This window comes from Phasianus colchicus, chromosome 4 (genome assembly GCF_987193195.1).
Source record: "Phasianus colchicus chromosome 4, bPhaCol1.hap1.1, whole genome shotgun sequence".
NCBI classification, from domain to species: Eukaryota; Metazoa; Chordata; class Aves; order Galliformes; family Phasianidae; genus Phasianus; species Phasianus colchicus.
In genome coordinates, this window is record NC_143439.1 from 42236054 (window position 1) to 42354808 (window position 118755).

The 118755-nt window shown below is 39.2% G+C and overlaps 3 protein-coding genes across 9 annotated transcripts; 1 reads left to right on the forward strand and 2 right to left on the reverse strand.

Annotated features, from left to right (window-relative positions):
• Positions 1 to 1357: 1357 nt before the first annotated feature.
• On the reverse strand, positions 1358 to 3255 carry LOC149918217 (uncharacterized; the record flags this gene model as incomplete). Its single annotated transcript, XM_090140107.1, has 2 exons — positions 1358 to 1414; positions 1987 to 3255. Coding segments are annotated over 2 exons (1326 nt in total), but the record flags the coding sequence as incomplete, so codon positions are not given.
• NFKB1 (nuclear factor kappa B subunit 1) lies at positions 2339 to 61367 on the forward strand. Of its 2 annotated transcripts, XM_031608833.2 has the most exons (24): positions 2339 to 2475; positions 15080 to 15132; positions 16207 to 16291; positions 24830 to 24867; positions 27778 to 27876; positions 35197 to 35345; positions 36504 to 36667; positions 37424 to 37582; positions 39488 to 39592; positions 41325 to 41416; positions 41975 to 42113; positions 44730 to 44852; positions 46084 to 46173; positions 47078 to 47272; positions 49599 to 49740; positions 52636 to 52750; positions 54743 to 54944; positions 55958 to 56127; positions 56973 to 57075; positions 57920 to 58041; positions 58899 to 58968; positions 59296 to 59468; positions 59607 to 59784; positions 60914 to 61367. In XM_031608833.2, the coding sequence occupies exons 2-24, from the start codon at positions 15088 to 15090 to the stop codon at positions 61099 to 61101; spliced, it is 2946 nt and encodes a 981-aa protein (XP_031464693.2). In that variant the 5' UTR covers positions 2339 to 2475; positions 15080 to 15087; the 3' UTR covers positions 61102 to 61367. The 2 variants fall into 2 exon arrangements, with proteins under 2 accessions (XP_031464693.2, XP_031464691.2); XM_031608831.2 differs by lacking the exons at positions 58899 to 58968; positions 59296 to 59468; positions 59607 to 59784; positions 60914 to 61367 and having other exon boundaries at positions 24827 to 24867; positions 57920 to 58841.
• A 72-nt stretch (positions 61368 to 61439) lies between these two features.
• Positions 61440 to 118167, reverse strand: MANBA (mannosidase beta). 6 transcript variants are annotated; one of them, XR_016466142.1, is made up of 21 exons: positions 116350 to 118167; positions 107709 to 107803; positions 107109 to 107214; positions 105038 to 105208; positions 101768 to 101891; positions 99187 to 99362; positions 96306 to 96416; positions 90937 to 91088; positions 89333 to 89450; positions 86414 to 86500; positions 85184 to 85351; positions 81910 to 82128; positions 80114 to 80278; positions 78599 to 78743; positions 72869 to 73011; positions 71585 to 71842; positions 69178 to 69598; positions 66090 to 66259; positions 63260 to 64779; positions 62252 to 62342; positions 61440 to 61528 (listed from the first exon to the last, which is right to left on the reverse strand). XR_016466142.1 is itself a non-coding variant. In XM_090139331.1 (18 exons), the coding sequence occupies exons 2-18, from the start codon at positions 108595 to 108597 to the stop codon at positions 69374 to 69376; spliced, it is 2466 nt and encodes an 821-aa protein (XP_089995457.1). In that variant the 5' UTR covers positions 108598 to 110374; positions 116350 to 116486; the 3' UTR covers positions 68167 to 69373. The 6 variants fall into 6 exon arrangements, 5 of the variants coding, with proteins under 5 accessions (XP_089995457.1, XP_089995453.1, XP_089995454.1 ...); XM_090139331.1 differs by lacking the exons at positions 61440 to 61528; positions 62252 to 62342; positions 63260 to 64779; positions 66090 to 66259 and adding an exon at positions 108595 to 110374 and having other exon boundaries at positions 68167 to 69598; positions 116350 to 116486; XM_090139327.1 differs by lacking the exons at positions 61440 to 61528; positions 62252 to 62342; positions 63260 to 64779; positions 66090 to 66259 and adding an exon at positions 108595 to 110374 and having other exon boundaries at positions 68167 to 69598; positions 107109 to 107254; positions 116350 to 116486.
• Between the last annotated feature and the right edge of the window lie 588 nt (positions 118168 to 118755).

Genomic DNA, 118755 nt, shown 5'->3' on the forward strand with positions numbered 1-118755 from the left:
AATCTTCACACTAAGATAGCCCACTAAGGCAACAGTAAAACTAGAAAGCCTTACCTCTTGATTTGTCTCCATCACTACTAGAGAATCTACTACAACTCTAACCATTTCCCCATCTCCCCTTTCAGGCTCAGCTTTAAGCACATTTCATCTGTGAACTGATTGTGTCCAGGTGCAGAAATGTCCTGATGGCAACAGTACAGCCCATATTCTCCAGGAAAGAGGTGGCATTGTTAATGATTACAAACTGCTCACACCTGAGCCTTGCATAGCTTTCTTGGTGGAAATGGGATTGGAGAAGTAATTGTTTATTTGGATTTTCAGGTGGGAATCACGTGCTTTAGAGCAATTCATGTACACAGAGTGGGCTATGGAGACAGTTTTACAAAACTGTGGACTTACAGGCTGATACTACAGTAGGATTCTAATGAGTTAACATTTCCGTTACAGTATTGAGTTATAAGAATGACATAATTATACTCTAAATATCATTTAGAAAACATTTTTCTTTAAGAGCCTAGACACTTGGGAAACTGCTTAGGATTCCACCAGAAAAGCTGAGCGTGAGTATTCAATAATGTATCCTTTTAAAACAGATCTACCAGGTATGTCTCCTTAAGTTCTGGAACTTCTCTGTCTTGTCTGGTTTCCTGGTACTTGTTCATGCAGGTCTTGCTCTGTGAGCATGCCTGTGACTAGCTGTGACACGGCATCTTTTCTTTCAAATTAATCTTATTTTAAAACACTTCTCTTATTTTAAATCTACCTAGACTTCCTTTTTCCAGAGCTTTAGTACCCAGTTCTCTTCTTACTTGCTTTGCTTACTGCAATGCACTTGCTTCTATGGAATACATTAAAACCAGGTCTTGGGAGTACAGGAATTACCCCTAAGGAAAAACATTTTATTCAGAACTACTGAGTTGTGAAAGCTTGGATTGGGAAGACAGTGGGTGAGTGTACCTTTAGATCTGCATCACAGAGTGGCAATACAAATAAAGGAAACGGCTGTTGTCTTGTATGCTCTTATGAGTAACCTGTATGAGATTTCAGTTCCCATATTAAGAGATAGAGACAAACTTGTGCATTTCTAAGCACCTTTTGCAGCATAATTACCAACTTCAAATAAGCAAATCTCTGTTTCAAGCCAGAGTTTGTAGACAAACTGTTTGCACAGCTGAACCTAACTATCTTGCTATAGATGGAATCAGCTACACATGGACAGACTGGGAGTGTTCAGCAGCAGAATCTCCCTTTACAACATGACTGAGTTGTGTATATATAGTGTTAAATACAGGTACATAACTACTCGCCAGTAAAAATCCCCCCCCTTTTTTTTTCCCTTACCTAATCAACAGGTTGCTTATGATTTGACGTCATTTCTTCTGGCTCCATTTTTGCTCTGGACAGGGGTCTCTTCCTTCAACACAAGAAGCAAAAATCACATCATTTCATTCACAATGCTGTTGGTTCGAGTTTTTAACCTTTCTCATCATTTATGATTTTCAGCTCTGAGTTAAATGAGTGAGGTGCTGTCTTAGGTAACTCTGGCACCACAAAATTGAGCCCCTCGCAGGTGTGCCAGTGAGTTTCTGGCTGATGTGCCTCAGATGAGCCACACTGGCTGTGCTCAGAGGTGCTTCTCGGCAAACGGGTTTAAGGCTCAGCAGTATTTCATGAAATGTACGTGAAATACATGATATACACGTTATACGTGGCTCAGGCTGGCTTCCTTCAGCTGCGGTGAGAGACTTGGTTACTGCTCTGCAGCGCTGGCCTTCAGCACTGAGAAATCAGGTTGGTGCCGAGACTTGTATTTAGTTCACAGCAGTTAACTCGCCCGGACATCTGCTCTGCTAGAGGCAGGGTGGACCCACAGGATGCCGCGTAGCCCGCGCTCCCTGCTCGGTGCTGTTTTCAGGTGAAGGACAATCAGTACACCTCCTTTTACAAAGAAGCTAGCGGCAAGGTGTACTACATCAGCAGGCTTACGTTCCTCCGCGCCAATTTCCCCTTTCGGGGCTTTCTTGGGGCCCGTAGGAGCTCCGACACCCGCCGCCTCGCACCTCCCGCGCAGCGCTGACGGCGCTCCCGCCGCGGGCTGTGAGGGCGCGAGGCCGCGCGAGCCCCCGGCACGAGCCGCCCCCCAGCGGCCGCGCGCTGCCTCCCGCCCCGCCCCGGCTCTCCCGCGCGGCCGTTGCGCCGCCGGAGCGTCAGCGGGAATTTCCAGTCAGGAAGTGCGGCGGGCCGGGGGCAGGGGCGGAGGGAAGGCAGGCGGCGGCCGCGCGGGCCGGGGTGCCGCTCGGCTGCCCTCGCCAGCGGGCCGGCGGCGGGGCCGGAGGAGGGAAGAACGGGGGAAAGTCCGCGCGGAGCCGGGGCGCGGGCGGCGTCACGCCGCTGACATGGCGCGGCGCTGAGCGGTGCGCGGCCGGGACCCAGAGGCGACGACGGCGCGGCTCCGCCAGCCCTGCGCTGAGCCAGGTGAGACCGCCGCTCTCTTCCCGCCCAGCCGTCCCGCGGCGCCCGTTTGCCTCCGCCGGCCGCGCTTCCTGCACCGGGCCGGGCGGCCGCGCCGCGGGCGGGGAGCTTTAACCCCCGGGCCGGGCCCTGAGGCGCCGGGAGCGGCCGGGGTGGGGGAGGAAGGCGGACACCGGCGGCGGGCCGGGGCGCGGGCACTCCCCGCTTCCTGGTGCCGAGTTTGTGCGAAGGGCGGCCGCCGCCCCGCCGTCCTTTCTTTTTTGTTGTTGTTGTTGTTTGTATTTCTGGTGCGGGTTTGAAGGGTCGCGCTGTAGACGCGTCGCGGCTCTTCAGCGAGTTTCCCGGAGCGGCTGCAGGAGGCTCGTCGCGCTGGTTGTCACGGTGCGTGGCTGAGAACAAGACCGTCGAGCCGAGAAGGAGCCCCGCGGCTGCGTGTGTGGGGGGTGGGGGGGTTGCCGGCCGCGGGGCCCCGGGGCTGCGGTGCGACGGGACGCTCCCGCCACGGCTGCGGCAGCTGGGCGCGCTGCCTGCCTGCAGGCGGCGGGGCGGCCGGAGCGTCGCGTCGCACGCGGTGTCGGAAGGGCGGCGGAAGGACGCTCTGGAAGGCAGCCGTTGCGTTCGGCTGCTCCTCGGCGCGGGCGCTTGGAGCCGTTGATGCTCTGCGCTCCCATGGTAACTCGGGGCAGAGCGGCGCTGGTGGCTGACTTCGCTCTCACCCGAACGAGCGCCGTTTCTGACCGGAGCTGGTGTTACGTGGCCGTTATCGTAATGCGGTGCGCGGCAGTAATTTCATTCAAATCAGTGAATTAGGAGTGCCTGTGAGCGTTTTCCGGATGAGGCTCAGAGGCAGAGATCCCGGTGACTTTGGTACTGCGCTTCGCCTTCCTGCTTAAAAATGCTCTGAGCCTTTGCTAAAGGGTAGTGCTTTATAAAGTAGCACAGACTCGAAACAACCGCCTTATGGCACCTATAATCTTTGCCATGTTTAGTTCCCTTCTTCTGATGTCCTCTTCTAATTTACTCTTCTAACAGAGACCGAGCTCAGTACTGAGTGGAACTTTCCCTCACCCGGTGCTTGCCTTACGAGGCTGAAGGTGCTGTGCATTGCCACCACCGTTGGGCTGACAGGACAGGTTGAAAATAGGGCTCTTTATTCCTATTTACATCTAGAGTGTGTGCTGTGTGCTGCAAAGCATTGGCTGTTGCAATAATGTTTTGGTTAAAGCAGCTTTGTTATTTCCCGGCTGTCTGTTCTAGGAAAGCATTAACCAAGATGTCATTTGGAGACGTCATCCTGTCTGCAGTGTTTTGTAATACGCAGTTTAATTGAGAAAATGAAAGAGGGAAAAAGCAGCCTGTAACTATCTGGAGGTTCTCTGTTCTGTAAACTTTTGTGGCTCAGTAATTTGACCAATGTGATCCCCTGAAGTGTTATTGTCAGGGTTGACCGTAGTGTTTTCAGGAGATTGCAGCAGAGATTTCAAGGAAGCTTAGTACTGCAAAACATGAAAGACCTGTTAAAATGTTTTAATCAGAAGTATTGAGGAGAAGAGGAAAACGCTGCCTTCCTTCTGTCCTCTGTCCCCCCCACCCCACCTTTTTTTTCCAAGAAAAAATGTTGATTGACAGCAGTCACCACAAAATGAAATTGTCTTGTGAGTAATGAAAATACTTTGAACAGAGTTAAAGGTTTAAAATTGAGAATGGCTTTGTTTCATTTCATGTCATGGTGTGTATTGTGTGCTTTTTAAAAATTGTAGTGAATTTCATAATCATACACATTTAGTTCAGTCAGTGCCTTCATGATGTTTTTGAAATCAGAAAAATTTGCTGATAAAGTAAACGTGCTGGGAGAGGAAAAAGTCATCTTTGGACAGGGTGAGAGGCTGAAAGGCAGAGCAGTGCTTCCTTGAGATGCATGCTGTAACATTTTCTGCTTCAATCATTGAAAAGTAGCAATTGTTTGTCAATGTTACTTTGCATTTAACTTTCTAAATCAATTTAAATAACTGCAAATGTACTTCTTTTTTTTTTTTTTTTTTTTGAGGTAGCGTTATGTGATTCCAGTATTTGGGCACTTACACATAAATACAACTGACTCAAATTTGGTAATTAATATATTATATATATATATATATATATATATATATATATATATATATATATATATAAAATAAATTATATATATATATATATATATATAAATATAATAAATTATATATATATATATATATAAAAATATAATAAATTATATATATATATATATATATATATATATATATATATATATATATATATATATAAAATTTCATGAAAATAGATTTCCTCTTCTTCATCATTCCCTTTCCCCAAAACATTCCTATGCCTTCCTTGATGAATGCATGCAAGGTCCAAAGCCAAGTTCAGTTTGGAATTCATTTTATCATGCTTCACAACACATGTGGCTCTGGAGGGACCAGAACCAAGTTAGAAGGCCCAGAAGTCTTTACCATCAAGGATCCCCTGTGCTGCCCAGAAAGCTTAAAATTCCCTTAGTAGTTACTTGTGTGCATAGTGAATGTCTTGAAGCTGCAAACATATGGTGGAAAGCAATATTATCATTTTAATAACTTAGAATAGGACTTACAGTGTAGCTGTTGGTCAGAAAATTCTGCAGCCTTAAGATATTCTGGGTAATTATTCTATGTTTACATAGATCATGTGAAAACTCACTCACTAAAATCTTCCTACTTTGAGTGCTGTAAATGTGTGCCAACTCTTTCATAAAAGCAAACACATCTGAATTTAGAAAATTGTTACTCTTTCCTTAAGTAAAGAGAAGTCTAAAGTTGGTTTAATTTTTTTTCTAATATATTGGTCGCTTCTCGTTGGTTCTCAGGCATAAAATAACAGATAAGGAAAAGAGAAAGTTTCAGGTTAAATAATGAAAAAGAAACTCTGGTCTTGGTCACTTTCAGCTGACACAGGGATTTTAGAAATGGAAGTTGTAATTTGATGTCCAGTAAGTGAACTGCGAACCTTTCATGAAGCTCTGCATCAGTAACGTCATAATTACAGTTGTCATTAATTGTGCCCTTAGGTCAGCCAGACTCAATGTTTGCATCCAATTTTGAGTATAGGAAGAATTCAGTGAAAGGTTTATTTTATTGAAGTGCTGCTGGCAGATTGAGAAGTAAGGTTTGAAGAGATGTTCCAGATGGTTCTGATCTCGAGGTGAAAAGAGAGGTGCTGAGGATTTCGATGAAGCTGGCAGACCTTGTGTGGGGAGGAAGTTGCTGTTGCTACTGCGTGCATTTCTTTTTTTCCCCTTTCAGCTTTGGTGTTCTGAAAAGCAGCGTCACATTTCATTTTCTCTTCACTTAAAACACAGAACTAGCTAAGCTAGAATTCAATCCATAGAGCAGACTGCACTGGTATCACAGATCAAAAGCAAAGTAGGTCTGCATTGTGTGTTTGTGTTGTTTTGTTTTGAAAATTTTACTTGTGTGCTTGCATACTTATGGACAAACTGTAACACACATGCAGTCATCAAAGCGAGTGGTTTTTGTTTTAAGTTGCATTAGTTTAGTCTAAATGTTCTTTATTACGTTAGAGTCTACTGGAGAAAATTAATGCTGAGGGAGTTGTATTATTTCTCTGTAAAACATGGAGGGGAAAATAGAAGCCATAGTAACCACTTTGCAGCTGTAGCTTTAAGCCGTGGGCCGGGGAAGATTGGGACGCCTCAGCTTTAGGGCTCTTGGCATAACCGCACTGATGCTGTTCTCAGTTCGACCTCTGTGGTTCAGCTGCCTGTGTCACTTCTTTAACCAACCGTTTCTGCCAAGGTGTATTTTCAGAGGCTGTTGATGAGCCAAGGGATACCGAGGATTCATTGGCTCGCTGCTGTACTTGCAGTGGTAACTGCCCTTGCTGCCCTCTGAGCCCTTCTTTGCAGCTGTGTTCTTTAAATGGAGGCTGTCCTTCAGTAGGACTTCAGAACCTGTGTAAAAGCAGCTGCTGATATGGTAAACCTTATGTGAACTGGACCTCTGGGTTTCCTTGCTGTTTAGCTTCTCAGCAGCGCTGTTCTTTCTCTCCTCAAAAAGGAAAAGGTTTGCTCTTTAGTGCTGATGATTCATTTCACTTAAGGCTTCTGAAGTGGGTATGTGTGTTCTCTTTGAGTTAGTATTTGACTTTGAACAATTTCATACGAACTAGGGCTATTCCTGAAGAACATTCAGTGATTCTTCTTCATCTACAGCAAAAAGTAGCAGCATTTTAACACAATTTTTACGTTACTTCAAGCAAAGTTACTGCCTTGTGGCTAAAATACAGTGCACTTAATGGAGTTGTTTTGCTGTGTTAAACCTCAGTATTTTTACATATACTTAGCGTTAAATATATGCGATAAGCACATTCTGATACATTTGAATACCGTTTATTACTTTGGATTAAATTGTTTTGAATGTATTCTAATAAAAACATTTTAATTTTCTTCTAATGTTGTCCTGGAAAAACAGTTTGTGTTTAGGGCATTTCATTCCCTCTTGTTGTGTTGGTTTGCTGCTTTGGCATCTGGTAAAGGATCAAAACAGGCAAAGAACTTGGTCGTAAAGATACTTACATGACTACATGGACTACATGAACAACTGTTATATTATCCGCCAAATAAGTTTCCCTATGCTATAATTTTTCCTTTAAATGTGATGATTATGTGAGTTAATAATTCTGACTCTCCATTTCCTGTAGGTAATTCTGCACTAAAAATTTCAGATTCAAAGCATTGCCCTCTTTTGAAATCTTTAATCTTTGTGATCACTTTCATTTCCCAAGTGGTTTGTAGTTTTAATACTGTTGTCCAATGGTGCACCTTAGAAAATATTTTAAAATTTTATGTCAGCATTTTTTTAATTAAAAAAAAACACACAGCAACAACTCCCCACCCCATCCAACAGGAAATAATAAGCAAACCCAGTTAATAACAAGAGGAGGCAATTTGTGCTGGTGTACTAGAAAAACAAACAGACAAGTTGTGTCATCTTGGGTTATGTAGTGTTACTGCAGCTTCAGAATTCTATGGATGAGAATCTGCAGAGGAAAGTAGCGTTTAAAAAAAAAAGAAAAGTCTCTGCACGACTCCCTTCTTACTGCTGAGTGCTTATACTGGAATCTTTCTTTGTAGATACTAACTCTGTGTGTTAGCTTAAGGAAGTAGCGAGCACAGTTTACCTACACTTGTACTGCAGAAGTTGAACATTGAGATTTATATTGAGAGTAGTTTACTCAAAACAACTCCACTCCACAGCACTGAAGTTATAGATGACTAATATTTCTTATCCTGTTTTAGTACATTTAAAAGCAAATTTCATGTTGAATTAAAATGCATTTTAAAAAAATCCATAAAAAAACCAACAATCATAATTGATGGGGGCTTCTTGTCAACTTACACAAGCTAGCAATTGCTTTCATGCTTTTAAACATACTGTTCTGTTTGTGTTTGATGTCTGTATCATAATGTGAGTAAAAGTGTACATACGTTCTTGTATTTTTTTTGTTTCTGTTTACTTTGTATGTTTCAGAATACTGCAGCTGTTAATCACCTTTTATTTAGAATAACCCCAGGGGTTGCGTTCTGTAGCACTTTTTTCATCCGCTTGGGAAAACCTTTATGTATGTCTATAGCTCACATTTATTCTGTTTTCCCGATTGGGCCTCAGGACAATATTAATCTAAATGACAGATATTTTGTCCACTCTAAACCTTTATCCAGGGACTTCAGAAACAGTGTAATTTATTAAAGTGAGTGCAGACAATGTGAGTACTTGAGAGCAATGTAAATAACTGTTGGTAAAATCTTTTCTGTGTTGAGATTATGGTTTCCTAGTATTTGGGAGGGAGGTATCTCCCTTCTTTTCCCTCACTTTCCCCGCTCCCTCGTATTCTTCCCCTGAAACAGTTTCTGCAGCAGTTCCGTATTCGCACGGTGTTGGAAGTGCAGGATGCTGGTAGTTAGCAGCTGTTGGAGCCTAGTTGTGTTGACCTGCTTTAAGCAGGTTTGGACAGTGTGTTCCAAATGCCAGCAAATGCTTGGAACCCTGCCTGTACAGTAGTCCCTATTACATTGCTTTTAACAAAAAATGGGTTCATTTTTCTTAAGAAAAATATCTTTTATTAAGCTCTAAAAATTTTAAGTGGTTAGAAGGACTTAAAAGAAATGAAACTGGTCAATTTAATGTGTATTTAACTGCTGTAGGTTCATGACACAGCTTGCATCTTGAAGCTTTAGAAGATCTAAACCTGCTGTTCTATGCAGAAGTAGATAACAGCAATTCTCTAACTTCCTTCCCCTTCCCCCCCAGTGCTTTTCTAAGAATATATTTTGCCTCAAAGGCTTTTGCCCTTGAGCTGTGCAAATTGTATTATGGGAAAAAAAGCTGGGTTTCAGGGGAATTGAAGCACTGGATGAAGATGGGAGGGTGTCCAGAACAAGGTGAAAAGGCTGAGCATTAGAGGAGGTGTGCAGCAGCCCAGCTCTAGGATGCTGCTGAAGGCTTCAGTCTAAATACCTTGGAACAGTATCTTTGTTCTGTCCAAGCAGCCTGTTGTCTTCATCTAGCCAAAATCATCTCATTGCAGCTCTTGTTATGATTCCAGCCCTACCTGGCAGTTTGCAGCATCTGTATTGCACAGTATATTCCTCGCAGTTCTGGAAATGCTGGTCTAAAACAGTTTTCTGTGTACAGATTGTTAGGAAAGTGTGCAAGGATGGATAGTTACTCCTAAAAGAGGTAAATAGAGAAGTAAACAATACCAGGTGAAGCACTGTGGAGACTGAACAGCATAGCAGTTACTGTTTCTAACTCAGTGTATCAAGACTGCTAGAGAATTTCAGAGAACTTGATGCTTCTTGTGAAGAGTTCTCTGCAATCAGAGAGTCTGCTGTGTTGTGCAGCCCAAATGGGGGGCACATAGGATTAGATGTATATACAAAACACATACAAAACAAAAAAGAGTCTTTGTCTCTCTTTCATCCTTAATCCTATTTTTAATAAGCAAAATAAGTAGGCTTAAGAGAATAACCACAGCAAATTTTCATTGTGTCTGATTGAAGAAACTTATTTTTAACAGTTAAATTACAACTGCCAAATTAAAGAGGAAAAGACCCTGCTAGAAAAAAAATGCAGGAAGAAGTGTGCGTTCAGTATGTCAGTCAGGTCATTTGAAGTGTAATAGTTGTGTTTTCATGTCTGGAGGCTACCTCTGCCTTTTGAATCCCAACCCTAAAAAGTGGGAAGGGGTGTTCTTTAAAATGAAAGCTTTCTTTAAACTGTCAGGCTAATTCCAGTTCAAGACTGTATTGATCTTTGAGTAATAAAGATCATCACCCACTAACATATGTACCTCCAGTCTGCCATTTACAGAATGTCTTAATTTCTATCCCGTTACGCTGATCTGTGCTATAAACAAACCTTTTTCCATAAAATATTAATCTATTCTGAGCTCAGTCTTTACAGTGAACTAGTTAAAAATAATGGGCATGTTTCAGGAAGATGAGTTGATGTTTTATATTTTAAAACACAGCAGCAGGCAGACACCGTAATGCAAGTCCTTTGTGTTCATTTTCTGAGGTTATAATGGACATTATGTACAACAGTTTAAGAGATGAGTGGCTACAGAGTCTCCATTGTGCATCACTCTCATTTATGATGAAAATCTTTGTGGGATAGAGAAGTTGGTGAACCTCTCTATCCTTTGTCACTGCAAACTGATAAAATAAAAAAAGAACAACAAATCCCCAACATATTCACAGATGAAAAGTAGAGACGTGCTTACCGTGTCTCTTTGAAGGTCTGGGAAAGGAAGCACATACGGTGTTTTTTAGCTGGTTCTGTGTGAAGAGTTATCTTCATCTGTAAGTTTACCAGTGACTTCAAAACTTGACTATTCAGAATTAGGGGATTAAAGCTCACATTTCTTTTGGGGCTGAGACATAGGTTGCTCTGAAAGTAATGCCTCCTGTTTATTTCCATGGAAACTACAGCAGATACAAAGAACACAATAACAGTATACACAAAGAACACAATAATTAGTTGATACAGCAAATTCTCAGCTACAAACCACTATTTTTCATCATAGTTATTACCATTAGCTATTCATTTTTGCAGCAATGAACAAAAGCCTGCATGCTGTGCTCATAAAATCTGTGCCAGCCCAGGTGGCCCACTGTCACCACTGCTGAAGCACTCTACCTAGCACCCCACTGTACTCACATCCACTGTTTGATCTCCATATACGTTCATCAGGCATTATTTAGTATCACTGGGTGCAGTTTTTTTCTGCTTAGTGGAATTCATTTCATTTCCTTTCCTTTGCTTCGTACTCACTGCCATATTGTCAAACTGCCTCTCTGTTGCCATCCATTTCACAGTAATGAAATGTAATGGAATATTGGTGGGAGGGTTCAACCTCTACTGCCATACCACCAACACCCACCTCTGACATCACAGGGCAACATAGTGATATAGGTGGCATTACTTTTGGAGCAGACCTCTTATTTAGGGAGTATTCAAATGATTTTGTTTTCTGTTTGCAGGCATAAGAAGCCATCCTAATCTGATTGTGCATGCACTATTTGGGTTTTTACCCAAGCCAGTGTTAGGAGAACAAAGCTAGGATGGAGTCTGAAGTCTTGATTTTTTTTTTTAATTATTTTTTTTTAATGGAATGCATCTGCTGAGTGAGAAATATTCTTAAATAACTGGGTGTTAGTGTCTGGATCAGACATTAAACTTTGATTTCTAGTAGTTGCATTAGGTTATGCTTGTCTGTGCAATTGTGTTCCTGAATAATAGTGTTCCTATTATGATGAATTATGATTTTTCCAATTTAAATGTCTGATCCATATGGAGCTTTTTAATAAACATTCAGAATACAATAAATGAATTCTGTGTTCTTCTGTCAGTGGCTGCTTGTACCAGGTATTATTCAGGTATTAATGAGGAGGAGAGAGGCAAGCTATCTGCCATTATGATCAGTTGGTTGGTTAGGTTGGTGCAGTCCAGTCAGGTTCCATATATGTGTATGAAACCATATGTCTGCCTGTTTGTTTTTTTGGTTTTTTTTTAAATCATTTTTAAAAACTTTTTTCATGAGAGTAACTGACTCATTGTGGAGGAGAGAGGAGTACACGTGTGCACACAGTTAAATTCCCTCAGTAGGTGCAGCGGTGTGGTTTTGAAAAATGGAGCTGGATTTTAGGGTTTCTTTTTGTGCTATGAGCAAAATGGTGTTCCTTCACCCTTCACTGAATATTCACACTGAAAACTACTGTGAGTTGAAACATTTAGTTCCTGGGTGCACTCATCTGAAAGATTTCAGAGGATCTACAGGGTACATAGTGTCGTGGTTCATTGTGGTCTTCAGGTATCTGGAAATATATATATGGGAACCAGACATATATGGTAAAACAAACTTCCATGAAACAGCTTTAATCCCAGTCATCTTCAAATGAGAATTGTATTTCTGACCTGACATTTCTAAGATGCATATAGCAGCAGATACAGCTTGAATAAGAACTATCTCTGAGCCACAGTATGGCTCAGGTACCTCTCTTCACAAGGTGAGAGTGAACAAAGCTACTCATGGTAGGTGCTCATCTTCTATGCATGCTGGGAAGGTGCATAGAAATTCAAGCAATAGGAGGAGAGGGCGATTAAAAGATAAACAATTAAGTATTAGGCTCTGTCTTTAATGATAGTCTGACTTTGTGCATATGTTTGTGGGTTTTTTCTGTCATGTTATTGACATTTCCTGGATTTGCCACAGTCTTCTTAGAAGAAGAGGAAGCTTAGAGATTTGATAGCTAAAAAAAATGCCAAGCAAAAATGCTATTCTGGAGGTATGGGAACAGTTTTGTCCTTTGTTTGCCTTTGAAAGAGACAAAGCAGGTAGTAAAACAGAAAGTGTTCTCAGGCATTTAGAGGGCTCATTTTAAATTGCTGGGTTAATTTTTGTCTATGCCCTGAAAAGGCACTCAAGTGTCAATTTATATACACAAAACTGAATATTTGCACATCTAAGTCATCCAGTGTTTATAATAAGCCAGCTTAGCATTTATGCCAGAGAGAATGTCTTTAACCTTTCCCCCTAGCACAGCAGCTTAAGTAAGAGGTACCTGTGCTTTTGGTGCTTGAGTGGTTGTTCTTAGTGTCTGGTTACAAATGCTTTAATACAGACATGCAGTGCAGTATGCAGGTAGCAACCTTGCTTCTGAATGGAACATTCATCTTTGCTCTGGGGATGTTGTTATTTCTTGGATCTGCCAAAAAAAAAAAAAAACACAACCAAACCAGAAATAGCAGTTCTGATAAGGTGAATTTGAAGGACTGATGCTAGCAGACGTTTGTTTCTGAGATAACTTTGGTCTCACTGGTTGTTAAATTAAAAGTTTTCAGTAGTACTGCCTCTACAGTATTTTTCAACTACAAATCACAGGTTTTCGCACAGAATTTTGCTGGAGTGAGAGTGGTGCGGTCAGAGAAAACAGAGTGGGGCAAAGGTGGTGGAAAATTGTGTTAAGTTTATCCTGTTGAGCTTGCAGATAAAGTTGTGAGATGTCCTGTTTGAAAAGTTTGTGAAGAAGTATGCAATTAGCAAACTGGATAGTTGCTATTGATTTTAGTTCCTCAGAATCTTTGTTACTCTTATCTGGGAATTTTAGGTATTTCTAAACATAACTTTGTTTATATGACTCAGGAAATAGTAAGAAATTAAACATGAGAGATGACAAAACAAGACTTAGGGAAGAGTTTTTATTCTGCTTGTTCAGAAGAAATCTGGCAATTGTAGTTACGGTTACCTGGTCAGTGTGCAGCTGTGGGTGTAGTCTGACACTTCCTAAAAAATGTTGGCTATTGAGGTTCTCAGATTGTTTACCATAACATCCATACCTTCAGTTGGGAAGTGTTTGCCAAAAACTGGATTACAGTCCTTTCAGTGATTTCAGTAACTTGTCAATGAGTTATGAGAGTTGTGATCTTTTTATGCAAATAAAACATCAAAGAAAAACATCTTTCAGAATCTAAAGTTCATAGTATACAGAAGGTTTTGTTAAAAATGCCTTGTATTAACAAATTATTAGTGAAAACAGTCCTTATAGAAAGTGCTTGTTATGAAACGTGACTGGCTGGTGTCTAGGTTGCTCAAGTGATGGGAAATAAGGTAGAGTATGAGTATCTGGCTGTCTCATTTTTTGGCTGAAATCTTATGACCAATTCTTTGGTATTTGCTCAAATACAGCAAATGGTTATTACTTGGTAAATATTTCTTTCTAAAATTTGATTATAAACAAGCAAGTGCTTTTATTTTCTAGGTTAAAAAATCATCTTATCCACATGGACCTCTTTTTTGCTGGAACACATGACTGTGTCGAGTGTCTCCTCTTTCACCGTTTAAAATTTTCATCAATTTTCTCCTGGTGTATTATGGATGGCTGTGTGTTGTCACTGCAGCTCATTAATGGTCTGAGTCTCTGTCAAAGTGAAACATCCAAATATTCCAGTTATCTGTTGGATATTTGCCTAATTTAGGCAGAGTGCATGCAGTGACTCAGTTTTTCTTTATCTGTTTACTGGTTCACTTTGAAACATGATTCATGTTCACTCTGGTGGAGTATGAGTGCCAGCAACATGTTTGTAATTGTTATTAGTTATTATCCTTATTCAGAATGTCTGTGTGTATGCAGACATGAGTCTCTTGAAATTGTCACTATTGTTATTTTCAGGTGGCCCCTTGGAGAGCCTCTTTTTTTTTTTTTTTTTTTTTTTACAATGGAATTGCAATTCTTTCAATAATGTTTACATGAGAAGAAATAACAGCTATATTTTAAAGCAGACTTAGAAAGTTCCTAAGAAAATTTCCAAGTTTTGCTACTGGCTTATCATTACGTGTCCTGGAAAGATAAGGCAGGCTAAAATTTACCAGTGACCAACACTGACATCAAGACCTCTACAGAGGACTATGTTTTCTGTATAGCCATAATTGTCACTGTCAGCACTATGCGTGTCTGGATGCCAAACATTTGTGGACCTCAGGAAAGAAAGGAGTCAGGCTTCAAAGGAGTCAATATTTGACTCATTTTTGTATTTAAAGAAAAAATATAAGATCTTCAAGAAAGAACATTCTAATCTTTCATTTAGTAGTACTTCACAAGAAGTTAGGATTCATTCATACATTAATGATTTTAAGACTTTTCATTGTATAAAAATGCAGTGCTTCCTTTGCTATGCTATGATAATGATTTTGCTTACTCAAGCAGAATAGTCAGGCTGAAGAGAAATACAAATTAATTCCTAATTTTAATGAATTTGCAATAAATTTAGATTTCAGGACTTTGACTAGAGTCTTGAGTTGCTTGGGAGCAAGCAATGGAAGATCCTAGCTGTAGCTTGTCCAGTCCTTAGCCTGTTCTATGCAGATACTGGGGAATTTTAGGAGCATTTTATAAATCACTGATACTGTAAGTAAATTAAGATGGGTCAGAGATGGGCTTTTTAGCTCATCTGACTTTGAGTATTCATCTATATTGAAAAGAAAAATGAGAGTTCTTATTCTTTCTGTGTTTCAGGACTTAAAATGGCAGGAGAGGATCCATATATTATGGGAGTGTCAGATCCCCAAGTAAGTGGGTTTGTTTATTTTAATATCCCTCTTTTCTATTCTGGGTCTTTCTGTCTGCCTCTTATACTGTCCTGTCATTTCTTAGGCTTAAGAGCATGGAAATATAAAAAGCATCCCAGCTATTTTTATTTCTTAAGCCAGCCTTTCCATGACCAGTAAAGTTACCTCACCATTGGTGGAATGGCTGAAGTCTAAAGGAGGAACAAGCTTGTTTAAAGAAACATCTCATTTTTATGGCCTGTCTTCCTGTGACATTTGCCCTGAACTTCCTCCTGTGATAGGCATTAGACTTGATCTGAAAATAAGGCCCCTTACGCACTGATAAGTTAATTTTTGTCATTTCTGGTGAAATTTGCATTGATAGTGATGACTAGAATGTTCTTAAACTCACACAGATCTTGGCTTTTCCACAGCAATTCCACATCTTATTAGATCATTTCATGATTCATTTTAATTTTCATTAATAATGCTTGAGTGAAAGGTTGGAGTGAAGAACAGACCATTTCTACTTACCTTCATTTCCAAGAAGAGAGGATTTTCTTTTTAATGCTTGTTCCACTTTAGAAGATTTTACTTGACAACAATTACAGTGGGTTAAGACATGTCGATATTCAAAACAAAAACTGTAATTTAACCTAGGCATTCTGTTTTCCTGCTTTAGAATTTGTAGATTTATTTGAATAAGGAATGTAGTCTGGTAGGGTTTAATTGCAGAATTCGAAATTAAAACTTAAGTGGCTCTCAACAAGTCTTCGAGCAAGTCATGTAGGGTCAGATTTTCAGAATTTGGCATCTAATCTCTTTTGAACAAACAACTGACGACCGCTAATCTGTAAGCAAAATGCAAGCTTAGAAACTGTGCTGAGCTCAGTGCAGTCATGTCACACTGGTGAAACTTTCACTACTATCGATTTTGCTGGCATTGCTGTTGACAGGAAAAATAAACCAAAATATAAAGTGTTAACCTATTGGAATCTGAGTCATTGTAGAGAACTTTGAAATTTGTTCCTAAAAGTTGCTTTAGGAAACGGTTTGTATGTGTAGTAATGAAGAATGTATTCTCTTCCAATATAGATGTTTGCAATGGACCAGCTCATGGGAATGAATACAATATTTAATAATACAGGCTACATCACTTCAGATTTACCACTACGAACAGGTAGGAACTGTTGCTGTTTGATTGTGTTGTTTTCTGCTGTTTCTCCTGGCTTCTTTTCTTTGTTGTTGTTTTTTTTCGGGTGTGAAGTTCTTTTCAGAGGCTAGTTTGTTTACATTGTAAGATATATGTTGGTTTGACTTCATATTACACCATCAAGCATCACTTACCTTTATGAAAGTTTCAAGGGAGACAAATTAATTTTCATTTTACTTGTACAGAAACTGAAAGTTTGTCAGTTAATTGCTTTAGCCAAAGAGCTTTGAGTGACCTGTTTTTTTATAATTATTATTCTAAATTTGCATAATCAGTGACCTCTGATGTTTGTATTGCCAGTTTGCAACATGTACGTTTTTTTCTCCTTCATCTTAAATAGTATTTCATTTGTTGTAATAATTCTTAAGGTGCTTGTTTTTTCACTAATAAAATGTAGAGTATATGCAACTTCCTGTATCATTCAGATGTGTTTTTCCTTCTTGGTGACTTCTCTGTTTCCTGTAATGTAGCAGTTTGGTATTAAGTGTACCTGACGACTTCCTGAATTTTTGCACTAGTTTGAAATCTCAGTGTCAGATTTTGCAACCAAATACTGCAAATGAGCAAATAGTGTTCTGCAAAAGTGTAATACGTGTTTCTTGCAGTATAGATCCAGAACAGGAACTCTTCAGCCAGCATTAGCTGCTTGATCAATCCTGATCTAGTTTTGGTATTCGATTTCTTTGTACTTAATTTTAATTTTTAATTTAGAAAATTGCATTTCTCCTGCTTAATTTGTTAAAATAGCTGGTTTAAAAGGAGAAGGAGAATAAAAATCTGTTTAACCATATGAGGTTTCTCTTGGTTAACTATCTTTATTATAGTCGCTAGTATCTTTTAACATAGCACTTTGTCTTGCTGATTTGTTCAGGTCTGTTGTATAAAGACATAGGTAGTGTCTTCTGCATTGAGATTGCTTTATTTTGTTGAAAAAGCAAACCCATATTGTATGTTGTGTTTTATATATTTTTGAGAAACTTGATAGCAGTGAAGGTGTAAAGGATAGAATTAAATAAGCAACTGGCCTTTTATTTTGTAGTTAAAATTCTACCTTAATGTAATAATAAATGCAGATTTAAAAATAGACACTCTTTCAGTGCTTTTTATGATTTACATCATACCTCAGTTTTCTTGACTGAGTAGTTGTGAGCAAGGATCAAGAAAAACACATGGTACAGATAATTTGTTTCAAGGTAAACTGCACTGATGAGCAAAGCTCTTGACAAATATGGAAAAACATCCAGCAAATGAATATTGCTATCATTTAGTTGCAGTGCATTTTCAATAAGGCAGATAAAATTGTACAGTAAGATTCATTAATGTAAGATTAATGGGCCTTCACTGCTCTCCTAGAGATTTTATGAGACAGTTGACCTTATTGGTATTTTGATTTCCCCACAATGATATCTTTCTTACATCTACCTTCTGAACTTAGTTTATAGTCTTCATGCCAGGCTCATTCCATACAAAATATTCAGACATATAAAACTGATTTTCAGATATCTATTTCCTGTCTAAGCTGGAAAACAGCTGTTTAAAAACCATGTGGGGGAGTTAAGAATTCTCTGGAATCTGTAATCTCAGAAAGCTCTTTCAGGGCTAGTTCCAGCTATATCCTTAATTTGCAAAATTACTTAGCTGCCGTTTATTAATTTTTCTTTGTTGCACTGATCTTGTCTGCTGCTGCAGTATAGCTGGCACATTCTCTGTGTACAAAATGGGATTTAGTCAAGAAGTATGAAATAACCATACAATCATAGAATGTCTTGTGTTTGAAGGGAGCCCAAAAACAATCAAGTTCCACCCCCCTGCCACAGGCAGGGCCACCAACCTCCAGTTCTGGTACTAGAGCAGGCTGCCCAGGGCCCCATCAACCTGGTTTTGAAAGGCTCCATGGACGGAGCATCCGCAACCTCTCTGGGCAGCCCACTACAGCACCTCACCACTCTCTGTGAAGAACTTCCCCCTGACATCCCATCTAAACCTTCCCTCCTTGAGCTTAAAACCATTCCCCCTTGACTTGTCACTATCTACCCGAGTAAGAAGTTGATTCCAATCCTTTTTACGTTTCCCTTTTAAGGTTATCACAAACATGAGTTTCAGACTAGATTATTACTGAAATGCCATCTAATTGTGCATTTGTAAATGAGCAATGTCAGACTTATTACATTGGCAGGCAGGTGTGATGTATATATGGATTGCCGTATCACGCCAGTGTAGGTGAATCAACAAATAGCCGGGGAATCTGGGGACTTTCTGATGACAGATGTTCTGTCATCTATTTACAGTAATAGTAGAAAAATATTTGAGATGTGAGGCAAGGATTTTCTCCATGCAGTTGTCAGTGTTCAAATCTTTCTACCCACTTTCCTTTTTTTCTGTCTCACAGCAGTTTTAAGTAAAAATTGTGGTTAGTGCTTGGTTATTTTGGCTCTAAAGCTGTAGTAGATGGTTACTTGGGTCAAGGTCTACATTTACATTTAAATCTAGAAGGAGAAGTAGTCTGTGTGCCTTCTGTGAAAAAAGTTGTATTTACAACACCCGTAACAGTGCAAACTGCAGGACTGAGCTGCATGTTTTAAAATACCTTCAGCAGCAAGGCAGCATGGCGTGAAGTCTGCAGGTTCTTTGCTCATTGGGAAGCATCCTGCTTTTGAGAGCCAAATACTAATCCTTCACGTATTAAGGAGGTGTAGAAGCAGATATGCAGCAGTGTGATGTCCACTGCATATTGGGGGACAAAGTAGTGATGCCTTAAATTGGAGAGGAAATGGGCAGAGCTCTGAGCAAAGTCTTTTACAAATTTGGGTGTTTCTTATTGTTTTCTGATTGTACAGTATTATCTACAACCATAAAATGTAGCACTCTGTGTATGAATTATTTTGAATTTTAGAGATATTATTTTGGTTTTAGAGGCTGTCATCTAACCAGCTGTTGGCATTCAAGTATTGTTTTTTTTTCTTACTTCAGTCAGACTAAGCCTGTGAGGTTGAAGCAGGCCCATCAGCAACTGAAGGATGTCATCTGTAGGCTGCTAAAATTACACTGTTCTGGTTTTCTTTAGCTGCCACTGTTTCTTGAATCTTCTCTGCCTAGCCTTCTATGATGCTTGCTGTTGAGAGGGAAAGGTGTTGAGGGACAAAGATGATGCTGTTTAAAGAAAAAAGTATTTCATATTTTTTGAGAGAGAAAGATATTCCTAGGAAGAGATTCAGGGCAGCATGACCATCACCAAAAATGAGATGGGTATTCATTTCCCTGTCCCAAATCAGTGGCCCTGATCCTCACAAGCATGGGCAGACCTGCCTATGGCTCTTGGTATTTTTTTCTAGATCTGCTGTGCTTGTCTACTGAAGAGTGAAAAGGAGGAAGAAGGAGGTTAAGCAGAGCTCATGTGCTGCTTGCTTTAAACGTTTTGCTTTAAATGTCACGCTTTAAACTGTATTTGTGTTCCTATGAGGGTGGATCTCTGACAGGGGATAACTTGTAAATCAGAGAACAGTTTGAAATAGAAGGGTCTTTAAAGACCATCTAGTTCCAACCCCCCTGCTATGGGCAGGGACACCTCCCTCTAGACCAGGTTGCACAGAGCTCCATCCTGCCTGGCCTTGAACACTTCCAGAGATGGGGGATCCTGGTTTTGACTGAGATAATTTTCTAATTTTTTTTAGTAGCTGGTGTAGCACTGTATTTTGGATTTAGGTTGAAATTTTGCTGATAGTGCACTGATGTTTTAGTTGTTGCTGAGCAATGCTTTGCTGAGCAAAACTCTTTGGTTTCTCATACTGCATTGACATTGAGGAGGCTGGGAGTGCACAGGGAGTTGGAAAGGAGCAGAACCAGGGCAGCAGCTGCCCCCAGTTAGATGTAAGGCATCATGCAGAAAAAGAAAACTGAAGGGATTTGGGTGGGCAGCCACTGCTTGGGGACTGCCTGGGCATGGGTCAGCCAGTGGTGAGTAATTGCATTGTGCTTTACACAGGATTTTTATTCTTGGTTTGTTTTTTACCTTTCTCCCACCTTCGCCCCTTTTCTTATTAAACTGACCTTATCTCAACCCATGAGGTTGTATTCTTTTTTTTTTTTTTTTTAATGCTTTCTCCCTTTCCACAGAGTGGGAGTCAGCAATCATGTGTGTGGTGCTTAGCTGCCTGCTCGATTAAGTCACAGTGGGGGTCATCCACAGCTTCTCTGGGCAGCCTACTACAGTGCCTCACCACCTCCGTAGTGAAGAATTTCTTCCTAATGTCTAATCTGAATCTACTCTTTTTTTAGTTTAAAACTGTTACATTCCCTGATGGAATTTCTCTCCTTGTCTTTCCTGTAGTCCTCCTTTAAGTACTAGAAGGCTGCTTGAACATTTCCCTTGAGCCTTCTCTTCTCCAGGCTGAACAACCTCAGCTCTCTGGGCTTGTCTTCATAGGAGAGATACTGCAGCCCATCTGCTCATCCCTGTTGCCCTCCTCTGGACTCACTCCAGTCTGAGCATGTAGCAGCAATGTACCCATTCCAGGGCCAACTCAGGAGTGATGGTATGGGGTTTAATAGCCATGACCGTGAGGCTGTGAATGGTTTCATCTATATCCACAAAGTTGAACAGTACAGTTACCAGGAGGAGGTACAATACAGCTGTATTGAGGGAACAGAGAGGACGTGACCAGAGCAGATGCCCTTGAATGTCTTCAGGTACTAGGGAAGCTGCTAGATAAAGGACACACTGAGTGCCACGGTGCTGCCAGGCCTGCAAAGATATCATACCAACATTGCATCCCATTGTTCTTTGGCTTGGCTTTGACGAGAAGAATGTAGTTAAGATGGGTACTCCTTTGCAAAGTGCGTGTGCAGGATGAGGCCTGTCAAGAGGAAGAAGGAAGAAGTGGTGGGAGTATCAAGATGCAGGAGGGCTTCTGACTCAGGCAGGAAGAAGAATGAAGAAATATAGCAGTTAAAGGAGATGTGGGGAAGTGCAACTGTGACTCAGGCTGGAAGGGAGGTAGTGGGATGTGAGTTGGCCTGTGGCGAGTGAAGGGAGAAGACAGAAAAGGAAGCACTGAAGTATCACAGTATGGCAGTGCACCGAACTCTCTCCTGGTTAGGGGAATGTGATTGAGTTGCAGTCCATGGCCCTCCTGGTTGTGCAGCAGTGCCAGGCAAGTCATGAGGAGTCCTTGGCAATACCTGGCAGCTGTGGGAGTTAATCCTACATGGAGATGAACTCCATTACTGCATCCTGCTTCAGCCTCTCTAGAGCAAAAGTGGAGGTAAAGCTATGTGTTTACTAGCATTCCTTTTTCTGGCTGTGTAACACCTAAAAGGGGGTTGGTTGTTATAAAAGAACTTGAAGAACACAACTTTAATTGGACTGACTGCTCCCAACCTAGAACAGAGGTGCGAATGTTGTCTCAAATCTTATTTTATCAAATCTTATCACTATTCACTCCATTTGCAAAGTGTACACCTTCAGCTTTCATTTGTTTAGACTAGACATGCCTACTTAATAGAAATGAACTATTAGAAACTTCCCTGTGCAAAACACTTCACTTTCTTTCATATTTTTTTCTTCCTCAGGAAAAATTTGAGAGGAAGAGAGGAAGAAATGGAGAAGGGACCACATAATAAATGCTAGGCTGCCTATCTAATGTACTTCTGGAAAGTATTCAGAGTCTAGGGAGAGATGGCTGTATGACATGTCTTGCAAAGTAGAATTCTTTTCATAGTCAATATATTACTTATGCTTGAAAGTTACTTTGAATATTGCCTCTTTATTTTTAAATAGAATTTTTGGTATAATTAAATGCCTTAGTATGCCTTCTCTGTCCACTTGCTCAGATGTGCTTCATATGCTATATTAACATACTAAATTAGTGATAGGAAAAGAGAAAATGTTTATTCTTACAACCCAAAAACTAAAATAAGATCTTGCAAAACATTGTTTTACATAAATTGGTATATGTTTGATTAATCTGTCTGCTGTCACTTATTAATGTCAGCAGATATAATTTGCTTTTAGACATTTACTCTGCAACCTTTTTTTGTACTTCCTAGTATTGGTATTTAAGATACTTTGATTTTTCTTATGTTTATGTGATTTTTGTAAGTTTTTGTTTTGTTTTGTTCTTTCCCCCAAAGGGGGCACAAATTCTAGTGTCCTAAATTTTTCATTTTCGTGCATGCAAGGTGAAACTATGTCAGTAGTACAAAGAATTCCCTTAAGCTTTCCACTAGGCCAGTGTAATGTAAATCCCTCTTGTAGGCATATGAACTCCCTCATGCTGACCTTTTGAACCTGGATCATCTGCTTCATAGTGGACTTCTGTAACCACTCAGCTTTTACAGAAAAGAGTACTTTGTTTTTCTGGCTTAATGGTTGAGAGAGAGCAGTGGGATTTTGTGCTGATTCTAGTCCCAGGTATATGCCTTGAAAGTGAATTCCTAAGGGGAAAACAGTCAAAGAACTACTTGGCAGGTCATGACCTGGATAGGGGCTTGGTTGAGAATTGAGTTACACTGTTGTATTTAATGTGAATTATTTCTGCCAGTGCTCAGAGGATGCAAGGCCTCTGGATTGCTAAAGTATAACATGAATTGTAACATTTTAGATGTCTAAAGAATGGGGAGGGTTGCAGGTGTGTTCACAGATAAAAGTGCCAGTTAAATCTAAGTGCAATATTGTATGTAAACCTAACTTTAAACCTAACTTTATTCATCTTGACTCCATGTTACACACACACACACACAAAAGCATAAAATCGCACTAAAACTAAATATTAATCTACATATTTTAAAATTTCTAAAGTCTAAAATATTTTTTCATGCTTTCCAGTGTAAAATGATGTATATTTTTTCTTGAGGCAGTTGCTTACTTGACTTCAAAGATTTTGGTTGTAGTGCTGTTTACTTTTTCACAGGAAGAGTGTTGGACTTGGGAAATAAATGATCTTTATATTTGAAATTGTTGTGACTGGCATTTACAATGTAACTTTGATATGAAATAAATTCATTTGCTGGCTTTGACAGCAAAATAAAAGTTGTATCTATTAGCTTACTTACCAAAATTTTTCATTTTGAGAGAAAGCTGTTCAGTTAAGAACATGTCTGAAGACATGAAGATCTGTTTTATTAGAGATAAGTTGTAGTGAGGAACAGAGAGAGACACATGAAGTTGTGCTGCAAACTATAAAGAAGCATATTCTCTGCCATTTTTAGTTGTCAGTGAACATGAGGTTATTGTTAGATGGAAGCTGATACAAGTATGTAGTTCTGTGCTTGAGCCAAGTACTACCTGATTGAGGTGGCTGGATTGCATGGTACTTGGTACAAATACTTGCAGATGTTCAGAGGCTGATCATGCCTTCTTTTGGATGTTGACAAGGCATGATATGTTCTGTGTATGCTTGCAGGCCTGCCGTATAACTGCATACTGTCCGTTCTGAAGCTTTCATGTGTACCAGCAAACTTCCTAGATTCCTCAATATTAATAACTTTAATAGGATATAAGTAATGAGTGATGCATAAATCCAACAGGAGTACAGCTGGCAATAAATTATGCAGGTGTTCATAGCAAGCGAAGCTGTTTGGAGTCTCCTTTGATAATAACTGAATTCTTAGTGTTGAAATCCTCTTCTTTGTTGATTAAGAAGTAGAAAAGAAATTTTACCTTTGAGGCAATTAATTCTCAACTCTGGTGGATGTTTATGCTGGTGAATTTTGAATGAGGTTTATGGTTTTAAGTTAGCTAGCATTTAGAGAATTATGCAAGGCTTAAACTTGGTAAAGCTAATATGTCTTGTCTGAAAAACAAACAATTTATTAGAATGTAACTCCATGTATTGGCAACATGGACAGATTTCATTATAGTCTGTATTTGTAGTTAAATAGAGTGTATTCCATGTTTTAGAGACGCTGCAGAACAATTTATTTTAAAGTATATCTGAAATTATTAAAGGAATGAAAATTGTTTAGGCTCCTCAATCCCATTTTCTGAAGCAGATCTGACTGTTAAGACAAGTTGAGACAACTTAAATTCCTCCTATATTCCCACACCTCAGAGCTTCCCATTGGCTGTCTGAAAACTTTCAAGAGCACCTAGACACTAGGAAGCCCTGAGGCCAAGGCTTGGTGAATACAATCTTTAGAGCCTAAGGGGTTTAAATACAAAATTTAACCTTCACTCAGGAAGGCCAGCCTGCTCATCAGTGGCAAGGAGAGAATCCTTTTCTTACTGCTGAGTGTCTTAACTGGCTGATCTGAGTTGTGCCTTTATGTCCTCTGAGCTGAAATTAAGTTTTTGTAAATTATTAATTCCCTTCTTATTCCACTGGTCTTGGTAAAGATTAGCAATGGTTGACTTTCAACTGATTATATTATTCATTATAATTTTATTTATGTTCTGAAGATGCTTAGTTGCTTTCAGAAATGTCAAGACATTGAAAGACATCAGTTTTATCCTTGTAACTCATGTATAGAAATGTAATTTGCATTAACACTTTTCTTTTATGTTAGCAGATGGACCGTATCTTCAAATCATTGAACAGCCAAAACAGGTAAGAGCACTGCTTGGAAAATCTTTGCAATGCCTATGTCACTGTGTTCAGCTACAAATAAAACTGTGACTTAAGATGAGAAAAAAAGTGTTGAAGAGGTTAAACTTAATAACAAATATCGCACTTAACCATAAGCATTTTTTCCTCTTGCTTTTGTAGTTAAATCGTTTCCTGTTTTGTTCTGTCTTCTTCTCTGTGTCTCTGGAAGTGTCTAAGAAAAAAAAACAAAAACAACTGAGGGTTTAAAAAAATATCTTGCTAGATATAGGCTTTTCATCTTAGAAATGACTCTTCAGTGCCCCAGTATTTCGAAATATAAATTAATAGATATGGAAGATTTTTAGTATTTGTTTCATGTTTCTTGAAAGATGTGAAAGGAAAAGAAAAAAAAAGCAAAAGTTCTGTTCCCAGAAGTTAAAGGAAATTTTGACTTGTGTTTTGCCATCATGAAGAAATTATGTTGTCCTTTGAGATTCCTCTTGTCACAGTTAGCTGTTCTGAATAACTCAAGAAAAAATAAGGATTAATTCTTGAAAGTAACTTTTTCGTGACTCAGATTCTCACTTAAGCTGCCCTGGTGGTGTCCATCCCTATGCACTGGTTAGTTTTCCTGCAACTGAAGTACAAAGTTGCATAAAATCCTAGATCGAGCAGCTGTTAGGTAGACAAGAGTGTCTAGAAGCCATTCTGCTCAGTGCTTGGTCTTCTGCAAAAGCATGTCGCAATCCAGTCACAGCAGAGACATTTGTTTCAGGCACACACTGAGACCATTTTTTTACTTAAGGGAATAGGGGGCAGCTAGGTGTCTCAGGTGAAAAACAGCAGTGTACTGTGAACTCTTCCTTCTTCACAGAATCACAGAATGGCCAGGGCTGGAAGGGACCTTAAGGATCATCTCCAACCCCCCTGCCATGGGCAGGGCCACCAACCTCCACATTTAATACTAGACCAGGTTGCCCAGGGCCCCATCCAGTCTGGCCTTGAACACTTCCACGGACAGGGCATCCACAACCTCTCTGGGCAGCCTGTTCCAGCACCTCACCACTCTCACAGTAAAGAACTTCCCCCTGACATCCAACCTAAATCTTCCCTCCCTCAACTTAAAACCATTTCCCCTCATCCTGCAGTTATCTACCCTTTCAAAGAGTTGATTCCTCTCCTGTTTGTAGGCTCCCTTTGGGTATTGAAAGGCTGCAATGAGGTCACCCCGCAGCCTTCTCTTCTCCAGGCTGAACAAGCCCAGGTCCCTCAGCCTGTCTTCGTAGGGGAGGTGCTCCAGTCCCCTGATCATCTTCGTGGCCCTCCTCTGGATCCTCTCCAACAGCTCCCTGTCTTTCTTGTACTGGGGGCTCCAGACCTGGACTCAGTACTCCAGATGGGGTCTCACAAGAGCAGAGTAGAGGGGGACAATCACCTCCCTGTCCCTGCTGGCCACTCCTCCTTCAGTTTTACTTCATCCTAAATCAGGTCATTCTTTGCATGGCAGAGCCTGTAGTATCAGTGTCTAAAAGGAAGCCACTCTTTCCATCCATGATGTTCCCGTAAGCAGCTCTGTAGTGCAGTACCCATGTAGCAAGCAGGGCAGAGGTTTATACAGTGTCATAAGAGTGATCCACAGGCAGAGTGCTTTTTGGGAATCAAGAGGCATCAGAGAAATATAGGACTGTATGTGTGAGAACACAGCTAGCACTGGAAGGGTGATAGACTGGGGAAGGCTACTCAAATGTCTGCCAGACCTTTAGGCTGTAAGGCATGGCAAGTGAAGAGAGCCTCAGTCATTCCACACATAATGACTCTGGAAACTGCGTTGTGTGCTGGATGCCTTGAGCTCAGGCTCATAGTTGAGCACTTCACTTGGTTGCTCAGCACTCTGTGTGAAAGCAAATATATTATTTAGAATTGATTACATTGTCTGGTTGGGATCTGAACAAAAGACAGATCTTTCCATTTTCTTGAAAGGCATGTTCATAAACTGAAAAGGTTTCAGTGAGATAGATGTAATGATTATAGAGTAATTTTTTGAGCCAGTTCACTCTCAGGCTAATAGAGGCATCAAATTCAGAGATGCTGTCTATTAGACAGAAGCTAAAGATCTTTCATGAATAACGCAACACTTAATGGATGGCCTTGAATACATCAGGAGGGCTGTGTCAGAATTTGCAGGACTGGCGAGTAGGTCTGAAAGTATTCAGGGGTGGGAGAGGGCATATAAAATAGCATAGTTAAGTAGAGTTGAGAGTTACCAAGTACATATGCATAAAATTCACATCTTCTGTATCATATAGAGGACTTAGTAAAGCAAAGGGAATATTATTTTCCTGTAAATAAAAATGGAATACATGGACTGCCGTACTCTAGAGTGATTGCTAATGGGTCATTCAGAGTGCCTTGAAACTTTTGCGAGGCTCCAGGGCTTTGCTCTGCTCAGAGCTACAACTTCCACATGCTTTTCCCACAAGGAAGAAGGATTTCAGTTTCATCCATATTCTTTTCTCTGTGATGCTTTTTTTCCCTGATTGTTTGCAATCTCTACCTAACTATTGTAATTCTACCTGTCTATTGTGACAAAAATAGCATCTATTCTTGTATTATCTGTCATTTATTTATCATCTTGTTTTGAAAGTATAAATAGATCTCTGCTTCAGAATGTCTTCACTTACTGAAAGGAGAATTTCTGGCTGTTTCTAATGTGTAATAGTGGGAATAGAAGAGTTTACCTGGGGCTAGCTCAGTGGTGCTTTGTGAGCTGTCATTCAGACAGCATTTCAGGGATGAACAGCTGTAACTTTAGCACTTGTGGGCTGTTTGGGCAAGTCGTGTGTGTGTGTGCGTGTGTGTGTATGTGCGCACGCATGTGCTTTTTTCAGTTTTGTTTTCAAAGAGCTTTCAAGTTTCTTTTTATTTCCACAGAGGGGCTTTCGATTCCGATACGTATGCGAAGGGCCTTCACATGGTGGACTTCCTGGTGCTTCCAGTGAGAAGAACAAAAAGTCATACCCCCAAGTCAAGGTTAGGACATAAAACATTAATATTTTGCAAACTGAATGTAAGCATATATAAGGACCCTACTGCAAATCAACGTACATTATTATGAAATTACTCACTTTACATGAAGTTGACTGCACTTCATTTTCACTTTAAAAGTGCAGTTGGTTTAAAAAGAAAGTAGTTCTCAGATTCGTGGACTTATTTTGGCACTGTATTTATGTATTAGCTGTTGAACACTAATCTTTCCTGCACCTATCCCCTCGCTGCACTGCTCCTGCACTTACCAATGGAGTTCTTCCCTAAGGTGTGGTTTTAGTATAATGCATGGTCTGAGCTGGTCAGTTACTCTACTACTTGCATAATGCACAGCTTGAATCTACTCAGTTATCCCAGTCCAGTCTGAAATGCTATTTACCTGCTTTCCCTTCCTTGTCTGTTCATGTTACTCCTTACTCAATGGCTCTAGGATATTAAGTCCTTAGGTTCTTAAGGATTTAATCCAGGTAACTTTAAAATCAACCAAAACATGTTATTTTAACAGGAGTAGCATTATATTCAGGAGTTCTGAACCTTTTTTTTCTTTCCAGGAAAAAGATTACGCATGTTAATTAAAGAAACATTCAGAGCTACCGCAATATGAAGACTATAACAGTGATGGTTAACTGTTCTAGGATTAGGGACAAACTTTTATTGCCTAAGGTTCTTGCAGAAAATTCTTTCTGTGTAGAAGAGAGGAAAACATAAACTATGCATTTTCTGCTTTTTTTTTTTTTTTTTTTAAGTTAATGAAAGTCTCAGTCTTGTTGTTATATTACATATTTAGTGAACTTTTACACTAGAGATTGTATCACGAGGAGCAGGATTAATATCTGTTAATTCTGTTGTTGTCTTCTTTACAAGAAGAGAAGGGAATGGAAAGGGTGGCAGTCAGTCAGTCTCTGCGCCGGGCCTTGCTGTGTGCTGCTTGTCAACTTTCTCTTGTACGTGTGTGTAGTTCTTCTGCAATTCTTGAGAAAGGCTAGAGTTTGGAACAGCTGCATCTCCAGAATGAATCAGTACATGCATGACTCAATGGAAAATAATCAGCATTGGTTGAGATAGCCTAGGGTGTTTTAGTCTGGCAAACTGAGAGGAGGATGAGAAATTTAGCCTTGCAAAACTGTTAGGAAAAACTGCTAGCCCAGGCAAAGGTTCTACTTGCATTTTCCTTTCCTATTGTGATGGTGATGATGAACCAGTGAATAAAATTTACTGGTATGTTCGTATGAAAATTATGTACCTCAATGATGCCATGTCTTTGGATTACAATTCCATCTATATTGATAATTAATAAAAATATCAAGTGTTATTGATAATAATTGTCATGCTGTTGTGTTTCCTAAAGGTGTCATGGGACATACAATAGCATGACAAGTATACACACAATGAGAAGTTGTATAGGGAATGGAATTTTTCCATGGAAAAACTAGAAAGCAAAATGTTCTTTGGCTTTCCATCAAACCTCCTGTTTTCATTGATCATCAGATTTTAATTTCATCTAAAGCTCTCCCAACACACGTGTCCTGTCCCCTCCCTCCCTCTTGTCCTTCTGTGTGCATCTGGGTTTTTTCTACTACAAATCCCCGCATGGCAACACCTGCTGGGAGAGGCTGGCAAAGGAACACAACAAGTAAATTCCTCAAGGCCGTTACTTGTTACTGCTTGTTCTTGATTCAAGTGGTGCCAGCGAATAGAGAAGCATTTCACACCTTTTCCTGTAAGTCTCTCTGGTGTTTTGTCAAAGGGTGCTCACCTTGTCATAAATGAGGTGAGCACATTTGAAGATTATTGTATTTTATTTGATTTTTTACAGTTACACCAAGACTTTCACCATAAAACTTTCATTTGCTGATCAGAGTGATGTGAAAGGACAGTAGTGTGTTTTGAACTTTAATGTAAAAAAAAACAAACAACAAACTCATCTTTGTGACAGATCTTCAAACCTTGGCTATGAGGTGATCTGTACAGCTGACACCAGGATCTTTCTTCTGCTTGGCCAACTCTGCACAAAAAGCTGATATAACTTATCAATAGGCACCACGGAGCGTTCTGAGAATAGATGTTTTCAGTGCACAAAAAATTGTTGTAGTCTCCCTGCACCCTTTTCATAGGATTATGCATTGTAGACCTGAAGAAAACGCAGTGATCTGATATGACCTCTTGAATAATGTGGACTACTGAATCTCAACCAACTTTTTTTCCTGCACCTACTCCCTTACTTCTAGCTGAGCTGGAATGTATGAATATGTGTCTTTCATTTAAAGGCTGGAGAGCTGAAGACTCTGCCATGTGTCTCTGAGCAAGATGTTTTGGTAGTTAATTACGCATTTAACCACACCCTGTAGAGCATATTAGAAGATGGTGCATGTCAGGAGTTAGTGTAGCAGTTCTGCTTTGCGTTTGAGACAAAACTGCACTGCCTGGTGCACTGCCTGGTAACTTGGAATTGATTTTAAGACTCTAGTTTTAACAGCATGTATAGCCTGGTTAGCAGTAGTATTTTTACTATAATTCCGAGGATAGAATTCATTCAACTTAATGGAATTGTATTCCTTTGTTTACAGCTGTCTTTGCTACCAGTAATCCTACTAGTATGTACAGAAAGTGCTACATGCTTACAAGATTACATGAGTTTTATATATCCTTACAGAGGAACTATAGATATTGAACAAACTATAGTGAAGAACTTCTTTTCTGTCCAGAAAGGTTGTGGAATCCTGTCTCTCTCATCAGTCTCCCTGTCTGAATGCCTGCCTGTGCGATCTACTTTAGAGAACCTGCTTTAGCAGGCGGGTTGGACATGAAAATCTCTAGAAGTCCCTTCCAACCCCTACGGTTTTGTGATTCTGTGAAGCTAGATTTAAGGATAAGTTATGTAAAATTATTCATTTAAATTTCATTTTTGTCTGCTTAGTGGAAACAATGCAATAGCAGAAAGTTGTAACATTTAGAACAGATGAAATTATGGCTTTTGAGCTGTTGGCTCTTTATTAGCTGGTTCAAGCAAAGAACATTTGAGAGTTCTGTATAGTTGTTCTATAGCCAAATAATAACAGATATGCTTTCCTAAAATCTTCTGAAGAGTTTTAGGAAAAAAAAAACACCACCAAAAGAACAAAGAACAAGGTTGTCTGATATCACCAGCTTACTGAACTACCTTCCATTCTTATTCATAAGATGCTTGTTCTGATATATTTGGAAAACTGCCAGAAAACTTCCATAGAATATTTCCACTTGCCTTTTTTACATGTTTGTATGTCCTGATCTTCCATACTGATATTGGCGTATTCAAGCTTGACACTGATACAGTTTTGGGTGTGAAAAGAATTTACTGAAAACAGTGGTGTGACGGAAATGTCCTGAGTTTTCATTTCCCTTGGGGCAAATCTACATGGGTGGCTGCACACAATTTCAAGTTGTCTATTCTGTGAGCTGGATGTAAATGAGTTTCAGCCTAAAGGCTGAGTAACCACATTGCTCAGAGATGTGCCCAAGCTAATGAGCGCTGTCTCTGTACCCATGAGTTTGGATGTAGAGCAGTTCAGCTTGAGGATCAAAGCTGAGTCCCATTTAGGCAGCCCTGAACTCAGGTACCCAAATAAGAGCACTGCCCATCCAGACATGTCCTTAGGCTATCCTAAATTATACTTCAATTTGGAGATAAGCGTTCTCATTGAAATCAGGGGGATTTCAGCACCTAATTCAAGTTCGGGAGGAGCATTTGCAGAAAATGAGGCAAGTTGTTTGGTTGATAAACTTGTTAAAGAAAGCTTTTTCCACTCCATAGAAATTAAATTGTGGAGTGTTAGTTTGCTGATTACAGGTTAAAGATTAATTCATTCAAGAGCGGAATTGAGAAATAATCACTAGTGGACAATAAACAGATATTTTTTGTATAAATCTGTAATTCCCATTGAAAGCCTGCACTGAAGCAAGTCAGCCAAAGGTAAATCCATTGAGGTTTGTGCTTTTTGCTGCCAAAGTTGGTTAGGCCAAGTCTGAAGCGCTGAGTCCATTTACTCAGGCTTCTAAAGCAGTACGTCGGAATCTGTGACCTCAAATTCGGAGAGGATCAAAAGATTTAAAACTCCCATTGATTTAAGTTACTGTACATTGTTTATTCTCGGGCTTCTAAATAAGTACTTTAGTGCCTAAAAAATTCCTACCAAGTTTGAAATGTATGTTAGGCTGGCAACTCATATTTGGCATTTACAAAGAATGAGTGATGCCTCATCTGTGGAACTTTTCTTGTATTTATGACAACACTGCTGGTCATACTCAAAAGGTCAGGCAAGATTGGGGATGTAGCTTCTATAACAAAACGATTAGAAAGAGAAATACTTATTTTTATCTTTGCTGGCTTTGTATGTTTGACATGGTCTTTTCCATCATTTGCTTTCTTTAGTTAACTAGTTGGTTTCACTTCTTGCTTGTATGAGTAACTGGAAAAAACATCTTTCTACTTGAAAGATGTTTTTTATGAAGTTTTTGTAAAGTTGTAGAATGTATTAAAAAAAAATCTAGGGGGTTGGATCTCAAAAAGATGTGGAATAACTGAAAAAAAAATCAACTTTTGTTTTGAAATTTCAAGTTCACAGAGTCCTTTTAATCTCTCAGGCAAATCTCTCTCAAACAGGAACAGCCGATAAATGTGAGCCTGAAGCATTTTAACTTTTTCAGATTAGATCAATTGAATGTGCTTCAGTACGGGATGTAATCAAGTATTACAGCTATGCTTCTTCCCAGGAACTCCTTATTTTCTTTTTTCTCCCCTATCTTCAATTTGATGTTCAGTGGCTATTTTTTTTTCAGATCCCAGATCTGCTTTGGAGCAGTATAGCACCCAACTGCTGTCTCCATCTCATTGCAGATAGCTTTTTTTTTTTTTTCTGTCAACACCATAATCTTTGTACTCCTGTACAGATATCCAGTATTGTAATATGCTGTCTACCTTCTAGCACCTTTGACTGCATTTTCTATGTGAAGTAAAAGGTGGCAGTTATTTGTATATATTAATACCTGAATACATTTTGGATTATTCAGCAGTTGTGATGGTATCAATGATTCAAGGATACCCCAAAATGATTTCAGACTTATTTTAGGTTACATAAGGATGGTTAACCACTGGGGCTGTTTTTCTGGGTGCAGATGAGCTGGATGTCACAAAATCTTGTAGGAAGGTCCGCCTGTAAAGCAAAGGAAGCATCCTATAGCCTTTGCAGCATAGAATTTCAGCCTAGAAAAGAGTCTTTTCTTGCCAAATGATCTATATAAAGTATTAGATTTTAAGAACTTTTTTTTTTTTTTTCTCTCACCTAAGAAGAGACTACAAAGATGGTGCAGAGCTGAGTAACATGGGAAAATTGCAATCTGGTTACCACTGCAGCTATATGTTCTGCTTTCAGAGGCTGGAAAGTCCTTGCCGTGCACCAGTCCTACCTACAGTTTCACTGTGGTTTCTACAGCTGATGAAGGGTTGTCTTGAACTTTTCTGAAGTGACACAAGAACATGCATGTTACTCATAATGAATATAATGCTGTAGATGTGCTGGGAACTTTCTAGCAGGAAAAGCCTTTCTTAGTTAGGGATGAAAAGAAAATATTTTTGAAAACTTAGTTGTAGTAATGAAGGTGACATTTAGCACAAAATGTAATGTTTTTATTTTCAGTTCATTTTATGAATGTTACACAGAGATTCCTGCATTTTCTCACTGCTGAGAATGATAGAAATGACAAAGCAGGGATTATTCTGCATGTTTGTATTGTTTCAATCCAGGAGCGATTACAGATGAAAGCACAAGTACTCCCCTGTGAAAGTGCCACTTGTAAATCACCCATGACTACAGTTTTATACGGTTATCTCACAAGCAATGAGTAGTGAGAAGACTTTTGCACACCTGTTTCTCCTGGAACAGTTTTTTCATACTTTGGGTTTTTTTATTGTTAGCAGCAAATTGGAAGACGTTGAAGACGCATGTTACAAGTATGCAGAGTGTTTCAGCTGTGATGGAATGCATTCAAGAGAGGGGTTAAATGGAGTGAAGGAGGCTAGCAGGACTTATAATGTGGTGAAGCTGTGGCAATCCCTGGTTATCAGCGTTTTATCAACAATATAACCTTAAGTGTTCAGTTCATCACTGATTCATCACTTTAATGTTCATCGTGATCCTTTAATACCTTAGTTGATTAGATCTATGAGCTACTGTAATACAAAGAACTTTTCCTCAGGCAAATGAGAAGAAACCTTAGAGGAGGAGGGAAAAAAACAACATTGATAAAAGGGTTAATTAAGTGAATTGGAAGGGAAGGTAATGTTTGCTTTTTTTAAAATCAAGATAATTTTATATTTGTTATAATTTGAAAATGATGTGTAACAGATAACTGAGTTGAAGTATATTATCCATGAGGAGAAAAAAATAATGTTTTAAATAATACATAAAACAAATAACTGGTATTAATAAATGGTACTTTGTTAGTAATTGTAGGGTTTTTTTGGTTTGTTTTTTTTTTGAAGCATTACTTGACATCACAATTTTAAAAGCTGTTGAGAATGTAGGGTGATCAGAAGCTCTGATGGAGGGAGGCAGGAAGCTTTCTAGTGTTCCAGAGTGCCTGTGAAGGAATCCAGATCATCCTAAATGCAGTCCTGCAAAACCTTAGATGGGGTTTTAGTGTATATTCTCACCTATGCTTATGGACAGTATGTACTGGGGGCTGGTTTATGTGTTGATGTAACTTGTGATCTAACAAAATACCTATGAATACAGAATTCTTCCACTTCAAAATCTCTACCTGAGCGATCATTGTAATGAGAGCAAAATACTTTAAAGTCATTATAATATTTACAAATATTTGAAAAAATTTTTGAGTTTGGCAAAAAAATGCAGATATTTTGTTGAAGAGATGCATGTTTTAATGTGATTCTTAACACGTAGCAATGTCTAATGTGAATTTAATGTACTAAGGTAAGTTTATGGAGAGCAATGTGGTATAACTAACCAGAAAATAAAGATAATAATAGTGATATGGAAAACAGAAGGTTGCTTTTCCTTATGTTTGTTTTATTTCTTTACTTTTTTGTCACTACTACTTCCATTCGTGTATCAATTTTAATTACAAATGAATTGTTGGCTTTTTTTTTTTTTTTTTTTTTTTGGTGGTGACCTGGTACAGTTAGTTTGTCTCATGAGAAAATACGCATCTCTCCTAAGCAAGCTTGATTGTACTTTGCTGACAGAAAATATTCCACTGGAATTACTGTTTGGTCCATTTTAAGGACATCGGTTTTACATTTATTTACAGATTTGCAACTATGTTGGACCTGCAAAAGTAATCGTCCAGTTAGTTACTAATGGGAAATACGTCCACTTGCACGCTCACAGCTTGGTGGGTAAATTTTGTGAAGATGGAGTATGCACAGTCAATGCAGGACCGAAAGACATGGTTGTTGGGTAAGTCTGTCAAATGTATTTGTAAAGCTTAGAGGGAGAGGGAGAGAATTGATTTGGTCACAGTTTTGATCAGTATTTCACCTTTGCTGAAATCTGCCATAGAAATACAGTGAAGAGAAAAGCTTTAAGAAAATGAGGTTAGTAAATTTGAAATTAAGGCAAGACAGGTATAAACATGAAACTACTAAATGAGTCAAACTTCTTAAGTTTAAAGCAATAAGATTATAGTGAAATTGTAGTTGGTCTGTTCTTGTTTAATTTAAAGGAGTAATTGTTTATATCAGTAAATGGAACTCAGGCTCCTGTCTACGTTTTCAGTCTTAGATCAGGTTTCATGCTGGCTGTGAGTTTTAGTTCTGTGATCTCAAGAATGTCTTTGTTGGTAAAGAAGTAGTTTAAAAAGCTGAGAAGGTTGGGAAAGAGATTCTTTTAAACTGTAACTTTTGATGTCCAAGCCCAGTGTGCTGACTTTACCAAGCACAGCAATTTAAATAACTTTATTTGAAATGCTCCTTTTCATCTTGAAAAGTTTGGCTCATTTCCTAACCTGTCTTGTTTTTCATCAGATGTTTAGAAACAGCTTTCCTATCCTCAATTGACCCAAAATTGAGTTATTGTCTTGATTTCATACTTCCAGATATAATTGATTTTTGAATGTGCCAGGGGACTTTTACTAAAGCACATTTTGTATTACAGATATTGTCATTCTAAGAGGTACCTGAAGTGTTTTGCTGAATGTCCAGAACCTAGTTTCAACCATTTTCTTTGAAAAATATACACTGCTTTTAGCTTTTGAGCTTGCTCTCCTAATCAATTTGATCTGACCAAAACTTTTCAGATAGATTACTTTCACAGTAACTGTAGAATTACGTATTAATGACAGCTCAAACAAAGTGTGACAACTAAATTTTGAAATGTTTTATAAATTGCTTCCACACCATAAGCCTGAAAACTTAAAGGTTACTTCTTACGCCATGGGAAAATCCTGTGCAACCGTATGATCGCTGCCATATGATGGTTTGCATTTGACATACTTTTTAAGCTTGGCTGCAATTGTCACGCTGAAGTTCATTGGAAATGCTTCCTCCAATAAGAGAATGACTGCCTGCTGCAGGTTTGCCTAAAGCATCACAAAATCAATTAATCAACATTCGGCAGGTTTGCAAACCTTGGAATACTTCACGTCACGAAGAAGAAAGTATTTGAAACTCTGGAAACACGCATGATCGATGCTTGCAAAAAAGGATACAACCCAGGACTCTTGGTGCATCCTGAACTTGGCTATCTGCAGGCAGAAGGATGTGGAGACAGACAGCTAACTGGTATGTGGAAACAATGATCTGATTTTAATAGGTTTTTAGAAAGAAAAAGAAGGAAGAAAATGGCTTAGCTTCTGAAAATGCAAATTTTTACCCAGAAAAAGACCCCGAGTAGGAAAACAGCTTATGGCTATGCAATAGAGGTTGTATATTACTACTGTGTTTTAGGGAATCAGAAAGTCTTTTGCTGTGAATGAGAATGGAGCAACTTCTTCCGTAGCTACCTGTACTCATCTCTGCACTTCTATTTCATTGTTCTTATCCTATTTAGTGAAGTGACAAATAGTCATTTTGCGTCACTGCTGTGAGACGTGATATCTTTAACTGTGAGGACCTTATTTGAGAGTTCCTTTTTTCATTCATCTGCACTTCACGCACATCCCTGTTAAACCTCAGGTCTGTATTGCGTTCAGGAGCTGTATTGAGGGACTAGCTTTTTCTTTATCACTGGTGCTAGTCATTCAAACCTCCTTAGAGGCAGAATCCATCCTTTTCACAACCTTTATGAACAGAGAGCAGAAAAGAGTCACTTTGTGTCTCTTAATTATATACCTTATCTTAAATAACACGTGGTTCACAAACTTCAAATTGAATGCAGTATATTGTAAATAGGTCCTCCTCTATGAATAAGAAGATGGAAACAGAAGGGTACTAAGTGAAAAATAAATTGCTCTTGGTGCCTATTGATAATAATCTTTGGAAAATGCTCAGTCTCCCCCACCTTGTGCTAATTTGTCTGTGCTAATTTATTGGTTCCAGAACGAGAAAGAGAAATTATTCGCCAGGCAGCAGTACAGCAGACAAAAGAAATGGATCTCAGTGTGGTGCGTCTTATGTTTACAGCCTTTCTTCCTGACAGTAATGGTGGTTTCACACGGAGGCTTGATCCTGTTATATCGGATGCAATATATGACAGCAGTGAGTATATTTGGCATTATTTACTGTCTCAATATGAGGCACATCTCTGTACATACAAAAATGCTGGTATTGCTGTACTTAGGTAGCCCATAGATAATTGGCCCCATGTCTGTCCAAGTACATATGCTGTCATTCTGTTCTTAATAGATGCTGTTGTAAGCCCTAAAGCGAGATTTTATTTTGCTGTTAGCATGTTTAATCCTGCCACCTGTGTTACGAGAATACTGTAAATTCTTTTTATAACGTGTTTGAATTTTGCAAACTTGTCTTCAGTTGCTTTCTGTGGCAAATCCTTGTCATGCAAGATGTGAAGGAAAAATGTATTTCAGTTTTTATTGAGAATTATACACTTTTCATTTTGCTGGGCATCTACTTGTCCTTGTTTTGTGACACTAGCATTACCAGAAGTTTTCATCCATTTACCTTGGACCTGTTAGTATTTTTATACTTGTATCATGTCTCTCTATTTGTAGCTTTTCTAAGTGAATATCTTCGCTTTGTGCTTGTGCTTTTGGATTATACTTAGTGGTTTTACCTGAACCCTTTCTGCTGCTTGAGGTTTCTTCCTTGTAGCTGTGTGTCGCCATGTTTCTGGTAATTATTCTGTAATGAGTCAGAAAAAGTACCTTTTTTTTTTCTTGGTGCAACAGTCACATGTACGTCATCACTTTCTAAGGACTAAGTTTAAATGAGAAGGTCTTAAATGCAGCTGTTCTAAAGCAACTTTAGTCTATTGCTTGCTGTCAGTTGGAGAATGTAGTGCCCATATGTCTATTATTTTGTAGCATACATGTCCCTTGTTTTCTGAATGAGAAAATGGTCTTTTCATCTGCAAGCTGAAGTGATTTAACTGATAGTGTCTTTAAGGAATATTGATCTTTGGTACTAACCGTTACAGATTCTATTTGTTATCTTACTCTAAAGTGTGTAATGATAAAGAGTATTGCTAAAGCAGAGAGGAAGAGAAGGGCAAAGAAACAACAGAGGCAGAATAGTGAAAGATGGAGGGTGACTTTACACGATCTGATGGTGATGGGACAAGGTGGAATGGTTTTGAACAAAAGAGAGATCTATATGGGTTGCTAGGAGTAAAGTCTTTACTCAGAGTGTGGTGAGGCACTATTACAAGTTGGCCAGAGAACTTGTGGATGCCTTGTCTCTGGAGGTTTTCAAGGCCAGGTTGGTTGGGGCCCTGGGTAGCCTGATATAGTGGGTGAATTCATGTTTGATTCCAAAATATTTTTCTAGGGGCTGTTGTTTTTTCATTATGTCCTTTGTTGAACCATTCAAGTCCCTTCCACAGAGCAGACACAATTTGTTGTAGCACAATTGTCTATGACAGTTGCTTTTAATTATCAGATAATAGTTGTATCTCAAGGACCAATAGGAAATCCATTGATGCCTCTGCTAAATCTTTAGAGGTGAGCTTTTTGATCACAGTCTGATGTGTTGGTCCAGAACCGAGGTTGCTTTCAAGTAAGCCAGAGAGCAGAGCAAGCTTTGCATGTTACATTAAACTAATGACATAAAGGTAACCGCTTTCAACACTGCCCTGTCACCAAGAAAATAGGAAGGAAAATATGTTCTCTTATAGTGCACTCCTCTTATAAAGTTATTGTTAATGCAAATGCAGTTCACTACTCTATTATTTTAATAAGGTAATTTGCTGGAATGGCCAGAGCCTTATTTTATAGTTCGCAGTTTAGTCAAAGCCTAGAGGATACAAGATTACATCCTTCAGATGAAAAATTAATTCTTTTAAAAAATTTAGACAAATTTATGTAGGCTGTATTGGGGGCTTGTCTTTCTATTGCATTTGTATTTTTTGTATTTTTATTTTTATTCTTTTGTAATCTAATATTGTTATGAAAATAATTGTTTTTTAAAATCTTTTCTTTTCAATAGAAGCACCCAATGCTTCCAACTTAAAAATTGTAAGAATGGACAGAACAGCAGGGTGTGTAACAGGAGGGGAAGAGATTTACCTTCTCTGTGACAAGGTTCAGAAAGGTAAGTGTCCTGAGTATTGTAAGACATTCCAGGATGTTCATCTGGAATACACATGAAGCCTGCTCTGCTGTCTTGCTCTTCTCCTGTTCTGATAGCACAGCAGGATATGAGTGCTCTATTTTTCTGGAAACCAGGCCAGCAGGAAATAGTCTTGCAAACTAAATTGAACTTGTGTTGCCTCCTCAGAGACCAACTTTGTTCTTCTCAGATTTCTGCTCTTGCCTGTGTTCTGTTTTTCATGGGTAATGGGTGATCTTTGACTCCATTAACACCTGCTCTGAATTATTCTAAAGTTTCTGATTGAATGTTAAGTTTTTGACTATATTAACCACCAATGGGAACTGAGTGTGTTCAGTGCTGTTGCTAGTAACTTAATTCTTATGTATATGCTAATAGTAGAGATCACTTGGTTTCAACTGAATTTTTGCAGACTCTGATCATGGTATGAACGTGTTAGGATAGGACTGTTGAGTATGGATTTGGTTGCTTTGTTTTTGGATGGGAAAATAATGGTTTGTAGTATCTGGGTTGAACTAAAAAGAAAAAAAAAATAGGAGTGGGGTAAATCCTTTGCATTTTTCAGCTATACCAGGGACTCCCTGGTGTAGACTGGATGATGGGAGTACCTAGTTCTCACTTGTCTGGAATGAGTCTGCCTTGTTGTTAAAAGGCTGTCCTTTTCTCCCTCTTTTCTTTGTCATGTTCTTCTACCACTTACACAGGAAAGAGGGCGTGCTTTGGGGGCTTTGAAAAAACTGTGTTCCTTCAGTAGTGTGTATACCCTCTGCTTTCAGGAGGACCTACATGAAACTTAACTCGTGCACATAAAATAAATAAATAAAAGTCTGACTCAGTGGAAGCCCCAAGGTGGGGTTTCCCCTCAGCCTGAGTGGGGTTTCCCCTGACCTCATGGCTCTCAGAAACCTCCTCTCTGGAGGAACTTGAGCACACAGGACAGCAGGAGTGGAAGTGGTGGTTCACCATCTTGAGACTAGCAGCTGCTGGATCAGAGCAAGCAGTCCTCAGTCACCCTAAAAGAAAACAGACTTTTCTGTAATTTCTTCTCATCAGAAGTACTGGGGAAGGAATATGCTACTGTGGTATTTCCCAGCCTCTCCTAGAATATATATAAATAAATAAACCAAAAGAGAAAGCAAGAAAGGTTGTTCAGGGGAGCAGAAGCCATGTTTGTGGTGTGGCTGTGCTGTGTCTGGGGGTGAGGGATCGCTGCCGACGTGCTGCTCACTCAAACTGCTGCCATCTCTCTGAGCTCTGAAGTGGCTCTTTGCCAACAGCGAGCGGAACTTGAACTGTGGCACTTCAGGTTTTGCAACAGTTTTTTGAACTGAAACTTCTGGAGGAGAGAGGGTGGTTTCTACATTCACATTTCAAGTTCTCCCCTCCCTGCTCAGTTGTTTCAAATAAAGCTACTCTGGAATGTTTTCTTGCTCCAGAATAGGAAGAGGTAGTGAACCTAACTCCTTTTACTGTGCAGTAAACAGACAACAGCTTCAGTGAAGTTATTAGAATCAGGCTGATCTAAAATTGATGTAAAGAATGGCTTATCTGTGGTGTTTTCTTAACATGGATAATGATGATTCATGTATTATTTACATAAACTTAATACTCAGCTAAAAAGTAGCCATGTTAATTTTTATCTGAAATAAACTTAACCAAAGGTTAAATCAATGCACAAACATCCCAAAGTTGTTATTTCTTTGACTCTTTGCAGATGATATTCAAATACGTTTCTATGAAGAGGATGAGAATGGTGGTATGTGGGAGGGCTTTGGGGACTTTTCTCCTACAGATGTACATAGACAAGTAAGTAACGGAGCATTTGCCATTTATTAATGGTTTTCTGATCTCAGGAAAATAGGGTTATATTAAAACTAGAAAATCAGGTGAAAACCTCCATATCCCATACTAACCTCTTCAGTCCCCATTACTTGTTGTTAATTTCCTAATAATTTTGCAATCCTAACCATTATTTTAAGATCTATGGTAAGAATACAGCATCAGGAAATCAGGAGAGAGATCCCTTGCTTTAAAGATACACCATTATAAGTTTGGATAGGATATATAGAGAACTCTGGAAGCTTCCTGTGCAGGCACTGAGAAAGCCCCAGAGCAGATGTTCATTGATGGAGAGAGAAATAATGCAATAGTAATGTATGTGGCATGGTGGTATGTGGCAGTTTTGCCTTTCACAGAAGGCTTTAGGACTCTAACTCAAAAGTATAGCTGAAAGTCAAAGTGGAAGTTTGTTGTTGTTGCAGCCTTCTGCTCCCTGGTAATGAACCAGCTCTTACAAAAATAACACAGATATGACCAAAAAACATGGTCTGTGACAGATGTGCTTTATCTTTGCTTCCTTCACAGTTTGCTATTGTGTTCAAAACACCCAAGTATCGAGATGTCAATATCACAAAGCCAGCATCTGTATTTGTACAACTACGTCGGAAATCTGATCTAGAAACGAGTGAACCAAAGCCTTTTCTCTACTATCCAGAAATCAAAGGTAATTTATTAAACGCATTTTATATACCAGAAACTGCAAGGTCCCTAGGAATACTTTTCATAAGATGGGGCAGTAGGGTAAAAGACTTTTTGTAGTTGTTATTTTTAGAAAACAGGATGTTTGCCTTTTTGTTTTGTGCAGAGCTAACATGAAAACTGTTGGGTCTGTAATAGGTTTGTTGGTTTTTTTTTGGTGGATTTTTAAGCAGTAAATCTGTGTTTTCCTACTGAGTTTCCTATACGCACACATGCCTCTCCATGCAGTAGGTGGCACTCTCTTCCTCTGAGTTTCTGCAGAATGATATCTGAGGACATTTTATAGTCCGCACTTTCAGATAAAACTTGAACTGAAGACTGGTACCTGGTGAAAAAAGCACTTATTTTGCAGTTCTCGCCTTTCATCTTTACACCTAGCAATTTCTCTGATGGGTTTTTTCTTTCCAATTGCTCATACTAGTTAAATAAAGTAAGGCACTTGTATGAGAGTAGGCAAAGTACTGTTTCAACCTCTTATGGTAAAGTGTTAGTTAAATGGCTGAAATAGAACAGTTGGCATCAGACCCACTTCTTGAGCTGTCAGCGAATAGTGAAGTTAGTGCTGGTGAAGTCTAACTAGCAAGTCTGTGCCATTTAAAGCCTTCTGTGTTTCAGATGAGTTTGATGTGAATGTCAGCAACAATCATGTTTTTAAATACTAATGTTAAAGACAATGAAGTAACTTGAGGTCCAAGTTGGAACTAGTGTTTTCTTGCACCGAGATAGCAGTGTTTTTGCTGAACAGTTAACCTGCCTTCAGTTTATGCTGTGAAACCCTAATCTTGCAAGTATGCAGTCCCTAACATGGATTGGGGTGAAATAAATAATCTGAAATATCAGTGCGTCAGTGCTAATGGACTAAAGACAACTGAGGAGACAGGAGGGGGTTATTGTACAAGTGAACCTGTTTTACACTTATTATAATAAAAGGACAGAAAGCATTCTTTTTCAGGAACTTGCAGAGTTGCTAGAGGATTTTGTGTCAGTAATGATTAAGGAATCTCTTACCCAAGTCTTACAGACAACGAAGTATACAACTGCAGAGCAAAACTGCCAGCTGTGAAGCAAACTTCTTTGAGACTCTTAAAGGAGTAAAGTTTATTCAAAACTGTGCATTTTTGAATGCCCTCCATAACCTAATCATAAAATTACCATTTAGGGACTATTTTTCCCTGTTACAAGTGTTCATATGAGCTTAGATGTGTCTGTGGATTTTTTGTTTTTCTGACTAGATTGCTATCTAGCATTTTCTCTCTTTATCATGTGAGTATGCCTGGGACGTGCATACATACTTCTAGATCATGTATGCACGGAAATAATGCACTTCTGCTTTTCAGTATCCTATTCCATGCATTCAGCTATCCAGTTCGATGCACTGACTGATGTGACTGTGCATGTAATTTCTTTTTGTCTTACATCTGTAGTAAACTACTTGATCATTTATTGAAGATAGTCTCATTTGTTCTTTTCTCAGCAGTTTTTTTATTGGATTGCAATCTTTGTAATGTTTGTATCCTTCTGGCAGTTCTTGTCATGACCTTTTCACTTTCCCCAGTCCTTGGGATATTTCTTCGAAAAAGTCTTCTACTGTGAGGGTGGTGAGACACTGGAGCAGGTTGCCCTGAGATGTGGTGGAAGCCCTGGCCTGGAGGCATTCAAGGCCAGGCTGGACCAGGCTCTGAGCAAGCTGATCTAGCTGTGCACGTCCCTGTCCATTGCAGGGGAGCTGGACTAGATGACCTTTAAAGGTCCCTTTCGATTTTAAGTATTCTATGATTCTAAATCTTTGTGTTTTGCTGTCCTGGGCAGAATAAGAATATTTTTTACTTAGATGATAAAATGCTTGGTCTTTTTGTCAGCTGCTGCTCCACGTGGTCTGACAGTATTATGTCCTGTCTGAAAATAAGCTCTTTATTCTGCTGTCCTTTCTATTAATTTAAGCAAATTTTCAAGCAGTGTTGTTTTCAATGCTTTTCACCATCCTTACACTTCGACAGAAGTTTAAAGGGCTCTGCTGATACTATGTGCTTTTGGGGGTCAGGGCCTTGCGATTTTGCTGACCCTTTGAGAAGGGTCTATTTCTGAAGTAGATTTGCTTAGTAGAGAAACCTGTGCTTATATTCTCTAAAGGAGGATGTTCTTGAACAAGTATTCAGTTCAAGGCACTTGTTCTGATTTATGACTGAGATTAAACATTGAAGAATTTTGGCACCACTGATTTCCAGAGTTCTATGTACATGAGCTGCTTCTGATGGAAGCTCTGAGTCTCTTTCAGCATTTCTGCATGGGGTCCCTTCCTGTTCAAGCATGAGACATCTGACACAAGGGAGCCCAAGAAGTGCTGTCAGCGAGACTAGGATTTGGCACTAGCTTTTTCTTTACAGGAATTCTCACTGCTCCATTATGTACAAAACTGGTTTTTTTGAAGCTAGAAATGGGTTTACTCTGTACAGTGCTCTTTATTTTCCCTTACCAATCAGTATACTTCAGTAATAATTTCTATACACTCATCTTTTTCTGAGTATGGACGTTAGTAAGAGTGACTCCTCATTCTGTCTGTTCCTTCTCACCTGACACGCAGATAAAGAAGAAGTGCAGAGGAAGCGGCAGAAGCTCATGCCAAACTTCTCCGATGGCTACGGTGGAGGCAGCGGCGCAGGAGGTGGTGGCATGTTTGGAGGAGGAGGCGGCGGTGCTGGCTCTGGTAAGACAGTGGCTCTGGGGAAAGAGGGAAAGGGGATCTGATCTCAGTGCCTGTGGGACAGATAATTGTTCTGATGATGAAACGAGGAATTCCACTCATTCCACCCTGTCCTTATACTGCTGTTACTGATTTCAATCAAGCTGCTCCTTGTTTTCTAAATACTTTGTCAGCTCCTTTTCCATTCTGCTTGGTTATGTGGCTCCTGGTGATTTAGGTTTTTTTTCTTCTTTGAAGCTTTAAATCACAGAAAAAACTTCCTTCTAGTTGGAGTCTGGGTTAGGGGTCCACCATACCTTAGCTTTATTACTGCCTAGGGCTTCAAAGGCACTGAAATTCATGAGACTGCTAACTACTGTCTTACATGCCTAAAATTAAACAAGTTCATAGTTATTACTGGAACCAGGAGTAGAATTTAGCTAATTAACCCTGGTACTATGAATAATTATTAAAATTTTGAGATACTTGTTACTAAATTGCATGCTGTGCTCTGTCTGTTGAACCCAGAGCATATCTGAGATGCAGGATCATAAGAGCAGTGTTTTGATTTCTTGCAGCAGAGCATTAATGTTGTAGATCAGCAAATGTCATCTGAGCCACAATACCTTTGTAGCACTTCTTTGAAGGAGGGGGGAAAAGCAGCAGTTGTCAAATTATGACATGCATTGCTACCAGCACTTCAACAATATAACAACTGAATACAAATCATTTGTAACCACAGTGATTCGAATCATAATGCAGCATAGTAGTGACATTACATGTGTACGTGTGTCCTGGGGACAGAGAACTTCTGTGTGTTTTTGAAGGGACTGGGCAGAGCGCACCCTTAGTCTGGAAAACTTATTTTAAAAGGATAGAATCAAACTGAAGCTGTGACAGAGGAAGTTCAGGTTGGGTATTAAGAAAGAGGTTCTTCACAGAGAGGGTGGTCAAGCAGCAAAACGGGTTCCCCAGGGAAGTGGTCATGGCAATGAGCTTGACAGAGTTCAAGATGCATTTGGCCAAGGCTCTCAGACATATGGTCTGATTTTTGTATGGTCTTTTGTGGAGCCTGGAGTTGGACTCAGTGGTCCTTATTGCATCCCTTCCAGCTCAAGATACTCTATGATTCTATGAAGCACAAAATATGTAGAAAATAAAATTTCTGTTCTTTTGTCTCAGTGTTCTTCAAGATGGTGTTTTCATTGCTTTAGGGTATAATTCTATTAATTCTTCATCTTTTTTCTACATGTAGGGTTCAGTTATCCTTCCTACGGGTACTCTGCTTTTGGAGGAATGCATTTCCACCCTGGCACAACAAAGTCCAATGCTGGAATGAAACATGGTAACCCTGAAGAAGATGTAATTCTTGCGGCAGTTGAACTGAGTTTGACTATCTTTTTTCTTCTACAGTATGAGCAGATGTTATGCAGGTTTAACTAAATGTGCTGTCTGGGGAGAGCTTTTCCCCTAAAGCCAGTCCCTTTCCTAGAACCTCCAGTGACTCAGAGGTTGACGTATGTTACATTGCTCTGCTGCTTTTCAGTTATGTCGAAGTCCGCCTTAAATCTGTGTGCGTCTTCTTTTTAACCACTAACTTCTGTGAAGCAGTCACCAAATTACCACTGTGTGCTTGATACATTCAGTGCATGTTTTGAGCAACAGCCCTTTTGCTGTTGAAAGAGATGACCAAGGACTCAACCAGAGAAAATGCATTGTCTTTTGTTGCCGCAGTCTGGTACTACACAGTAGTCAAAAGAAGTAATGTAAAAGTTTATGGAAAGATTTGAGCAATAATAACGATGGTCCTGTCTTCCTCAAATAGACAAATAATTTCTGATCTGCTTGTTGAATATTTTGTAATTATTTACAAAGTCTCAGGGATGAATTTGCTATCAGGGAAAACAAATCTGATTAATTCCAGTAGATTTCCTAGGAGTATTTCAGACTCGGATTGATGTTGTTTGGAAGGAGAGTTTATCTGTTTTATATAAGTAAAAGTTTGTCTTTAAAACAGAGGCTGATGAAAACATAATCACCGCAGAGTGTGTTATGTTGCTTCATCTGTCCTTGTGAGTTGGTATCTATAGTGTTATGATTTATGAGTGTTTAAAGATAACCCCTATGCCAAAGGAAATTTTTATATTGAGTTCTTTTAGGGTTTAGTTATTGCTAGTTGAGCTTTATCACTTGCATAAAAAAAAAAAGTGGGAGTATTGAGCACTGATGGTATTTATTTCTGTTTGAAGAACTGTCAAATAGCGCAGTTGAAAAAGATGAAGAGAGCTCTGATAAACAAAGTGGCAGATGGGACGTGAAACACGATTTGAAAGTGGAAACTGTAGAGAAGAATGAGTGCAGAACCTCTGGTCATAATGACGAGAAAGAGGATGCTTCCTTGTGCTGTAAAGATGAAGGAAACAAAGCAAAGTGTGGCTGTCAGGGTAAGTAAACAATAGGTAGATCATATTTATGATAGAGGACAAAGCTGATGTTAAGTCTTGGAAACTCCATAAATCTCTGCTCACTGTTTTGAAAGCATGATAATTTTTCTTTGAGGATGCAAGAGCAGTTCAGCTCTCTAGAATCTGAGATCCCTCCCCATACATAGATTGGTAGATAGATAATCCTACACCTTCATACTGCCACTGGGCAACTGGTCCTGCAAGGAGGTGAGATAGCTGAGCCTGCTGGGTACATTTAATGCTGCTTCATAATAAACCTGTATGAGGTTCACTGAAAGCAGTGACCATACACAGAATACAATTCAATGTATACATTTCAGTGCCTTTTGATTTTTTGGTTGGCTTTAATGGATAAAGAAGGTCTGCAGGTCTGCACCTGGTGTAGGGATCCTGCTTTGGCAGGGGGGTTGGACTCGATGATCTCTGGAGGTCCCTTCCAACCCCTACGATTCTGTGATTCTGTGATTGTTGTGCAGTCCTTCCCTGCAGTTCCGCTGGTATGGTAAACCCTTTCTGTTTTCATGCAGCAAATACACAGGAAAATTACATTTTTTGAGTAGCAAAACCTTTTATACAACCAACCAGTGAACAAAAGGGGAGGAAGACAGAAGTAGTCAGTAGAAGTGGTTCAGCAGTACAGTTGTAAAGTACACAAAACAAATCGCCCTTTCTCAGGCAGCAAGATTTTCTTTGCCTTGGAAAGTGCTGTAGTTGTGGGGTTTTTCAATGTGAATACTTTTTTAAAGGATTTGAATAACCATGCTTCTCATCAAATTAAAAAACCAACAATTGGAGTAGAGAGACATGTTTCAAGCACAGAGGAAAAAAATACCAGAGAGGTCTAGTATTCCAATTTTTTGGATTTTTGTGTTGTATGAGTAAAGACTGAATGGCTTAACTCTTTTTATGTTGGATTTATATCCTGAATACAACATCTATTGAATCCTATTATTTAGCGTTAAAAAGTAAATAACAAGTAAAAATGCATCAGCCTATGCATGTAGTCTGGGAACCACAGTGATCTAGAGACTATAAACTTCATGGATAGCTGGGTTAGCCTTTGGCATACAGAAATTCTGTATTCACGTTAATCAGGGATACACATCTAAGTGAGACTAAAACGCTGGTTATACGTAGCTGGAAATCCCTATGTGTTCCCTCCCTGTGTGAGCATTATATCATCTATTTCACCTGTTTGCTATTAGTGATTTCTAACCTTTTATAGAAACTTAAATTTGCACAGAATACAGGCTGGTTTCAGATGATACTGCTTCTCAGAATGATGACTGTGGTTTCAAAGTTTATCTGTTTCATTTTTGCTAGTTTCTGCCGATACAGAACCACAAAGTATTGGCAGAGCAGCTAGTGACCTCCTTTGGTTACGAGTACCCCTATAAAGCTGAAGAGAGTGCCTTGTTCAGGCTGGGGAGGGGACACCAAGCTCTGCATTTATGCCATATTTTCTGTGTGAGTTTCTGTACAATATTTGATAAAATCATAGAATGGCCTGGGTTGAAAAGGACCACAATGATCATCTAGTTTCAACCCCCCTGCTATGTGCAGGGTCGCCAACCACCAGACCCAGCCCAGAGCCACATCCAGCCCGGCCTTGAATGCCTCCAGGGATGGGGCATCCATGACCTCCTTGGTCAACCTGTTCCAGTGTGTCACCACCCTCTGTGAAAAACTTCCTCCTAATATCTAACCTAAACCTCCTCTGTCTCAGTTTAAGAATCATTCCCCCATGTCCTATCACTATTCACCCTTGTAAACAGCCATTCCCCCTCATGTTTATATGCTCCCATTAAGTACTGGAAAGCCACGATGAAGTCTCCCTGGAGCCTTCTCTAAGCTAAGCAAGCCCAGATCCCTCAACTTTTCTTTCTCTTAGGCTTCTTGTGCCTCATTTTGCTCCAGTCTAAATCAGTCAGAACTATGTGGGATGTTCTTTTAAGTGTTCTATGGACAAGAGGCTTTGCCTGTCACTTGTATCTGAGCAGTTCCAAGTTTCTGCTCCTTTTGTTTCATTGCACACAAGTGCACATTAATGGAATTATCAGTGCCACTCAAACCACAGGTAGTTTCCAGAGATGGGCTCAGCGTGTGCCTTGTTTTCCTTCCAGAAGACTCGTTCCCTCTGTCCTTTCCTCTCAGGTGTAATTAACAACCCATCTCAGTGAATCAGTAAATAATGAATTTTTGGTGATTTGCACTTTGTATTTCTGTGGCAGCACAAACCTGCCAAAAGAAGGTACTGCTACAGGGAAGGCAGCTGAGCTAATGAAGACAAAAATTTGTGTTGCAGATGGTCTGTTCCTGGAGAAGGCTATGCAGCTTGCCAAGCGTCACTGCAACGCTCTCTTTGATTATGCTGTAACTGGAGATGTGAGGATGTTGCTAGCTGTTCAGCGCCATCTCACTGCTGTCCAGGATGACAATGGAGACAAGTAAGTCAGTGCTGGCAAGGACTTAGTGACAGGAGAGTTAAGTCTTTGGCAGCAGAATGTAGTTAGCATTCCATCTGCTGTGGTTGCTGATCAGGGACTGCAGAACCACTCGAATCAAATAAACATCGTTCTCCTTTGTGCTGCCTGGGAGAGGGATGGTTGTGATTTTTGCTGCTCACACCACCAAGTTGGTTGCTGCAGTACCTCTCAGGAATTGTGTGTGAGGGTGTGCTGAGGATGCTGTGAGTTTGCATTTTCTTACTTCAGATCAATGCTGAGCGTGAATTGCTTCATTTGTGTCATGAAACACAGTTGGTGGAGATCACCAGCTTTGTGCTGCAGCAGAGTGCCCTGCTTTTTACTCTATGCAAGTCCCTAACTCTTCATAGGAAGTTGTAAGTTGTGGATGCACTGGGAGAAGTAGAAATAATAGCTCGAGGGTCCTTGCTGCTTTTGTCCTACTGATACCAAAGGACACTGTGCAGATTCTGTGGGACTCACAGTGAGGAACAGATTATTAGTAGTTATTTAGAACCAAACTTGGTGGAAGTGATTCTGAACACATGCAAAGATAACCTCTCTTGAATAAACAAGTGATATTATCACATTGTCACTTTTTAGCTGGCAGGCTGTGGGCAGGCTCTGCACAATCACTTGCGTTTCCTTAATTGCAGTACTTTGTTCTGTAGAAGCCAGGTAAACCTTAAGGTCCCTAACCAGATGGAAAATTACAACACTGAAGCAGGCCTCAGAATACTGATAAGCTAAATACTCAAAATCACTGAGAACTGCTTACTTGGCTCTCTAGCTGGCAATTTGATGAAGCTTTGAGGTAAACATGTATATGGATGAGGTAGGGGCTAGGAATAAAATCTGCTGGCACTTTGGGCAGTACAACTTTTGTGTGTATTTGTTGGTTTTATTGCTATTTGTTTTTAATGTAAAAAAAAAAAAACTCTCCAGAATATTGTGAGAGTATTAATCTCAGTCCCAGTAAGAGCGACCTGCATTTAAACATCAATACGGCATTCCCCAGGTCTGGACTTGAAGGGTTTTTCAACAAGTCAAAGTAGTTTAATCATTATGATAGTTGTTTTTCCTGGATCAAGAAATACCTGCAACTATGTGAGTCTCAAGTTCATGTTGCTTTTCTCCTGGGAAGAAATTAGTCTGTGAGCATGTAATGCATATAAATTGCTCTGCAGCTATTGAACAGAACAAAGGTTCGGGGGCTGTCTGCCAGCTCTCTTACAGGAGCTGTTTAAGGAAGAAAACAAAATTCCAAAATTTATAAATCAGTTCTCTGCAACTTTCACTTTAATCATTACAAACATACGAAAAAGACTATAAATTTTTTTGCTGAAGCCGTTAAAGAAATGTTACAACAGTTTTGCACATCTTTCATGAAAATAGTCTGTAGGGAATGAAAATACCTTTGTTGAGATCCTGTGTTTTGTGTAATGGCTTTGATACCAAGTACGTTAATCTGTGATCAGCGTATACTGACAGCAGTGCTCACTGCTACTGCATTCACAGTACAGATCTCATGAAGTCACATCAAAACGCTTTGCCTCCACAAGGTAAAATTGAAATATTTACCACAGGAAAGAGAACTGAGGGCAGTAGAAGAGCAAATTCATGAGATTTGGAAATAAAATGTCAGCAGAAGAGAGCATAGAGAGTATCTCCTGGGGAGCAGAGGAACACTTCTTTTATGGCAGCAGTGGGACAGTTGGAACAGCACAGAAGAACTGAAGGAGGAGAAGTGCCATAGTGCTGCCTGTGGCTGTATCCAGAGCCAATAAAACAGCCCGTCAGGGATGAGTTTGTTTTAGAAGTCTGGGTTATTTTTTTCCTTTTTTAACTTATCCTGGGGTTCGGAGTGCTTGCTCTGAACTCAAAGAGGACTCTATGCCAGAAATGGCAAAGCAGTTCTGTATTTTTCTGATGGAAGTAAGTAGATGTGAGTGCATTCAGGTATTCCTGTGGCAGATTCCTTAACAAGCACATTGTGTGATCTGTGCTGATGCGTGTCCTCAGCAAAAGGCTTAAGAGAATCTAAAAGTTGGCCAGGGAGAGCTTGCTAAGGTGCAATTCAAAACGGTGCACAGCTTTGAAATGAAGTCTCAAAGACAAATAGATGAGTGATTAGAGTCACAACTTGCTTTTGTCTTGGTATTTTTTTGGCAAGTACAGCCGCTCAGGCTGGCGGTGTGAAGGAGGTATCTCTGGAGCAGAGCACAGGAAAGGCTGCAGCAAGAACTCAGCAGAAGGGGTGCTTTGCTTTGCAGAGTCGCTCATGTCCCTCAGCACATTTTTCCTTCAGCAAGAAAGACACCTTTGGCCACTGCTGCAAATCCTGGGGCTGTTGGTCACTGACCTGAGCCCTGAGTCATTTTTCTGTTTGAAAATGAAAACAAGAAAAACCTACAGACTGGGGAGGGGGGAACCCCAGAGGGAAAATCTCCCTGAGTGGCAGAGAGCTGTGGAAATTCTGGAGGAAGGCTTTGACAGGAAGAGATGTCAGTGTGCCGAATAATTCAAAACACGGGCAAAAAAAAAAAAAAAAAGCCAGTGAAGAATCTGGCTATTTCGGACAAGTTCTGAGACATTTCTTTTGTGATGCAAAGTTTTTATTTGCAACAAATAAAAACTAGTAATTAAGTTATACTCAGGACCAGCAAAATTCATCCTGATTCTTCTTTTGTTTTTGATTGAAGGGTTAAACACAGCTCTCTTCTGACTCAGTTTTTTTTTTGTGTGTGTTAGTATTTGTTAGTATTCATTTTAGGTGTTGACTATGACTTCTAATAGTCAATTGTACAGCCAAGTCTTAGAATTTGTATCATAAGTTTGAGAATACAGGGACAATGCTAATCTGTTGTTTTGTTTCAGTGTCCTTCATTTGTCAATTATTCACCTTCATAGAGAACTGGTTAAAAACCTCTTGGAAGTGATGCCGGATATGAATTATAACAACATTATCAACATGAGAAATGACCTTTATCAGGTATGCTGTTTTGGTGGTGTAACTGATGGAGATCGTTCAGCCAGCTAGAACTGTTCTCCTTACTGTCTTATTTTCCTTCTGTTCATCAGAATGAGCCCAGATCAGATAGTAAGGCAAACTGGTTTAGAATTTCACACACGGAGAAACACAATGACACGCTGTAAGGTGGTGGAAGAACAAGAGCATGTTTTCCCTCTATTAATTCCTAACTGCCTTGATGTTAAGAGAAACATCTCCATTTGTTTATTATAGAAGAGCCCCAAAATACTGAATTTTTCAGTTTATATTTTCATTATTTGGCTCCTCTGTTATTAAATCAGAGATCTGGATTAGTATGCCAACTCTGGACTCATTCAAACTTTTTAATGCAGGATAACTCAGGATCATGAGTTGTTAAACTGTGTCTTTCTGTAGCCTAGAAGGTCCTCATGCCCATTGTATGAGCACCAAGATTTTTCTTTCATTTCATGGTTCACAGTGTACCATTAAAAAACAAAACAAAAGACATGTCTTTTACCCAGTAGGGAAGTAACTGTTAGCAGCCCAGCACAATTCTCTCCTCAACTTATCTGCAACACAGTCTGAGCTTTTTCTGCTGCAACTTAGATGGGCTTTAAAAATAGCTATGGAAACTTGCTGGTACAAGAAGCTCTTTTCAACCATGCATGCCATTCTGTTGTCCTAAAGTACCCAGCTGGACATCACACAGCAGCACTTCTGAGACTTGGGCCATTTCTTTCTGTTCAGCTCCAAGCTGTAAATGATAAAGCCAAGACTTCTGTGCAAATAATCTCAGAGGCTTTATTGTGACTTCTTTGTTCTCTTTCATGTTTCATTTTTGTGTTCGCATAAAGGAAGTTTGAAATGTGAAAGGTGATGAAAGCAAAAAGATTGAATTTTGTATGCCCTCTGTTTAACAGAAATAGTAAGCAAAGCTGTGCACCATAGAAGAAATAAATCTCTAACTACCAGAACTTCTCCAGCTGCTCTACCTTCCACTTAAACCTTAAGCCAGTGATGGGAGGAAATGCAGGTTTAGTCTAAGGTTTCCCTTCTGTACAGATACTATGAAAATTAATCATGCTTTGCCATATCAATTCAAGTAAATAATTGCAAATACATTGGTGATTCCACTGACAAACACAAGCTTATTTTACAGAGCTGAAATCAGTTCCTTTTTTACAGTCATCTGTATATATAAAAATAATGATATGGAGATGGAATCTTCTGCATTTTTCAGAATATTTTAGTTGTAGGAATACAGTTTCCTAAACCACTGCAGTGCCTCGCTGTTAAATACATACTTTGTGATCCATGAAACTTGTTACTGGCAAGGATGCAGTATACAGTTAACCTCTGGAAAAGCTTGAAATCTCAGCCTGAGAGCCTCAGTGCTCAGTTGTCTTTGTGCAAAAATAGGAACCATGCAAAACAGTATCAGCTAGATGATATTGTGTAATCTGAACTTTGGCAAACAGAACAGCAAATTTTTTCTGCTTTTTTGTATGTAGTTGTTCTGAAGGATAAGGAAATCTTAAACCTGTGGCTGGGAACTTGCTTTTTAGGAGCAAAATTAGAGTGTGGTTCAGTTGCAGAGGCAGAGCTGAACAGGCTCTAGAAAGTGTGTGTACTCCTTCTGTGGCAGGAGCTTGGCAGGGTTAGTGCATCTGGGAATACAGGGATTCTCTCATTTCCCAAGTCCCTTGCACTACAAACAGCCAGGTTAGTCCCCCAGTCCACAAGGTAGGCAGTGTCTTCCTTCCTCCTCAGGTCTGACTGCTGACACCAGTGAGGTGGCTTTTATTTCCAGTAAGTAGAAACCCTATCTGTATTATACAGCAGAAGAAAATGTACTTGTAAACAAGTTTTTCATCTGTTCCAGCTTTAAAGTGGAGCAGCACTCACAGTAGGTGCTTTTATTGGCTTAGCAGATTTCTGTAAAGGGGTGTAGTTGCCCCTCATCTTCTCATGGCTTACTTCTGTCACTTCCAGACCCCCTTGCACCTGGCAGTAATCACAAAGCAGGCAGAGGTGGTTGAAGACTTGCTGAAGGCTGGAGCAAATGTCAACCTTTTGGATCGTCATGGTAATTCTGTCTTACATTTAGCTGCTGCTGAAGGAGATGACAAGATTCTGAGTCTGCTCCTCAAGCATCAGAAGGCATCTTCAATGATTGACCTTTTCAATGGCGAAGGTATGGAACGATAGTGCCTGTACTTTACACTTACTTGCCTTCTAGACAAGCACCCCACCATTTCTGACAACCCTGACTTTTTACACAGATACAGACCTTGGAAGTTGCATCTTTCCATGGTTTGCACATTATATCCTTGGCTTTTATACACCTGTAGTCAGATAAAAGAACATAGATGCGTAGGTTTTGTGGTTATACAGAATGCAGAGATTGATAATGTCCATATTATACAGCATGGATTTGAACTTTTTGTTTATTGAGCATCACAAAAATTCAGGAACTGTGTTCCTCTTGAGATGCACTACAGAACCACTGTTTAGAAGAAATTCCACCTGAATATATTTATTTCCTCCTCTCTAGTGAATAAAATCCCCTCAAAAGTCATTTCTGGATCAGTGTCAAGTATCACATCTGGAACTCTGGGACCACAGAGTATTAAAGCTTATAAAATACCCACAGAGACCCTACTCTCCCACTTCTCAATGGCACAGGTCATTTGAATTTAGTACTCTTGCACTAGATGTAGATAGTAAAATACCTGTCCTAAAAATGTCATTATGCGATTTAAAAAACTGTGTTAAGTTCAAAGAGAGTTGATTCTTATTATTATTTATAAATAGAAAACTTTGATTCTCTTTTTGAGCCACTGCAGTTAATGTTGAGGTGACAGGGCTGTCTGACCTTAAAGGAGCATTAGTTATTTTCCAGGATGTTTCTAGAAATTCTAGGGTGATTCTTTATTCTTCCTTCTGTTCCTCTGTGCAGTTAACTGTTTTTTCTCATGCATGGTTTTGAGTCACAATTAATAACACAAATAGTTCCAATTTATGCACGAAGAATTTTAATTAACACCACTTTTGATGCACAGACAGCCAAAGGTCACTTGTGCTCAGATAACTACAGTAAGGCTCAGTCATTTTACAGCCTCTCAGAGATGCAGCTGCTTAGGAAGTCATTGCTGTGACATTTCTGTGTTTTTCAAATGTTAATGTACACAAATGGCTTTTGTGTAGGTCTCAGTGCAGTTCACATGGTGGTGATCGCCAATAGCTTGTCCTGTCTGAAACTACTGATTGCTGCTGGAGTTAATGTCAATGCTCAGGAACAAAAATCTGGACGAACTGCATTGCATTTAGCTGTTGAACAAGAGAACATCCCCTTGGCAGGCTGCCTTTTGCTTGAGGTGAGGGCAGAATTTCTTTTTCCCCGGTCTTCCCAGATACGTATTTTCAAGACTTTTAAAATATATTAGTCTTCAGTGGAAATGAAGTAGTGTTTCTCTTTATTGGCTTGGTTATTTTAACTGGTATAATGGGAAAATTATCACTCGTGTTATTTATTTGCTATTAGTCATTCAGCACTGCTGATGAACTTTTTGTAAGCTGAGAAATTTACTTTGTGACCCTGACCTGACTGCCTGTGCCATGCTTAATTTGCACTGAGTAATCCTAGCAGCCAACGAAACTACTCACGAACAAGTTGCTGATCTGGTGCGGTGGAATGCGTATGCAGATGTGCAGAGAGATAGCTGTGTATATCTGTAAATATTTGTCTCATCTCTAGCACCTTGATCTTAGCACACTTAATTGTGCACACCCACAGCTACCTGGAGTAGCTCCCCTGGGTATGGGGGTACAGATGTGCTAGTGGCCCGTATGCTCTGCTTAAGGGCAGCAAGAAGGCAGCTTTCGGTGCACAGCAAATGCTGAGGTAATCTGATAATAGAACTATTATCTGATTAGTATTATGGGATGCAAAGTGGCTTTTGAGTTTTATCTACCTGACCTATTTGGGTTCAGACAGCATGCCTTCTGCTGTAGTACTGCAGTGCACAATCACCGTCTGTTCTTGCGTGCCGGCAGTTGTAATCACTTTCCAATCCATTTTTTATTCAGACAACAGCTGGAATTTTTGTGCAAACAGGCATGGAATGGTGCTGCATGCAGAGTAACAAGGTTTATGCAGACAAGTCTCTACACAACAGTACCATATAGATGAATAGCATTTTTCTTCTCTTTCAATATGTAGGGTGATGCAGATGTGGACAGCACTACATATGATGGCACAACGCCTCTTCACATAGCAGCTGGAAGGGGCTTTACAAAACTGGCAGCAGTTCTCAAAGCAGCAGGTATTCGGTCAAATATTTGTTGCAATGTTCTCTTTAAATGTTCCAATTCAGGTTATGGGGCTGCACTTAGGAGGTAGTGAACTTACTAATGAGCAGAAAGGCTTGTTTCTCCTCGGTAAAGTCCTCGTTTCAAGGGCTCTGCTACTCTTTAGCACCATCTAATGGCTAAAAAAAGCAAAGCAAAACTGTGTTAGTAAAAATAGTTCCCAAGCATTCTTGGAAGTTTTGGGGTAGTTGTAGATATTTTTTTTTATATCTGCAGCAGACAAAAAACCCAGTTTTATAGTTGGAATAAGTGTTGGACTGCTTTAAAGGCAAAGAAACTGGGACACTTCTCCCCAGTTTTGTATCATTACAGCAAAGTTTTGATTGTGTACTGGAATGTTTTTTTCAGTTGCGTTTAAACCCTTAATACCTGAATTTTCTCCTTAGAAACAGAAATCCAAGCCTCCCACTGCTCTGGCTGTTTGCTTGGTCTTTTAATAACATTCTTGCTTTCTCTGACACTACAAAAGGGAAGCCCCACACCAGTGCTTCATCACATACATGCTCTGTGTGAGCCAAGAATGGAACTGGAAGTCAGCTTATATAACCAGACTCTTTGGGCCTTAACACACTGCTTGTCATTTTTTCCCATCTGTATAATGGATGAATACACAGGAATGTTATGACATTTAACTTCAGTTTATTTAAAAAAAACTACTATTTTCTGAGTTAAAATATATATTCTAAGTTTTGAATTGCAAACCTTCTAATCTAGCTATTTTAACTATGCTTTTCAACACACAATGTAAAACAGCTTAGAAGCCTTTCCTTAGAAATTTCTTGCACACTTGTTTTCCAGGCGCAGATCCTCACGTTGAGAACTTTGAGCCACTCTTTGATGTAGAAGAAGATGTGAAAGATGATGATGATGAAGGAATTGTACCTGGAACAACGCCACTGGATATGGCAGCCAACTGGGAGGTATGTGGTCTGTTGTCTTCTAGTATTTAAAAAAAAAAAAAAATAGTTCAGTTTTGTCAGCCAATTTGCTTCATTTCATCTAGTTATTTAAATAGTGACAAACTTCTATAGCACCTGATTGACATAAAAAACAAACCTACTGAGCCATAATAAGCAGTGAAGTAGTATTAGAAGAAAGCTCCTCTTAGTAGCCTACTTCTGCTGAGCAGGATTGAACAAGCATTTCTTCAAAGTACTTGCACTGGGGTTGTCAATATGGAAAAGAATCCAGCGGATTGAGCAGCATGTGCTTGAAGGTGCATGTTCAGGGTCTACGGGGCCAGGGTGAGACACTGTAATAAGTTTCTCTGCTGCATGGTCTTTAGAACTGCAGACTGGGTGATACGTAGTGAAAATAGACTTTTGTGTCTTACCTAAACATTGGTTAGATTACATGGTTTGAGCTTCAGTATCCAAGTACATGCAGCTAGCATGATGTGAGCATATAAGTAGCCAGCATCCCTGATCATATGGAGCTAGGGTGAGGAGTGGTACTGAAAAGAGGAAAATCTAGCCCAGGCTTTGTTTCAAATTACTAGTTGGAAATAGCTGCTAACTCCTCACTCATCTACTGCTACAGTCCCTTGTTTACTGCACAGGCTGCTTCTGTATCCTGACAATAACTGCCAGACAACAGAGCTTAAAGGCAAGGGAGATGAACTTACAGATTTATCCCTCAAGGTATAAATGATTTTATTAAAAAAAAAATTTAAAAAAGGGCCATTACAGTACTCTATAAACAATACTACTGAAACTTGTCAAAATAATGGACAAATAACTAGGTTTTGCTAAATACTAAATTGAATGTATTCTCTTAGGTGTATGACATTTTAAATGGCAAACCCTACATAGCAGCAGCAGCAGTTTCAGAGGATTTACTGACACAAGGTAACGTCTGTAAAGAGGACCTGGCATCCCCTTGGTAATGAACAGCTGACTACCCAAAGTATTCTTGCAGAAGAATTTGCACTGCAGGAGCTTGTAAGGGAGGTGGGGAGGGAGAAGAGGTACTCAATACCACTGCAAGCTTTGAATGAGCAAGATTCTCTTAAGAAACATGGCATGAGGATCTAAGTTTGTACGTTTTCAATATTACAGCATCCATTAGTATTTACTAATATATTGCTAAAATAAATAGTTTTTAATTTGGCTTTGCTTCTGCTTAGAAATGAACTGGTGTGTGACTCATAACAGACGTATTTTTCTGTTCCCCAGGCCCTCTGAGAGAGCTGAACGAAAGCTCCAAGAAGCAGCTTTACAAGCTATTGGAAACACCTGATCCAAGCAAGAACTGGTCTACTCTAGCAGAAAAGCTGGGTCTTGGCATTCTTAATAATGCCTTCAGGCTGAGCCCTTCACCTTCGAAAACTCTGCTAGATAACTATAAGGTAATGTGGCTGTAACAAGTTAGTTATAAAGAACATGCAGCTGTGCAGTGAATGTTGTCCTGCACAGTGAGACACTGCAGCCCTTTGGTTTTGGCTAGCCAGGATAAAGCTGTGAGCATCTGCTGTCTTCTCTCTTAGATTTCTGGAGGTACAGTTCAAGAGCTGATTGCTGCTTTGAGACAGATGGATCACACGGAAGCTATTGAAGTAATTCATAACGCACTATCTAGTTCACAAAGTCGGTCTCACCAGGAGGACAACACAATAGAAGCTTTTGCTTCATCATCACCAGCCAATTTTGCAAAGGGAGAGACAGGTAAAGTTAACATTTCTTAGTTCTCCCTCCTTGCTTTGGAATGCTAATAGACAGCAGAGTTTCTTACCCATCATGTCTGAGCTCTTTAACTGTTTCTGCTTACCTACCATGTAGGTCTTTCTCAGTTGACATTTGCTAGATGCACAAGAAAGAGGGAAAATGGCTAATTTTAACCTGTAGTCCTGTACTACAGTATTGAGTATAACTGACTCCTTTTTCCTTTAAGTGGGCATCTGCCACTTATTGATATAAACTCCTTAGATGTTTAAAAGAAACTAGAGAATGAATTCACAGGTTTATACACATTCCCATTATATTTTCATTTGCCCCTTTCTTCCACCCAATCTAGACAAACACAGATGTTTGGGGTTCATAAACTTCTCAAAGAATCAATCATAGCAACTCTGTCCTGGGCTAACGGTGCTAGTCATGGAACAAACATTTGCACCTTTCAAAAATGTGTTCGTACATATTACCTCTTTAGACTATTCTTAAAGAGAAAGGGAGTTTCTGCTGCTTTGCAACATGATTGTCATTTTTTTTGAAAACAAATGTTTAAAAAAATACCACTTGGCTCTGTAATACACCGGCCACTGTTCTATTCACTTCAGCTCTGATACAGTTCTCTCGCACTCAGGTGCTTATTTTATGAAGCTTACACAGATGACAGCTTTGTATTTCAGTCTCACTTTAATAACTAGATGAAAATTGTTCAAGACAAACACCTCAGAAATCAGCAATTGAAATAACATGAGCGTTTTAAGGAGCCTCATCCTGGAGCTGCATACTTGCACAGTCCATGCATCTGAGATGCAGAGAACTTTTTGCCTTGCTGCTACTCCACTGGGGCAGAGTCCTGACTCCAATGCAGTGACAATGTTCATGTCAGCAGCAGACCAGGCTTTGCATCTCACTCAAATGCTGCCTGCAAATGATCTCTGACAGCAGTGCATCAGCTCAACTGAAAACATTTAGCCTGTGCCAATAACACAGCCTTTTCCACTAGCAGTACCTAAAGCTACAGTTATTTTCATATACAAGAGTTGTAACCTGTTGCTTTGTATTCCTCTGGCCTTTCACGATGTCACTGAAGTAAAACAAACTAATTGATTTCCCTTTTCTCTCTCAGGTGAACTTCATAATCATAAATTTCAAGACACTGAAAGCACGTGTGACAGCGGGGTAGAGACCTCCTTCCGCAAACTGAGCTTTACTTATTCAGACTCTCTGAACAGCAAGTCATCGGTAACACTTAGCAAAATGACCCTGGGCTACGGCCAGGAAAGCTCAGTGCAAAGCAATTATATACCCAACTAGGTAACTTCAAATAGCAATATATGCAGTTACAGGAACAACCCCAACATTTAGAATTACACTGATGTTGTGACAGCTGGAGGGAAGTAAATTCACAACCAGAAATGCACTGGAGGAACCACACACGAATCTGAACCAGTGGTGACTCCTCACGCTTGCTTCCTTCCTCAAGTACTATCCATTTATAAGCCACATCTGAGAACTAGGGCTCCATGCCACATGAATACAAAGGACTGGACACTGATGGACTGAGGGAGCTCACCTGGTTTGCAAGGATTTTCTTTTATTGATGAAAGTCACTCCTTGTTAATGTGTAATATCAGCTCACTTAATTCAAAGAGGTAAAGCACATAGCAATCAAAAGATGGTTTCTGGCTGTTCCCTTCAGAAGTTTTGCAGTACAGTTGTCTGGGAAAAGCTCCTAAAATCACTTGTAAAGAAAAATAGTGACTTTAATCACAACAGTGACAACTCTGAAAGACAAAAGAATCCTAAAAAAAAAAAAGAGAGAGAGAATCTTGTATATTTCAAATAATGTATTTAAACATAGCTTTGGTGCCTCTTTAAAAAAAAAATCAAGTTTTGCATTTCCTACTTGTAAATAGTTTTTTATATCAGTTCCTTTTTAAAAAAAATAAATGTGTGCTTTTTAAAAGCTTATTTTTATTTTACTTTTATAATAAAAACTCAAAATTAAATCTTGTCTACACTTGCTGTAATTTTTACATAACTTTCAACTGCAATTAGTTAGAGAAGATCTAGTACTGAGTTCTGGCAATTTCCAACTACCAAAATAAAAGAAAGGTGGCAAGCCCCTTGTCCTTAAACTTAAGTATCTTGTATGGAGTGAGACCACGAGAATCAGCTGCAGCTGAGAATCTGTGCTGTGGGATTAAAGCCGCTGATTCGTAGTCCTTGATAGTTCTCATAATTCTGGCAGCAGAGATTGATTGATGCTGAAGTCAACTATTCAGCTTATCAGCAAAACTAATGATATGGTTCTTACTTGGACTACCTGAAACAACTCTATAACCATGTTTCTGAGGAGTATTTCTTTTTGTCTCAAGCTAATCCCAGTGAGTGCCCCTACTACAGATACAGAACAGCTATCAGATTTAATTATAAAAATGCAAAGTGCTGTCATATCACTTACCCATAGCCAGCTTCCATAGCACAGAGGTGGAGCTTTTGACACACTGATGATTCTTGGCTGACCTCAGTCTTCAGAAATGTGGATATGGTTCCTGGTAAAGGAGATAATATAAATAAAATAATATAAAATACTTCCATTCATTACAGCAAACACTACTATAAAGTCACAATCAGTGAAAAATCTTTGAAGTAACTTCATATCCAGCTGAATTAATTCTAGAGAAACAGGATACAAAATGGTAAAAATACAGTGCTTTCTTTCAGTTACCACGTGCACAGCCTATGAATGCAACAGTGTGGACTTCCGTTTGATGACTGTAGTTGTCCAGTGTTCCTCCTCCATTTCTAGCTGCAACTATTTTTTAAATGCAGAAATGGGCAAAGGTTCTCATATTCTGTCCCTGTCAGAGCCACTGAGTCACACCTACCTTCTGGCACAGAACTTCCATCACAGCCTGGAGGGGGTGGCAGAGATTTTTATCAAGGTTTCTGCAATCCTGCAGGTCACCAAGGCAGGCTGGCTGTTGATGACCACCTTTAGCATTGCTTTTGGCCCTCTGCTGCTTTTAAACCACCAGAAGACACGTGTCTTAAGTGGCAGGCTGGCATCTTTTCTTGCAGTTTCTTTGCAGCAACAGAAGCTTCAGACTTTTTTTTTTTTTTTTGGTTTAGCAATAGAAAAATACTAATGTAGGCTCACTAATTCAAACAGGAACACTACATTTCTAGAGTCAGGTCATAACTTCTCCCATCTGCTTTAACCCTCAGCATCTTAAGCATGTGTTATAGGTATGCCCCACAGTTTGGAGAAGCAGGCAAGAGTAGGAGGCAGAACCCAACAGCTGGCAATAGAGCACTACAGGTGTCAGGCTGGCTAGTGCAAGAGGTATTTGTTTCTTTTTTGTACAGTTCTCAACCAGCAGAGTAAATTTACTGGAGAGCCTTGTGTTTACCTCAGTTTAATTCAAAGAAAATGCTCATGCACACAGCTTTGCTTTTTCTGCCTTACCTTTTCTCTTATCAGCAGGCAGTCATTCTTTGCAGGGCACACAGCCTTGTTCTTCTGGCACTTGGAAGGAGGCAGGCACCACACTGAAGGGGAAGTGCCCAAGCACACTGCTGCCTCCATGCAGATTGGAGGAAGAAGTGTACGCAGAGGAAGCATGGTTTACAAGAAAAAAGTATGCATCCAAGTCTCAACAGAAACATTTTGAATAGCTGTATTCTTCTTAACAGGTAACCACTAAGAGATTTATAGATCCCATCAGCTCACCTTAAATACAGATTTATTCTTATGTGACCTTATGCAAGAAAGGAGTGCTACTCCTGTTTCCCAAGTGTGACAGGTCAAACAAATGAGAGAACCCAGAAGCTCACTGCTTGAGAGCTCCTGTGCATAACTGGGTTATGGAGAAACCTTGCCCTACCCAACACTGAGAAGACTTGGCCACACCAACACAGGGTAATAACAAGGACTAATCATTGCTGACTCATGTTTTCCTCCAGTACAGTTACAGGCCTATAGCACAGGCTATTGTCCCTATTCTACTCCACATTAGCCCTGAAGAAACAAAAATCAAGACCCTGTTATTAACTAAAGTTTGGAAAAGCTAAGTATTTCTGTTCAAAATAGGATTTCTGGAGTTACTTTTACCTTTACCTTTTCTCCAACAGAACCTTTAGGAAAACTGCTCCAGCAATCTGCCAAGCTCCTATTTACTCCAAGCATTACTGCATTAGCGTGCAGGAGGCCTAGAGTGCACTGCTGTTAGCCAATAGAACGGCAAAGCTGGAGGAAGGGCCAAAATGCATATACTAATAACTTCAGGCATCTCAAGATGTTTGCACTGGGGGTTTGTTCCTCTGACTGCTAGTCACAGTTCCTATTCCTTTGGCAGAGATTAATCTAGAAATATCTCCAAAGGTATTTAACTAAGCTTCCCCCCCCCCCAGTATATAGACAGGTGTAACCTTTAAACACTTCCAGTCAAGTTCACTATTGAATTATAAATTACAGCAAGAAACTAAATCTGAAATACACCTAATCTGCACTTGCAGTAATTGGGATCTGCTGCGTTGTTTTGCTCCTGTACCACAGTACCAGACACCAGAAATAGGGAACAGAGCAAAAATACGGTGTGACAACAGAACGCTACAGATCTTCTCTATGTTTGACATAAAAAAGACTATTTAGAAAGTTCAACTGACCTTGTTTTTAAAGTGTCTGCCATGGATATGAGTTTCCAGTGACTTTTGTTTACCAGCCTATCCTACAGTGGTATATGAAATGCCTTTTCTCCCGTTCCTGGACTGGTGAAGTGCTGTTTCCTACATTTAAGGAAAAAAGCAATCTTCCCTCCCTTGTGGTGAAAAGGAACAGTGGTGACCATTCATTAGCTCAAGACACAACTGGCCAATACTCACTCACAGCTTACAGCTCTTCTGGAGCACACAATCCTTTTAAAGCAGAGCAGTCCTGCAGTGACTGCCACAAGTTTCATCCAAACTTTTGCTGAATTCAAAAGATTCCTACAGATACAAGCAAAAGACAGCACAAGTTAATTCCAGGAGATGCTTTTCTGTATCCACGGTTATGAACTACTGTGATGCCCTGCTTAGAACTAGGCTGCAGTATGTACATTATCCAAAGCCCATAGAACTCTTAAATGAGCCAGTGGGAAAGCCAATTTAAAAAAAATTTCCATTATCCATTTAGCCATGCTACTTTCACAACACAGAAGCGTGCAAGCAGATCTGTAGGCTTCATTACACACTGCAAATACTTGCGACTGACTTACTGTCGGTTATCCCGTGGCCTACAGCAGCCACATACAATGGCCTTTTCTCAATGTTGACAGAGACGAAACCAATAAATTTTTAAGGTTGTGCATTTTTCACTTAAGACTTGTTTCTCTCTATCCCTAATTACACTGAACAGTGACTTTCATTTCACTATTCTCTGACATCTGATTCCTTGACTGGAACATGCCCTTAAACATTCAAACAACAAGGTCCTGGTTTTCAACTTCTCCCCCAGAGGGTAAGAAAGGAAAACAAAGACTCCAGCATTGTAAAAGCAAGCCCTAACTGTTCTTTTCTGAGAACAAGAATCTCACTTTCCTGCTCCCTTGCAACTGATGCTGCTATAAGTCACTGAAGTGACTCTGCTACACACTTCCAAAGACAGAATTGGTACTAACAGAAACAGAAGTGCTGAAGAAAGACGTGCCCCTAAAGCAGACAAATTGTTCAGGCTCCAGGCTATGCAAGCAACACACACTGACAAAGAGCTACGTATTTGGAGATGAATTCTAGGTACACACCTCTTGAAAACCAGGAACATAAAATCCAGAAAAGCTTTCAAAAACAGTTAGAGGTAAACTTAAGGGGAAGGAAAAAAAAAATAAGGAGAAAGGAAAAAAAGCCTTCCTTGTGTGGCAGAAAGTATCAACAGAGGTGCTCTCTGCATCTCCCTGACCATCAGACAGACCATCTCTGCAACTCTCGAAATAGTTCAGAGCAAAGTTGGAGCCAGAGACCAGTTTTAGGACATTGCCCTAGTTAAAACCATACAGCTTTCTACCAAAAGCTGCTCTCAAGTTCTGTCCTGGCAGGGTACCGGTCATGGCTCCTGCTGAAGGGAACTCTGACAGCTGCTTTTGTCATTTGTGGAGAACAGCCCAGCAGGAGCCTGGCAGGGAAGCAGTCTCCAGCCATTAGAAAAAAACATCAGCATGAGCAAACCCAGCAATCCCTAGACAAAGTACTGCAAGGCTGAAAGAATGCTGGTAGGGCCACCAATAATTGAACAACACTGCAGACAAGCACCACGAACTTACCAATGCTTTTCCTAATCCAACCACTGCTGATCCCCAACCCATCAGATACACCCAGCAGTACAAGTGCAGTTGAGCCGCTGAAACCACACTCAGATGGCTATGGATGATGTGTAGATAGGATGGATACTCCAAAGATCTCTTTGCTGTTGTGTTCTTGTCCTTGCCCTGATCTGAGACAAAAGCAGAACAATGTAATTAAGTATTTAACAGCAAAAACACCAAGGGATAATAGTCAACCAAGGTAGATGTTACAGTGACTGCTGCAGTAGGGAGCAAGGAAAATAGCATATATAAATACAAATCTACTGAAACACCATTAAACCAAAAGAACGTAATAAGGATATAAAGACTATAATGTAAGGGAACCTCCTCCATTAAATTTGGCTCTGTGACCAACTATTTGGCTTAAGTAATTTTAAATTTTCTATAACAGTACATAGTGCTCAGTAACAGCTTTCCAGTGAGAAAGAATGGACACAGAATTAGGGTGCTTTTGACCTTCAGAAATCTGGTAACTGCAAAACACAACAGCAGAATAACATTTATAGAAGAGCATTTTTGTTTATAACATTGCAGATGGCCACTGGTTGCACAGCCATTACCATTATCAATGAGCCACATCATATACTTTCATAATGTTGCCCAGAATTCATGGCAGGCCAAACAAGTTCACAACTGTCCAAGTTCATTGTTTATAGCTTCTAAAGATCCAAAAGCTCTCTTCTATGGCTCTGAAATATCATTTATATTCCAAGACGCACTTAGAACAAATATCATTGGTCTTAAGATAGTCCTCTCAATATTCTTTGAAGCAAGTAATTTTATTTAGTTTAGTTTTATTTATTGAACGCTATTAAGTGCCATTTTGAAATTCTAGCTAGATGTTCCTGGAAGAGACATTTCTACATCAAAGCAGATGGGAAGATACTGATAAACCTCTTCTTTTCCTAACATGCTGCAGTAGTATTTATTAATAATTTTTATCCCGTATTTTCTGCATAGTGGTTACATTTTTCCATCCTTACCTTATATAGGGCTCTATTGCTGTTATGATTCCACTTGATTCCAAGACACTGAAAAATCTAAAGGATTTTTCTTCTATTCTTGGCCCAGGGTGCCTCTCATGTACCATTTACATGAGGTTATCAACACATGCATTTTCTGTAAAGTTTTATTCATGGCTATCATTTTCCCTATTTATTTAACATAATCTGTAAATATTGGCACATAAACATATTTTAATTATTTCACATCTTCTTTTAACAACTCTTGAATCAGGAAAGACCTCCAATGCTCAGTTTGCTGTTTTGATGACCTAGTAAAGCACTTGCAAGGAAATTCCATTAATCATTTTACTTCCACATTCAAGTTTTTTCTTTTCCTCAGGACTCTTTTCATTTTGGTTAATGACCCATTCCAAAAACAGCTGCAGATCACCAAACACCTGTCAAGATGTTTATTTATTGCCTATTAGAACTGCAGCCGCTGCAACAAAGCAACCCTTTACTTCAGTTTTTCTAACTGACCAATGTGACACATAATCGTTTTCCCTGCATGCACTCCATAACCCAGCACCCCCCACAAATATCATCTACATTGTGCTTTCACTTCAGAGGTGGATGTCACCAGCACAGCTTGTTCAGACACTTTCTACTGTAAAGTAGAAAAATACAGGAAAATGCATGCTGTGGTTGCACTGCAACAGGTTCCCCATGGAAGCCCAGCAAGATCTCAGCTGCATTTCAAATCACATCTGAAAGAAGAAGTTGATGTTTATCAACCTGCCTGAGGCACGGCTTAATGACCTGGACTTCCAGATGACCAAATCCTCTGCTATCATCTCCACAGACTGCTGTAGCCCCTGCACTGAAGCACATTTATTTTCTTATTTTTAAATGCCTAAGTGAGACATTTCCATGGGAAGCCAAAACATTTTAAGAACAACTTATTCAGAAACAGGGTAAAAGGTGATACACAGTTACTCTGTATGGACTAACAAACATAATGGACCCCCAGATCTAATCATGAGTAAGTAATGTTTTCAACAGGAAAGGTATACACAAAGAAACAAATCAAAGATGTTCAGGTTTTCTTTTGATTATGTCCATATAACATTATGGAGGTAACATACACACAAGAGGTTAAGAACATACACACCACAACAGAATTATGACACAATTTGCTTGATAAACAAGCAAGCCAACTCCTCTGAAAGGAGAGGAGGCCCAGAGTGAGGTACAGGCCACTCAAAAGCAATGCACTGTGCATTTAGCAGAGAAACAGGAGAAAATTCTAACTCTGTGGTCCTCTCAATAACCATTTATTTTCTCTGTTGCTTCCTTTCTCTTTGCACCTTTGCCAACTTTTCTCTCATTCTTTTCCCACAGCGAGGCACACTTCATACCATGCCACACTAAGCAGGAATCCACATGAGCAAACAAAGTTTGTGACTGCAGCTGTCTGGGAACCATATAATAATTAAGGTTGGAAAAGATTTCTAAGATCCAACCATCAACCCATGACCACCGTGCCCACTAAACCATGCCCCATACACCACATCTACATGCTTCTTGAACACCTCCAGGCCCCCTGTTGCCACTGCCATGAGGAGCATGCAGAGGAACTTAAATGAGGCAGTGGTACACAGAGAGCAGCAGACAGCACTGTGCAACAGTGTGCTCCCCCCCCCTTCTTTCTTTCTCCCAGCTTCCTTCCTCAGCCTGGCCTCATAAATAAGGCCTTGCACAAGCAACCAGATTAATGGGGCAAGGACTATTGCAGATGAAACAAACCACTCTAAGAGGGAGGTGGGTGAAAAAAATGCACTGTTCAACTCTTCTGGCCTGTGGAGGTGATCTCAGCTTCATTCCCTGACCTTCCTCCTTACCTTCTGGCAATCCTAGGATGATTTTTTACTTATAGCATCGTGAAAGTGGAAAAAATATATATTTTTACAAACACAGTCTAGAGGTACATATTTGTGTTATCTTTGACTTAGGAGAGAACTACAATCCAGTAATTTCTTTTACATGAATTGGAAGAGTCTTACACCAACTAACCCCTCCCATTTTGTGTGGGATGTAATTACCTGAGAAAGCCTTACTTTCAATGCACCACATATATTATAAGCAAGCTGTGTTGTTGCTATCTTTACATTGAACCAGCAGTTAAAATTCACACATGACAGAACAAAACATTCAGTCATCTCAGCTTGTAGGTCACCTCAACTACAGTCAAATTCTTCCCAGTTTTTCCTCTCTGTCTTGTCATCTAGAACAAAATCATTAGGCAACGTCCATCAAAGATGTCAAGGTGAACGACTTTTCTAGTTCTTCAACACTGGTAGGCTCCCAAGGATAAAAAATAACCACTTTCTTCCTTTCCAACATGAGGAAACCATTATCACTAAACCTGCCCTTTATATTCCCTACATCCAGAGTAACAAAAGGAGCAATTGCAGTAGTCTGAAGATCAAATATATAGACATCATCTTGTTGCGATACAGTGGCCTGGAAGAAAAAAAGAAAACACCACATTTGATTAAAGTTATTCTTATTTTCCCATTATATTATTGTAATATATTCTGGAACTAAAAGGTCAAATACAATCATGCAAAAACCGCAAACATTGATGATAGCTTTTCTTCAGAACAACACAGAAAATGTGTTGTGAAAAATGAAACTAAGGAGTGTTCTCCTTTCTTTTGAAAATTACCAAATAAATAGTAATATGATTTATACTCAGAACTTGTATCCTAAACTTACTGTGATGATTTACTGTGGAGTTCCCCCTTTACGTACATACGTCACATATAACCTATAAATTTATGCTCTAAAGTAGCTGGTCCTTCTGATTACATCAGTAACAGAACCACATAGATGCAAAGATGACAAAAGTCACAGCAACACAAGAGGTCACCTCTTCCTAACAGAACAGTCTTTATGCTACATTGAAAAGGCAGCTATGTTGTGAAATATCAGAACAAGGCCTAATATTAAGTTCTATCAGCAGTTAATCTCTCTTAGGCTTAAAAGCACAACCAGGATAAAATTTCATGGAGCAGTGTCCATTCCCTGTCAAGAAATGTTATGATACATTGTTTTTAAATTCCAATATGTAGAGAGCAAAAAATGCAAAAGACACATCCCGTTTAAAAGAAAAACAACTCTTAATTTTTAAGAAAAAATACATGTTGTTTGTATTTTGTGCTAACTGAAGAAACAGTAAGCAACACTATGAAGGGTAGCACTTGGATTAGCAATATATTTGAAAGTCTAGTTAGATTATTAGTAACTATGTATAGAAGCACCACCTTCTCATGAAACAGAAATATTTTTTAAATCACAGCTAAATATGTTCTTAAAATTCCTACTCTGCATTTATCCCTGCTAGCTATCCTTACTAGCTGCTACTGCAGAGACAACGCAGCCATGGGAAAAAGGCATGGAATTTCCCAGCAGTGCTCCAGTTGCAGAGCTTTTATTATTGGTGATGTCATCCTCAAAATATAAAAAAGCAACCCAGCATGACTCAGACTCCAGATTGTGCCACCAGCTGAAAAAAATAAATAAAAAACAGACTGGTTTCTTTCCTTTGTATACTCAGAAAGCAGGCCCTGTTGCCATCAAAGAGATAAGAGGGGAAAATCTAGCCCATTTTCTTTTTGTAAAGCAATTATGCTGGTCTAGATTTAAAGAGATTAAAGACCTCTATTCTCCCCTTGTTTAGTTTAGCACTAAAGAGCAAGGCTGCAGTCTGAAAGCCACATGTGAGAACACACAGGTTCCCATTCAGCCACTCTGCTGACTAAGAATTTTGCAGTACGATTTACATACTGAAAAGTGAAGCTTAAACTAAATTTGTGTGTGTGCATGAGTATGTACACACACACACAGAGCAAGCCTGCATATACTTATATAGAAGTAAGCTTGCAAGGAACAGGAGAAATGCAGGGAAAAGCAGTAAATGGAGTAAGCAAACATGGAACACTTGAATGCTTTTGTGTCTGTTCAGAAGACTGCCACACTTCACAGATATTATGAAACAATCACTGTTAGGCAAATCTTAGACCCATGTCTGGAGGGCAGGGATTTGCAGAACAAGGAAATGAGTATGCAATATTGCATGTTAGCAACGTTACACTGATCTAAAAGAGCTTGAGAACTTCAAAAAGAAATACTGTTGACACTAATGTACTACACACTCAGCTGAATTACCTTAACCTGGTACCAACCTACAATGACAAAACAAATGAAATGGAGACTTCATCATTAAAAAAACAAACAAATAACAAACATACATGGAAAAAACAGTGTTAGTCAGATACGCAAGTGGTGACAGAAAAAAAAACCCACATGACTTTGAACTCCTCTACATAGAAGCTAAATTACTGCAGCTAAGGAGACAGAACATTCAGTGGAAGCAGAAACTAAGAGGCAAACAACTCAAAATACTTGGATCAGCAAAACCAAATACAGTAATTTAAGATGGCTTACACTAAGTTGTGTCTTTTCCAATCCGACAGCATCCTTCAGGGATGAAAGGAAGTGATGATTCATTGGACTCTGGAGTCCATCTTCTCCCACAAGGTAAAAAGAAACAACACAGCTTTTCCTGGTACAATTTCTGCATCTTTCCAGCAAGGCATTTATGGACTCCTTGTAGATGGAAAAAGCACTTTGTGCTTTAACAGTCACACCATCTTTGGCAAGAGTGCATACTGGCTCCAGAGAACTCCAGGAGTTCACAATGACCTGTTCAGACACCACAAAGCTTAGCACAAGAAAAGTTACATCTGCAAAAAACAACCCAGTATCCTAGATTTCCTGATACTCATTGGAAGAGTTGTTCTCCTGACAGTACCAGATGATTTTCACCTCTACTAGCAAGAAACTCTACAAGAAACGATTTAAACAATCACTATTGAATAATAAGACCATTACATAAATCTAACAACATGTATGTATGTTGCAGTCGGTCTGGATCTGTTGCTCTTCTCATCTGTAAAGTTTTTTTTGTTGTTGTTTTTTAAAATCTCTAGGCTCCTTGAGAGGATGGTGTTGCTAATTCCTCTCAGGAGTGTGCTGAAAAATGGAGTTATTAAGTGACTGATTTGTTGACTTTTTTTCTTTCATTCAAGTTCCTCTGCCTGATTTAAAAAGACAAATAGACAGATTTCTTAATGTCGCTCAAAGTTATCTGACATAACTCATCTTCAGCTCTAACTAAGCTCTGACAACACAAATGTTCTCCTTGCAACAGCATCCCTGATGTTGCTTCCAGCAGCCATACACCTTTTTCTAGAGGTTTTTCTAAGCTCTAGGAGATCCTTGTTCAGCCAAGCCAGCCTTCTGCCCCACCTGCTTGACATCGAGCATTTTGGAATTGCCTGTTCCTGTGCTCATAGGAAGTGACACTTAGGTGTCACTTAAGAAGTGACCAGCACTGACAGACTCCAATGCCTTCAAAAGTCATTTCCCAGGGTACTATAAGACAGCCTGAAATCAGCTCTCCCCAGATCCAGGGTTGAGGTTTTAGAGGCAGTTTTCTTCCTACCACCAAAGATCTTAAATTCTATTGCTTCATGGTCGCTATTAAGCCACCAATTGCCATTTCAACTGTGAGACCATCTGTTCACAAGTAAATTGCATCGTGTTAAGTTAGGGAATGGATTTACAGAAGTTTGTCTATACGAAGATGCGTTCATTTAATTTTCCTGTATTCAGTAGCTGACATTCTGTAGCAAGAGACATGAGAGTAATTGAAGAGGTGCCACTTACCTTCAAAGTCAGCTTGTGGTCTGTGTGAAAATCTGAGATACCATAGATGTACAACACGCCGTTATCTTCATAGGCCACAGGCAGCAGTGGGGAAAAGAAGTTTTGGGCAAAATAATGGAGCAGTTTCCACTTTCCACCATACTCTGGGAAAGGGATAAAAGGGAGAAAGATTCAGACAAAATCTAACTTTACCTTGGCACACAATACCTTCTTGTGCTTTCAGGTGCTGCTTTAACAGAATAATGTCATTCTTATTTCCTTTCAGGCTTGGTTCTTCTCTGGAATGAATTTGATGCTGTTGAAAGATTTTTTTTTTTTTTTGAGCTTTGCCAAAAAGTCAGATTTTTAAAAAAATTTTAGTCCTACCATTGATACACTGTCATTCAATAAAGGAAAGCCTCAAACACGAGAGACCTGAACATAACTGACACAGCATAGTTCATGTTAAGCATGCAGCTAGACCCTCTATGTTGTTGAGAATACAGGCAAAGACACAGGCATTAGTGGCATTGCCACTGACACCCACCATTGTAAGGAGACAGACACAATGGCCTGCCTAATCTCTCTCTTCCCTTTCTCTCAGTTCTCCTTTCAGTTCTTCCCCAGAAGACCAGGAGCAATGAAGCCCAAGTATTCAAACCAAGGACAGATCCAAGTTTGGCAAAATGAATTTGGCAAGGTCTAGAAATAAAGCTCACTGTATGGGATTTACTGAAGACATGCTGTAGATAAGCCAATACCTCATTACTTTTAATATTGACAGTCTATCATTAACAGATAAACTCTGTCTCCTCTCCAAAAAGAGTAACTTTGCCAGATGAAAGACTGCCACACAAACATTTTGAAATAATTCTCTCTCTATTTATTTTCTACCTTGTATCCTCTATCAGCATTTTCATTCTCTTTGCTCAACTGTTTTGAAGTAGCACTAAAAGCAGCAAGTCAGATGCATTTTCTCATGAAAAAAAACTTAGATATCTACTTCCCCCCCCCCCCAGTTCTTTGTTTTATACAGCAGGTTTAAACTTCAGGGATGCTGGAGAAGTGTTTCCAGTAACACGCTGATGTTTTTAACTTGTAAGCACTTCGCAATTAAGGACTTCATATCCAGAGTAACATAGGTCTTGAAAGGGTGTGTTTGTGGCTTTCATAGGCAGACCTGAACATGCTCAGCTTGCACTTCAGACAGACATGAATGAACTTCATGGAGAACAAAGTGCATTAGCTGCAGCTCAGTACCCTGCACATCACCTCGTTTTAAGCAAGCTCACAACGCAGTCAGCTAGATGGGTGAACAGACAAGAAAACTTGAATCTGCCTGGAAAATTCATATAAAAAACTGAACTGTGTTATAACATCAGACTTGCCAACAAAATAACACTGGCATTCATGCTAATTGTGCTGAGGCAAACTGAAGAGACAAAGCCTGAAAAATTATATTAGAAGAGGCTGTACAGTTTCTTCAAAACAGGCAGTTTGCTGCACTGATGAACACAGTGAGCATATTGGTGCCACTCAGCACATGAACAAAGCCATGTTGTTTCATTCTGAAGACAATTCCTGGTAGACAGCACTGCTGCTCTGAAGTACAATTCTTCCAAAACCAAGGAGTGCAAACAAATTATTCTTTTGGGCCATAAAGTTTGAGGAGATGAGAGATTTGGACTGGGAACGGCTTACCTAAAACACACCAAACTATGAGCCAGTATCTTATTTGAAAAATAATAGCAGCTGTCCTTGCATGAGAAATGAGCACTGCACCAAAGCTCAGGCTCTGGGAGGGTCTGAAATCTCGGAAGTCTTCAGGACTGCCAAAAGACTTTCAGGAATTCCAACTGTCATGCAGCAGAAGCTTTTCATTGTAGGCCTCAGTCAGAGCCCTCCGTAAGCACAGACAAGACACCCAAAATGGGTTGAGGTTTCCAGTGCCCACTGACCTGATCTTTTTCTTTAGTTTAATTTACATGATGAAAACCTAGACTTCTGCTTGTCTTAAGTACAAAAACAACTGAAGTAGAGCAGTTTCTGTAACTTAGCATAGTATAAATTCCTATTTACCCTCTACTGGGCCTGACCCTCCATTTCCCCTGTGCCTTGATTCCTGACTGATTTTCTTTATGTAACCACACTGTAGTAGCTACTGAAGGGAAAAACAGGTTTTCTACCTAGGCAGTAAACATAAAGATCCTCAGATAACTGGTACTATGGAGGAAACAATACAGCGTAAACTTGGCATTATACCTTTGTAGAGAGAAAACAACCAAGCAAACAAAAAAAACCTCCACAATCGGTGAACAACAGCAAACAAGCCACACACTTAAAAATTTTTACCATATCAAAACTCATTCTAGGTTTCAACTACTATAGCTATTGTTTTAAGATGTTTGCAAACATTAGTCTGCTTACCTGAGATTAGCTTTTTAAGGTTGATATATCCTTTCCCAAAAAAGCCTACAGCCACTTGATGAACAAAACTAGACTGCTGGAGCAGGTTCACACAGAAAGAGACTTTTAAAGGTAACTTTTCCAGGAGAAGGATCTTGATAATACCATCGTCAAAGTAACTTCAGACAGCACTGAAGTTCACTGATAGAAAAGTCGCATTTTTCAGCTCATCACAGAGTCAGTTTCTTGATTTAAAATTAGGCAAGTTGCATATAAAATACTCCTCCTGCTTCAAAAATGAATGCCAGAAATCTAGACATTAAACCCAGAAATATCTCAGGATAGCTACTTAAACCTTCCTGTTTCAGGTAGGCATAACAAAGATAACAGTCCAAAGTTAGTTAAAACAGCCCTGGAGTGGTTTATTCCACTTCCTTCTACTCCTCCCTCAACATTTAAATGAATTCTTGAAAATCCAAGTTTCCCATTTTTTTTCTTTGTAATAACATGGGTCTGCACTCTTTGCAATACCAAACTTCAGAAAAAGAAATGAAATTAGGTTTGCAAAGACATGTCACCAGCCTTTTCTGGCTGTTCCCAGAAATTATCTACACTCATAGCTCACTCATGTGAGAACAAGCAGATCTTCTCCCTGGAACAGATTTTCAATTAATCACATCACTAAATGCAACCTGATAAGTATGCAGGTAGTTCTTCTCTCACATCACTCTCACAAATTCAAATCTATTACTCTTCATAATAGCTTACGGTGTCACCTCACCAAGGGCTTTGAATATTGAACCTGCAATAAAAGCCAGTTCTCTCTTCAAGGGAATCTCATGACAACTGAGTTGGGTACCTTAAGGTGACAGTTATGGGGTAGGGTGATAAATTGCTGCATATGTCACAGCACTCTTCAAAACACACAACACGCATGCTGAAGCGGTCAATGTGGCACAAAGTGTTCCACAAACAGGTGCTAACAAATAAAACCCAGTTGTAGTATAACCTGTTAAATTCTGAACAGCAGACAGAAATACCGCACTGTTTTCATTTTATTCCAAGTAAAATCATGAAGGCGAGTTGAAATGAGATATCTGCTCCTCATTTCACTAGGAACCATTTCCTCTTGGTACAGGAAATTATACAACCACTTCCTTGGGACTCTGTGAAATAACAGATTTAAATAAGAGGCACTTTCGTGATACCACTGTGCCAAGACACAGAAACACGTTTTTGAAGTGCAAATAAAACTAATTTATCTGAAGTTTTGCATAATTTCAGCTATTAGCATTTCAAAAAATCCCTCTACTACACTGCCTAATTAAATGAATGTTAAACCTTTCCTCATTTCCACTGAGGAAATAGAGCAAAACAAAGGGACAGCTGCTTCTCTGCTGAGCTTCTTTTCTGTAAACTAACTTCAGCAACACATGAATAATTCAAATATTTGATGCATTTTCTACAATGACATCGGCTCTGTACTTGAAAATACACATTTATGGTCTTCACAATCACTTCATCTATTAATACACCTCTGTCTTTATAAAAAGATATTTTTTCAAGCATCAATCTTCATTCTGAGGCATTGAAAGTCTAAGAACAGTCGTTGCTAGAATCACAAAAATGAGCATTATGATATTCTCTTTCCTCATATAAGTCCAGCAATAAGAATGTTAGAGTTGGACCCCTGTAAATAAAATAGTCTGCTACTTCTACTGCTTTGCTTTTCGCTGTTAGTGGTTGTTCCTTTGACTAGATAAATACTAAAAAGTGACAGGGACACTCCCAGAGAACTAAAAATAAGACAGGGAAGGTGGGGTAAGCTAAGTTTCTGAAACAAGGCCAAATGGCATTTTTTTTCTAAGGACAGATCGAGAACTTCACACTACCTCCAGGTTTTTCTAATCCATTCTTATTTCACCACACACAAAATTCTTAAGGAAATATTTTCAAAAACAGAATATTTGACAAATAACCAAAATCAAAAAGAAAAAAAAATTGAAATCCTATTTAACTGTCATTGAACAGCACCTCCATTTCAAAATGACTTCCAGACAAAACATTCAAAATATGAAACACAGCCAGTTCTCTCATACCAGTTCTCTCCTACCACACATTCCTTCCTTATTCCTTATTTATATGAAGAGGTATTCCTTACCTCTTCATGTGCCTCCTTACTCCATTCTAGTGTTCTAAAAAGAATATGTATTATAAAGAATAAAAGGAGATATCACGTGTAGTTTAGCTAAATAGCATATTAACAGAATAATTTAGTTACAAAGTGAGATTCAACTCACCTGACATTAAGTTAGAAACCAAACCTCAGCTAGTTATCTTATTCTACAAAGAACTCTTCAGAAGCTATATGCTGCGTGAGAGGTGTCATAAAGTTCTACAAAAAGCAAATTCTGCAGGGATAAGATAATTCATCTCACTTACCATGACATTGGAGGATGCAATAACCATCTCTACCAAGTGACTATAGAAGAAATAAAGATGTCTAAACATTAGATACTACATCCAGTCTTTTTCAGGACAGGATCACAGTTCCATAGATAATTTTATTTATTTATTTATTTATTTTAACAATGCACTACTGCCTGCTGAACTGAGCTGTTTTCATGGTTTTACTACAGGAGGCAGGGGGGACAAAATCATCAAAATACAACTGTGCAAAGCAGAATTTTAAATATAGGTACTCCTTCTTACTCTTCCCTATCTTGCCCTGTCTATTCTCATGCAAGGTGGGTGGGTGCACCTTTGTACAGCTGAGTCAACCAGTATAATCAGGGATTTCCAGGCCCTTTTGGAGACAGAACTTCTCATAAATTTCCAAGAAAGATTTCCAAGGGAAAAAAAAAAACAAACTCCCTTGCAAAAAAAAAAAAAAAAAGCATAATTTGTGTGGAAAATGAGGTTGCACCCCCTAGTCTTAACCATCACTGTTTCCTAGTAGACAGCTTTATCTGTCTTCAATGATTCCCTTATTTCCTTTGGAGAAACATGAAAAACATGTTTTCAAGAATTAGGAGTTACATAGGATTTTAAATTCTCTAAGCTAAACCCTTCTAGAACATAGTTATGAATTGGTGGCTACTAAATCTGAACTTCAATAGCAAAACCCACAGTAAAGGAATTGCTTCGTTCCTTATCCTCTTTGGCAGACTTGTAGGATGATTCTATAAAACACTCTCCTGGGAAGTACTTCTAAAAGATGGACAGAAACAAAGTATGCAAAGTCACTGAAGAGAGACTGCAGAGCCTTACTTCTTACTCTGGTATTTCCAGTTGAAGAAACCAAGGACTGGCTGGTACATTTTATCAGACTGTTGCAAAACTTACCCAAAGAAGACCATGAAGGTGCCTGCCAGATGTCATTGAGCTGCCAATACAGAGCTCCCATTGTGTGTCCTTCTCCCTTGATTATTTCACTTCGACTAGAACGATAGAATTCAGTTTCTGTCTTAACGCACTGAGCCTGCATCACCTTGAGTCAAACACATTAAAAAATTAGTTATTTTACTCTACTTTACTTTCAAAGTGTGTGTATTTACTCAGTGAACACAGACTTCACAGTAACAACACACACTTTCAGACACAAATTCCCATTGTACATTCAAAATTGTGCACCCAAAGAGCAATCTTTTCTCACCCGCATTCATGTTTCTTCTCAGCTTCCCCATCTGATCTTTAAAAAACACTTTCAATAATTTTGCATTGGTCAGGTTCTCGATAGAAGCTATATAACCAGTTATTTTCATCACAAAGAGTATTAATTAGGATGGTTAAAGAAGTCACAAAATGAAGGAAAAAGTTACCTTTGAGCTGTCCTAAAGAATAAATATTAAACTTATAGTTAACATTGATAGCCAACTTTATTCTCCTTGTCATTTTTGCAATTCCGGTGTTCTTAAATTGTTTAACTTGTTAGTAAAGCCTCTACAGACTTCACCCTGTACTCCCATAGCTTTCCAGAAACTCCCATAGCTTTCTGAGTCAGGACCTCACTATGCAAGTTTCACCCCTGTTTTCAATTTCACAGCATCATCTATCCTTGTTCTCTTGTCAGCAGTGCTTAAAGTTCTCCAGCTGTTTTGGTTTTGTATAAAACTTGCTGACAGCAGCTCTCAAACATCAAAAACTTTGTCAAATCCAGTTATTCCCATCAAGAGCATTTCTGAAATTCTTGGAACACAACAAAAAAGTAACAGCACTTTAAACATAGTAATATCATTTGTAAGTCACAAAGAAATTGCAAGGAAAAAAGCAAGTGTGAGGCAAAACTACTTCAGAGGAAAAGCAAAATATAATCCACTGATTAAAAAAAGAAAAAAGCATTAATATTGGAGAAAACAACAAAATAAAAGCTACTTATGATCACACAGACAACTGCAGCCTCTACAAATAATTTTGTTTCAAAAACGAATGTATTCCTTACGGCAAAAATAGAAACAATACGTGGGCCACATGAAAAGCAAAGCATATGAAGAATAACACAGAGTAGTCCCAGGAAGAGTTGTCTACCAAGGAAGACCAGAATGTCCCTACATCCCTAGTCAGCAATGTAAGTGTGCCTTGCAGAGGACAGAGATCAAGACAGACAGACTTCTGACTTTCTCCTGACTAAGCCAGTTTCTGCAAAATTCTCCGAGAAGTATTCCAGATCTTCTTTGATGAAAACTGCATTCTCTACAGCAAATGAGAGACAAGCCTGTTCCAAATTATACTGGACTCTCCAATACTCCAGTGCAGAAACTGTTTCTGTATGAATGAACATTACCTAACAGATTAGGTCCAGTTTCAACTACTAATAGTGACTATTGGAACAGCTACTTATACTGAAGATATCACTGTTACCTGAGTGAGGTAAATCGTATCTTTAAACTTTTTTATGGGATCAGTGGTCAGGGGAAGCTTGAAATGATATCCAATCTGTTGAAGCATTTGGTCATTGCCATTTTCATGGTGTTGTCGATGGAGAGAGAAATTGCTCGTGTATGACCAGTCCACAGCAGAGGAAACCTTATACAAAGATAAGTAAAATATCAGAATGATGATTGACAGGTTATTCAGGAAAAGGTATCTGTTACAGTCTGCTGGCATCGCTCAAAAGCATTAAAGTGGGCAATACATTTTTAGAGCACATCATGCAGTCAAAGAAGAATTTTTAGTCAGTAATGCTGTTTGCTCATACTCTTTGTACTAACACCTGAAAATTGACAATGCTTCTGAACCTGCTCAAAAGGCTCAGTAGCATGACAGTTACTTGTTCTATGACTGAGTTTGACCACAGATTTGTTTGGGTTCACAGTAATCAGAAACAATTATTTGAGATGAAAGAATGTACTCTAGTCAAATACATGTAGGCTTAAAGGCGCACATTTTGTATGTTCGAAAGTAAGAAGCTGTATTCCTTCCAGGCTAATAAATATCAAAAGCTAGCAGGGCTATAAATTCTAGTAATACACATTCAAAACTACTGCTACAATAATCTGCCTCTGGAACCAAATGAGCATGAAACAGTTGGTTTTTTTTTTTTTTTTTTTTCCCAGCTAAGGACAATAATACCTTATAGCTCATACAGCTTCTACAGTTAAGCTTTCATTGTAATTAAATGTTTTATTTAAATCTGTTCTACTGTAGGTCAGATTGATTTAAAAATTTTCATTTTTGTTCATATAGATGATCATACTGATTATGTATCAGATAATATACTTAACCCAGCAAACTGAAAGGAACATTTTAAACTCCTTTCAGATGCATGCATATCAACATGATATTCATCTCTGAACAAATGGACAGAAAAACAGAATGATGCATCTCTGCTTGAACTAGAAAAAAGAAAAATCAAACAATATACAGCATCTTGATTTAATAGGAAACAAAACCAAACCCTCTCCAATATTTTTTTCTTTATATATTGAATATTAGCAAATAAGTTGATAAAAGCAATAAAAAGTAGTAAATGTTAGAAGTCAGCACAAATCAGCACTGGTTGTGGTTTTTGTATTTCTAAATGGACCTAAACACAGCCACAGAAATATGCTAGGCAATCATCACTAAGCTATATATTAAAAAGAATTAATATTAAAATTGATAGTCACGTAACATTCTCCCATCTATCAGGCACAGCCACCAATGTTTCAGTATGAGTGATAATATTGCTTATCTTTTATAGATCATATCCAAGGGAAGAAGGACCCGTAAGACAAGTCCACTTGAAATTAAGCTAGTGGCCAGGGTTGGGCAGCAACTTAACATTTCAATCTATATACGATTCTTGGGCTCTTCAAATGGTGAAAAGTGCCAGTTACTGGTTACAAACAGAAAATAATTTTTAAAATTCATTTAATTATAAAAATAATCAAGACTGTTTCCTAGTGTTCCTATCATGGTAGCCCTAATAAACACTCTTAATTGCATTAAACTTGTTTTTTCTTGCACTGACAAGGCAAATTTTTCAACCACTGAGGAACGATACAGTCCAGTATCTTCCCCTCCTTCCACAGCACTACACACTTCTATCCCACCTGCCATGCATCACACCTCACACTGCATTATCCCAGCTGCAGTCATGATTTGTTGGAAAGAGATTCACTACCCTCACTAAATGAGAGCAGAGGAAACAATAAGGTTTGGAAGATCAGCCTTACCTTTTCCAGCGTACTGAAAGATGGCCAGGATTGAAATCCATATTCTGAAGCAAAACGAGTTCTAGGATACACTGACCAGTTCCAGCAGTCACTGCTATAGTCATAAAAGTGAGTGTCACCATAATGCGTGTCATAAGGATTTTCAGAGAGCCAGCCCTCTTTAATTGACTCCAAACCATTGGTAGGACTGGATACAACAAAAGGACGACTTTTATCTTCCTGTGATTAGGAAAAAAACAAAACAAAACATCACCACTACTTCTTATAAAATGATTGGCTTTTATCATCTAAATATCTGGAATGTATTCTGAAAAGGAAGAGGGCAAAAAAGAACAAGCTTTTTCCAAATTTCTGAGTCACCACTTAGGAAACAATCCTCTGTGACAGTCATCATCTTTACTAGCTTAATTAGCTTCTTATTCCTCCTCCTGGAAGACAGTTAGGCATGATATTGCTTGCTCTACTGTTCTAAGGGATTCTTTTCCTCACATCAAGAGATTTGCTATCTTTATATACTTCTAAATTCTTAATGAAAGCTATTTAAAAGTGCATCTCATGAAAAATAAACCCAAAGAATATTAATATTTGAATACTGTGACCTCTTTACGTAAATCATTACTTTTATTGTGCTTTTGGAGCAATACCACCATGATTTTTTCCTCTTTGTTATTAAGTAGTCACCTAAATTTAGTCTCAACAAAACCAAGATATTCTGCCACCAATGACTGCACAGTAGCATTGTAGGTTATTGTCACTGTTGCTGACTCAGCACATCAAAGTAGATAAGACTATACCAGGAGTTACATTTAAGACTATTCAGAGCAGCATTTATTTATAACCTCAGCAGATTTAGTGTACATCATCTTTTATCAGTACTCTACAAAGCACTGTAGGAATCGTTCTGCAGGTATAATTCATTTTTCACTCTACTTCTAAGACAGAGGCCTGAAGTACCACTGTCACAGATTACAGCAACTGGCTCCAACACAGTAAAGCTGTGTTGATACATGCTTCATTTTAAGAAAGAATAGAGCCATCTCTCTCCAATATTTTGGATCCGAGTGATTAACAATTAACTGAAGTACAATTTGTTACAGGATACCTTAGAATCCCCAAAGTCTTTAGCTCAGACTTAGAAGTATTTTAAGTGATACAGTCCTGTCCTGCCAGCAATTACAGATTTCCTCAGCTGGTTTACATTATCATAGAATTGTTTGAGTTGGAAGGGACTCTTAAAGATCATCTAGTCCAGCTTCCCTGCAATGAACAGGGGCATGCACAGCTAAGTCAGATTGCTCAGAGCCTGGTCCAGCTTGGCCTTGAATGTCTCCAGGGACAGGGCTTCCAACACATCTCTGGGTAACCTCTTCCAGTGCCTCATCGCCTTTGCTTTCTTTTATTCAACATAAATCTCTCCCCTTTAAGTTTGAAACCATTTCCCCTTGTCCTGTCACAACCAACTCTGCTCAATAATCTGTTGCCTTCTTTCTTGTAGTTCCCCTCTAGGTACCAAAAGGCCACCACCAGGTCTCACTGGAGCCTTCTCTTCCCCAGGCTGATCAGCCCCAGCTCTTGCAGACTGCTTTTGTAGCAGAGGTGTATTTTACAGAACCTGAAATCATTTAACTGTTAAGTTCCTTCTGACACTCAAAATAGTTGATCTAGGGGTTCAAAATAAAGGAGTGTCCCGGCTCGACAAAATAATGCACAAGTGGACTGTAACTAAAAAATATTATCACAAGCCTGAATACTTCAGTCTGTGGTACACACACTGGTACATCCAAGTCACGCAGCCAACCACAGAAACACCACAGCATATCTGTACCAGCCTCTCAGCTCAAAGGAACTAAGAAATACAGATACCTATATTTTTGCTTAACATTTTGATTGTAAGACACTTAGAATGTGCAATTTCTCAAAAGCAGATCCTTTTTGGCAAGTTCTTTCACTCCTCTGCCTCATTTTCACTATTTCCCTTTTTCTACACCTTTCCAGTAGAAAGATACTATGAATCAGAGTACAACTGCTCTGACAACGTCAGTAGCCTCTAATAAGAAGCAATAACATCACTGCCATGTACATACTGATTGCCTAGCTTAGTGCAAGGGAAAATTTAGATCATGAAGCCCCATAACATAAAATGCACCTCATCCTGAAAATGACAGAAGTTAGACTAGCATTATCAAGCCTTGAAGACAGTAACACCATGCTGGATAACTGGGTTAAGAAAAGACCATTAACACTTTTAGGTTAACACAAAACTTACATTTACCATTCACTAGCCAGGCAAAGCTCTTGCAATATTTTAACCATTCTGCACATCTCTTAGATAAAGGGGATTTAAGAATACCCATCCACGGTTCAAGGATCATTTATAATCCCTATACAGTTATGCAGCATCAATTTGGGACTTCCGAATCAATTTTACCCCACATACGCAAACAAAAGTTAGTTAAACATAGATTCTATGAAGCAATGAGCTGCAGTACTTCCAATAAAGAAGAAACAACTCTACAAGAACTGTGCAAAATGAGCAGTGCCACATCACAATAGACAACATCATTGATTTCAGGCGCTTCTGGTCAGCACATTCACAGTTTATCTCAAATATTTAGTTTCTGTATATTGTAAAACATCATTAGTTGTATTCAAAACAAAAAAAAAAACCCTAAAAGCCATGTATGACAAAAAACAATATAACAACCAAAGAACATGAGAAGGACAAAGTTTGGCACACCTTTTGTTTAACCTACTTTAGCCAAACACTCCAGTCACATACTTGGAAACACACACTGGAAAAATATTATTTTCATGAATTTCTTCAACTGCGATTGAAAGATTGAGGGTTGTTAATCCATCTTACAATATATATCAACAAAGTCAAGACAAAGGAAATCGATCATCTTGATTAATTAATGGGCAAGTTGATTTTTCTCCACTGCAAGTGAAGGCATTTGTGGAGTACACTAAATAGTAAAGAAAAAGGAGACAGAATCGTCTACATTTTCAGGTCATCTTTACATATCTCAGGACATTAAAGACAAAAACAATTTTTTGTTTTGTTTTGAGGATGACTGCTGATTTTAAAGAGTAGCTCACACAAGCAAGGACAGTGCAGTTCCTCAATAGCATGCTCTTTTTCATTTTCAAAGATTATTTAAACAAAAGAAAAAACCAACAACACAAAAGCACAGAAATCCCAAGTTGCTCAAATTGCAAACATTACATCACTTTGCCAAGCCACATCCCCCCACTTTTTCTTGAAATCACTTACAGCAAGAACTATTTCTCTGATGTTCTTCACATAAAGCATCACGTAATCTTTGATATAGACTTCTCTGTCAGCATGTGGTATGGAGAACCAGTTACTTGCAATCGCTGCTTCATTTTCATTGTTACCACTCCACAGAACAACCGATGGATGGGATTTTAACCGCCTTACCTGAAAGACAATTCAGTTTCAGAAGTCAAGCAAAACAATTTATCTTAAAAAATAAAAACAAATAATAATCTATTGGTTACTACTTTAATTATAAGTTCACATGCATATTACATATGCTAGGCTTACAAGTTCCGTGTTTTTACCTAGTCTGTCCATTTTTCCACCCGCTCCAAATCAGACCCAAATGTTTGTATACTTAATATCCTGGCACACATCCACCATACACACACATAGTTCTATTCCCATCTATTCAGCCACAGGTGAAGGGTAAATTCTGTGCTAAGACAAGTTGATATTACTAGAGCTCACGCTAAACATCCTCAAGAGCAGTTTCAACATGAGGAAAGCCTATACTTCTGCCTCACTACTAGAAGCAAATTAAAGAGCACGGTTACATTTGTGTCTATTTAAATGTATATTAACAAATACTGTCAAATCATTTCTAGGATGATGTGTAGGTCTCTCTGAATGTAATGCCTATTTACTTTCACTGAAAATAAAACAGATACAAAGAGCACATTAATACCATTTAACAGAGCAAATTCTCAGCTACAGAACACTCTTTTTCAACAGTCACTATCAGCTGCTATGCATTTTCACTAGTGATGAACAAGAGTCTGCATGCTGAGCTTGTAAAAATCTGCAAGGCCAGCTGAAACGTGACTTACGTTTCAGCAGTGGTGAGACAGTGATGCGAAAGACACCATCTACCACCTCACTGTGCTCTCATCCACTGCTTGGCCTCCATAAACATTCAACAAGCATCAGTGAATGTCACTAGGTGCAATTTTTTCTACATGGAGGAATTCAATTATACACCTCTGCTTTATATATACTTCCATGTCAAGTGTCATAGTATCAGACTGCCCCTCTTCTGCCATCTGCTACTCGGCAACAAAATGTAACAGAATATTGGCAGGAAGGTTCCATCTCTACTACCATACCAACAACATCCACTTCTGATGTCATGGGCCAACACAATGAGGAGGCATTACTTTTGAAGCAGCCCTCATAAATTATTCTCTCAGTCAATACTAGGTTATGATCACATGGACAAAATACCTGATGAGAAACTTCTGCTCTTACTGATTCCAAGTAATCCTGGTTGGTTGGATACAGTGCACACGCAAACATAAAATCCTGCCAAATCTATGAGAAATAGGAAAGAAAATACAAAATAATCTGTTAATAAATAATTTTTCATGTTAGAAATACAGATGCTTACTGGGATGCAAAATACTCTGCCAAGTCAGAAGTTATTTATCTCAAAGAGAATTAAACTGAAACATGTATCTGTTGTTTTTGAAAAGCATCACCAAAACAATCACACTCTCCATGGCATTCATCATGATCATACTCAAATGTGGTTTTCTTCAATATAAAGACTTACAAAATATTCACCCTTAGATAGTAGCTCCTGACAGCCTTCACTGATAAGTAGAGTATTTCTCAATAAGACGGATTTCAATAGTTTTCAATGGAATAATTAGAATCCATGCACTGTTCAGCTATGACCATGAGGGAGTCTCCAGCTGAACAGAACAATTTCAAATTTAATGCTTTGCATGTGTAACACCAAATCCCCATTACTTACTAAAAGAAGAAAGTAATTCTTCTGATGTGGTATCAATACATTTAGCAGGTCTTCAAGTACATTTCTTAACAAAATGCTTCCACAACAAATGCAGACTGATCTTAAAAAGAGCAAATTCTGCTCCATGAGGCAGAAACAAAGAATCTAGTTTAAGAGCTGGTGATCTTTTCCTTTAAAGATCAAGTAGATATCTTGAGAACAACACTAGAGAACAACAAACTCCTTCATTTGTAACTTAAAGAAGAATTAAAAAAAAAAAAAAAAAAAAAAAAAAGAAAGGAAGAAGCCCAGTGAGATGGGCAGGAATTCTTGTTCTATCTGTCCTGTATTTTATTTTTTAAGTGTCATAAGTTAAACTCCTGATAACCTATCTCAAATGGAAAACTTGAAGGACCTTATCAATATAGTGAGTCCTTTCCAACAGACTACACTTTTCTGAATGCCATTCTACATAAATAACAGGGAGAGCCAGCTCAGCCTCTTATTAAATTGTTTTCCTTGCAATGACATTTTGCCATTGCTTTTCCCTATTTCCCAGAAAAAATGTGTGTAATAGATCTATTAATAATTGTTCCAGTCTAACACACTAAGAAAAAGCAAGGCTATTGCTGAAGAACTAATAAGAGTCTTTCAGTGACTGTGGAATCAAAACTCTGTGTACCAAATTTACTCTTTCTCCTGTTGTTTCCTTCAGTGAGCTATCACTGTTTCTCCTTAAACACAGTTTGACTCTAATGCTCTTTTAAGCCTTTGTAAGACCAGTAGAAGGAATAAAACTAAAGTCCTCCAGCATCATCCCGCACCAGAATAAGGGTCTGATTTTCTATATCTATTTGCTGTTCTCAGCGCTGAATAAGATTTACTTCTTTGCATGGAGCATTGCCCAAGCACAGATCTATATGGCCTACTTAGATTTCTAGTGTCAAAAATGAAAGAACTGCAAGTACTCAGAAGCCTTGAAAAATCAGGGCACGCATTCAGATGACTTTTTTTTTTTTTTTTTTTTTTTGGCAAGCACATAAAGCAGAAGGCAGCAAGGTATCAATTTTGTTTCTCTGCTCTTTAACGCTGCAAAGACCGAACACACTTCTTGGGATTTTAATACCTGATGCAATTCAGTCTTCACTCATCTAGTCCCTATTTCAAAGCTTATTAAAATGTATCTCCAAACTTGTATAATCAAAAGATACTCATCTAAAATTATCAGTGTTTACAGCAGGTGTTCCCTTACAGCTATATTTACATTCAATTATAGTTTGTTCAAAAGGGCCCTTTAGATAAAGTCTACCATGCAGCCCAGATGAAATTTAAAAAAGAAAACTGAGTAAAAGAAATTTTTTTTTTTCATTCATTTCCCCAGTAGAGAAAAACATGACTACTTTCTTTGATGTTTTGATTACTCAGAAGCAAGCACAGAAGTTAAACAGATTAGACCCTAAATCCTCACAATGATCTGATTCCAAGGTCTCAAACCTGGGGCATATACTGAAACACTCAGGTTTTTCAGCAGAGCTACTCTCACATGAGTTAGTTCCTAATCACAGCTACAGAGGCCCACAGTATAGCTGTGGCAGAACTACTACTGTTTGAGTTTGTGAATAACTCCCTCCCATACAGTAGTTGTTTCACAGCTAGTCGACTAATTGTTGCAAGCCCCAGTTGATGCCCACTCCAGGACTATAATCCACATCATCACAGTATAAATGTCTTCTTTCTGCATTAAGTAACGTCACTAACACCAATTATTCAGACACTCATTTCTTTCTCTCATTCCTTCCCAAGAGAATAGAAAATGTAGAACTGGAAGAGGTTGGACAGTCCGGATCTGAACAGAAGACGGAGAATTCAAGGCATGAGCCTCTAGCTCAGATTCTGGGGGAATATAAGAGCAGAAAAACAGAGAAAGCAGGGAGAAAAGGAAGATCAAAGTGAGACTCCGGGCAGAGAAGGGTGGCAGAGAAAAAAAAAAAATGAAGACTGCAGACTTGTAGCCTTAATTGAAAAATAATAATATAAACAGTCCAAAACATCACTTCCAGTTTCAACAGACAGCCTCAGTAATGAGCAACAATTAAAGTTAAAAAGATATATATTTACAAAAATAAATTTTATATATATATATAAATTATAAAAAATATACAAAAACCCTCATATATATATATATATATAATTGTTTACATATATATGAGCGTTTTAATAAGTTGTACATATCCATATATACATATAGAAGGTTGATCCAACTTCTCAGATTGGTACTCCACCATGTATCCTTTGGAAAGATGGTTAGAACTTGTGTGTTAAATTCTCTTATTTGACTCGTTTACAGTAGTTTTTTATTTACAAGCTCGTGTTTCCAAATACACAGCCTGTATCATTGTTTTTTTTACCATTATTCCCAGTTCATCACAAATATCGTAGAAATCATCTTGTTCATATATTCCTCCTCCCCAAATCCTAAGTGCATTCATGTTAGCATCTGCTGCAGACTTCAAGAGTAGCCATAATCTGTCAAATACAATAAGAAGATTTACACAACCTTGATAGCAGTTTCTAAGGTTATATCACAAAAAAAATCTCAAACATTCATCTCTGAAAAGCAACCAAGTAATTCAGACAGAAGCCAGTCTATGTTGATACCTTCTAACCCTGCATGTCTGGAGAGAGATCTCAAAAAGCAATTTTTTGTGTAAACAAAGTTACTTGGTCCCGTAAACACAAAATAAATGAAGTGTCAGCTGCATGAGAGCTGCTGTAACAGTAATGCCTCCTACTACATTATGTTGACCCACAACGTCAGAGGCAGATGGTAGTGATATGGCAGTGGAAGTTGAACCTTTCTACCAATATTCCATCTTGTTGCTGTGCAACAGATGGCAGCAGAGGGGCAGACTTACAACCCTGACAACCTGGAACCTGATATGGAAGTGCATTTGAAGCAAATGTATCACTGAATTCCTCACGTGCAGAAAAAATTGCAGCCACTGACATTCATCAATGCCTGCTGAACATTTATGGAGACCGAACAGCAGATGTGAGCACAGCGAGGTAGTGGGTGGTGTGTTTCAGCAGTGGCAACAGAGACAAAGGGTTACTTCCACTGATAGAGATTTTTTTTTTATGAGCACAACATGCAGGCTCCTTTTCATTGTTGGACATAAGTCCTTTTACGTAAGTACTGGCAGAACATCATATGGAAATACTGTATGTTATTAACAAAGCCAGTCAAAATATAGCATGGCCTCCATCCCACTTCTTGCGTGCCATATCAGCAAAATCCAAGAGTAGACCAAATAGGGAAGAGTAAGATTTCTGTGCATTTCTCCCTCCATTCATTAGGAGGTTTTGAACATAGCTGAAGTGCTCTTCCTGTCAGTGTCAACAACTACATTCCAGGCAATAGGAACAGATAGCCTGAGAATTACTCCTAAAAATGCCTGAAAGGCCAGTAACCTGCAGACAGCAAATAACCATTCTCCCATCAGCTACTGCACTTACTAGCATTGAACAACATTCAGATCTTGCAATGTTAAGTCTTAATTCTGAGAGCCTTAGCCACAGCAATTTGTGTTCTACTGCAGTGGAAATGCTAAGTCATGGTTTGAAACAGTGATTAAGCACCTGGTAGAAAGGCAGGGCCAATCCAGGGGTGCTCAGATGCATGCAATGCACCTGAGTGACTGGAAGGGGCGGAGTCAGGATCCACGCCTTCCCAGATCTCATTTAAGGATTGGCAGTGAAGGCAAGAGTACATTGCTGGATATCTCTGCGTACCCAAGGCCTTCTGAAGGTAAGCAGCTTCTTTCCCTTATTTCTGTGTCCGCTCTGAGCAAATCCTCGCTTGCTGCAGCCTGTGACCTTGCTGCTCTGCACTTTCTATCGCATTACACCTACCTTGAAAGGAGTCCACTCACACCAGTGTCAACATTTGATAAGCAAACATGAGGAGGTAAAGGTGATCCTTCCTCCTAAGAAAATATCAGATGTGACTTACGTGTCATAGGTCACTCTATCTTGGAAAGAATCTGCTGGAATCCAGTTTGAGCCCTTCAGGAAAACAGGTTGGCCATTGATTTTGAAGTAGAAACTGAGACCTGGAGACCCAGGAATAGGCTCCTGAACAAGTTCTACTGTCCGAAAATAGGCCTGTGAAGACATAAAACATAGGTTTAAAGCAGACAAAATAAAATAAATCAAAACTATAACACAAGTGGTTGAACCAAACAATGACTACTTTTAAGTTAAGAAGTCAGAACACACAGCCTCATCTCTTATGGTACTTTTCAAGCAGAAATTAAAAGTGTATTAATTTTTTAAGTGTTTGCACATGTATGTGTGAGACAGATGCATGTTTATTTGATGCAAAAATTCAGTTAAAATTCTATTTGGGAATCACTGAGAGGAACGTAGTGGCTGCATTAGATCAGACACACTATTCTGATATTTTCTCCTTATGGAAGGAGACTGCAGAAGCTCTGGTGGAGATCTTGCCCCTAAACATCTAGCTTCAGGTTCATCCAGTAAAAGCAAAACTGTATTTGAATTGAAATGATATCCCTTAAAAGATATGTGTTTAAATAAAGTGCTGGTTTGCAAGTGAAGGTCTCTCTGGCCTTAACAACTGTATCTGAACAGTATGCTCACTAATCTGGTTTCTCAGAGACCAGTTCTGCTAAACAGTCACCAAGCACATATCAGCAGATGCCAAACTATCTTCTACAGCTGCTCTTTCAGCCTAATATCTGGTATTGTGCACTGCAAACACTGGAGGGAAAAAAAAACAAAAAAAAACAAAAACAGCAAAACATTCCTCCTAACTGCAGGTAGGAGATGACTTCCCAAGAAATCATTCTGGGTGTTTTAGGAGAGTTCATTTCAACTAAAGTGACAGCGCTGCTCTGAAGAGGTATCTAAATTGCCACAACACACAGGCAATACCATGAAGCAGTACTAGACGGACTGCAGTAACACCTTACACCAAACCCTTATTTTGCAGAGGTATCTTCCCCACCTGTCATATTTGGGTCCTGTGCAATTGCAAAGTGTTACAGAATACACTTCTTTCAGAAAGACTTTCTACTACTTTTTCCTCTCACAACCTTCTTCCACTTTAACTTATCTGGATCAGAAAGAAATCTTTTTTTTTTTTTTCTTTTTTCTCCTTCTGGTACCTGTTGCTCATTATCACTGGGAGGAAGTGGGGAAACTGAATAAAGTGAATGAAAGCAAACAGAAAATTTCAGCCAATGCACACTAAGCAACAGGTTTGGAGCTGGACAGCAGGAAACAGTTTTTGTCTAGGCTACCCCTAAGCTAGCAACCACTTCTTTCTCAAATGACTATTTACAAGCTGACCTTTTGAAAACATAATAGCAGAGTACAAACTGTTCTCTCTCTGCTTTAAGATACAGTTGGGACTGTATCTGTCTGTCAACCTGGCTAAATTTAACCTAATTAACTGATACTTCTGCCTTTAAATGAAATGTAATGCTTTATTTCACACACCAAACAGTTCTGTAGTTAAACTGGGACATAACTAATCCCACTGTGTGACTGTGATTATTGAATTTTTAGCTTACCACTAATTGTTTAGATTGGAAATAATTTTCTGTCTGAGACAGAAAAGACAAAAAGAACCTTTTTTTTTTTTTTTTGCTTCCTCTTCAGTGCATCATAACAACAATTAATTTAATCCCTGGACAGATGCAATGCAAACTAGGTGCATGAGTGGAGACCACAGATCACTCATCTCAAACTGAATCCCTCTGCACTGGGGCAATGAACATACAAATTAAAGGGGAAAAAAAGGACTGTACCTCAGGTCCCGTAGTGTTGTACAGTGTTGCCCTAAGGATAACATTAGATTAAACACAAAAGGATCTCAGCATCAGCACTACTGTAAAGGATCAACACTGAAGAAATTCCCAGTGACAGAAAAAAACCTTACAAAAATCAGACCACTGAGAAGACACTTCTGATTCCCTGGCCAATATTTCTGTGCTCAGAGAAATGCTTAGCACAGTATCCAACCTCTACCTCTTTTCTACAGCAATCTTGCTGCAGACTGGGTCAGCTGAAAACAGACCGGCATGATAACCAGCTTTATGACAGGAATCTTGCACCCATTCATAGAATTTTGCATATATATTCTAAGCTGAGAAGTCTAAAAAAAAAAAATAGTAATCATACAACTCTCACTATTCTAACTGTTGAAGACTACAAAAAAAAAAAAAAAAACCAACCCCAACACACATCATGAGTACTACACTAACTAAAAAGTTCCGACCTTCCTCTAGTGAACTAAATTACTTTGAGAAAAACTCTTTAGTCTCTAGTGCAACTCTTTTTTTGTGGTAGAAAATGGAGTGAGATTTATAGACGTGTATTTGGGAGGTCCTCTTAATGGCTGTCATCAGCCAGGTTGGGACTGTCTCAGAGTGCAGTTTTAGTGGAGTATTTATATTACGAACAGAAGTAATGCAATACTGCTTTATTCATCCTCAAGTGGAACTCATGCAACTGGCCAAATCAGAGGCAATTTTTTAGGCTGGAGCACTCAGTCAGGACCACCCACACAGCACGAGCACAGGGAAAAGCTCCTCAGCCCCATCTCAGATTTCCAGGATCCCAGGGACTGATGACTTTGTGCTCCCAAACCATTGCTCCCCAGGGGCCCACCTGGTAATACAGCACCTCTTCCCATTCCTACTGCAGCTTTCTTCTACCAAGCAGAGCCAAAGAAACGCAGGGGGGAACTGCTAGGATCTGGCATATTTGATTATGCATCCTTATGGCTCTGACCATGGCAACTTTGCAATGTGCATCACCTATCTTGCTCTCCAAGGACTGATATTTCTCCCAGACTTGGAGTATGGAGAAGCAGCTTTCTAGCCACCGAAAAACACTCATCTGATTCTCTCAACAATTAAGAAACGGATATGTATCTTTGAGTCACATACAAAGGGTTTGTACCCAATGGCTGTGGAAACCAATTGGTGTTCTTTGATTTAGCACTAGGAAAAGTAACAAGGACAAAGATGCCCAGAGCTGAAATAAGATCACAGAATGCCCTAGTGATCTAACTAACTAGCATGCAGCATGGAATGTGTGAAAACTACCAAGTCAAATGGAGAGGCTTTTGGAAGTCACATTAAAAGGCCTGGGGGAGAAGTGGGTGTAGAGACAAGGAAGGAACAACGGTTGGAGGTTAAGATCCAAGTACTAAAATAGTATCATGACATAATGAAATATACTGTTGAAGAAATAGGTATACAGAAAGATGGAGAAACTGATTCGAAAATCAAATAAATGCCTCAAAAGACAGTGAAAGAGATACTAAAGAATACTAAAAGTATTATACTAAAGTATAAGAGATACTTTTCTTCTTGCCATGCCTACATCAGGGAATTTATCAATAGCAAATAGAACTCAACCTCTCTCAAGAAAAGCCATTTCATTCTAAGGTAATTTCTGTCTATGACTTTGTTTTATATTATCTGAGAAACAAAGTCCAACATAGAGTATTCAAACAGAAAACCAAAACAGAAACCCACGTCATCCTGGATGTTGGCTCTATTCTATTTTGTTTTTCTGCTGCTCTCAATAGCAGCGTGTAGGTACTTCCTCAGTCAAAGAGAGTCAGCAGAATGGGTCAGAGCCCCAAAGGTCTCTGCAAGCACAAACTGGGAGGCTACCCAGAGGATTTCCCAAAGGATTAGCTTATGTTTTGGAGACTAACATATAAAAAAACAGAGAGAAGTCCCTGCTAAAGACAGCTGGATTAGATAAGATTCACATTGCCTAGTCTTACTTATACAGTTGTTGCCCTTTAGCTTCTGTCTGTCCAAAGGTATACAGATACTCTGAACCCATACAGAGACATAATATTAAAAAAAACTATTAGTTGCTCACCAGAGCACAGCACCGGGTTCCCAGCAAAAACCTTACAGAAACTTTCAGAAATGTTTGTCACTGCAAGTGTTTCCTGAACTATCCAAAGTTTATTCAGTTCTGCTGACGTGAGGACAAACTGTGCTAGAAAAAAACTGCATATGGAGCCTTCATCCATGTGTACAGCTCAGGGCAAGGACATGTCAAAATCCAAAACAGAGACTTAGAGAACACATGAAGGACAACTACTCTTCACACTATGAATCTTCATACGTGGTTAATTCATAATGCCAGCAATGTGCTGCGTTTGTTCTTTTCTGCCTTTCCCTTTGAGGAAAAAAAGGCTTATAAGTATCTTTTGTAGACCATGACACCCCTGTGACCATATGTCATAGGGCTCTATGAAACATCCTGATGGAATCACCCAAACTGAAACAATTAATTTCCCTATGAGAAAACATGCAGCTTTTACACAGTAATAACGTGTTTATTTGTTTTTAAATACAGACTTTTAGAATATTTCCTACTTATTTTCCCAAGCACAATATGCTATGTTTATTTAGAATAGTTTTTTCAAATTTTTTCAAGATTTATCACCAATAATAGCAAAGAACTATTCCTAGGACCTCATAATCAACTTTACTACTAGCCCTATAAAGACTGGGACTCCAGAAGCTCCTGTTTTTTTGTAAGGTTTCCTATGTGAACAAACATTACAGCAAATAGCAATTTTAGATGCCCGGTGACAAGATTTTAATGAAGCAATATACCTCAGAACCACCTAATGCATATGTTTATGTGGTTGTTTCCACATGTTAATGGCATAAGGGGCTCAGTCTTACCTGTAACTGTTTTTTTGTTTGTTCTTTTTTCCAAAAAATAGTGGGAAATTATCTCTTCTGGGCTTATTACTAACAACAATCAGATAAATATACAGCCAGTATGTTGCAGAAACCCTTAAGCAAATATCTTATCTCTGAATATTGCTTTTCTGGTCAGTTTTAAGATGTTACCTCTTCTAGAACCTGAAGCACTTCTATCACATTCTAACAAAAGAAACTTAGAAGTTAGCTTCTTAAGAATACACAAATCCCAGTTTTTGTTTTTTTTTTTTATTAGCAAGAAAAATTCAATAAATAAACCTTCCCCAACATTTAGTTTATAGAAATGTAAATCAGCTTTCTAGTACACAATACAAAAACATCACCACAACTGATCAAGTTTAAAAGTTTTTTTTTTTCCTCTGATGTTTCCTAACTAACTATGAGCCATCTTCCAGTCTGAATGAAAGTGAAGACACCTATAAAGGCTAAAGCTACCACAAAACAGGTAAACATACATTGTGACATTAAAAAAACCCTTGTTCATCATCAGTGCTTTCACATGCATATTATAATCCAGCAAAACACTTCAGAGCTTTAGATACATGACATGTAGAGCTATACCAGCTATAAAACAAACTGAAGAGCTCACCTTTGAAATTTTCTCAATCTGATATCCTCCTTCCATGATGAAAGTTGTTGTCACATTGTATCCAATTTGTTTTCCATGTCCATTTGGCCACCAAGTTTCTACTGTAGAGTTCTTGAACATGCAAGAGAAAAAACCAGAACGTTTCTATGAATGAAGACAAAGCACACACCTGGGGGGCTCAGCTGCCTTCGAGAGACCTGATGAGTTTACATGCCTCAGCTGAGCCAAGGTAAGTGGGATCCCTCCAGCTGAGGCACTGAGGTGAAAAGTCTTTAAAGTGTGATCTCTTTCATTTGTGTCTTAGCTACTACTTCAGTTTGAGTCCACAACTGGCCATCAGCATGTACATGCATGCATGTGTGTGTCTAGACAGAGAGGTTGGCTGACAGAATATTTCTCCAAAACTCCAATATCTGAGTCTCAGAAGCAGACTGCTCATTAGCATCTATCATACCCCTCATCTAATTGGCCTGTTTACCTATCGTATGCAAAATCAGATTTACAGGGGTGACATTTTTCAGTTGTGACCTTGGTAGTATGTGGGCAGACTGTTTCAAATAAGAGGTTTCATTCACTCATTTCACTGCTTTCTGCTTTTTATCTGTGCTTCCTAATAATTTCAATAGTACTCCAAGATTTTCACGAACATAAAAGAGCTACCTTTAAGATTTAATTTTCTCATTTTTCTAGCCACAGAGAGTAATATTTATATAAATAATTTCCTACACTTACATGCATTTTCATTCCAGTCACCTACTTCTGCTGCTCAGTCCTATTGCCAACATTTGCCAGCAAATATTTCCACAACACAAAAATTGTGGAAAGAAAGCAATAACGCATGCACTCAAACAATGCAGGGATCAGCACTGAACAGAGTCATGAAAGGAGTGCCTCAATCTTTCTGTATAAAGGGAGACCAGAGAGCAGCTCAACAATATGTTTTGCTGTAGCCACACCTGGACATAACAATTAATGTATTTAGAAATATTTCAGCTTCCTCAACTCCTTCCTGGAGTTATCATAACTGCTTGTGCTGAAGTGCTGATCTCTGAATTGCATGGATACAGATGGCAGCACAAAATCATTGTGTGCCCCAACAGCAAGGGTGCATTTGCAGCCACCTAGAACAGCTGGAGTGTTTCATTGGCCAGTAGTGATGTCATCCCCATGCTCACCATTAGCTGATAAGCAAAATACTGTCACATTAACAACACAGCACTTTCTGTGGGGATTTCTGGATAAGCATCTCAGCTTATGTGCACTGCTCTAGCATCTACTGACTTTCCAACATAATCTGCAACAAGCTCTCAACTAGAAACAGATTTCTGGTGATGTCTCACTGTTTAATAAGCACCTTACCAGACAGTTGTACAGAGCAAGTGCTCCTTTATGCTCGTCAATATGTTAGAACACACTGCAGGGCTTCTTGTAAAATCAGCTGCTGTGAGTTCATGCAGCTAAGCCCTCTGCATACAAAGAATAATAACACACTTGCTTCTGTTCTGAAGGAAGTGCTTCCTCACAAGCTCACAGTTACACCACACTAATAGATTTCTTCTGAAGTTCGGGGTGGAGTGATTAAATAAATCATTTTTGAAGCTTCACATTGTCAAGCTTGCTCAATGTAATCTGGAAAGGCTAAGCAGAGACTAATGATTGCTTAAAACTGATCTAGGTATTTGTAATTACTCACACAACTTGCACATCTGATGACAAAAGTAACAAAAATCGTATGTTTACACGCTTTTCTGCTTTATGTCAAAATAAAACAAAGCACATAATCAGGCAAATCACTGAACATGCATACTGAAGCACAAATGTCCTGTTCATTTTTAACATGCTTTTTTTCCACTGAAACAACTGACAAGGTAACTTAGGAATATGCATATAACAATTCAAGCTGGGGAAACAAATGCAGTTACACAGCAAAAGAGAAAATTTTTGGTAAAGGCCAGTATAATGTCCAAAGGTTATCACAGGCATTAAGATGTTACTGCCAGGGCTGTCTGAAGCCCCAGCCTGCTTGCCCACAAACTTAGCTGTGCCCTATGGCAGCAAAGCAGACAACAGTTCCTGCTCGGCTCCAAGGGACAGCAATATCACAGGCAGCTGGTAGTGCCTTAATTTTAATTACATCTATGTCACAAAAGTCAACACAGTTTCTAAAAACCATAAGAACTCAAGAAGGGAAATAATGCTGGTGGTTTAAGCCTGCCACTGGATTGTTTCCCAACACTCTCTGAAGGTGAGCCCATTCTTTCGTCTTCTATCTCTGGGGTGTATAACAAGCAGTAGAGTTCTCTCTTCATTAGAGCTTTCTCTAACCTCCAAAATTCCTTCTAGGCCTTGCCTACTCAAAGGACTAAAAGCCAATATAAAGAATTACTACACAAAACTTTCACCAACACTACTGCCAGTCAAGTTCTTCACATGGTTCTCTTGCTTTTATTTACATGAAAGAGTATTTACTGAGAGGTTTGAGAAATGTTTCCTCTCTTTTCTTTGCATTGTATTCCAGTCCCAATCAACCAGATAAACAATGGCGTGAAAGACAAGACACCTACTGCCAGAAGAATTAAGTGAAATATGGTACACAAAATTTATGGCCATGAGGACATGATCTTTTTGTTTAGTTCTGTAATAAGGGAAAGGCTTCATCATCTTTTTTGACATTGTGCTACACAGATTAAAAACAAAAAACAACTTTAAGTGAGGGAAAGAACTTTTTTCCTATCCTGCAAGGGCTACAGAACTTGTCAAAGTCAGGAGCAAAGAAAGAAAGAAGAGGATGAAACTGATATGGAAGCAGAAAGAGCCATTGAAAATCACGTGCTACAGTACAGTTTGCATTTGGCTAGAGCTCTCATGCACAGCTCCTTACCTTGCTGATGTTTATAAGCAGCACAATACTGCCTTCACCAGGTTGCAGCTTCACACTGTATGTTTGCTCTGTTTGCAGTTTGGGAATGTTCACAGTTGCAAGACCTGCAATTGGCTTGGAGCTGGCTACGTTAAAGATGGACTCAATTTCGAGACTCCACTGCTGAGCTCTACTCACTTAGTAAAGGGGAAGAAGAAATGGGAATACAGGAACCGAGTTTATGTATCTATTAGTTAACGTGATCTCTCATCAAAGAAACAATTTAAATAGCTCAGATTAAATGTAACAATTTTCAGAGTGTTTGAACCAGACCTGCAAGGTTAATCTTACTTAGTGCATTTGATATTAGATTAGATTTTCTGATTTAGAATGGAACTACATAATGTGATTTATATTTTATAATGCTTTTCATTCCAAAGCTATCCAGGGCTTTTCCAGAGTTTTGTACAGTAGCTAGAGAATATTACACCAACCACTTTATCATTAGGAAAATGTTTCTTTTTTCTACCTACTCCCACATACATTATATTTGCTTTTAGTCAGCACTCATACAAACATGGTACTCTTTAGGAAAGATTGTAATCACAAGGAAGTACAATCACTTTTGTCTATGAAAGAAAAACAAGTATTAACAGAAACTGAGCCCAATTTACCCCAGAGTAACTAAACAAAATGAATGGAGTTATGCTGAGAATGAATTGGGCCCACTGTGTCTAGACTTGGTGGGCTCTATCATTACATCCTTCTGCTCTTAAAGTATGGTGGAAAAAATAAGTCAATGACTTGTCCAAGACCTCTCCCCACTGCTACCTGAGCAAGCCATCTCCTTTACAAAACAACTTATCAAACAAAGCAAGCCAGGGTCAAGGTTACTCAAGTCTAATGTTTGAATTTCTCACTTATCCCAGCAATATGTATCATATGTACAGCACATCCTGGCTATTCCTATATTCCTATATAACAGATGAATGTCTATAAAGCAGAAAACAAGGAAAACTAAAACTGAGATACACTTTGTATACATAAGCTGCTCATCACCTACTTTCTCTTTTTACATATATATTCTAGCTCTCCTTCCAGGGAAAAAAAGAGAGCTTCCTCCAAAACCAAACAACTACATTCAACTTTGCTGTGACTTTTACTGCATTTTTTAGAACTACGAGCAGTGAATGGGTTTGCAAGTTTGTACTGCACCCAGCATTACCCAGGGAGGATGAACTTTCAGAAATATTGGAGGCTTTAAAAGATAAACCCACACAAACTATCAGAGGGTTGGTAGTTCCAGAGCATCTTCCCTTCCATCCAAGAGAATAAAGAAATTCCAGCCTACCCATTTACTGCTGAAAAGTGGTATCTAGGCACAGAAATCAAGAACAGTGAATCTTTTACAGACTCAGTGGTCAAAAGGCAATGACACCAGATCTGTTCAGCAATGTAAGCACATAGCAGTTTAAATTCAAGTTGTTTATTTACTCTTTATTTCTCAAATGTTATTACGTATGGATACTCATATGCTGTGGCTCTGGCTCCAAAATACTCTCTGTAGAATGAAAGAGATTTGCTCTCTAAGCTGTTCAGAGAGTAACACTGCCTACCAGAAGGTGGAGTTGTGGGAATGTGGGAGGGACCAGAAAAGATTATTACTGTAACTAAGTTCTAGAGAGCACAGAGCCTGTGCTGGGGCTTTCCATGGAAATTCCAGTCACGTTAATTCTAACTAAGATCTGCAGCTATTTCAGGAAGCTTTAAAAGCATTCAGGGAGTGACGTCTTCCTCTTTTATTCCTACACAAAAACTCAGTTCCCAAGGGCTGAAATTCAACCCAGTGCAGAGGACTCACGTGCTAGCCATTACTCCACTGAAGACCAGGATCAACAGGCAGTGAAAATGTGCAGGTGGTCTACAATGGGCTACATTACCTTTTGCAGAAAGTTCTGACAGAAAATTAACTACTTTGTTCAGCTGCATTAATCTTCAAGACAAAGGAGAGGAAAATCAAAGAGCACATCCAGGGAAGAAACCGGTTGGGTAAGTTAGATAGCAAGAATGCAGAAGGCTGTCCTCTCAAATTGCAGCCTTAACAAATTACCACAGCATAACAACACTGCTCTTTTGCCTCAAGATTCATATTGTGCCCTGAAAATTCAGTGCTCCTGAAATTCTGCTTGCTCTTCATTTGCCTTCCCAACACTGAACTGAATTCCCATAGCAGCGTTGTCTTTGTTTCAAATGGAGGTGCAACAGAAGTGAGACTCATTTATTGGGAGTAAAAATACATGCCAACAAAAAAGAATTTTTCTGAAACAGGTGAACAGGAACTAACATCAGTTACACTATATAGTATTTCTTAAATTATTCTGTGATCTTCAAGCATAAAAAGATTTTGAATTCTAACATTTTAATCAGTACTGTTTGTAGTAAGTACTGGTTCAAGACCTAAATGTGTGTGCTGTGGTAAGCACAACAAAGTGACAATAAAACTACAGAACCTTTTTCTAAATGAACAGTTAATATAGCTTAACAATAGAGTGGTTTGTTTTCCAGAGGTGAAAAAATAATAAAAGATAGTAAAGTGACTTACCAAAGAAAGGAGTTAAAGAAAAGTAAATCAAGTGATAATGGTTATAGGCCTCAATCCTCACATCTTTCCAGATTCCTTGAGTAGGAAAAGAAGGACCCCAGTCCCAACTAAACGAACACTGCTCCTGGAATACAAAATGATTACATTATAATTGCCTATTTTTCACACATAAACTGATGCTGAACCAGAAATGAAAAGTATTTGCTATCTAGAAATGAAATACTATCATGCAGTGAAAGAATTTTTCCAATTTCCTTCAATTCAGAATAGCCTACAGTATCTTTCCTCTGACTCCTTGAACAGAACTCTGTTGCTACTGCCTGTATTATATTAAAACACAACTTTGTATTAAATTTCCACGTACGTTGAAGTTTAGTATTAGTAAAAGAGTAAATCACTTCTCCCAACATCTAGAAATAAAATAAAATGTTAAGATGGAAAAAAAGGAAGCCAGAAAGTTACTTTCAGTTCTGTTCTGAATTATCTTAGTTTGTAAGGTCAGTATTTAATTTCATAAGTAAAAGACAAAGTAAGCAGAAAGTGAATCATTACCAAGAGAAGCTCTGGAAAAGAATTATTAAACATCATGGGCACATCTAAAATATTTTAACCTCTATTTTTCATGGTAACACCATAGATTAGTACAAGGAAAGAGATGTGCATGTCTGGTTATTTGTGCAGTTCAGTTCTGTTCACTGTTTCCCCCTTTTTTATGGTTCTTTCATACAAAAACAAAGGGAACAAGAACATGGTCGAGGAATACCCTAGTTTTGATTCTAAGAGAATAACCATCTGAATTATAAAATGCTTGTTGGGCACAGAAGTGCTGCTTTCCATTTAGCTGTTTTTCAAACGTAGTGAGATCTCTACTTAACAAACCCCTTAAAGACATCTATTCAGCTGTCCTCCAAGCTTCACACAGCCTCAGCCCTCAAAGCAAATACAATAGATCTCCTTAAAGTCTTGTAGAGTGACCTATCGTTCTAAATTTAGAGACTAATAACTTACAGCTGAGGCATACTAATTTTGGCAAACCACATCGCACAAGTCTGGCCTATCCCCTACATCGCTGGAGTCAGTCTGCCCGCCTATCAAGTTGCAAAACAGCCTTCCAGGAAGCGAGCACTGCACCCATTTCAAGTGTGAAAATAGGGACAATGCATTCTTAGAAAACAAATCAGACTGAAAGCAATTTTCCCTTTACAAAACATAAGCAAATGAATCACTAATGGACAGTCAGGTTTCACCAATAATATTGCAGAGACTATCAGAAATAACATGGTAAGAACAATATACTCATATCAATAAAAACCGTTTACTAGAGAAAGACTTGTGTTTCACCACAAATTGGTGTTAAGATTTAGATACATTTACTGCACTTAATGCTGAATCTCGAGCATGCATTCAGCTCTCCATTACTACAAGATGATAAGCAGCCAGCTTCATTTAGCTGTTTTAGTGTGTTTGTTTACTTTTAAATGGGACAGTTACTGCTTTTACCACACACTTGAAACTAAAAATGTTTCAAATGTTTCTGGGAATGTCTGGAGCAGTTTCCAAGTACAGTCAAGCACCTCCTTTGAGAAAACAAATGAAGGTACTTTTGTACAAATTTTGAAGTATAGTTCAGTAAAGTACAAAATCATTCCTAGCCATTTTTGCTCTATAAATAAGACTACAGCTGCTCAAGTGCCTTCTTCCTTTCAAGCTACTCCCTGAATTGATTTCTAAGAAACATAGTGGAGACAGCATGGATTGACTTTTAAATGAATCAACTTTCTGAAATGCAATAAATTTTTATTTAAAAACCAGCAACAAGTAGTGATACAGACAACATCTTAATACTGATGTATGTTCTGCAGACAACAACTTTCCATTAATAAATATAAAGCAAATTACACCCATGTTTAGATTAACAGGATTCTCCTTGCTCTTTGAGAGGCTTCTACAAGACCTTGTTAAAAAAAAGTTTAAAACTCCTTAAAAAGAAAGCCATTTAAGAGGAGACAAATATGCAATAAATAAATAAAAGCAATTCCAAAAGTAATGCCTCCTATTTTATTACACTGGCCCATTCCAGAAGGGGATGTTGGTGGTTATCGCAGTAGTTGTTGAACCTTTCCACTGTTACTCTGTTACATTTTGTAGCTGTGTGACAGATGGCAACTGAGGGGCAGACTGACAACATGGCAATTGACATACAAGTGCATACAAAGCAAAAATGTGCAACTGAATTCCTCCATGCTGAAAAAAATTGCACCCATTGACATTCATCGACATTTGCTAAACATTTATGGAGACCAAACAGTGGATGTGAGCATAGTGAGGCAGTGGGTGATGTCTTTCAGCAGTGATGACAGTGAAGCAAAAGACAAGCTACAGTCCAGATGGTCATGCAGATTCTTATGAGCACGGCATGCAGACTTTTGTTCATCACTGGCAAAAATGCATAGCTTATGGTGGTTAAAAAAGAGTATTTGTAGCTGAGAGTTTGCTCTATTAAATAGTGGTTTTGTGCTCTTTGTATGTGTTGTAGTTTCCACATAAATAAATAGGCGGTATTATTTCTGGAGTGACCTACGTAAGTTCACCTAACCACCGTCTCTCCCTGGCTTCTGCAAAGCTGTCATAAACAAATGAGATGCTACACAAATTATAGTTTATCCAAAGAACAGCAATAAAGTCAGAGTTTCTGAGTTTCATTCTTTGTATATTATTGTTGGTTTCACTGAATACCCACCTAAAAGTCACACAGTAATAAGATGCCAACAGGTCCTCTGTTAGATAGCACTTCTCAGGACAGAACTGCCCAGTATAAATAGTACAGAACATGAGCAAATAGCAAACACTCATAAAGCTGCTTGGCTGAATTTTTTACAGCCTTGGCTATATAAACTGGTATTTGTAACAGGGAATAGTGTCAGTATACCTTGCTAAACTCACCCAGTGGATCAAAATGTAATGACTACACATTTTTCAGTGCTACTCTGCTCTCTTAGCAGCCAGTCTCCTTGCTGACTCCTTGATTAAAAAAAAAAGCCTTTCAAAAATTCTTACCAAGTAGGTGTGGTTAGCGTGGCCTTCATATGTCTCCATTACCTACATGCTTGGTTACAGGCTTCTTGGGGATCCAGTAGAACAGAATTAAAATGAAAAATACATCCTACTAATAAAATGACATTGAAGGTTTTGGAATACATCTGTAAGGACAGCACATAGCACATTCCTCTTCTCACGCCTCAAGCCAAAGACAGAGAGTTCTTTACCTACCTTTCTGATGAAATTAGCATGGCACTCGCCTTTCTGCACAGGTGGAGGGCATGCTGGGGGGACGCTGTATGCTTTGTGACATCTGCTCTGCTCTGCAGCATATGAAATGGCTGATATGAAATGGACTTGAATAAAATTGACCTCCTTGATCATGCTGGTAATATCAAAGCTCTAGGTTAAGAGAACAAAGCAAAATCATTACAGTGCTGACATTATTTATGAGACTTATAATCACTGTCACATTGGGGTTTTAAAACCATATGTATATTATTCAAAAGCTTTTGAACTAAAGCTTCAACAGGCTCTGGTTTTGAAGAAAAGAAAGGTTATTCCTTATTGAAAAAACAAAATGCACAGTAGAATTCTAGATACAAGACCTGCCTGGACAAACCGCTTTGCCCATGCTGAGTCCTCACTGCAGGCTTCAGCAGTATGATTGCACACTGAACTGCTTGAAGAATGAGGATGGCTAGGGAATTTTTCCTCTCCTGCCTCACTCAGAACTCATCTGCATTTTTTTAGAAAGGCACTTAGTTCCAAATCAGAAGGCTGCTCTATACAGGATTCCCTCCAACTCACACTGTGCTGCTAGCTTCTCTATCACAAACCAGTGAGCTGACTTTTGCATGAATGTTGCAAACTTGTATTTTACTCCACCTCCCTTCCCATCCAAAACATTTACAGACAGTCATCTCACGTTAGCACCTCACAAAGAATTTGGATCATTGGCTCACAAAGGCCTCTTCAGTGTGGCTGGAAAGGGGCAAATATTGAGTTTCAGAACTGTTCTGTGCTGTCAAGACAATTTGCTTCTAACAACTAACACTCATTTCTTCTAAATAGTGTTCATTTGTGACAAAACAAATCTTAGTGATTTCTTCCACTTGTGAACAGCCCAGCTAGCATCACTCACTTCACTTTCATAGCATACAGCACTATACCCACACAGAGCCTTCATAGAGACCTTCCTGCACACAGTTATCATGTGCAACAAGGTGAACAAAGCAGAAATCTAGGTCAGAGCCATCCTACACTCAATCTGATACAGTTAACTCTGGTTATACACTGAAGGCCATTTCATGAACTGTAACAATCTGATACAGAATGAAGTCACAGAAACAAGAGCAAACTAATATCATATCCCAATTCTACACCGCCTGCTTCTAGCAGTCCTTTAAATACTCTCCAAATATTGCATGATTTCTTCAGAACCCTATGAAAACTCTCATTTCACAGATGGCAACACTAAGTCTCAGAGAAGCTGAGTGATTTGTCCCAGGTCACAGAGACTCAGGTGGCAGAATCTAGCTCTCATGTCTCAGTTCAGTACCCGCAATAAAACCTGCCAGAATTGGTAAATGCAGAGATATGAAGACATCAGTTTTCCATTTTAACTAAATGACTCCACTAACAATTTTCTTTTTTTTTATTCCCTCAAGAGAAAGACAAGGATCAAATGAGGATCAACTTATACTACTACTCAGAACCATGTAACACTTTAAAGTTATAAAATTAGTTTGAATGCTTTTGCCACTCTCCAGATCATTCTATGATGAATACCCTCATGACCCTACGGGCTGAGCTGGAAGATGTAGCAACGTCATCAAAAGCCCAATACTAAATATCAAAACTCTGTATAATGGGAAGTAATGGAGACCCTTATAAAAGTTTTGAACCATGTGTATTTTAAGTTCAGCATTCAAAAGTGATCCATTCTAATAGCAACTAGTAAGCAGATTTACAGCTAATGAAACAGATTTAAGGTTAAGTTTTCTTAGAGCTGTGACAGAATCCAAGAAGCAAGATTTGCATTATTAGCTAAACCCATCCTCTTGTGTGGGTCCACTTGTTTTGAACAAGACATAATTACATCTAGATCTGATGCTGCTACTGAAAAGGCAAGCACGCTTCTCTTTCCAGCAGTTATCTGATTATATGTGCAGTCCTCAGGTCAACACTTTATGGCTCCAAGCACCTATTTTCATGCATACTTAAAAGAATTGAAGGTTTTCAGCACAGAATGGCTTTAAATGAAAAATGAGGCACTTTCAGAACTAAATGCATTACTTACATATCTGTTGAACATGTTGTTTGTTCTCCCAAGAGTGACATTGTTGAGCAGAATGTGTGCTACTGTATCTACTCCCTCAAAAACCAAATTCACTTTCTGCCACTTTCTACAGAAGTCAACATACACATAAAACACTGTTAGAATACCTACAAATAACAACAGTCAGAAAACATATCATAAAAATGTATGTCTCAGTTATTATTAGCAACACCTATATCAACCACATCCAAAAATGTCTGACTTAGTGTGGCTACATTATATCTCTAAATAATCAAATGAAAATGACAGCTGAAGTGGCTCAAAAGTCTGCAACACTGCAAGTTCACATACCCATGAAATACCAGATGGGCTAGATTCCAATTAGCTTAAGTATTATTCTTCTGCAGTCAGCAGCTCATAAGTAATTTTTAACAATGAAGATAAAAATGGGAAAAAGCAACCCCTGCAGTGTCCTTTGGCAACAGCTTTGCAGCTGTACATATTGCATAATTTGTTTCATTAGATACAAATGTATGAAGCAGACTTTGAGCTGATGGATTAACCAGCAATTCTGCATGAAAGATGTCACAAAACTATTTTATACACATCCTTATTGCATACCTGACATCAAAAGGAGTTTTGAATGTCCTGCTGTAAGTCCAGTTATCCAGTGAGATCCACCTGTACAGCACATCATTAAATCTATTGTATGGATCCTAAAAACAAATCAACAAAAAGAAAAGTACAAGATTTAGTTAAAGTGTTACTACATGAAATGCGTTGTAATATTTATTAGAAGAGCACCTCTTAGGCAGCCTGCAAATGCAAAATCCACCTATTTTCGTTCTAATATTCTTTTTTACCCTTGAAATAACAATTAAAAGCAAAGCTTTGGTAACATTTGGCTGTAACTATATAGGTCAAATCCTATTTGTTATAATCATTTATACTAAAAATAGAGAGTGCAGAATTTGTCTTTATTTAAGAAATGCCAGGGATGAAATTAAAAAAAAAATTCAAGTCAGCTTGTGACTTAATGAGGGGAACAGAAACATAATTATTCCTATAATGATATAAAAAAGTAAGACTAACAGAACTTTAAGGAAGCAAAGAAACAGCACCTCAGACATCTACAGATAGCCGTGAACAAATCTCTACAGTTTAAAATAATAGCAAATACTACAGCTGTTTTGTGTCAACAACCAGTCTGAAGTCTAAATGAAATTGTTTTCTTGGGAAGGAGGAAGAAAAGGAAAAGGAAAAGGAAAAGGAAAAGGAAAAGGAAAAGGAAAAGGAAAAGGAAAAGGAAAAGGAAAAGGAAAAGGAAAAGGAAAAGGAAAAGGAAAAGGAGAAAGAAAGAAAAGAAAAAAAGAAAAAAAAAAGGAGAAAGAAAAAAAGAAAAAGAAAAGGAGAAAGAAAAAAAGAAAAAACAACAGAACAACGGAGAAGTTGGGTTTGATGTCTAAAATTAAATTGCTATTTTTTGAGAATAATGCTGCATATATACCATAGGCGTTCTTTGCCCTTCAGTCACACTACTCAGTAGGAAGAAAGGCACAGCTGGTGTAAGCTATGTGCTTGCCCTCTTTGGCTTCATGCTGCGTTATTACCTTGTGGTGGGTCACAATGTTCCTCACCTAGGCTGAAGGAATCAATTATGCAGAGCTGACAACCCACACCTTGCACCTCATACAGAGCAGCAGAAAGGCACTGTGTTACATCCACATCAGGCTGCTCACAGTGTAGGTATCTACGTCACTGACTGACAGCTCGGCTCAATCCTCTTCTGCAGCCACACAGCCTAATTGCTTCTCCAAAACAACCACCAATCTCCTCCGGACTCCACGATTCAAACCCAGCTACAAAGAAAGAGCCTTCTGGATTTTAATCCTTCTGATAAATGTTGCTGTATATCACATGTTCATTTTGCAACTAATAGGGTCGTGCTCCGTAATGTAGACACAAACCTATTTAAATAACGGAGCAAAACTTAGGGATTTAAGTGACTCTCCTCAGCAGCATAATCTCTCCTCAAGTCCCGCAGCAATATAAACGTCACCCCTTGTGCCCATACAGAGGAAAAGTGGTAGTATTGGCTCACTGCTGCGTTCCATCAACCAAATTTCTTAGCATAAAGGGAATAAGAGTCACAAAGGAAAGGTATTGTCAGCTCGATAAAACTTTGACCTTTGTTCTGGTAATACCCTGTATTCTCTAAAAGCTACGTCATCATGAGCTTAGCAGAACAAATAAGAATTTTAAGATATTCATACCATCATTTTGATATGTAAAATGTTTAGCAAATACATCTCAGGCTTTAATATTGGCTGCATATTACAGTGCAAAGTTCAGATTAATAAAAGAAACTCTGGTAAGGTTACTACATTCAGAGAACCAAAGGCAACGTGCAAATGTAACAGTCTATAAAAACGAATGCTGTATCCTTAAAAATACTTATTTTTAACATTTGTCTTGCTTTAACATTATAAATATTTCATCTTAGGCTAAATTTCGGAAAACGCAGGTGTTAAATTTCAATCATTGCCACTTGTATATGTGAAATATTTAACAAAAGACATGAGAGGCAAGTTGGAAAGGCACTACCAACAGCAGAACATAAAGCCAAACACTGGTCAGTGGCCAAGCAACACCAGTGCCTCAATTAAAGACAAAGACCTTACATTAAAAAAAAAAAAAAAAAAAAAAAAGCTAGAAAAGCATGGATGGATTAGAGATGTTAGAAAATAAAGGCCTGGAAGACCTGACATCTGGAGAACAAAACCATCTAACAGATAAGAGAAATGTAGGAATGTTTAACCAGTGACAGAAAAGACATCTTCGGATGGGCTCCTATAGAAGTGTACAAACAGCATTGCTTGTTCAAATCCACTCAGAGTTCTACAGGTTCTTTTCCAGAAGGAGATTTATTCTGTATCAGTCTGAAGACTTCAGACTTCATGTGTCGACTGCCAAAATGCGTGTCATACAAGCTGCTAATGAACACTCTTCTAACTCATACCATTTTCCTTCAGGCCTCTGACATTCACCTTTTCAAATGGGAAGGTCATAGACCTGTATCCCTTTACCTAAAACTTATTGATGCTGCTGCTTTATAACTGGGAAAATGGCCAACACAACATACAGAAAAGCCACTTAATGCTAATACTAGATAGTCATTTTAAAGCAAGACAAATGTTGCTTGTAGATTCAACCATGTGGTGATGTTCAAGTGATGCTTTCCAGGCAATTCCAAAGCTTCAGAGAAAATGCGTGACCACAACAAAGTCCTGTAAGAAAGGAAAACGACTTCTCCAATAATTCATGAGATTATTGATGCTTTCATTACTAAATGTAGCTGGTTTCAAGTGCTGGAAGATGTATCTACAGAACTCAAACCGTTGGGATTTATGTGAAATCGCACATTACATCTGCTCACATCAAAATTAAAGGTTTCTTTTAGGAAACTGGATTAAAAAAAAAAAAAAAAGACGAATGTAAGAATCACTGGGAGAACCTTAAGGATGCCACAAAACAGACTGCACATGAATGTAATATACTTCACATTCATTCATTAGGTCAACATGTTTTTGAAAGCAAGCCATAATGGGGTGGAGACAACTACAGCTATTTTTAGTGCCCTTGTAACATGACAGCCTTTCATTTTCCTGCTCCCATTCTCCTGCTCAATTCTGGAAAAAAATGTGAACTACTCAAGCTCCCCTCCTAATTGCTTTCTGCTCCAAGTTTCAGTGCTGTAAGCAAGAAGCAAACAGCCTGCCAGGATGAAGCCCTGCTAAAGAGCATTAAATGGAAGCCATCTCCGATTTAGGTAGCGGGACATTAAAGGGATCAACAGTACAAAACTGCCAAGTGTTTTGTGTCAGCTCCTCCTTGCAATGATTTTAAGGGGATAGTTAAAGGCTACACTCATAGGAGTTAAGCACCTCTCTTGTTTAGCAGGAGATGGATGAGACATGACCACACCTTAAGCGAGGTTCAGAGCCCAAGCAATCACAGCCAGGCATGTAGTGGCCCTCACAGACCCAGTTCCAGCGCCCTGTGCAGCCAGGGATCGAGGGGAGCACAGTAAAACACTGAAAGCCACATCCATCAGCTGCATCCAGGCAGATCAGCTTGTAAGAAAGGGAAATGTAATAAAGACAACAAAAAACAGATTCTTTTCCTTTTGTCTGCTTTAGTTATTATCTAATTTGAAACCAACTTGCATGCCCCCCTGCTGACATTTTAGAATGTACATCATTAAGAAAATCCAGCCGAAGTCACAGATTACCAAAATGAAATCTTCAAAAAATGCTTCACTATTTACAGCTTAATGTTTTGCTGTTGCCAACTTCAAACTCAAACTGTTACAACATTTACCTCTATCGATGCTCTCTTCCATATCACTAGCTACAGAGATTGCAGCAAGAGTTGTTCCACTTATTTACAGTTGTAAGTGAAGCAGAACCCAGCAGCAATGATGAATGGATCAGATTCCTGGAACACAGGTTTTGGAAGCTCATCCAGAAGTGATCCATTTTCAGTACTTGCTCCAACAAAGCAGTTAACTGAATGTCATCTTATGGTCAAGATGTTTTACAGCTGAACACTGAGCCAAATACTGTGGCAGAATACATCTGGAAAACTAATATTAGGATAATTGACAAGATGCTAATACTCACTGCTTAATATTCTCTAAATGCTCTGCTGTATTTAAAAGGCTGCTATAACTTTTATCTACTCTAATTTTATAAGTGTCCAAAAGAGAACAGCTACTGAAACATGACTGTCCTTTAATACTCATCCTAGGCTTCACCAAGGCTTTTGGATGCTTTCACATATGTTCATACAAGTCAACAGAACACAAATATTTCAACAGAAAATGATCTATTTATATTAATGAGCTACTTCATTGCTGACTGCCATTTAATCTGCTAGAACCATATGATAACCAACACAGTTGTTATCTGACTTGCACTGAAAAATCTGAGCTATGAAAAAGTACCAGTAAACACAAAGCAAGGTTCTTCATACAAATGCACAAGCTACCAAAATATGCACTGCTTTACAGAACTACAGAACTATCACTTGAGATATGTAAACCTCTCGTATATTTTAATACCCAAGCAGAACCAAGACCGTTGTAACCCACTGTCAAGTGCATGCCTTCACTGTACAACAGGGCAGAAACTACAGTGATATCCAGCCCCTGTGTTAGCATCCCTGTTACACCCCCCCCCCCCCCGCAGCAGCTCTTTACAAGTCAAAGCGATGGCTAATAAGACAAAATACCCTTTCTGTATGAATGGAAATGGCTTGCAGATGAGAAAATCCAGCTACAATAGCCATATTCACTACAAGTGAAATTTTACTGGTGTTCATGTAACGGCATCATGAAGTACTTGGCCAGTGCTAGACGACTGCTGTTTCTGGTGCAAAGATTTAACACAGTTTAGCTCCTTAGAGATCGTGTTTACCAGAATGTTGCCTGAAAGAAAACACAAGGCTGACAGTGTAGTTAAAAACATCTTCAGATGAGATGATTTCTACAAATCTTTTTCCAGGGATACAGGGGTTAGGAACAGATTTGCTGCAAGTTTGTAAATTGTCTGCACCTACGTCCAAGCTTTGCAGTGACTTTATTCAAGAGACTGTTACCCTTGTTTATGTGCATTTGTCCCATGTTTTTTAAATTTTACACATTAACTCTAATAATGGCTAGTGATTCATAATGAAATTTAATTAAAAAACAAACAGCCAAACAAATATCCTGATGCCATCTCCTTTCCTTAGAGCTTTCATTGCAGTTAATTCAGCACTTGAACTGTGCTGCTTGAATACAGGAAAAACAATACTTTAGTAGGAAATACAGAAGCATCTTCCCCACGAGCATTTTCCCAAGATGTATATTTGGTGCATTCAAGAAGATGGGCTCATCCAATGTATATTTGATAAATCAAAGAGTAGCAACATTTCTAGAAGGAATTCTAAGAGGATCCAGAGAGATAGTAGCAAGCCTTCAGTGTCAGAGATTTCTTTCTATTCTAATGTATAGCCTGCATGGCAGATTAAAGTAAAGCTAAGTACATGAAAGCAGCTAGAGCATGCCTGGGAAAAACACTAAGTTTAAAATGAACCACACAGAGACAAATAAGTTGCTTGCAGCTTATTCTTGTAATCCAAGCCCCATCTGTAGGCTTAGAGTTCAGCAGTTTATTCTTGTTGCCCCCCTTCCGCTCATTTTGGGGTACTGACTAAGTTATGCTGCTGGAACAGACTCTCTCAAGACTCATTTAATTCAGATTTCCAGAGTGAGTGCTAACCCACGAAAAATTCACAAGGATAAAGAGGCAGAGGGCACAGTGCTTTTTGCCTTTTGAAAATCACACTGGAAAACAGCAAAAAGGTTTCACTGGGTCTCTGAACATATGGGTCTTGCTATGCAGAACAACTCAATTCCCACCAGCTCTGCTCTGTTTGCTGGTACAGCTTTTCAGACCAATCTTCACTTTGATTACAAGTAGAAAGCTTTGGGATTGCTGGTTTGCTGGCATTTTCTGTAGGATGCATTAAAGTCCTTCATTCCACAGCAGAGCGCAAAAGGAAGAAGAGACACATATGACTAAAGCTTTTGTGTTTAGGCAATTATAATAAAACTCCTAATTCTAAATTTGACACAACCCCTAACCAATCTGATTTCCAGAGATAATAATCACTGATGAAACAGAGCCTCTAAAATTCAGGCTGTATACATACTCCTGTATAAATACAAATTTAAGGGTATGACTTTAGGCAACTGCATTTAAAATATTTGGCCATAAACATTTTCACCATAGCAAAGAAACCTCAGGACAAGCAGCTGATCTGCACTTTGCAAAATGAAGGCAGGAGTTGCCATGAAGAATGACCTCACCAGATCCCTCCAAGCAGAGCAGATTTGCTGCTCTTCAGAGGCAGGGAATGACTACATTTCACACCACTAGTGGCAGCTTGTGAAATCTGCTACGGTTGCTCCCATGTTTTTGTATGCTCTCCATTGTATCATTTAAACAAAATGCAATTTTTTAAAAATTAGTTATTAGGTGGAATTATTTGTGCAAATGCTTCCTGTACATCCATTCCTTTGCCATGCTGGATAGCTTTGGATTTGAATTGATCTTAAGTTGCCTGCACATGTCAGTAAGGAAAAACAACAGAACACCTCCTGAGGTACCAAAACTGCAAACACACTGGTGAGCAAAATGGTCCACTCCTTTCCTGGGCAGAATGCGCTCATTCTACTTGCCACAGCTTCCAGCACACAGCCAAGCATATCAGCACATGCCCCAAGCAAGTTCATACTTGCATATGCATAAACATGTTGTGAGTGGCAACAAGCAACAGTCATTGATTTAATTAGCCCAGTGCCCAGCCATCCATTAGCAAGACATGTCCTGCAGCTGACTGGGCCAGCAGGCTGACTAAGATCATATCTGTGTGCAGCTCAGGATTCTGCACAGGCACATGAAAGTTCGTGATCACAGACTCGTTTCCAAATGCCATACTGCTGCTTAAAATGACCAACATTACGAGTCAGCTTAGAGCAATGCAGCTAAATAGCAAACACATTTTCTAACTTTGTTAGAGTACTTAATGAGTGAGTAGTTAAATGCCAGTCTTTCATTACAGCAGTAACTTGTGAGTTCGACTCAGTGCGTTGGTCACAGTTTCTCCTGAACGATTACTCATCCTTATCAACGCAATGCCTCACAGCACAGCCAAACAGCTGAGACATTCAGCTTATCATAGGAACTTTGCATGGGAGAAACCGGCACAGCCCTCATTACTGATCTTCCACGCATTCCCCAATGCCTGCTGCAGTTTTTTAAAACTTGCTTTGAAAAACCATTTTAACACCTTAATTATTCAAGTTTCAAATGTCTTGTCACTTAGCACACAAGATGTTGTAACACTACACCATAGTGGCTCATATTATTCCATCTTAGTGTGTTTTCTTTTTCAATGTTGACTATGAAACTAAATGATCTTTAATGTCCTTTCCAAACAAAGCCATTCTATGATTCTGCTTGCTTTATCTGGCAATTACTTTTGTTGCAATCCATTATTAGCGTTGGGATTCCCAACATACACCAACACAAAACAGTGCTAAAATTATCCTCCTCAGAGTCATTTTTTCTTTATATCTAATTTTAATCGGAGCAGAGCAGGGTAGTAGTATAAACCATAAATATTAAAGAATAGAAAATGCAAGGTGCAGGCATCTAGAATTGAATTTTTAAATTATCGCTGTACAAGAAATGCGACCCTGGGCCCATAATAAACATCACATTCAAGTATGTCTGATGTACTCAGATAACAGGATACTATTTCACATTTTCTAGTATAGCAGAATATTTCTCAGTTTTACAAATTTTGTTAACCTCATAATGTCCTATCTTTTTAGTTTCACTCACATTCTATGTATTTCCTTTTAAAAAGGCATCGTAAGAATGACCCAGCCTTGCTTACTGCCACACTCCTTGTGCTGAGTCACAAGCAATCTATGATGTAATCAGTATAAACTTTGCCACCAATCTACAACTGCAGTTTTGATCATTTGTCCCAGGAAATGGTCACCATGTTTTTGTAAATCTAAGAACTGAAAGAAGCAGTAACAAGCAGATAAAGCAAAGCTTTGAGAAGGAACTAGGTGTTTCAGTGAGATCAACTTTGTCATGGTTCAGAATATACTTTCCTTAGGAAGCATGGGAGTGTGCAATCTCAGCTGTTTTGATGTACTCTGCATGTGTTAAAAGAGATGTTTAAAGGGCTGAAACGCCTGAAATCCCTGTACTTCTCACATCAACAAGCCCAATTTCAGCAGGGCAGGCTGAGGATTCTTCCCTTTCCAGGTAACATTACCAGTAACCATGACTGACACCCTGTGATGCTGATGTTCCTACTCGGTGTCTGCAGCTTGGTTCGGTGTCAAACCTAGAGAACCTCATGCACGTAAAGCACGAGCTGCCTTATGTGCACCCCTGGTCCCGTTTCAAGCTGCTCTGTGGTGGTGACCCACCTGAGACGCTGTGTGCTGCGGACACCAAGGCCTTTGCCACTAGAGGGGCACTGCTGTACAAGCAAGACCTGCAGCGCCAGATGCAGCTCCGAAGGGAGGAGGTGGGTTTGAGGCGTGCGCCGGGATCCACCACGGCAGGCACCGAGGAGTCTCCTCAGACTCCGCCACACCCCGCCGACCTCTGCCCGCAGCACGCGGCCGTACCTGGATGAGGCCCCGGCGGAGCAGGGCGGTATGCACGCAACCCGGCACCTCCCCTCGGAGCGACAGTGAGCCGTTCCCGTTGCCCAGCCGCCAGATACCCCGCAGGCTGTGGACCTCGGGGCCGCCCGCGGCCGCCCCCCCCGCCGCCATCATCATTATCATTATCAGCAGCAGAAGCATGGCGGCGCGGCCCATGGCCGCTGCGGGAGGCCGGAGCACAACCCCGCCAAACGGCCTCAGAAGCGCTGAGGCGGCGCTTCAGGCCGTCACCGGCCGTTGGTGGTGGGGGCGGGACGGCCGCGCGCCTTCTCTCCCCGACCGTTAACGGCTGCTCGGCCGGCGGCGGCGGGGGGCAAAGATGGCGGGAGGCAGCGCGGCAGATGCGGGGCAGCTCGGCCGCGTCTCGCGGCGACTTTCGTATGACTTTTCTCCCTCTTTTGGCTATAAAATGACAGAGGAATATAAAATCAAAACGAACGTCACCCTCCTAAAAGGTTACTCTGCTTCCTCATAAAGCTTAGCTTAGCACAGTTGCTGCAAGCTTTGATTGTAAAAGCTGGTTTATGGAGCAGAAGTGAGAATTCCGAAGAAGCATCTCGAATATCCATCCTCTCTAAAACCTTATGCAGGCTTCCTGCAGGACCCCACGAGCTGAGACCCTTCAGTCACAGCTCAAAAACAGGAATTAAAGGATGAGTGGAAGGAACAGAAAGCACACAGTGCCCTGGCTGCTTTCAGGGGACCAGCCCTGCTGCAGGGGGCCTGGATCAGCTCTGGAACGGCCCCTGCTTTGCACTGTCACACTTCTCCTGTGCCACCTCTCCCCGCCAAGTCCCACTTCAGGATACATAAAATAGACTCCAGCGGCTTCTTACACTCCAGTCAGCAACCCTGGTGGTACCTGCTGGAGGTTGCGTTGTGCTCATTTTCCTTCAGGTCTGTTTACCTGCAAGCAGGCTGTTCTGCTTTTCGTCAGGTACAAATAATTTTATTCCCCTCACAAAGCTCAACATAAAATTGAAAGTGCTCCTTTCAGCAGCCACTCCATGCCTCTAAATTACTGCTTATCGAATTCCAGGCTTTATTTTCTGTTTTTCTTAAAATACAGTTGATTAACTGTCCCAAAATACTACTGATGTAAGCCCAACATAGGCCACACAGTTTGGTTTGAAAATTTTTGCTCAACTTACCAGCCTCTTCAGAATCAGACAGGCAGACACTTTGCTAACACTCAAGTGAGAAGGTGAAATACGGTTAAAAACAGAAAACCACACAAATTGCTGTAAAGTAGTAAAGCTACCATTAGCACCACATCTTTCTGTTACTGTATCATTTTTTCCTCTTTAAAACAGAAGTCACCATACATCCAAAGAAAGCAAAATTATACACCGAGGTGCCTACGTGTGATTCTGCATAGAAATGCAACCAGCCATTCCAAGAAACCTCAACTAACTGCAAAGGCTTTTTTCTATTCTGTTTTCCCACTTCCGTCCTCATGTTTTCTTAACGTCTATAATCACAGACTGTAAAATTAGAGGAATAAACACGTAAAGCATTTGGGGATGCTAAAAGGTTAATTATTTCAACAACATACATACATAGACCAAGTCACATGAGACTAAAGTATGGCTGACACATGAGAACAGGCTGCTGCATCTGGCATGTAGCAGAGAATGTGAGAGTGATCACAGACAAGAATAGGAATAACCAGAGTTTTGTTGGTTTGTTCATTTGGTTTAGCTTCTGGCTTTCACATAACCTTTAGGAGGTTTAGAAGAATATCTTTCTGGGTCAACAGCCCTTCATTTCAAGTTAAGAGAAAAACATCAGCCCTCCCATACTTCTACATATATGATAAAATCACAGGTGATTTTTTTTCAGAGTACAAGGGCATAGTTCTAAGAAATACTGGTCTGAAGAACAGCTGACACTCGTTTCTGTCACTCTGAAAAACTCTCCTGCCATCTTCAAACAGGAATGGCTGGGGCCTGCTCTATTGGACAAGAGAGTCTGTGCAGGAATCTAAATATGAAAGTGGCTACTGTGCATGGATTTTTAAGACCGAGAAATTCATATTCATATGATACTGACTAATTGAAAACCAGCTCCCATTTCAGATCAGCTCCTAGTCATCTTCTAGTAAGATTGGCAAAAAAAAAAGAGTATTACCATGGAAAATTGAGTACCTCAGCTAGCTTCACAAGTTGCAGAATTCAGTAAAAATAAATGTCTTCTAAAAGTTCAGACTATAAAGCCATTGCACACTGACTGTACATTCTGTTTCTGCCTTCACCTATCAATGAGAAATGCAAACCAGCTTTTGGGACTATCACATAATACAGTGCATTTACCTTAAATTCACTCATATGACATGAAAAACACTTAAACACAGTGATGCTGCTTGAG

What these genes read in the sequence shown, in the direction of transcription:
- NFKB1 (XM_031608833.2), top strand. Translation starts at nt 15,088, where the DNA reads ATGGCAGGAGAGGATCCATATATTATGGGAGTGTCAGATCCCCAA. An exon ending in GGATGCAATATATGACAGCA is followed by an intron (nt 37,583 to 39,487) that starts GTGAGTATATTT and finishes TCTTTTCAATAG; the next exon opens with AAGCACCCAATGCTTCCAAC. An exon ending in CTACTATCCAGAAATCAAAG is followed by an intron (nt 42,114 to 44,729) that starts GTAATTTATTAA and finishes CCTGACACGCAG; the next exon opens with ATAAAGAAGAAGTGCAGAGG.
- MANBA (XM_031608834.2), bottom strand. Translation starts at nt 116,544, where the DNA reads ATGGGCCGCGCCGCCATGCTTCTGCTGCTGATAATGATAATGATGATG. An exon ending in ACAACATGTTCAACAGATAT is followed by an intron (nt 105,209 to 107,108) that starts GTAAGTAATGCA and finishes CTCTTAACCTAG; the next exon opens with AGCTTTGATATTACCAGCAT. An exon ending in GTGATGAACTGGGAATAATG is followed by an intron (nt 86,501 to 89,332) that starts GTAAAAAAAACA and finishes TATTTCTCATAG; the next exon opens with ATTTGGCAGGATTTTATGTT.